The following is a 144,179-nucleotide window of genomic DNA, read 5'->3' on the forward strand; positions in this document are numbered from 1 at the left end:
CTATTAACCATAATCACTAACATCACTAATATCATCCATAGCTATCATAATCAAGAGCATTAATTGTATTCAGAGTTACACCATATCCTTCGCAAGATAGATATTCCATTAGTGGCTTTGGCCCGACGTGATTTTCTTCTATTGAAACCATATGATCATACTTTAACTGGGCCTTATGATTAATGAGTGGTGGTGACGCAAAGTACATGCACCAAGTGGTATGAGATGAAAGGCATAATTATAACATATAGTAAATGAGCCACAGGATGGATAGTGCTAGTGAAGCTCATATAATGTTGTGGGCTTCACCTTCAAGTGGGTTGTTAGTAGGTTGGATTTGCAAATAATTATCATAGTAGTTCTACAATGGTTTGGAATGAACAGGTAAACCTCATAAGATACAGTGAGCCCTAAGTTGAATGACTTAGGCATATAATATACACATAAGAGTTTGTCACGATTGGATGACATGTGTTTGTCTCATACAACATAGTGGGTCCTACTTCCAAGTGGTACTACAAGCAGATGGGTCCACACACAAACATTACGGTGGGTCCCAATAAGTAGATAGTATAGGTAATTCACATACATTAAGGTAGTACAAGGAAGAACAGTTCAGATGCACAAGGCACACGTCAGCGGGCTCCATGATCGAACTGTTTGGTTGGTAAAACGATTGAACAGTGCGGATAAAATACTTACGTTGAGTGGGTTCACAAGTGTTCGAAAGTTTTACGTTCAATTAACATTATTTCATAACGTCTATTTAGGAATTGGATCTAGGCCATTTCGGAATCATGTTCTAGAATTAGCTAGCCTAATGGATAAATGGTGAAATTTGCAATACTTACATCAAGGTAGGGTCCATAATCAATCTGACACACGTCCTAAGTTCACATACCCAAGAGATTACACCAACAACATACTTCCTGAGTCTGAGTAATCACACAATTCTCATATGCCCACATGGTCTTATGGCCACTCCATTATCAAAAGTCCATATAGTTGAGTGGCCACATAAATGTCACTCTCCTTGCCATAATAACGTATTTAAAGTCACATGGTTACTTATTTTTACTACACTATAACTCATACATCTATGGGCAACCACTTTATTAAGCTCCCACATGGTCAGGTTGTTGATGCCAAAATTCCACTTGGTTGAGTAGTCATACAATTAGTATCATGGTCTAGTGACCACATCTCAAAGCATCCAAGGCACATTCACAAGCATACCCACCATACTCGTTACACTAACTCTTAAACTCTGATCGCCCTATACTTCATATGGAGAATGACTTAGATTTGGTGTCACATGATCAAGAGGCCAAGAACTAGCTTCCATCACATCGGATATAGTTTAGTGGTCCCCGCATCTACCTCACCTATGAGCATAATGTAAGGGTTGTATTTATGTCGCATGACACCGAATTGAGGGCCACTCCATTTCAAGTTGTATAATCCAACCTATATCATAACTCTCATGACTAAAAAAATCTACATGTACAACCCGATTGTTCATGGTTTAGGTGACTAAGGCTATGCCCATGAGCATGTGGTCATGTCATTGGGTGGTCACCAATGCCACCTGATTTCATGTGGTTGGTTAGCCTTCTGTGGATTTCGCAATCATACAGTTAGACGACTACATATACTCTACAATTACATATGATTAGATGGCCATACATACATCACATGCTCACATGATTAAGAGGCCAAACACTTATAAGGAACCCTCACAACACTAGAGTCTACACATTTGTTATAATTGAACCTGTTTAAGGGTTTAAACACATATCATATGATATTACTACTTAAGGCCGCACTCTAACCAAAGTGCCAACTGGTCAAGGGTTGTCCACTCATTATATAATTACACAATCCCACCAAAATTAGGGTAGATAGCACATCACATGATCATGTGGTGGTAGACCACTCATGCTGCACAATTTCATGTGGTTTAAGACATCATATACATTACAATTTCATATGGCTTAGAGGTTGCCTGAGCATTATTGAATTTCATGGTTAGGGACCGTAAGTTCACATGTTAGTGGTCACCTAAGCAGCACATAATCAAAGGATTTGGGATATGTGTTCATCACAATTGTATCAATTTCAAGTTGTTCACACACCACATAGTCACATGATTGTACGCCGGCAATATATATTAATTTTAACAAGGATACAGGCCATTCGCATATCAAATTGCAAACAATCCATTTTTGCATAATTAATGGGCCACCAATCCATGGTGGGCTTGGGGCTTAAAATCAAGTCAATTTATGGCTCGTGTGGGCCATACCACACACACAAGTTGAGAGGGTTACCCTCTATTAAACATTCATAATCATTTGTTAGGCCACTAAGGCATGGTTCACAAATCCAACCCATCCATTATGTGTGTCCCACTTAGTTGAGGAGTTAGTCCAAGTTTCAAATGCATCCAAATTTCAAGTGGGCCCCAGCAAGTGCTTTTATATGCTCAAGCTCCGAGTTGTACGAACGGTTCATGGAGATCAAAGTTACATGGGTCCCAAAGTGATGTATTTATTATATCTACACTATTTATCTATATTTAGAGATCATTTTAGAGAATTATCTAAAAATGATTCATATCCAAAGATTATTTGGACCTCACCACAAATAGCAGTGAAGATAATGATTTCACCATTAAACAATTCACAGGGCCCAACATAACGTTTATTTTTCATCCAATCTGTTCATAAGGTCACAAAGACCTAAATTAAGAGGAAGAGCAATTTTCAAATTTGTCCAAAACTTCTGTGACCCAAAAAGGGTTCCAATGGTAGACATTCAATCCCTGCTGCTTTTATAGTGTGGACCACTTAATAGTTAGATCTGTTTTTTTATTTTTTGTTATTTTTTTTCCTAAAGCCGTGAGACAAGCTGGCCAAATGGATGGATAGTTTGGATACAACACATACCTCATGATCAGACCCATAGAACTTGATGACGTCACAACAAGTCTTCTCATGTTTTTAGATGGTGTGGGCCACTTGAGTTCCGCATATGGCTGATTTTTGGCATATCCCAGTTTCTAAAAAAGACCCATCAAATGCACAGTGTAGATACTTGACATGCATCGTGGTGGGGCCTATGTTGGGGCCCACGGTCCCTGCATCTATTCCAAGCAGCAGACGTTGTTTGCTGCAGCATCCTCTAGATGCTAGCAACAACAGAGTCAGTTATTATATTAATTTATTTTTTTATTTTTTTATGGATTTTCATGGGTGGGGCCCACATCATGACGATCTACCCCATCTACTGGGTTCCTAGGCTCGTAACAGGTCTAAAGAGCCCAATATTCAGTATGTTTCGATGTATAGAAACATTACAGTGGGCCCTAACAGGTTAAATAGTAAATGTCACTATTAAAAAATAATTTTCAATGGTATGGCCTACCAGAGATTTGGATTAACTTCATTTTTCATCTCAACGCCGAAAATGATCTAGAAAATATGATGGACGGTGCGGATCAGATACATACATCAAGAGGCTAGGCTTGTGGACCCACAGCCCCTCCTTTACAATTCAAGCAGTAAGGACACTGCTGCAGCGTCCTCTGGACGCTTGGTAGCAATGTCTCTCCCTTATTTTATTTTTTAAAAAAAAAATTTCTTTGTTGGATATGTGCATGTGTGTGCATGGGTGTACATGTGTGAGTTTGGCCACCCCAATGGGCCAATGCTTGGATGATTTGGATGTCATACAAACATTTTGGTGGGGCCCACTATCAATGGGTCTCACATGAACTCTATAATAAATTGATTTTATATGTTTTCTCCTATTCATCCACACCATTAATAGCATCATCGTCATTATTACAATTTTCTTCACCATCAATCATGCTATCTTCATCATCCACACCATTCCTAACATTAGAGTATCATATTCACCATCCATAAACATAATGAAAATAAAAATTAAAAAATAAGTGGGGAGGGTGCACTCACCTTGATGGATTCGATGGATGGTTAAGATGGATGGAAGGGATGGGATTGATGGAGTTGATGGCCCACCAAGATCACTCCTCTCTCTCTCTCTCTCTCTCTCTCTCTCTCTCTCTCTCTCTCTCTCTCTCTCTCTCCTTGTGTAGAAAAATGGTGAAATGTTAAGGGATGAAGGACTATTTGTAGAGAAATTGTTAAAATGTGGTTAGATCCAATTAATGTGATCTTAGTTAGCCTAGACTAGGATTATGGCAATTAATTCATGATTTGTAATTAATGGTGGATTAAAGGGACATGGGATGACATGGTGTGATGATATCATGCGTAGGGTATGGTATGGAGAAGAGCTGACCTTGCATGCACATGAGAGAGGGGAGGTATGGGTGTGTGACATCACACACATGGGTAGAGATTTTCTCACCCATGTGTGGCATATGCATGTGTGCATGGCATGTGTTGTGCACATGTGTGGAATAGAGTACATGGTGTCATGCGCACGTGATACACTAACGATTCTTTACGGCGTATCTCACTAATGGAGTATCGTACAGATGCATGGGTTATACCTCCACAATCGCGGCGACGAGGCGGTCGATATGAAATAGGTTTTGAGGACTTAGGGTTCCGATCAGTTGGGTGTGCACTATGAACGGTCAATCCAGGTCTGGCTAAGGGTGTCGATCATTGTGCACATAGGCATAGAAAATGGTACGGAATGGATGGGGTCTTACATACAAGTGGATCCTTGGCACCCTAATTACCACCTTTAAATTTATAAGTTTTAATTACCTTATTCAAAATCACTTTCTCAAATATTTCACATTTAGGTTTACATCTTCTTCTAGTTCTAGTTCTAGTTACTTTCAGAATACACATGAGATTAGTTCCTGTGGATTCGACCTCAGTCTCACCGAGATTATTACTACATCGCGACCCTACACTTGGGGTTTTGAACATTTGTAGCGTGTTGGGATGTTGTTCTTGTTTTGATTCCTGTTCTTGTTGAACTTATTTGATTTTAATTTGATATTTAAGGAATACTTTTAGTTTTTAATGGTTTTTTGTGACTCGAATTACAATAGATCTGCAATAGCTTTGAATATCTTCTTTTTCTTATTTTGAGATTGTGGGATTGGTAAATCCTGTTGTTAGCCATCGTCTCCAGGGCATGGTTTGGTGATGGAATCCCTTCCAATCCTCACAATTCTCCTTCATTAAGAATTAGGTCAATGAAAGTCCAGATTTGATTTTATTGATACATCTTCCAATTGGATAGGATAAGACTCCAATTCCAATTATGTTCCTTGAATCAAATAAGGAAACATCCTGATAGCTGCAAGTGGATCCTTGGAACCCTAGTTCCGTTTAGATTATTGAAATTCCATTCACAATTACTCCTTTATTTTTAGATTTCTAATTTAGACCTTCCTCTAGTTCTAGTTCTAGTTACTTTTAGAAGACACAAGATTAGTCCTTGTGGATTCGACATTGGTCTTACCAAAATTATTACTACATCGTGACCCTACACTTGGGGTTGTAAATAAGTTTTTAGCGCCGTTGTCAGGGACTAATGGATGTGTTTTTCTGAAATTGATTAGTTTTGGAATTAGGTTAATATTAGGGTTTATTTGCTTTCTATATTTAGGTTAGAATTTTCCCAATTTGTTTTTAGAAACTAACTTGTTTTCTATTTTGTAAGATCTTAACATCTTTTTAGAGTTAGGTTAGATTCTGAAATTGAGGGTTGAGAGTGTTTCATGCCCAAGTAGGTCTGTGATAATACTCTATATCTCTTGAGTGAATGAGGATTAGTTGAGGGGTTATCTATCCGTCACAAGATTAGACACCACTTGAGACCCTCGGAGTCAATTAAAGTGATGGTTGCCAATCAACTGGCCAATCAACTTACAATTCAACCTTAACCTCCAGTTGAGAAAATTCAGGATGAAAACGAGGTGCATCAAGTACCCCCACCTCGTACTTTACGAGATTATTTACAAACGGCGGCGGTGAGCACACCTCCTTGTATGGTTTTTTCAAACAATATAGGAAACATGGATATCAAGCCAGGAGTGATCCAACTCCTTCCAAAGTTTCATGGACTTAAATCTGAAAGTCCATATTTACACATGAAAGAATTTGATGAGATAATAGCCACTTTATACTTTCATAATATGTATGAGGACATGGTCAGGCTGAAACTCTTTCCATTCTCCTTAAAAGAAAAAGATAAGATGTGATTGCACTCACTACGTCCACGATCCATTGGTAAATAGAATGACATGACAAGGGAGTTCATAAAGAAATTCTTCTTATATCATGAAATGAACACCCTTAAAAAATCGATCATGAACTTCACCCAAAAGGAAGATGAAACATTCTTCCAATGTTCGGAGCAATTAAAGGATCTTGCCAGTTCATGCCCACAACATGGCTTTGAAACATGTCACATAACAAATTTTTTTTTACGATTGATTAATTGTAACATCCCGAATTTTCACGGCTAGAGTTTATACTAGTGCCCGAAAAAATCGGGTGTTAATAATGTAAAACTTGGATGCTTTAGAAATCGTACCTTATTTTTTTATTTAAATCGCATTCGGATACATTCATTAAGGTAACATTCACAAGAATAAAATCGACCGGATTGATTATTTCATCAAAGTAAAGAAATTCAATAAATAATCAAATGCCTTCTTAATAGAAGGTTATTACATTAATCGAGTTCGCACCGAAAGTATACAACTAAATCATAAAATTTTCTTCTTATTCTTTTAGTATAGCCTTCCATAGGAAGATGGTCTTCTATGTCTTCAATCTATACATCACTTGCATCATCTGTACGGTTGGAGAGGGTCAACGCCCTACTCATAGTGATGGTTTTCCTTTAAGATTAATAATAATTCAAGAGATTAATAAAAGTAATTTAAGGGTTCTGATACGTCTCGTACTCTACTAATACATGAGATATCAGTATGCCCAAACAACCTACATGAGATGCATGCCTAGCAAAGCATGTGCAGCTCATCATACATAGCAATCATCACAATATGGAATATAATTCATAAAAAATTCGACTTGACCCGCATCCCATAACTACAGATATTCACCGGCATGGCCAATGCTACCGTAAATTTACGTGAACACCTCAAGGCGCACAACACATGAGCCGAATGAATTACGTAACACGATTTGTTCATGGAGCGACTATTCGCGACATCCAATCGCGGAAGTGATGTGATACTGCATTTACGAATTACACACATCGATTTGTGCACCACTATCCAAAAACTCATGAAATTACGTGACGACCAAGAGGGACTCTACCCATAGCGCATTACGTCAATGATAGATTATTTGAATCACTAATTGTGATACATCTTAACACATCACTTACACTTATAGAGAATATAAACTGAATCATGGATGTTCTGAAATATCAAGACACATGCCCAAGCCTTAAAGATAAATAGCACAAGGCCGATAAAATAAAGAGAAGAGAGACAATGGTCAACTCAATATAGATAAAAGTGGCACTGGCAAACATGATATAGAGGAGAGTAGCAATGGCTAACTCAACATAAAGGGGAGTGGCAATGGCCAACTCAATAATAAGGAGAGTAGCAATGGCTAACTCAGCAAATAGAAGAGTGGCAATGGCCAACTCAATAATAAGGAGAGTGGTAATGACCAACTCAATAATGAAGAGAGGCAAGGGCTGACTCAATAAATTGATAAAGGAAGGGCAAGGCTTGTATCCATCGCCCTTCATAAATTCATAAAAATCTCATGAAATCAACATTATATTATAATCCCAAAGGGAAATTAATTGATGGTAAAACATATAATTGCAAATAGAATTGACAATCACATGAAACAAAGTATGTAAAAGGTAAGGTAATAACATATCAACTTAAATTATTGTAAGCTTAAAGGAATAAACCCTCACCTTTAATGTTCATTTCTTCCTTGAGTATGAGTGTGTGTGTGTGTCGCAGGATTGAAATATTTTTAACCTAGAGTTTAACAATCTGAATGGTTAGCATTTCGTATAATTCATCTTAATTGACTATGATTGTAGCTATGGGTTTAGGGAGTGGTTAATCTTAACTCGACTTGACTTGAGTCTCCATTTGAATTTACTGGTCGGCTTGTTTCGACTCGGTCTTGGCATTCTGGTTTGAGCCGTAGGAAAAAGGGAAGGAAAAGAGGACTGGTTTTGGGCCTACCTTGGTCTGGTTTGCCTCAGAATTCAGGTGCTCCGTTTATTCTTTTTCTTTCTTGCTTCTCTTCTTTTCTTCTCTCTCTCTCGTTTCTTCCCTTCTTTCTCTCTCTTTCTCTGTTGCGTTTTCTCTTCTTCTGGCCAGGTGGTATTGGCTTTTAGAACTTGTTGGTTTTTCGAGATTTCTCTGATGCAAGTCCAACTGCGTAACATGCGTAAACAGCCCTATGATTTATGTCGGTCGCAACGTGCGTGCGTAACTGGTTCCGTTCGGAACTGTATTGGGAATCTTACTCTTCAGATAGTCTGGGCCTATTGGGAGCCCGAATAGAGTCCTAAGAAGTCATTGGGCGGTTTGGATTTTCTGATCGGACAGCCTTGATGGTGGGGATTGGTACCGATTTCAATGCGGTTTGGTTCCGATCTGTTTTCTTCGAATTCAGACTCCTCCAGGTGGGTCGGATTGGCCATCCGATGCTCCCTGGCCCATCGGATCTACGGTCGGCGTAGGATCTTTAAGCTGCTGCGAGAATGGTCTTTCCGCACAGCTGCGTGAAAACCGGCGGAAGACAGCCGTGAAAGCTGGCGAATCCAAGACGATTCTTTGTCTTTCTTGTTTGGGAAAGATCAGACCGCTTTCCTTGGATGGGTGCGTGACTTGTGACGTAAGAAGGGAAGCTTCTGTTGGAGTGTCCGCATTGCCAGCAGGGTTGGCGGAATCAGCTGTGGGCCACGATTTTTCCTTGTGTAAGGATCTTTCCGTTCGTAGGCAGGGATGGTGGACGATGGACGATTCAGATCCGATCATCTCTTCTTGGTGGTGGGTCCCACTGCATCTTCGGTCGGGTCGGATTTGAATTCCCGAACGCGAGAGCGAAAAAAAAAAAAAAAAAAAGATAGCCTTCCTTTTTCGGGAGCAGTCCGGTCAAAACGTGTTTGACTGGGCTTTAAGTTCTGGTGTGGTGCGAGTGCACACCCCCCATGCACACGCACCGTCTAAGTGTGGGGCCCACGTGTGGTTCAGGGTAAATCCACTCCGTTCATTCATTTTTTCAGCTCACATTAGGGCCCATCCCAAAGTATGGGACGGATATAAGTCTTAGGTGGTCCCTACCTACGGTTTATTCCCCTAATTTTGAAATAAGGGTCCTTACTATGTGAGGAACAGGTGGGATCCATCATGCTGTTTTACGATGAATCCTCTCCATTCATCATCTTGGTCAGATTAGGTAGACCTATGCGTTCAAATGTGGAGCTGATCTAAGCCTTTAGCGGGCTACAACACATTTTATGAGCCCATGAGCCCAAATATAAAGCAGATCCGTGTTTTACATATACAGGCATTGAAACAAACTAAATCTCAATTAAAGGTCTATGCTTAATGATCAGAGACCAATTTTAGAGGAAATGTGTAGTCAAGATAGGCAAATAATTGGACAAATTTTGATAGTTGATCCATGGTGGAAAAGGCCTGGATCTGAAGTTTCACTTTTTGGGTCAAAAGGAAGGGATTGGCTTTCGCGTTCAACAACGTAGGATCATAGATTGGGGTCCAGGTTTTGTATGATATCGTAGTCATGTGAGGCTAATGTGTGGTCCAAGTTTGAGTTTCGATGGACGGCAAGAAGTGGCTAGATCTAAATATCGAGATTTATAAAAAGTTGATAAGCCTCATAACTTCGCACCTAAGGAAAAGCCTACCAAAGTGAGGTGTTCATTTTTTACACTTGGTCCATATGATGGGCAATCCAAGTCATTCATATGAAGAGAAATATCGAACTATGACTACGCACGAGGTTTTTTCACTCGATGGACACCAAAATCAACGGTTAAGGGGCTGATTTGTCAATTGGGTCACTTTTACAATGATTTAAGCGCTGAAATTCAACATGTATGGTTAATTTATGATACATAGGTATGGTATAAAATTTCACATTAAATGAAGAGTGGGAACCATGTAATCTAGAATTCAAGGGTCTAGGTTAGTGGCATTTTTGTAATTATTACTAATCTAATAGTTTTGTGAAATCTAATAGTTCTGCATAGTTATATGCACCTTTCTAAATAATTCTTACAAAAGAACTTACATCTAAATCATTGTAGATTAGGAGTTATTCGCCAATTCATTTAAGGGAAGGTACACACGTCAAACCATATTATGGATGGTCTTGTCTCAAAATCAACGGATAGATTGTTGGATCTACTAATGGAGATCATTCTCAACGGTTAGATTCGTATTAGGGAATAGATGTAAGGTTATGATAGTTAGATTTGTATCGTACACATGTACATATTATGTTACTTTCCATGGTAACACTCAAGAACTTTCAATACTCGGGTATTGAAATGTTCGGGGTGTTACATTGACATCTTCCATATGCCAATTAGTTGAGATAATGCGCGATGGGGGATTCATGTGCAAAGTTGTCAATGATGTGTGGGATTATTTTGACAAGCTTGCTGAAAACACACAATCATGGGACATCTCCCCTAAACCCAATACCACTTCTAAGATAATTCAAACAAAGGAGAGGGGTGGAATGTATGCTCTGAGAGAAGAAGATGATATAAGTGCTAAAGTGGCCAATCTCACAAAGAAACTCGAGCCCATTGAACTTAAGAACAATAAGAGCTAAGGAAGTAGTTTGTTGTATTTGTGCTTGCAACATTCATACGTTTGAAAATTGTCTAACAATACTTGCCTCTCAAGAAATATTGAACGAGCAGTCGAATGCCATAAACAACTATCAGAGGCCTTTCAAGGGAACCACCTCTAACACATACAACTCTGGCAGGAGAAACCATCCATACTTCAGTTGGAGGAATAAGCAAACTGCTACTCCTCAGGGAATCCTTAACCAATTTTTGGATCAAAAGAAGCCTCAGGAGGATCCGATTTTGAAACACATTCAAAATCAAGAGCTCTTTAATCAAGGCACACTACAAGCCTTTCAAGATCTCACCAAGGCTATGCAACGAATTGAGTCACACTTGGTGATTAGAGAGAAATGGGTACTTCCAGCCTAACCTCTTCCCAATTCTAAACCACAATATGAAGTTTATGACCCAAGCTCTTCAAATCAAATGGAGTAAGCCAAGTCTATCACCACTCTTAAGAGTGGAAAGACTATTGACAAAACCATTCTGATAAGGGTTGAAAAGCCTAAGGACCCGAAAGAGGACAACAATGATAGATCTAGCACTGCTCCACAAGATTTAGAAACGGAACCTTAAGGCAAACCAATATCTCCATTCCCCCAACAGTTGGTCGCACCAAAACCTCTGTCTAACTCTCAGGATATTCTAGAAGTGCTTAAGCAAATGAAGGTCAACATCCCTCTACTAGACGTCATTAAACAAATTCCTTCATATGCCAAATTCCTGAAAGATGTATGCACTACCAAAAGATGGCAAAACATATAAAAGAAAATCTTTTTAACAGAAAAAGTGAGTGTCATCCTCAAGCAAGATGTGCCACAAAAGTACAAAGATCCCGGTAGCCCAACCATCTTTTACGTAATTGGGAACTACCGGATTGAACATGCACTTCTTGATTTGGGATCAAGCGTAAACCTGATTCCTTATTCGGTCTACAAACAACTAGGCCTTGATAATTAAAACCCACCAAAACTACATTGCAACTCGTTGATCACTCAGTTCGTGTATCGAGAGGGATAATAGAAGATGTGGTGGTCTAAGTTGACGAATTCTACTATCCAGTAGATTTTATCGTCCTAGACACTCAACCCATCATGGATGTGAGCACTCAAATCCCTGTCAAACTAAGTCGTCCATTCCTTGCTACATCAAATGCAATTATTAATTGTAGGAATGGGATCATGAACTTATCTTTCGGGAATATGACATTAGAGCAAAATATATTTTTCAATACGGGCAAACAGTCAAAGGATGATGATGATTCTCACGATATTAAAATGATCGATTCTTTCATGGAAGATAGAGCACTCCTGACTCTATACTCTGACCTTCTATGTCACGCCCCAAACTCAAAAATCGGGCTTATAAAATTTTCGATCATCGAATCCGACGCCGACAGCCTCCGTAGTACCCCATTCTCGGATCCCGGCACTCATATACCAGGTTCCGATCCTAGGATCCTACAAGGAGAATTTTTCAGCATAAATTTATTCCATAACAAGCATAACCATAACCATAACCCACAAACAATAACCAAGACACCATTACAAAATCCACTATGATAAAAAACTTTAAGGTATAATGCGTATAAAGGGAAATACAATAACATAATCAGAAGCTCCATAAGTCCACTGCACGCTCCAATCTCAATGTTGTTGCAGCGTCCTAGCGTCACCTGTACACAACGGTCATGCAAAAACTTACGAAAAGCTTAGAGGGTGGTGAGAGTATGTGCGCAATATAAGCGTGCTTAGAATACAATATCAGAGTAATGCGGAATATGTTGGCGAATCCATGAATACTATCAGTCGTACCAAGGCTATGCGATGCAAAGTATGAATCTTATCAGTCATATCAAGGCCATGCGATGCAAGGCGTGAATGATGTCGGCCATACCAAGGCCATGCGATGTGAGATGCAACTCAAGCATATCAGTCCTCATCTGAATCCACTCATCAATGCAGCTCATCACTAGAGCATCAAATATCATTATAGTTCTCACGCTGGACAATCACCGGGGTCTAGTACACTCTATGCCAGCTTGTCGCCCCTATCCGAGCGCACAATAGGGTAAGTGGAAGAGACCTCACTATTCGCCTGCTAATATTAGGCCCGGTTTGTCGATAGCAAACCCATTCCTCAAGCTAGTCAAGCTCAACCTAGATATTGCCTCCTCACTCAGGCGGGTAAAGTCACACTCCTTTCCAACCGACCATGAAATAGTGAGAGATGCGGCCTACTGGTATACCACCCTCGTGCGCTCATGTATCCACCCTGTCTCGACGTTGGAGTCATCCTCTAGTACCATTAGGTTTAGAAATTTTCACCTAATGACATCTATGGCGCCCCGATGCTAATAACAGTATTTTCAATATCCAATTCGGCCCTCCATGATGTGCCTATGGAGGCCACGGCCCTGATGTCGTTAAGGCGTATAGTAACCACATCACACAATGCAAGATGCATAAGTCATACAATCCAGTCATGCATCAATCCTGTGCATACCGTGCTCTCATGAGGGACAACATCGCCTATCAGGGAGTCCCATAAACAACTTGCCAGAAGGCATATGCAATGGTCAACCTCATCTCATCACAAGCATATAGATGATACGTATGGGCATGTATCATGATCTTATGCTTTCACATACTCATAATCGGTATCGATAATCAGCATCGATAATTGGCCTATATGCAAGGCGGGGTCCATAGATGAATAGCCGATCTAAACCATAATATAAAGATCAGCCCTCGGCCGTGGATATATCAAATTCGATAGCGTGAAGCCATCCGTCTATGGCGATGATGGACTATGCAACATCAATGGGGCCCAATGATTTGGGTTAACCCACTAAGAGAATGATGAGAATAGGCCTAACAAGGCCTAAGGGAAGGTCATAATGTGGACATTTAACCATCATTGCCCATCAATGTGGACATTTAACCAACATTGCTCCCAAGGAGTGGCCCAGATAGAGCCTAACATAAGTGAGCCCATGGCCTCACATAAGGGCCTAACATACATCATAATGGGCCTTACAAGGGCCCAAAATACATCATATTGGGCCTCATCAAATAGGCCATAAATACATCACAATGGGCCTCACCAAATAGGCCACAAATACATCATAATAGGCCTCACATACATCACTTTGGGCCTCATACACATCACATTGGGCCTCATCAAATGGGCATCATACACATCAGATTGGGCCTTACAAATGGGCCTCATACAAATCAGATTGGGGTGGCCCTGCACATTCCAAACGGCCCCATCAGATGCATAATTTGGATCAAACACGTACATTACGTGGGGCCCACGTCCCATGTGGTCGGACAGCGTGGAGAAATACATACGTCATGGTTGGGCTCCATGCGACACACCGTTAAGATGGACAGTGTGGATTAAATCCATACATCACGGTGGAGTCCCTCAGCACCGTCTAGACATCTCTAACGATGGGGATATAGAATACATGCATCATGGTGGGTCCCACCCCTATACCTGCCACATGTGTGGGGTGGGCCCCACACGTCCAGGAGTGGACGAACGGCAGGGATAAGATACATATATCATGGTGGGCTACACCTACCACCGTCTAAGTACAGACAATGTGGATATAAAACACTTACATCAAGGTGAGTCCCACCCCCACACGTATCACACGTGTGGGGTGGGCCCCACGTCCAAACAGATGGATGGTGTGTATAAAAACATACATTATGGTAGCCATAGAGCTTGCAGACGACACTTGCAGCAACTAAATGCTGCTAGGCAGCAGATGGATGGCTGGAAGAACATATAAATCATGGGTCCACAGAGCTTGTTGATGTCAACCAGCAGCTGATAGCTGCATGGGACCCACCGTCCCTGCAATGGTTAGACGGTGTGGATTTAAGGCACCTGCATCACGTGTGGGTCCCACGTGCATGAGGATGGATGGTTGGTATAACACATACCTCATTATCAGACCCACATAGCTAACGTCAACAGCAGCAGCTAATAGCTGGTGTGGGGTACTCCAGCCAATCCCACTTCTCACCGTCCAAAGGATACAACACATCCATCATGTTAGGCTCCACACGTCCGGCTACTGGACAGTGTGGCCATCACACATACGTCAAGGTGGCTCCCACACGTCCAATTTCTGGATGGTGTGGATAGGCCCATACATCACGACTGGCCCCACAGCGTAGATGAAACGCATGTATCATTGGTGGGTCCACATGTGTGGCTTACCATAGCTTTGGGATAAAGCTGATATTTAAGTTTTCCCTTCAACCAGGCCTGTCCAGAAGGACAGCAAGGTGGGCCGTCTGGACAGTCAGTAAGGCGGGCCCGATCCCCTTTTCACTCACATGCCCACCTCTCAAACGTCCAAGGAGAGAGAGAGAGAGAGAGAGAGAAAGAGAGAGAGAGAGAGAGAGAGAGAGATAAAGAGAAAGAGAGAGAGATCAGTGGAGATGGGAGGAGCTTCGCCACTATGAGCTCCTCCATGTACATGCATACATCAAGATGGGTCCCAAATGGGATCCATATTATCAATCTGTGGGCCCCACTTGGTCCATCACAAAAATCACAATCTAATCCTATAAACACCCACCTATCGCCTTCTTCTTTAACTCCTTGGACTCCTTGGCTCATAAGCTAACTCTTTAAGGGTGGATGATGAAGTTTGAATGGTTGGATAGTGAGATGAGGGGGTAGGAAGTGGGCCTCGATCTTTTCTCTCGTTAGAGCTCTTCTCTCATGGAAGCTTGAGAAATGGTGGAGAGAATGAGAGAGGAGAGGGTGTTGTAAGAGAGATGGGATGAGAGTAATGGATGTTGTAAGAAAATGACATGGAAGGTATGAGCTTGGTTGAATTTTGGATGAGAGAGGAATGGGTGGAGAGAGAGAGAGAGAGAGAATTGACTTTGGGTAAGGCTTGTGTAAGAGAGGGATGGGTTGTATACTTGACTTATGATTGATTAATTGATATGAAAGGTGCTAGAGATTCTCTTAAAATTCGTAAGACGCGATATTTTCTTCGAAATAAATGTAGGCCCACAACTCCTGGCCTGGGTATAGCATCGGCGCGTGAGACACAGCATTGGAACCGTGGTAACGGCGCGGTCGCTAGGGTACAAGTCTCGGGTCAAGCCGAATCTGATATACGGGATGCAACTTAGGGTCGCACGCAAATGCTATTTACGCATTACGGGTCCCCGAAATTCGACCAAAAGGACCGCGGAAGCCTACGGAACGGTACGGTCTAGGATACGGGCCTTACACTCTAGAGATGTACTTGGCCCACTCCCCTGATTTAGACGATGATATGGTTAGGAAGATGGATGCCTTGCTTGATGCTACGCCGGTACTTGAAGTTAACTGGTGGAGGCCACAATTTGAGAAATTGACCCAAACCGATGCAGTGCCTCTCCCGTCTAGTTTCAAAGTACCGAAGCTTGACCTAAAACCTTTGCCACGGATCTTAAATATATCTATTTAGGTTAAGATGAGACATACCCAGTGGTGATTTCTTCTCACCTTGAGAAAGAACAAGAGAGTATACTTATTTCTACTTTCATTGAGCACAAATGAGCCCTCAGATGGTCGATTGCGGACCTCAAGGGAATTGGCCCTTTGATTTGTACTCACCGCATTCATCTTGAGGATAATGCAAAGACCTCTTAGTAACCACAATGTAGATTAAATCCAAACATGAAGAAAGTGGTTAAGGCCGAGGTTCTTAAGCTATTGGATGTGGGTATCATATGCCCTGTACAGATAGTCAATAGGTGAGTCCAACTCAGGTAGTTCCTAAGAAGTCTAGAATCACCATCGTATCCAACGCCAGCAATGAACTCATGCCAACTAGAGTCACTACCGGTTGGATATTATACATTGACTACAGAAAGTTGAATACCGTCACGAGGAATGACCACTTTCCTTTGCCCTTCATTGATCAAATTTTAGAAAGGCTAGCTGGTCACTCTTATTACTACTTCCTTGACGGATATTCGGGCTATAATCAGATAGAGATAGCCCTTGAAGATCAAGAAAAAACCACTTTCACATGTCCCTTTGGCACATTTGCATACCGAAGGATGCCATTCGAACTGTGTAATGCCCCCGCCACTTTTTAGCGATGCATGTTGAATATTTTCTCTGATATGGTGGGGTAATATTTAGAGGTCTTCATAGCTGACTTCTCTGTCTTTAGTCCATCCTTCAGCGAATGTTTGGATAATTTGAAAAATGTGCTGAAGTGATGTGAAGAAAAGAATTTGGTACAAAATTGGAAAAAGTGTCATTTCATGGTTCGTAAGGGAATTGTTCTTGGACATATTATCTCACCTAAGGGAATTGAGGTGAATAAGGCTAAAATTGATCTTATCTCTAACTTAGCTCCACTAAAGAGCATACGAGAAGTGCAATCCTTCTTAGGACACGTCAAATTTTACAGAAGATTCATAAATGACTTTAGTCACCTCCCTCATCTTTTATGCAATCTACTTCAAAACGATGTACCATACGAGTGGATTGAGCAATGCCAAGAAGCTTTCTCTAAGCTTATAGGCATGCTAACTACCGCACAAATGATGCAGCCACCTGACTGGAACATTCCTTTTGAAATTATATGTGATGCATCTGACTATGTTATTGGGCGGTGTTAGGCTAGAGAAAAGAAAAGATACCCTACATCATTCACTATGCAAGTAAAACTCTAAATCCTGCCCAAGTGAACTACTCTACTACGGAGAAGGAACTCTTAGTTGTAGTATTCACTCTGGACAAATTTATGTCCTACTTAATTGGATCCAAGATCATTATCTATACCAATCATACGATGTTAAAGTACCTTCTTTCTAAGAATGATGCTATGCCCCGCTTGATACGATGGATCCTCCTACTCCAAGAATTTGATCTAAAAATAAAAGATAAAAAAGGAGTAGAGAATGTTGTGTATAACCATCTTTCACGCCTTGATCTCCTCAATTCTCTTATAAAGACACTTATAAATGACATGTTCCCTGATGAACAACTTTTTAAACTTTCTGACCTACCTTAGTTTGCTGACATTACAAATTATCTTGCTACAGATTTCACGCCGACACATTGAACTGCGCAAGATAAAAAGAAATTCTTCACTGAGGTACGCAAGTTTTTCTGGGATGATCCGTATTTGTTTAAATATTACCCAGACCAAATTCTAAGGAGATGTGTGCCAAACAATAAAAACCAAAGTGTCATATCCTGCTGTCATTCTCAGGCCTGTGGTAGTCACTTTTCTTCTAAAAAGACCATAGCCAAAATCCTGCAGTATGGCTTTTACTAGCCCACTATGTTCAAGGACACTCATGAGTTTTGTAAAGTTTGTGAGTGTTATTAGAAATTGGGAGCATTATCCCATCGAAATATGATGCTTTTGAACCTAATTCTTATCATTGAAGCATTTGATTGTTGGGGCATTGATTTCATGAGACCATTCCCACAATCCTTTGGAAATTTATATATTTTGCTAACAGTAGACTATGTCATTAAATGAGTCAAAGCAATCCCGTGTCGGAATAATGACCATCAAACTATCATTAAATTCTTAAAAGAAAACATCATTTCCTTGTTCAGAATGCCTTGAGTCATCATTAGTGATGGAGGTTCACATTTCTGTAATAGGCCATATGCGAATCTAATGAAGAAATATGGCATCTCTTATAAGGTAAGCACTCCATACCACCCGCAAACAAGTGCGTAAGCTGAGATTTTCAATAGGAAAATTAAACATATTTTGAAAAAGATAGTTAACCCAGATTGCAAAGATTGGTCAATCTGCTTGACCGATGCTTTATGGGCTTACCATACTGTAACGACCTTGGAAATTTTTGTGCTAATCTTTCCTTAAGTAGTTATTTTTGGGGTAATTAGCGCTATACTCGATTGCTTGTGAAATTCGCATCAATCACTTTAAATTGTATCTGCATGGCTCAAAACTAGTAGATTAGTTAACGCTACGTTACTCTGAAATCTGGGATCCATCGCTAAATCCAGTTGTTCTGGGAAATTTTTAGAAGATCTGGATCCGACCTGGACCGCGCGTCGAAAGTCCGATGGCGATGATCTTAGGCTGTTGCGGTCACCATGTTGGGCTTGACCATCACCTCGAAAATCAAGTCCATGTGATGTTCTGGGTCGATTTGTTTGAGTTCGGAGTGAAGAGTGTCAGAACGGTTGGATATTTAATAAGTTTTTATGAAATCTGAGTCGTGTCGCTTGCGCGATGATTTTAAGCTATCTGACAGTTGGATTCTGACCCAATTTCATCCTCTGATCAGGGAAGGTGGCCCAGGCATATCCTTGTGCTTGTGGACCTGATCGAGATTCCGTGACCGTTGAATTGAGTGTGGTCCGCCACGGCTGATCTGAAGAGCCGATCGGTACAAAAACTCAGCCTGACCTAGATCCATGGTCAGTGAGCTTAAGTCCGACCTTTCGTGGTTATAGGCTCACCAGAAGTGCTTCGTTGGATCGTAAGAGGCTGGTTTTGGTTATACCCTAAGTATACCTTAGCCCTAGGGTTATTTTCATCAATTTGAGGCCTATTTATAGCCCTTAAACCCTAGCCCTCTTTTCCATACGAATTTTCTCTAACCCTAGCTTGGAAAGAGAGTGGAAAAGAGAGAGATAGTGAGAGAGAAGTTGGTGAATCATCTTGGATTCTTCCTTGTTCTTCTACATCTTTGAACCTTCACTTTGAATCGTTATTCTGACGATTCTGAGTTCATCTTGGGGTAAGTTAACCTAACCCTAATCTGTGTTAGAGCTTAGATTAGTCTTGGTGTTGTTGTATCTCATTTCTATCCTTGTTTTAGGGTATTCTTTCGCCGTTGACGAAGACAACTCGTCTAAATCAGTTCGGTGTTCTTTCCTTGCTTAAGGTGCGGACTTTAAGTGTATAGGTTATGGTTTTCAAGGCTTTCAATGCCAGTGAATGATTTATTCTTGTTATGGATGAGTTTCACATGCCAAATGTCGTGTTTATGTTACGTTCCTGACATGCATGTGTTATATTGAGATTTGTGTATTCTATGTGTATGTATAAAGTACCGTATACGTATAAAATATGCACCTGTGTTTGCCATGATTATTTGTCATGTATGTATGTTAGATGTATGTGTGACGACTCCTTGGTAAAAGGAATTGTCCAAATGCATGTATTTCAACATACGTCATGTATGTTGTTCCATGTATTCTAAGTGTTTGTAGAAATGCATGAATGATCTAAAGTGTAACTTATTACACTAATTGCGGGCGTTGAGAAGTGATTCTCAACACTCCTATTGATGTGCATGATTTCCTTTATGCAAGTTACATTCCATGTTATTTAAATTCAAGCACTACTTGTGCTTACATTTATGTTAAGTTGATATTCCTCAAGTGCTTATGTATCATGATTTAAGTTGTTGTTCCATTACTGTTCTACATTCCATATGAATATCTGTTGTAGCGTAATGTGTGTGGGACTATGCATTAGTCCAGGAAATCGGTAATCTGCTTCATGATCGTGGCTGAGGTTGCTTTCGCCACGTAGGACGTATTAGACGAAACCGAGTCGTATTAGAGTTGTCGGCAGTGGTTTGGCCACGCGGAGTGTTTGCACACTCTATGTCGTTCAACCCAACGTGCGCTCGTGCTAGTCGAGTTCGTCAAGTAACCCGATTGTCCGATGTATGTTCACCATGTATGGACGCTACTGCTTGAATCTAGGGTACCGAACTTACCAGTGAAATCCTATTAACCATGGTACCTTGATCCGCTAAGACTCATGAGCCGGACATGGTGGTATGGGACACCGTGGTCGAGCTGTCGGCCTACGCTGGGGTGACGAGCCTCCCCGTAGTGACCAGTGAGTAACTAAACTCGTGAGCCGATTATGGTGGTATGGGACACTATATTCGTGCTATCGGCCTACATTGATTGGTGACGAGCCCTCTGTAGTGACCTCGAGCATGCCTGGATACCGCTTTGAGGTGACGGGCCTTAGTGTAGTAGCGAAGGTATGAAAGGCGTGCATTGATTGGTGACGAGCCCTTTGCTATGACCTTAAATATATGATCGTATGAGATGTCTAGGACTGACGACCCTAGTATGGATCACTGTTTGGATGGTGACATGAGAAAGGTATCTTAGCTTCCCAATCCTGCTGTATGAAATGGACTAATAACAACTTGGTAATCATATCCATGCACCGCATTTGCATGTGCTTTGTAGATGTGGCGCACTTTGAGGTGGTGTCATGCGTAACGTAAGATGAAGACGCTGAGGGTGTACGCTTGAGGGCACGCATCATTTTGCATACATCCTTGCATTAATAAGAGTACTTAGGATTTATTTAATTGTTCTGTTTTATCATTCCTGCTTGATTGAACTGATAACATGTTAACCAGTGCCTTATTGTTCTACTGAGTTAATCACTCACTCCCACGTTCTGGGGCGGTGTTAAACACCCACCAAACTCTGTCTTAGGTTCTGATGTTGCAGATGTGGATGCGACTTCTGAGGTAGAGCGGGAGATGGATGATGATGAGGCTGCTTTCTCTTATATGCAGTTTTCAGACGGGTTCTAGCGAGCCTTGGTCTGATGCGCGGGATGCTGGGATTATTTTTGGGAATTTAAATGATGTAACTTGATACTTATAATTTTGATAAGTAACACTTTCATACGACCTGGTTTGTATATGTACTTCAGGGATTTACACTTGTACACATATATTTCTATAAGTCTTCCGCTTGCTTTATTCACTTATCCCTGAATTATATCTGTGTTTTGGCTTAATCTATTCCATGTTTTATGCACTAATACAGACAACATACATCCATCATTAAATATGTTGCATAAGTGATGTTTTGGAACGCGGGAGCTGAGTTATGCTCGAGCCCCGAATTTCAGGGCGTTACACATACAGCCTTTAAGACTCCCATTGGAATGTCTCCCTTTAGACTCGTTTATGGGAAAGCTTGCCACTTGCCTGTGGAATTGGAACATAGAGCCTACTGGGCTATTAAAAATTTGAACTTTGATTTGGACAACATTGGCTCGCTGTGCAAACTTTCATTAAATGAACTCGAGGAAATTTGGAATGATGCATATGAGAATTGGAGAATTTACAAGGACAGGATGAAGGCGTTCCATGATAAGAACATCCTTTAGAAATCATTCTTGACTAGTTAAAAAAAAATTGTACAATTCTCAGTTACATCTTTTTTCGGGTAAACTCTGATCTCGTTGGACCAGCCCTTTCACAATTACTAATGTTTATCCTCATGGGGTCGTTGAGATAAAGAATCCGAACAATGGCAGTGCTTTAAAAGTGAATGGACATCATTTAAAGCCATTTGTTGAGAAATTTGATTCAGAGGACATGTCCATACCTCTGAATGATCTTGTTTACCAGGATTGACCTCTTAGTCTGACAGAGGTGTAGTTAGGTTTATTGCTTTCATAGAAATTAGAATTAGGATAGTTTGCTTTCAACTTGTTTTAGTATTTTGGCTAACCCATCTTCACATTGAGATCCTTGGAAATAAGCCCCAAAATTCCTTCTTTAGGTACTATCTTTCCATCGCTACCCCTTTCTTTTTGTTGCCTCGTTTGCATTGCATACTTATATCTTTTACATTGAGGACAATGTAGATTTTAGGTTGGGGTGTGGATTAGATAGACTAATCAACATTTTCTTAGTTTTGATAAAAAATTGTAGAAATTTTTCAATTTTTCAAGATAAAACCTGTTTGGAAACAAAAGTTGGTGTACTTAAGAATGCCTTGAGTATGATGATAAGGTAGAAAGTGAATTTTGAATTGTTGGAGTTTGATCAACTAAGTAATCTATCACCTAAACTTCTTGCATTTAATTAACTATGAGGAAGTTTGAATATCATGTTAATCTAAATCACAAGACACATTCAGTTTAACTTTTGTAAGTCATGCTAGAATTTCAGATTGTTAGTATGTGAATCATTGATAGATGGTGTGAATCAAGTCTGGAGAAATTTATCCACCTTAAAAGAAGAAAAGAACCAGTTAAAAAAAAAAAAAAAAAAAAAAAAAAAAAACAGGAGATCAACAAAAAGGTCATGAAAAGACTGAAAAAGAATGAAAAATCCAAATATAATGAAAAGAATGTAAAGTCTGAAATGAATAAAAAGAGACTGTCAATATAAAATCAAAAATTGGAAAAAGAAGGAAAAAGGGGATAAGTTTGGAATCAACACTTGATTATTTGATTAGTCTTGAAGTGGTGATCATGGCTAACATTATGCAAGGATAGTATATTTATGGAAAGTAAGTTGAAATTTACTAAGCATGTTGGAAAAACTTGGTATAAGAACTTATGCTCTTAAGCGATTGATGAAGAACCAATTTAATTGATTGCTCATTTGATTCAGCTCTAGGTTTTCAAACTCCCACTCTTGCCTCTTTGAATTGTACTCATTCATACTTGTTTACACAAAAGATTGTTTTCTGAAAAGATTTGAACATCGAGAATTGAGGATTATTTCATGTAAGTTTTTGCTCAGGACTAGCAAAATGCTGGTTGGGGAGTGTATTAAGTGTCAAATATTGCATATTTTTCCCCATTTATATCTTGGTTTTATGAACATGATACTGCTTAATGGTATACTATATACATGTTTGTGTTGCGAGGTGAGTTTAAGAGGTTGGATTGAAAAGAATGTTAAAAGCATAGATTTGATGCTTAAGAAACACCAAGGCAAATAACGGATCTTTGGAGACCAAGATTGAAGAATTCAAGACCCCAAGATTCAAGAAAACCAAGTGTAGAATGAAGGAAGTCAAAAGAACGAAGTGCTGAAATTCACTTCACTATCTGTGTCATCGACCACAGTTTGATGACATCAAAGCCATTGTTTGATGACATCGAACACAGGTCGATGACATCGAATTTTTACATGAAATCCGAGTTGGTTGCTAGACATATTAGGTGCAGTTTTCGATTACTCGAAGCCTCTCTTGATGACATCGAAGTCTGGTCGATGGCATCGAATTTATTGAAGAATTTTGAAGCAACACGCTAGACTGTTTTGGATAATTTTTCGATTACTCGAAGATCATTCAATGACATTGAAGGCAGTTCGATGACCTCGAAGGAAGGTTCGATGACACAGAAACTTACGTAGTGTGAAAGAAGTTACACAGTGCGTAAAGGTGCAACTTTTGAAAATTAACTTACGTTTAATGACATCAAAGGTTGTTCGATGTCATCAAACGCGTTATGTAGAGTTACGCGAACTACGTAAATTGAGACGGTTTTGTGAAACCAACTGGATAAGGCTATAAATATGGGTTTCCTACGGACTTTTTGGGATATCTAGGGTTTCAAGGAGGAGAGCCAAAGGGTGGAGGAGCCTCCCAAGAGTTTTCCTTCTTTCCTAGTTTATTTTTAATGCTTTCTTTTAGGGTTTTGATTCCAATCATGTTTATGGTTGGCTAAATCCTTTAGCTAGGGCTAAAGGGTGAAGCTTGTAACGTGTTGGGATGTTGTTCTTATTTTGATTCTTGTTCTTGTTGAACTTATTTGATTCTAATTTGAAATTTGAGGAATACTTTTAGTTTTTAATGGTTGTTGTGACTTAAATTACAATATGTCTGCAATAGCTTTGAGTATCTTCTTTTTCTTATTTTGATATTGTGAGATTGGTAAATCCTGTTGTTAACCATCGTCTCCAGTGCATGATTTGGTGATGGAATCTCTTTCAATCCTCACAATTCTCCTTCATTAAGAATTAGGTCAATGAAAGTTCAGATTTGATTTTATTTATACATCTTCCAATTAGATAGGATAGGACTCCGATTCCAATTGTATTCCTTGAATCAAATAAGGAAACATCCTGATAACTACAAGTGGATCCTTGGAACCATAGTTCCCTTTAGTTAATTGAAATTCTTTTCACAATTACTCTTTTATTTCCAGATTTCTAATTTAGATCTTCCACTAGTTCTAGTTCTAGTTACTTTTAGAAGACACACAAGATTAGTCCTTGTGGATTCGACCACGGTCTTACCGAGATTATTACTACATCGCGACCCTACACTTGGGGTTTTGAATAGCTAACAATAATCAAACAAATGTTTTGCACTTTGGAGGCTTCTGTCTTGGCAAAAAGCAATGTATCGTACGTAGACTGAAGGTGTGAAATCTGAAATTTTGATTTGTCTACCCCAAATTCCTCCACCAAACAAATCTCCTCCTCTTTCTAACATTTTGTTGAGGGCCTCCATTACCAATACAAATAGATATGGAGATGGCGTTTCACCTTGCCACAATCCTTTAGAGGTTGTAAAGAAACCATTTTGCAAGCCATTAACCGAGATCAAAAATTTTGCTAATATAACACATGTTTGAATTCAAGCATGCCATTTTACTCTACAACCCAGTCTTGCCAACATATATTCTAGAAATGCCTAGTCCACATGATTATATGCCTTTTAATATCAAGCTTACATAGCACCCCTTGATCCCTTCTTCTCTTGCAAGAGTTAATGCATTCATTAGCCAACAAGGAACCATCGACTATCTACATATCGTCACAAAGGCCCCTTCAGAGACTCAGATGACGTCTCTCAGCACCGACCGGAATCTAGAAGCCAATGCCTTTGCCAAAATCTTATATGGGCCACCTAATAAACTAAATAGGATGGAAGTCTGACTTCCAATGCCTTCCCTTATGGGAATCAAGGCTATAAATGTAGCTCCTAATTCTGTCACTATGAATCTCTTTTCACGGAATTCATTCATCTCCCTCCATTATTTCCCTTTTTTTTAAAAAGCGCCAATGGACAGCCATCGAGACCTGGAACTTTGTCACCAACCCTGGCACTGCTTCCTTGATATCTTCCTCTAAGAATGGTTGTTCCAACGAAACCGCCTCATCGGCCGATATGGCATCGAAAAGTAAATTGTCATGTGAAGGACAATTCCAAAGATCTTTTCATAACAATTTTTTTGTAAAAATCCACGGATATCTGACTTTCCCTCTAACCTTACTCCCTCTTCCATAAAGAAAATTGATCTTATTTGTACGCGTTTTAGTACTAGCTATTGCACGGGAAAAAAAAGTGTTTTTATTTCATTCTTTTAGCCACGTTGCCCTCAATCTTCGGTGCCACTTGATCTCTTCTTCCCTTAATCTAGCATTAAACTTCGCACAATATACCTCCCACCAAGCTCTCTTCCTCGGACAATACCCACACCTCTTCTTTTAAATCCAGTCTTTTTATTTCTTGTAGAAGAATGGATGTTTTCTCCTACCTGACTAGAAGATGAACTTTTTTACCAATTGCATATCTTCTTTGTCAACAGCTCAAGTTTTAAAAAGAGAGAAAACCCTGGACCCCCATATATCGAGAAAGATGTCCACCACTCTGCTACATTCGTAAAATCTTTTATTTCTAACCATGCTAACTCAAATATGAAAGGGCGTGGGCCCCAATTCTCCTAATCCACCTCAAGAAAAACTAGGCAATGGTCCGAAAAAGGTTTGAGCATACAACTCTGATGAATCAATGGGAACTTCTCTACCCATTCCGTAGAGATGAGAAACCTATCTAACCAGGATTTAATTGGCTTAGCTCACCCATTCAACCAAGTAAATTTAATGCCTCCCATAAGATCTACCAGCTCAATTTTCATGATCCATTCAGAGAATGTTTTCATACTTTTTAAAATTCACCTGCCATTTGACTTCTCATGAAGGAATCTAACCACATTGAATCCCCTCCCAAACATCAAGGTAACCCCCATCTGTTTCGACATCTGTCCAATTCATCCCCTAACTCCCTTACAAAGTTTGGGTATGCACGGCCCATAAATTATTGTAAACATCCAGTTAAAACCCAACGGGATCTCTTTTAAAACGATTAACACCAAATACTCTCCTGACTAGCTATCCTCTTTGCTCCAAATTGTTGAGTTCCAAATCACTTAAATTCCTCCCATTGATCATATCACATCTGTAGCTACCCAGTCTTTTTGTTGCCCACACCATATTGAATTTATCAGCCTCTGATCCACTTCTTTTATTTTGGTTTCCTTAAATGATGCTAAATGAATTTTATCTCTTACACATGCATATCTTGTTTGGGGACCGCGGAAGCACACAGAGATGAATCAAGGATAGCAATCCAATAATACCAAGCAAAAGGAAGAAGAACACAAAAATTTTAATGTGGAAAAACCTTTTTGGGAAAAAAAAACACGCCACAAAGTGACAGATGATCCCTATGAAAGTCAAAATTACAAAGAGAAAGAGCTTACCCAATTTGAACAACCTCAAAACTCACCCTTACTACACCCTTTGAAACCCTATAACGATTTAGAAACTCTTAAAATACCTCTCAATCCCGTATGTGTATGTGTGTGTGTTCACAACCCCAAGTGTAGGGTCACGATGCAGTAATAATCTCGGTAGGACCAAGGTCGAATCCATAGGGACTAATCTTGTACGTTTCTGAAAATGACTAGAAGAATATCTAAAATAGAAATCTGGAATAAAGGGAGTAATTATGAATATCGTAGATTGAAACTTGTGAATTTAAAGGTGGGAAATAGGGTGTCAAGCATTCCCTTGTGGCTATTGGGATACTACCTTACTTGATTTATGAGATCCAACTAGAATCAGTCCTATCTTATCCAGTTGGAAAGAGAGATGATCAAATCTCTGAACTTCTCATTGATCTAGCTTCAATGGAAGAGGATTGTGAAGATTTGGAAGGGATTCTGTCACCAAACCATGCCCACGAGATGGTAGCAAACAACAGGATTTACTAATTCCATAATCTCAAATAAGAAAAGAAGATACTCAAAGCTATCGCAGCGTCTACTGTAATTTAAGTCACAATAAACCATTGAAAACTGGAAGTATTCCTTAAAATTAACTATAAATCAATGAAGTTCAACATAGACATGAATCAAAGTTAAATAAACATCTCAATAACGCTACAAGCTTCACCTCTTAACCCTAGCTAATAGATTTAGCCAACCATAGATGTGATTGAACTAAGAACTCTTAAATAAAACATAAAAACAAACTGAGGAAGAAGAAGAAAGCTCTTGGCGACGGCTCTCCACCCTTTTACTCTACTCTGTAAACCCTAGAATATACTTTGGAACATCCTAGGAACTCCTATTTATAGTTGGGGAACTCCAACTTTCGCACCGAATTGGAAAAGTCAAGAAACCGCCTCAAATTTACACAGTCTGTGCAAAATCTGTGTAACCTTCGACTAGTCGAGAGAAATCTTCGACTGGTCAAGAGTCATTTCGACTAGTCGAGTGAAATCTTTGACCAGTCGAAGATCACACTAATTTGAGAGATAATGTTGCTGGAGTTCGAGTTGAAGTTTCATAGGCTAGTCGAACCAGAACCTGGGCTAGTCGAACCAGAGCTTAGGCTAGTCGAATTTCACACGAATTCTTTTTCTTCACTTCAAATCTTCAATTCTCTTCATTCCTTACTTGGCTTCCTTAGATCTTTGGCATGTGAATTCTTCAATCTTAGTCTTGTAAGATTCATCCCTTGCCTTGGTGATTCTTGAGCATCAAATCCATGCTTTTAACATTCTTTTCAATCCAAGCTCTCAGATTCACCTTGCAACACAAACATGTATAAAATATATCATTAAGCATTATCATGTTCATAAAACCAAGATATAAATAAGGGAAAATATGCAATATTTAACATTCAACAGCAAGAATCCTAAATGAAATCAGAAACAAATCCCGTAAATTTACAGCTTTGCGAAAAATCTACGTATGATTTGTTGATGGCATCGAACACTCATAGATGGCATCAAAATTAATCTTTCAATGGCATTGAACTAACACCTCAACTGTCCAGAAACAAAACATGATTATCCAGAAATTCTCGATGGCATTGAAAAATGCCCGGTTAGTCCAGTGACCAACTGAAGAAAATCCAAAAAATATCGATGGGATCAATTACTATTCAATGCCATCGAAAATGAATGACATCGAACAAACTGTCGATAGCATTGACAAACCCATTAACAGACTCGATTTAAGACATTAATTACAACAATCTCCACCATGTCTTCAATTTTCAAACGTATAGTTTCTAGTCCTCTTCTCTTATAGCTGTCTTGCATCATAGCTCCATAACACTTCTCGTGCACACTCCATCTTCTTTTTATGCCATGTCAAGCCCAAAGAAGTCTATAAAACTTGAACTTCTCTATAGGAACCACCTTGGTAAGTATGTCTGCTGAATTCACGGTTATGTGAATTTTCTCCAAAGTCACGCCTCCTTCAAGCACCTGTCAGATAAAGTGGTGATGAATATCAATGTGTTTGGTACATGAGTGATAAACAAAATTTTTAACCATATTGATAGCGCTTTCGTTGTCACAATTAACCGACACGGCCTCCTGCTGAAGCCCCAACTAATTTATCATGCCTCTCAACTAAACACCTTCCTTAAACACTTCTGTCACTACCATATACTCTGCTTCAGTCATGGAGCCACCACAAACTGAAGCTTCGACATCAAACTGATTGCTCCACCCGCTAGTACAAATGAGTAACCTGCAGTCAACTTTCTAGAATTCACACTACTTACGTAGTCTGAATCCACATACCCTACTAACTTCACATCTGTCTTCTCAGACGTAGTCTTTTCTACCTCGAATGTATTGAAATAGTCATTCACTGCTTCCCAATGTTGCTTGCCGAGGTTTGACATATATCTACTCATAACACCGATTGCCAGTGAAATATCTGGTCTCGTACAGACCATGACATACATTAAACCATTAAACGCATTTGAATAAAGCACATGACACATAAGCTGCTTTTCCTCATTTGATTTAGGACATTGTTTTGAGGAAAGCTCGAAGTGAGCCGTATGGGATACACTCACCGGCTCTGCCTGGTTCATCACATACTTGATCAAACCTTCTCAAAGTATTCTGCCTGAGATAACAAAAGCCTGCTTCTCTTCATGTCTCTATCAATATATATGACGATAACCCTCTTTGCAGCTTCCGGATCTTTCATCTTGAATGTCCTTGATAATTAAGTCTTCAGTACATCAATTTCAGACATATCATGACTAGCGATCAACATATCATCAACATATAATATTAGGATGATGAATTTACCATCACCTGGTGTTTTGTAATAGACATAGTGATCATATTCACTCCTGGTAAATTTCCGATACAACATGAAAGAATCAATTTTTTATACCACTACTTAGGCGACTGTTTCAAGCCATACAACGACCTCATTAACCTACAAATCTTGTTCTTTGCCCCTTTAACTTCATAGCCCTCTAATTCCTTCATGTCAATCTGCTCTTCTAACTTTCCGTGCAGGAATGCAGTCTTGACATCTATCTGTTCTTACTCGAGATCGTATTGGGCAACCAGCGCTAACACGGAAGAATTTTTTCTTATCTTACGCAGTCCAATATGTTGGTGTGAAACCTGTAGCAAGATAATTTGCAATGTAAGCAAACCAAGGTAGTTGGGAGAGTTTAAACAATTATTCATCAGGGAACATATCGTTTATAAGTGTCGACTTAAGAGAATCAGGGAAGTCAAGTCGAGAAAGGTGGTCAGCCACTACATTTTCTACTCATTTTTTGTCTCGTATTTCAATATCAAATTCTTGGAGTAAGAGGATCCATCTTATCAGGTGGGGCTTGGCATCTGTCTTAAAAAGAAGATACTTTAACGGCGCATGGTCCATGTAGATGATGATCTTGGATCTGATCAGATAGGACTTAAATTTGTCCAAAGAGAACACTACAACTAAGAGTTCCTTCTCCATAGTTGAGTAGTTCACTTGGGCAGATTTTAGAGTTCTACTTGCATAGTGAATAACGTAAGGTTTCTTTTCTTTTCTCTAGCCTAACACCATCCCAATAATATAGTCAGATGCATCACACATAATCTCAAAAGGGATGCTCCAATCATGCAGCCACTTGACTGGAGCATTCCTTTTGAAATTATGTGTGATCTGTCTGACAATGCTATTGGGGCGGTGTTAGGCCAGAGAAAAGAAAAGAAGCCCTATGTTATTGATTATTCAAGTAGAACTTCAAATCATGCCCAAGTGAATTACTTTACTATGGAGAAGGAACTCTTAGCCGTAGTATTCGCTTTGTATAAATTTAGGTCCTACTTGATTGGATCTAAGATCATCATCTACACTGATCACGCAATGGTTGACCATCTTTCAAGACTCGACCTCCCTGATTCCCTTGAGACGACACCTATAAATGACATGTTCCCTGATAAACAACGGTTTAAACTCTCCCACTTAATTTGGTTTGTTGTATTGCTAATTATCTTGCCAAATGTTTCACGCCAATACATTGGATTGCGTAAGATAAGAAAAATTCTTCACTGAGGTTCGTAAGTTCTTCTAAGATGACCCATATTTATTTAAATATTACCCATACCAAATTCTAATTAGGAGATATGTGCCAAACAATGAACACCAAAGTGTCGTCTCCTTTTGTTACTCTCAGGCATGTGGTGGTCACTTTTCTGCTAAAAAGACCATGGCCAAAATTCTGCAGTGCCGCTTCTATTAGCCCACAATGTTCAAGGACATTCATGAGTTTTACAAAGCTTGTGAGCGTTGTCAGAAATTGGGAGCGTTGTCCCGTCGAAATATGGTGCCCCTGATTCCCATTCTGATCATTGAAGCATTTGACTATTAGGGCATCGATTTCATGGTACCATTCCCCCATTCCTTTAGGAATTTATACATTTTACTGGTAATAGACTATGTCACTAAATGGGTTGAAGTGATTCCATGCCGGAACAATGATCATCGAACGATTATTAGATTCTTAAAAGAAAACATATTTTCTCTGTTTGGAACGCCTCGGGCCATCATTAGTGATGAGGTTCACACTTCTATAATAGGTCATTTGAAAACTTAATGAAGAAATATGGCATATCTCATAAGGTGAGCACTCCATACCACCCATAAACAAGATGGCAAGCTGAGATTTCCATCAGAAAAATTAAACACAGTCTAGAGAAAACGGTTAACCCTGATCGTAAAGATTGGTCAATCCACTTGACCGATGCTTTATGGGCCTACCGTACTGCCTTCAAGACCCCAATTGGAATGTCTCCCTTTAGACTCGTATATGGGAAAGCTTGCCACTTACCTGTGGAATTGGAACATAAAGCCGACTGGGCTATTAAAGACCTAAATTTTAACCTGGACAATGCTGGCTCGCTACACAAACTTTAATTAAATGAACTCGAGGAAATCCGGAATGACGCATACGAGAACTCGAGAATTTACAAGGACAGGATGAAGGTGTTCCATGACAGGAACATCCTTTGGAAATCATTTTTAACTAGTCAAAAAGTCCTTTTGTACAATTCTCGGTTACATCTTTTTTCGGGTAAACTCCGATCTCGTTTGACCAGCACTTTCACAGTTACTAATGTCTATCCTCATGGGGCCATCGAGATTCAGAATCCAACGAATAGTAATATTTTCAAAGTAAATGGACATAGTTTAAAGCCATTTGTTGATAAATTTGATTCAGAGGATATGTCCATACCTCTATTTGATCATATATACTATGATTGACCTCCTAGTCTGATGAAGGTATAGTTAGATTTATTGCTTTCATATGATTTAGGATTATGATAGCTTGTTTTCCGTTTGTTTAGTCTTTTTTTGCTGACCCATATTCATGTTGAGATCCTTGGCAAAGTCTTAAATTTTCTTCTCCAGGTACTACCTATCCATTATTTCTCCTTTCTTTTCATTGCCTCTTTTGCATTACATGATTATTTCTTTTACATTGAGGATAATGTAGATTTTAGATTGGGGGTGTGAATTAGGTAAACTAATCAATGTTTTCTTAGTTGTTGGGAAAAAAGTCTGAAAATTTTCAATTTCTCAAACCAAAAACCTATTTGGAAGGCGATAGTTTGTGCACTTAAGAATGTTTTAAGTATGATAAGATTAAAATTAAACTTTGAATTGTTGGAATTTGATTAACTAACATATCACCTAAGTTCTTGCACCCAATTGATTAAGAGGAAGTTTTGAATATCATGACTTCAATTCATTTTCTATGAATTATGCTAAAACTTCTATTAATTAGTATGTAAATCATTGATAGATGATAAGAATTCAATCTGGAGAATTTTATCCACCTTAAAAGATGAAAAACCAGTAAAAAACAATGAGATCAACAAAAAGGTCATGAATGATGAAAAGAGTGAAAAAAAAAATTGAAAAAGTTCTGAAAAGAATCTGAAAAGAATGAATAATAAAAAATTTGACCGTCGATATAAAGTTAAAAACTGGAAAAAGAAGGAGAAAGGGATAAGTTTGAAATCAGCACTTGAGTTTTTAACTCCTCTTGATATGATGAACATTGTTAACATTATGAAACGATAGTATTCTCATGGGAAGTAATTTGATTTTCACTGAGCACATTGAAAAACATGATATAAAAGCTAATGCTCTGAAAAAGAAAAAAAAATTGTTAAAGAACCTATTTGATTAACTGCTTATTTGATTTGGCTCTAGGTTTTCAAAGTTCCACTTTCTTGTCTTAATTCTACTCATTCATACTTGATTGCACAAAAGAATGTTAACATTATGAAACGATAGTATTCTCATGGGAAGTAATTTGATTTTCACTGAGCACATTGAAAAACATGATATAAAAGCTTATGCTCTGAAAAAGAAAATTGCTAAAGAACCTATTTGATTAACTGCTTATTTGATTCGGCTCTAGGTTTTCAAAGTTCCACTTTTTTGTCTTAATTCTACTCATTCATACTTGATTGCACAAAAGATTGTTTTCTGAAGAAGCTTTAAACATTAAGACTTGAGGTTCACTTCACGCATTTTTTGCTCGGGATTAGCAAAATGCTCGCTAGGGAGTGTGTTGAATATCAAATATTGCATATTCTCCCCTATTTATATTTTAATTTTATGAACATGATGATGCTTAAAGGTATATTTTATACATATTTGTGTTGCAAGGTAAATCTGAGAGCTTGGAATGTAAAGAATGTTAAAAGCATAGTTTTGATGGTCAAGAATCATCGAGGAAAAAGATGGATCTTAAGAGGCCAAGATTGAAGAATTCACATGCCAAAGATCCAATGAAATCAATTGAGGAATGAAGAGAATCAAAGATTTGAAGTGAAGAAAAGGAATACGCATGAAGCTCGACTAACCTAAGCTGTGCTTCAACTAGCCCAAGCTCTACCTCGACTAGCCCAAGTTCTGCTTCGACCGGCCCAAGAAACTTCAGCTCGAACTCCAGCAACATTATCTTTCAAATTTGCATGACCTTCAACCAGTCGAAGATTGCCATCAACTAGTCAAAGGTTACGCAGATTTCGCGTGGACTGCGTAAATTTGAGGCGGTTTCCGAACTTTTCCAACTCTACGCAAAAGTTGGAGTTCTCCAACTGTAAATATGAGTTCATAAGATACTCCAAAGCATCTGCTAGTGTTTAAGGAGTGAAGTAAAAGGGTGGAGAGCCACCGCCAAGAGTTTTCTTCTTCTTTCTTAATTTGTTTGTATGCTTTCGTTAAGAAATTTTTGTTTAATCATGTCTATGGTTAACTAAACCTCTTAACTAGAGCTAAGAGGTGAAGCTTATAGCATGATTAAGATGTTTACTTTGCTTTGAGTATTATTTATGTTGAAGTTTATTGATTTCTGGTTTGATTTTAAGGAATATTTTCAGTTTTCTATGGTTTGTTGTGACTCAAATTATAATAGACGCTGTGATAGCTTTGAATATCTTCTTTTTCTATTTGAGATTGTGGGATTGATAAATCCTATTATTCACCATCGTCTCCTGGGCATGGTAGGGTGATGGAATCCCTTCTAATACTCACAATCCTTATCCATTGAGAATTAGGTCAATAAAAGTTCAGATTTGATTTAATTGCTATATTTTTCAATTGGATAGGATAGGACTCCAATTGCAATTATGTTACTTGAATTAAGTAATGTAACATCTTAATTACTACAAGTGTATCCTTGGCACCCTAGTTCCCACCTTTAAATTCACAAGTTTCAATTACTCTTTCTAATTATTCAGATTTATATTACATCTTCTTCTAATTTTAGTTCAAGTTACTTTCAGAAATGTACAAGTTTAGTCCCTTTGGATTCGACCTCAGTCTCACCGAGATTATTACCACATCGCAACCATACACTTGGGGTTGTGAACATGTTTTTGGTGCCGTTGCCGAGGATTACGGCTGCGTTTTTCTGGATTTAATTATTACTAGAATTAGGTTAAGATTATGATTAACTTTTTGTTTTGTTTCTAGTTTAGGATTTTTCTGAACTTGTTTTTAAAATCTAACTTGGTTTTCTGTTTTGTAGGATTATAACATAGCAATCTCCAATCCGGTAACCTCTTTCTAATTCTCTCTCTTATTTTTTTAGATCTCTTATTTGTTTTAGTTTCCCTAGTTTTATTTCTTAGGTTTAGGTTTAATTACTTAAAGGTTGTGAGTGTTTCATGCTCAAGTGGGTTCGTGACAACACTAAACGTATCTTAAGTGAAGGAGGATTAATCGAAAGGCTGCTTATCCATCATAGTATTAGACACCACCAGAGATCCTCAGAGTCGATAGAAGTGATGGCTGCAAATCAACCTCAACCTCCAGTTGATGAAATTCAAGATGAGAATGAGATGCATAATGCACCCCCACCCCATACTTTATAAGACTATTTACAACCGACGGGGGATCAGTGGGATCAAGCATTGTTTGATGCCATCGAAGATGACATCAAACAGACTGTCGATGGCATCGATAGACCCAGTAACAAACTCGATTTAAGCATCTATTTGATTTGGCCCCATTTCTGAGTGCAGCCCAGGCCACTAATATTCCATGTCATCATCTTCATTGACCACTATTTGAGCCATGTTGACACCCCCAGTTCTATTCATTATACCAAATTCTATTTACTAGTTGTTTTCTTCAAACTGCACCTTGTTCGTGAGATTGAATTGAATTTGCTTTAGAATTATTTGCCTCCCCATTTCCTCTAAGAATTTAAAATATGCTATATAATATTCCTCTGGTCTATCTCCAAAGTTAAACCTACGGCTAAAAGTTGGGCGGGTTTAACCCGACATTGGGTTGGGCTCGGGCAGGATGCATCGAGTCCAGTCTCAAGCTTGGGCTATACAAACACCAACCCAATAAAACTTGGGTCGAGCTTGGGTTGAGGTCTCGGGTTGCCCTACCCAACTCAAACTCGATCAATATGTAAGTTACTTATAAATTATAATTGAGTGTGGATCGTCTATGTTGAAGGCACAGGAAATTCAAGTGCTATCGAGTTTCATTGGTCTACGTCATTTCCGATGACTCAAGCTAATAAGATACGCTAGATTTATCTATCCCAAATAGATTGCATGCCACACAACACGACTTTTAAAGGAGTAGTTGTCATATATTTTAGCTCATTTGTTTAAAAAAAAATTGAAGTTCTTTACGATAAATAACTACATATATAATTAATAAAATCATATACACAAAAAATAAGTGTGTATTGAAATATAATAGACAAATGTAATAACAAAAATATTAGCATGTATCCACCTGACCAACCCGACTAACTTGACCGAGCCCGCTTGGGTTGGGTTGGGTTGGGTTGGGTTAGGGTTAAGGTATAGGAACCTTGGGTTGGGCTAGGGTTGAGCACTAACCAGACCCAACCCACCCAACTCTCAGCCCCAGTTAAACCCTACTAAATGAGCCACCTCCATAGTCACCAATTTAATTCTTTTTGTCCCTTTCCTATGGAAACCATTCTTTTGCATAGCTGCATTAAATCTAGAATGACAGGGACCCAGATCTAGTTTATCGAACTGTTGCCAACGATGACCATACTTAAGGACTATTGATTGCCAACGGGGTCATTATAACAGGACCCCCTTGGTCTTCCAACTTTGAACTGACCCCTAGACAAGAGTGATCAGTCAATACATGCTCCTCCGAAGGGTTCCGCACATCTGTTAGTCCATGATCTTCATATGAAACAATTTGATAGGGCTATACACGAGCCACGCTAGCTTGAAAAGCTCGCTCAGCTTGGCTCGATATAGGTCGACTTGACTCGACTCAAACGATGACTTGAGGAGAGCCAAGCTTCATATGGCCCAGCTCATTTTGAAAACAAGCCGAGTTCAAACATAGCAGAGCTTGACTTGACTAGAACCCAACTCGGCTCGACTTGAATATATATTATTATATTTACAAATTAAAAATAAAATAAAATTATATATATATAATAATAATAAAATAAAAAAATAAAAAACTTGAATCATACCCTACACGTCCGTCCCTTCCTTAACTCGCTGTGCTCGAGCTCCTCTCTCTCTCTCTCTCTATCTCTCTCTCTCTCTCTCTGCACCAACAACAAGTTACCCTTTATGGCTCTATCTAATATTATATATATATATATATATATATATATATATATATATATATATATCTAATATTATATATATATATATATATATATATTTGAATATTTGATTTGAGGATTGGGTCGAGTTGCTGGGTTGAGTCAGGTGCATGTTAGGTCGGGTTGGGAGCAAAATCGATTCGACTCAAGATAAGCTTGCCTCGACTCGATCCATTAGCTCACCTCAAGCTTAACTCGAAAGGTTTGGCAAACAAGTCAAGCTTCAATGGTAAGCTTGAGGCCAAGCTCGAACTCAAGGAGAGCGCGGACGAGCCAAGCCAAGCTTGACCCACCTTGACTCAACTTGGCTCGATGTACAGCCCTGCAATTTGGCAACGAGGGAGCAAGTTCTCCTTGCGACTGATGCCACTAGGGAATTGCGCAACCTCCAAGCTTGTTGACCTCTCTATCGATACTAGTAACCAATGTTCGATATGATTTATCACTTCCTCCGCTCTGATAGCCGAGTTCTGAACTCCTAACATGTTCATAGAGCTGGGCATCGGACCGAGTCAGATCGGATTGAGTCCAACTCGATTCGGTCTGAAATCAGCATGAGCTGACCCGAATTTAATTCGATCCAAAACAGAGTCCGAGACACCTGACTCGAACCGATCCGATGCACCGTTGGTGTGACCCGAACCGAGTCCAACTCGGTCAGGGAAACCGAGTTAGAGCGGGTTGAGTACGATTCAAATTAGGTTGGATCTATGGGTCAAATTATGAGGTATGTGTTATATCCAAACCGCCCATCCATTTGTAGAGTTCATCTTAAGGCTTCAGATGAAAAAATAAGACAAATCTAAAGATTAGTTGGCCCACACTGCAAAAAACAATGGGAGATTAAATGTTTACCGTTGAAATCCTTCTGGAGATCATGGAAGTTTCTTATTAATATGAAATTTGATTTTCCACTTCATCCATTTATTTTTAACCTTAATAACAAATTAGATGGAAAATAAACATTATGTTGGGCCCTACGAATCTTTTAACGGTGAAAAGCATTATTCTCGCTGCTCTTTGTGGTGTAGTCGAGGTGATCTTTGGATATGATTTTATTATTATTATTATTATTATTATTATTATTTGTTTTGATAATGCACCCAAATGATCTCAAAATATGGATGAACGTTGTGGATATAATAAATACATAACTGTGGGGCCTATGTAACTTTGATCTCGTTTGAGCCGTTTGTTCAACTGAGCTCTCGAGGCCTCTCTGCTCATCTTTGCACGACACGAATTGGTTACAGGCTACAGCCTAGCCTATGGGCACAGAAATGATTACAGGCTAGGCAGATTACTGACAGGCTGAGTTGGAGACACCAAGTTCTATGGGCCGCACTATGATGTATGTGTTATATCCACACCGTTCATCCATTTTTAGATATCATTTTAGGGTATTAACCAAAGAATGAGGTAAATAAAAATCTGTAGTGGACCACACTAAAGAAAACAGTGGTGAGAGTGATTTCCACTGTTGAAACTATCCTAAGGTCCATCATAATGTTTATTTGAAATCCAACCTATTAAAAAGTTAAAAAAAGACATAAAACAAGGGAAAACACAAATATCAGCTTGATCTAAAACTTTTGTGGCCTTCAGAAATTTTCAATGGTGGGCGTCAGTCCCACTGTTTTCTGTGCTGGGGTCCACTGGAGCTTCCGATTTTACTCGTTCTTTGGATATTGCCATAAAATGATCTCTCCAAATGGATGGAAGGTGTGGATACAAAACATACATCACAGTGGGGCCCACAAAACTTGTTGGCGTCACTTTCAGTAGCTAGTCTCGCTACTCAACCTGCCTACACAAGTGGTTGACGTGCTGTGCACGTCTCTTAGTAAACTCTGGTGGGGCCACCGTGAATGCATGTGGTTTATCGACGCCGTCCATTCATTTTTCCATATCATTTTAATGGTTGAACCCAAAATTGATGCATATCCAAAGCTCAAGTGGACCATACCATAGGAAAAAGTAGAATTATTGATTTCCACCATTGAATCACTCCAGATCGGATCCATTCGGTTCGCATTTCGGTTCGGATCGGTCCGACTTGACCATGATCCGAACTCGATCCGAAGAACAGTCAGATCTGACTGATCCAATTTGAACCACACCGATCCAAGCCTTCAGTTCAGTTCGGATTGAGTCGGATCCACGGGATCAGATCGGCAAAGCCCAGCTCTACATGTTCATGTGACATCCAACCCTTCCAATAGACTGGCTCTGTCATGAAGACCGCCTTGTGCAAAAGCCATCCCCATCAATTCTTTTGGGAGGCCACACCATAGAAAACATTGTTTAGCCACTAATAAATAACAAAATACAAGTGGGGATATGATTTAGCACTTCCTCCGCTCTGATAGCCGAGTTCTGAACTCCTTTGTTGATAGTTGGATGCACCCTTCCTGACATGTTCATGTGACATCCAACCCTTCCAATAGACTGGCTCTGCCATGAAGACTGACTTTGCAAAAGTCATCCCCATGCATTCATTTGGTAGGCCACACCATAGAAAACACTGTTTAGTCACTAACAAATAAGAAAATACATGTGGGGTCCACTCAGTCAGTGGATGTGGCTGATTTTTGCAGGAGGTAATCCCTACGATTAGACCAACCTTTTGGACGGGTTAGATACCTCTCTCTCTCTCTCTCTCTCTCTCTCTCTCTCTCACACACACACACACACACACACGAGGTAATCCCTATCATTAGGCCACCCTTTTGGACGTGTTAGATACCTCTCTTTCCCTAAACTAGTCTTTTCATTCCAAAGCTTTCAACTGTTATCACTGTTGCAATTAAACTCACAATGGCCATGAAAACACTTATAATGGCTGTTTATATCATGTCTATAAGATAATGAGAATCCTATGAAGCCATTATAAATGATTATAACAGCCATCATTACGAGGACCATGTATTGGATAACTCAGGGAGAAACAAGAAAGTATATTCCTCCCAAATCCCTTCCAAAAACAATGAATATAGGTCCGTAGCAACTCTTACCACATCATGCCTTGCAGCCAGCAGGGACACCTGCAGTAGCGAGACAGAGACTAGTTAAGTAAGAGGGTTGTTATGGCTACCTTCACAAATGTTGCTCCTTGACAACATCTGCAATAAAGATGCTCCCGGATTCACACCATCCAGCCAAAATATCTGTATCAGGGCACTGTTGTATGAAGAATATTTTAGAAATTTTATGAAGTTATGGAAAGAAAGCATTTGCATACAAAGAAGTTTGCGGAGGCTGATTCTTGTACCTTGCTAAATCCCAACCAGTTTGAGTCACCTCTAAATGAGAATACCTTTTGGCTTTCTTTCCACTGTCCGCAGAAGACCTGCAATTGAATAATTTAAACCCCCATGCTAGACAAGAAATCTCATTAATGGAAGAAATTTTACATTTGGAGTTGCCAGGGGAGGCACCAAATAAAAGAGAGAGTTGTGGGTTAACAGTTATTTTGAGAGTAACAATTTATGACTATCTTCCCATTCACAAGTATGATGTATTGGACATGTTAAACCAGATCACTTATCTGAGCCATCCATCTAGTAGCTGACAACACTATGGATATGCCACATTGTACAAATAGTATGGCCTGCAAACAAACGTAAAAGGGAAAAAGCAGTTTTGGTTTTAACTATCAGCTTGCAGGTCACTAGTAGAACAGTTAGCATCATTCCCTGTTGCAAATTTTGATTCAAAAGGCGACCCACAGTGAGGCCACAATGGATGGATTGTCTAGATTAATTATCTGATGGTCCATGTATTCCAACACGAGAGTTGCACCACAATATAATGTAAATGAATTGCTTGGATTACTTTGGTAAGAAAAACAAAATTCAACTTCTCATTTGCTCATGTATTTCTGCACATAAAGACTGCATGTCAAAAAATTCAAGGTTTGCGAAATTCATTTATAAAAAGAAACAAAATCCTCCTATGAAAGATGTTCGACTATCTAAATTTCAAAAGGTTGCCCAAGAGTTCAGCTGCTGGACACTGGCGTGGATATCCAATTTCTGAGGCCATATGTTTTTCTTTCCCTGCATAAACATGCATATGGTCCTGTCTTTATAGATTGTTACAGACGAGACCATAGTTTTTCTACTTATAAATCTAGCTGCCTTCATGGTAAAAACGTGGAAGATAAAACAAGCAATCATAATATCATAATCCAAAATTGTAGCTAATGACATAAATATAAAAATAAAAATAAGAAGGACTTGAATCTTTTGCATTTCAAACAGTCACCTCATAATCAACACCTTGTATGTAGATATGATCTGAATCAAGTGATGAGAAAGCAAGGCCCGTTATCTGCATATGATATCCAAGGTATAAATCAAATCCATTGGCTAAATGCCTTCCAGACCTAATAAAGATAAAGAAATGTATTTAATATGACCTTCTTTAATTATGCTGATCTCGTAAACTTCAAAGAAGAAGAAGAAAGAAACACGAACATGTTGAGGAAGAAGAAGAAGAAGAAGAAAAGAAAGAGCTTCAAGATTATTAAACATGTAACAAATCGATGTCTGTATAGCATGGTTACCTAAAACCCTAAACTGAATTACAAAACAAAAAAAAAAAAAAAAAAAAAAAAAAAAGCCATGCACACAAGAGGACCATTCAGTAGCACATGGCTGCCTAAAATTTCCAATGCAAAATAATCATAAATTTTAATGGAGATGTGCCAAGTCCACGTGTGTATAAGGGATGCCAGCTACATGCCATCACATGAGCCACCACGATAGACAAGTAGATTATCCTAGGCATTCCAACAGTGGGTCCGACCTTGATAATGTTATCAGACAAAAATCAAGCTGGACCTCTTATGAGATGACAGTGATGTTAAAAACAAGTGGATGGTTTAGAAAACTTCGGCTAAGTTTTTCTCAATAGTGCATATGTTTTGTAAACCATGGCCCACCAGATGTGTGGATTGACCTGATTTTAGGGCAGGGAAAATACATAGTGGGAACCCCCTGACGGATGGATTGTAATTCATAACTGTGTCATGCTGGCACATATGGTCGCGTGTAAGTGAGCTGCCTTATACAAGCATGTGGGTGTAGCAAAGCTCATCTAGCTGAAAGGAAAAAAGAGGTAAAATACAATGCTCAGTCCAAAAGGTTGTTTACCCTTTTGGGTTTGTTTGTGCAACAAGAGCCCGTGGTTTAATGATCCCAACCATTGATAATATGACCATGGATCTCCTATGCACCAAAAAGTTAAGACTGGAAGAACCTAGCTGTACGGTATTTGCCCCTTTTTTGGTTGAAAACCTTTGCTCAACCATTTATTTGTGACCCCAATTAGTTGGGATAAGGCTTAGATGATGGTGATGACCTATTTGTGACAACCTAGCTAAGGGTTTGGATTCTTCCCAACTAAAGGATCTTTGGTACGCGGGCCATCCACAGTGGGCCCCATAATATCAACAGTTTGGATCACTGAACTGCGGGTCAATAAGGCTTAGATGATGGTGATGACCTATTTGTGACAACCTAGCTAAGGGTTTGGATTCTTCCCAACTAAAGGATCTTTGGTATGCGGGCCATCCACAGTGGGCCCCATAATATCAACAGTTTGGATCACTGAACTGCGGGTCAAACTTGCATGGGCTTAAAACATAAACAGTAATGTATAAACTCTCAGCCCAAGCATTGTATAATACCTCTAGAAGCAAACATATTTTAGGATATCAACCCACCTCATATTTTGAGCAGTTTACCCAACGTGACAAGGCTGACCATCTGCACTCAAGATGTCAAATGCAGCTAAGTGTCTTGCTTTGCATATAACAAGTAAGAAATATTGAAATGCTAGTGCTCATCAATCTTTTCTTGTCCTATAACACAAATGCCTATTCGAAAAAGATTACATAATGCATAAATTGCAATTGTCTACAAACCTGCGAGGGTCATATATGGATACAGTACGATCAGATCCACCAACTGCAATATCCCCAACTGCAGAACTGCAAACCGCATAAAAAATGTCTCCAACTGATCCACAAACTCTCTGTACACAACCATCACTATTCTTCATTCTCAAGTCCCATATTGTTAGCTGGAGTAGTTTCAAAGGTGAGGTCAGAAGCAGTGCAGCATAGATAAAGCAACATTAACATACAAAAGCTCATGTGTGCACGTACCCGTTCACACATGCACACCCACATGCCATGCGCAAATATACACATACCCTTGCACAAGCACACACCCACATAATGTACACATCCACATGCATGCACACCCACATGAGCACATGCACATGCCCACACGTACCACCAACCACCCACACCCAAAAACACTGTGCGCACATACACACACATACCCTTGCACAAGCACATGCCCACATAATGTACACACCCAATCCATACACCCACACGCATGCAAGCCCAAATGACCACATGCACATGCCTATGCCCATGCCCACTCCTACCCCCCACACATAATGTACACACCCAACCCAAACACCCACATGCATGCAAGCCCAATGACCACATGCACATGCCCATGCCCACACCTACCTGCCCTTATCCCAATTAATTGGGGTTAGTTACATGAATCATGTTCTCCTATACCACCCTATCAAGCGCCATAGATTCAATTCGACCATAAGTCATCATCTTTTCTTACTACCTCCACCCATGTCCTTTTGATCCTTCCCTTTGCCCTTCTAGAGCTTTCAACTTGTACCAACACACTGCTTCTACTTATAAATGTATGTATATATGTAAGGTGGTATAGGCCGTATGGCACAGGCAACCCACATGAACTATAGGGAGAGAGTTGGAGGGAAAGGGTGCTGCTACACAGGCGTGCTCTACAAATAAGAGAGAGAGAGAGAGAGAGAGAGAGAGAGAGAGAGAGAAGGGTTCCTAGAATGGTTTCAACGACGGACAACCCATCCCCACTTTTTCCTATGCGTTGACCCACTCAAGTTTTAGATTTGTCTCGTTTTTGGGATGACATCCTAAGACAACCCAGCTGAACAAATGTATGGAGCGGACGTGGAACGGTCACCACAGTGGGGCTCACATAGCCTTTGTTGCATAGGATCCCTTATACTATAAGCTGGTGTGGGCTACATGCAAAGAAGAGTCATGGGGGCGGGCTACTTGCATTAAAGAAGTAAAAGGACAAAATTGCCCTCGGTTGAAGGGCTACACACAACTAATTTTCCAAAAGTTCATGTGCCTCCCCATGACAAACTGCAAAGGTAAAATTGGCCAAACACTGCTCATGTTATATATATTAGAGATATGTGTGCATAGACATGCACACAGAAATGGGAGTGAATTACCTGCCCCTAGAGGTATGCAATTTCCGTGCCTCTAGATTGTTACTACCACACTTGTCGCACGTGTATGATGATCTGAACTAGACATCCTATGGGCTCAACCTTTGATTGACCCTTAAAACAATTTTCTTCGATTAGACCATCTTAATCATCTAATAACTAAACAAAATTTTCTTTGATTGGACGATCTTAACCATCTAGTAACTATGCCCCTTCCGTTGTTGGGTTTTGCCCTTTTGGTGTTCATTCCTATGACACTGAAAGCTAGAATTGTCTAAACATGGTGATTTTGGACAATGATCCATTCACTATTGGAGGCACAAAATGGATTTTGATTTCATCCATGTATGTCAGATGTTCAAAATGACATAGACGCACGGAAGAGATTGTTCCCCCAGATACATGGAATCTTCTCCCTATATATATATATATATATATATATATATATATATATATATATATATATATATATATATATATATATATATATATATATATATATATATATATATATATACATATATATATATATATATATATATATCGCTACAAAACTGTTAATGATCCAATCATTATGATTTTTGAATGGACTGTCCAAGCATCCCGATGGAGCCGTTTGCCGTTTACACCACATCCACCAACAGTGGTGTAAATGACAGCACCTGATCACACACACACACACACACACACACACACACACACTCACACACTCGCTCACTCGCTCACTCACTCGCTCGCTCGCTCGTGAAATACACTTACTCACTCCACCTGCTAGCTTAATTGCAGACTGCAACTCAGGTAGAGGTAGAGGGTTAATGTCAGGAGACAGCCGATCGTGAAACACCTTGTCATGCAAATCATAAGAATTCTGGTTTTGATGATTGGCAAAGCTGAGACCAAATTGCCAGGAGCCTGCAATTAGGCTGTGATAATGATGACAATGATGATGATGATGATGGTGATGAGATACACACCTGGGAACCTTCAGCAACAGCTAATATTGAAGAATCATCCCCAGATAATGAACTTCTTAGAAAGCATAAAGAAGAGGGGTACAACAAGCTGCCACATAGCTCATTTTAAAAATTGAAACTTCCAAAGAATACACAGAACAAGTTACAAGTTCTTTTGCAATTTAGAATTTCTAAAGTTTAACCAACACAAACCCAGGGGTCTCTACTCATGGCTCAGTGGTAGATACTGTGTGTTTCTACTCTTGAGGTCATGGGTTTGAGAACCCATGTGGTGTGTGTGGGTCTAAGAGTGTGTGTATTCACCTTTCTAAAAATAAATAAATAAATAACCAACACAGATCCAAGAATTGAATAGTAATTTTGTACAAGATAGTTCTGAACTAAAACAAAACAATTTATTGTTGATGTCAGGAACATTCTATACCACACATTTTAGAGAAACTCAACAGCCCTAAATGAAATGTTGTCATTAGGTCATAGACCATTAAAAAAAAATCCATAGCTGATGAGAAGAAAATGTAGTGAAACCAGTGTTCGAAATATCGGTATCGGGTTACTTATCGCACCTTTGGGAAACAGATACATATCGGTTATCGCATGGGATACATCGGTTGTATCATATAATGTATCACTGTTGTTGGAAACATGGGGAAATTCGTCGATTTTTTCAATGAAACTTCAGTGATTATTAAAAAAGACATCAATATACACTTATAAATCAAAACATTACAGAAAAAGAAAAAAAAGTGCATATTATAGGTTTTCTTTGTATGGGGTCCTAATCTATACATTGTCTAACTGAATTAACGCAAGTATATTCAAAGTGTATTCATATAATTTATAAATGTAAGAAGACGTGTGGAAACACAAGCAATACATTCAAAAGCAAAAGAAGAATCACTAGATTAGGTTATATACATGTTTGATTTTATGCTTGGACACAAGGATTGCAACCAATTTGCTAGGAAGTGGGAAATTTTTATTTTTTTTCAATTTTCCGCAACTCAGCTCATCTCCTCCAAATCTCGAAATTGAAGGTCCCAATCCATGTTTTTTTCATGATAAACCATGGATTTGTAACAATTTGACACTGATTTATAGAAGGAAAAAAAAAAAAAGGATCAAAATTTGAATATGCTCACCGGATCGAACATGTGAGATATATCGCACTACTTGCGAGTTTCGTATCGCAGGGGTGGGATACAAGATATATCGTGGGATATATCAGCAAATATCGTCGATATTTAAAACACCGAGTGAAACAATATCTGCACATAAAGAATAGGTTTCTAACTAGGACCTAGAGCCAATATCCACATGAATTGAGTCATTTAATATTGTGCAGCAAAGAGCCATTGCAGCAGAGCCCAGTCCACATGCAGATGCAATCCAATATATTTTCAAATGGAAAATAATCCAGAAGTGATGACCTTGCTCAGTAGTCAGAAATTAGGTAGAAAGGACAACAGCATGCATCTTTGGGATCTATGGTGGTGAAATTTTTTTTGATAGTTGTTCATGTGAGATTCAATGATGCAATAAGAAACAAGGTAAAACTACTTCTATTTATCAGGTACAGAGGTTGAACAATTCAAAGATGTCATACGAAAGTAAATTTGCATTAGGACATCCATCTTATCATCAACAAATTTGACCCACATTGATGAGCCTAGAAACCTTTGACGTTAGGACCTCCCTTTGAAGTTGTGTTTGGTTATAAGCCTAGAAAACTTATAGACCTTATTACCATGTTAGTCTCCCATAGACCTTCAAAGTTTGCAGATGCATTTGCACACTACATTCATGACTTGCACGCGGATATTAGAAAACGGATTAACATAAGTAATTGAAAATATAAGAAACTTGGTGACTCTCACCATGGGTTCAAAGAATATCAGATAGACGAAAGTGATGATAAGGACAAGGCCTGAATGATTTCCACAGGGGACCTTAAAAAAATTACAAGCCCGCAGTCCTGGACCATACATGATTTTGAAATGATTAGGTTATAATGCGTACTTGGTAGATCTTCCACCTAGTATGGGTATTAGTGCTACATTCAATGAGGAAGATTTTATGCCTTTTTAGGACCCCCTCTCTTGACCTAGATAATGACACACCTAACTTGTCCCATTGCCCATGGACCTTACCTGACCCCTCTTCTCAGCCTCCACCACTTTTACCATCCATACCTACGAGAAGAAAAGAGATGGATGATATTTTGGACAGGCGGGTGGTTTTCACTTGTCATGGGGGCTTTTAGAAATAATTAGTAAAGTGGAAACATCAACCAGTTTCAAATTGCATGTGGCTTACAGAAGCAGATCTTTAACAACTTGACATGGATTTCTTGGAGAGGTATTGCAACTTTATTTCGCCAGATGCGAAATCTTCTTAGTCGAGGAGAGTTTATGAGGACATTTGACCATTTAGAGTATATCAGAGAAGAAGGTCAGCCCAATCTTCACTTTGACTCGACAACTTGTACATGGGCCCTGGTGGGCCGCACCGAGGACTTGAAGATCCCACATGCATGATCGTGCATCTTACACTAGGAATATGCATGTGTGTTGCTTCTTTGAGGAGTTTTGACCGTTGGATCGTGAGGACACAACGATCCAACTATTAGATCGTGTGGATCCTTTGATTGGGTGTTGGATCATTGAGACCCTTGATCACTTTGGTCATTAGTATTATGATTAGCTAATTTTATATTTTTGATGATTGTTTATAGTTTAGGATGAGTTATTTTCAATTCATTGCATCATGAGACATGTGGGGTATATTTTTATTGAGGGTATTTTTGTCAAAGCGCGTGTACTAACTATGGGGGAGGGGGGGATGCTTGAAAAAGCTCTCTCCCATGTGATTTGAGATTTTCTTGTGAAAAGAGACTATTTTGTGTGAATCCAAACGTATGAAACCTAGTTATCATTTTCATCTCTATCTTCTTCTCTTCTAAAAGGTTTTTCTTTTTTCTTTTTTCGTTTTTTTCTTTTTTTCTCATCTCTTCTGAAATCCTTGTTCTCTACTACCTTTCTTCTATAAACGCTAAACCCCTTGCCCTTTCCTTCTAAACCTAAACCCATTACCTAAATCCATCTTTCTTAACCTAACTCCACCAAACCCAACCCATCACCACAAGCTCTACGTACGAATAGGGTCGTATGACCGTACGATTAGCCCCTTCCCTCTGTTTTCTTCCCTTTCTTCAATCCATCTTCCTATATTATAAGCCCTAACCTAAAACCCTAATTCCCAATTCCCTACGAAACCCTAATCCCCCAATTCCCTACAAAACCTTAAATCCTTAATTCCCAAATCATAAATCTCCCATTTCCCCCAAAATTCCCAAAACCCCCTTGAAACCCTTACCCTAGAATTGTACAAATCTGCCCATTGAATTAGAACCATACCTATGCTAACGTGAGAGTTCCAACCTCTCATTGGGCCTTATATTTTTATGCTTATATGGTTTATGCTTCTGTGCGATTGTGATTTAACGTAAATTTGAATTTTATTATTTGTTTGGCACTCTTTTAATTATGGTAGAATGACATGTTATTATATTTGACTTACTTTGATTAATCCATTAATAATCTCCTACTTCCAAATGGTTAGATCACATGCCCTGCATCACATATCCTGACACTTCCTATGTTGTTAGCGACCAACACTTGAGTCATAAATCATTGGTTGCTAATGCAACTGAGAATCAAACAATTCAGATTACAGTGAAATTCAAGGAGATGGTCCGAGTTATTTGAATCGCCATTATGTGGTAAGAGTAGATGCATCATGAATGGTTGAATTCTCAAGTTTTCTCACACTAGACAATGAGTTTCACTGATCGTTTATCAGAGGTGAAACTTGAGCACTCTTATCAGCTTCCACCTCTACATCCTAATTGGTACTTAATTTTGTGTATGATATATTTTTCATTGAATGGTTGCTCCCCACATCAATTGTTGTGTTAATGACATACAGGTCCTTTGGAAGCTATTTGGTAATTTGATATGACTACTATTGCATTTAATTCCATAGGGACGGACCCATAAAAGAATATAGGTAGTGTGTTGCATAGTTGTATATGTACATTGGTCATAGTGACAAATCTTGTTCTCAGAAATTTCTTGGTTCGGTAATTTCTCTTTGATATTTACAGGTTTTGAAGTCTCTCAGGAAAACCTCTCTAGAAAGAAAATACGAAAAAATGTTTATTAAATAATTTTTAATGTTTTAAACATGTCTAAAACGAATTTATTTAAAATTTCAGATAATTATTTTAATGTAGTGGGCTACATATAGCAGCATCCCGAACATGGACTGGTTTGATCACTCGACCCTGTTTGCACGTGGCCTAATGGGTCTACACACCCTATTGATCTGAAGCAAGGACATTACAAAAAAAAAAAAAAAAAAAACTCATTACTGCCATTAATTCCTACACCGTCACATTGCTTTATGTCATAAAGTAAGAGAAAAATGTTTAGGTACAACGTTTCACGTGAACTTTCACTTTTAAGACCTTAATTCTTTTCAAGGTGTCACTTATGCTGATGATTCAACCCATTCATAACCAGGACAACCAATAGAAACTATCTTTATTGAAAACTAGGATGTTCCACTACTCCACTCGCTATATAGGCAACAATGTATAGATCAATGGATAGCTAATGGTCTAACTGGGTGTACGTTAATTGCCTTTTCTAATAGGTGAATTGATCGTATTTTAGCCCCATATGATGTATATGGGATGGCCCATCTTTTCCATGGATTGGATTATGTTCCCATTGAAATATTGGCTGGAAAGAAAGCATTATGTTGGAAAATACACATATGTATGGGAACATTTCTCATGTGATGTAATGCAAGATGGTTATATGGTGGAGCCGGTAAAACCAAAACACTGTACAGCCATTTTATGACAGTACACGTGGCAGGTAACAATCGAAGCTGTCCATCTAGTCTATAGATGGCAGTTGGTTCAAGATACAGATAGATTTGATCATTCTAGCAATCTGCATAGTGGTCTTTTAAAGTATGGTGCAGAAAACAGTTATGGTTAATGTTCAGTGATAGAAATTGAGAAAAATGATGATTGTGATTGTCTGATAAGGGTGATTTTCGAAACATAGTTCCTTGATAATGAGCCCCACTATATAGACAGTCCTAATTGACATTTCATCTTGCCACGCATACTGTAAAGAGATGGCTCTATCATGTTTAGGTTCTCCTGCTCTACTGTAGGAGTTCCTTTATCTTTTCATCATTTCCATCTCCTCTCTTGCATACAAACAAGAAGAAGCTCCTTATTCTCCTGTGAGGATTGATTTTGATATCCAGGGAAATTTCATTTGGGTACTTCAAATGAAATTAAGTTTGCAATAATCATATATTTTTTTCAACTTTCTTATGTTCTCAGGTATTCAAGCTACCTGAACCGACCCAATTATTAAATTGGTCTAAACTGCTGGACCAGATCCTGACCTGATTTTAAAATGGGTCCAAAAAATGGATCCAGACCCATTCAAATTGGGTCAGGTCTGCTGGGTACCAATTGACAGCCCCAAAGCAATCACATGATATAAAAACATAAATATTGAAACATATAAAAGTTAATAATCTGAAAAGAAGAAATGCTCTAAGGGTTTGTTTGGATGCTTGAACTAGTACAACACACGTGAGACAGGGATGTCCATCCACCTAGCAGAGGTGTCCATGTACTGACTTTGGGTGTGTGTACAGGGGGGTCCATGGGTGTTGCTGTTTTGCGATTAGATGACCTCCTTGACATCCTTTTTGTGAAGTGTGTGCTACAGGAGTGAAATAATGAAGAGTTGATCCCATGGCATATGTATCAACACGGCACACTTGTGAGAGATTCAGGCCCTGTGGTTTGAGTACCCATAGGTGGTGAAATTCCACTAGCGTGAGTGTGTGGGGTGTGTGTGCATGTGTAAAAAAAAAAAAAAAAAAAGGCCCTGTGGTGAGTGGTTTCTAAAATGTGAACATGCTCTCTCTACAGTAATCCGGGCCATGTCACATTGGTTGCATTTGCTGGAGTACATTTTCAGTAGAGCTGTGGAGTAGGGAGCATTTTCCGTGGAAACCTTTGTCCTGGACAGCTGCATTTCAGACTCCCCCTTGTACAGCTCAATATTCGAATTTATGGACAAACAACTGCGTCTTAGGGGAGTGAAACATCCAAACATGGCTTACCATGGATAATCATGTTCTAAGTGAGTTATCGCTGCATCCAAATGACCCCCAAGGAAATTTAGATAAAACTGGAGAAAAGGATCAGTTCTGCATTATCTAGCACACTCACGTATGGAAACTCTGGAGGTGGATATCTTGGTCATAAATATCTATGCTTTTACAGAAGCTACGAGCAACAGCTGTCTGAAAATATCAAATTGTGAAGTCATAAGAAATCCGAGAAACCTTGAGCATGTCCTAAACAAAACCTCAGCAATTCCAAGCAATAAAAAACAGTTCCTGTTCCCCGAAAATTTTAAAAAAAAAAAAAAAAAACCCACAAAAAAAGGGGGAAAATGCTATATTTTATGACTGTGGTAGAACTCACCAGCAGCACATATAACAGCCTGGCCAATGTGTGTGACATCCAAGAAAATGCATAAGGTGGCCCCTACTACGAAGATGGCCTAGTACAAAAATCAGGCCCATTTGCCAGGTGGATCAACCTTGTAAGAAAGAATGGGCAGTGGATAACCAATGTAAGAAAAGAACGGGCATTTAGGGGAAAAATTTTGACAACTGTCCACATTCAACTTACACTGGGCACCCTAGCTGATGAATTATGATTGGACCAGATTGATATTTGGGGCCAGACTTTCTGTATTTGGTGGTGTTTTTTTTTTTGGATCTAGGAAAGAAAAAACTAAATTTATTTTTATTATTTGGTTCATGTTTTTAATGGATTTTTTTAGGGGATTTGCTAATCTATTTGGTCCATATGAAAAAATTCCAACTCCCTGAGAGTGGAATCAGTTAAGTTTTCAATTCATGGTGAATTCTTTCATAAAATAACTATGCCACTAAGCCCTATTGGGGGTATTTTGAGTTTTCTCAATCTGGTTGTCAGATCTGGAAGTATGACAAACATGTTGGACCAGGTTTATATCAATTTGTTATGCTTCATGGGGAGTTGGCACATAGATGGCATCTTGCTTTGACAATGGGCAATGTACATTGAATCACGTTAGGAAAGTGTTGAATGATTTGTTATTGAGCTGTGCAGGTATGATTATATGTGGTGTAGACTGTAGAGTGATATTTTGTGGAATTTTTGGTAATATTTGAGACTGTCTTTAGTGGTTTATGCTAGTCGAAAAAAAGTTGCAGTTCAACAGAGGGTATGCCATAAAATACAAATGGTAAGTTGGTTCAGTAGTGTAGTCGAAGGGGGCTATGCTTCCCAGTGTTGTGGAAAATCTAAGTTTAAATATCACTACAGTGGAATTTGATAGTGAAAAGTATTTAAAGAGGTCCAAGTCAGCAAGGAACTCATTGATTGCAATCAACCTATGTAATAGACTATTAGATAGTGCGATTGTATTCATACCATGTAATGGTTTATTACATCGCACCTGTAAGAGTTTTGTGCTCTTATCACTGGTCCTAGGTCTGTTTAAAGGAGGAGACTAGTGTCAGGTTGGCAGCTGGTGAGAACTTTTGACGCAACTTCCGTCATGTAGCCGACCCCAATTAGTTGGGATGAGGCTTAGATGATGATAACGGTCCAAGTCACGTAGGATATTTATTGGTGGGAGACATAAATTAGGCTAGGTAGATGGTAAAGCTGTGGAACCAAAGGGCAGAAGATCCATCCCACACAAACTGGAAGGCCAATACTATGACAGTCATGTCTTTTTTATGTTATTCCGTGAAGCCTGAATTAGGAAGAGATTCATGTTTTGTGAAATTGACAAAGAAATCTGAGAATCTGCTTTTTGAGGACTAATGGAATTTTTTATTAAAGGCCTGCTTGAAGACAAGACAGAAAAAGAATACAATGGAAAGCCCAAAAGAATTACATCCCATTTTGAGAAAATATATTGCAGCCCCTATTTTAAGAAGAGAAATGTTGTGATAGTTTTCAGCTCTCAGCTTCGCAAAGGTGATGAGTCTGCGGGGGATTATTACCCAGCTATCCATAGAATGTGACTTGATATGATTCATCCTCGATTCGTCAGGCCATGTTTGATAACCAATGTAGAGTTAAGATTGAAGAACAACAAATATTTGATCTGTTGGTAGGCATTAATCCAGGGTATGAAATGATCCATACTTAGATTGTAAATTGAGAACCTCCTCTATCTTTTGAATTGAGACTTGAGAGCCTCTTCCATCCTTAGGAACAGTTTACTCATTGCTTCACTACGAAGGGAGTCATAGAAAGGTTATGCTAGCAACATAATATCCATGAACGATCTGCTTTGTCAGGATCTTATGGTCATGGTTGTGGTCATGGTCACGGTGGTCGGTTCCATGGTCGTCAAGACCGTGGAGTTCGATCTGGTGGGTTTGGCGGCATGGCGATTTATGGGACATGATGGTTATACTGCAATGAGTTGGACATCGTTTTGTCATGGACAATGAAAAATATAAGTTGCATTGCACACATTATGGATAGACATATATGAGAGAGGGATTTTGGAATTCAGTTGGTTGGCTTCTAGGGAAATCTTATTATCCATAAGTTGAATGAAAAAGGGTATGATGTATCCTCCTTCAGTGTGATGGGGACATCATGCACACGCCCCCTCTATGCACGTATTCGAGGAAGAGGCAGGCCCTACTTACGATTTGGATCGACAACGACATCTTTAGAGGACTCCATAATTAGGGGGTTGCGTTATGGAGCATTGGAGTGGACCCAATCATCCCATAGATCCTACCATCGGATCTCATGATCGTGGCCCACTACTTTAGATGATTTAGGATTTTGAGTTTTGATTATTTTTATTATTAAAAACATCATGAACAGCTTTGATTGCTTAGATTAGTTATTTTATTTATTTTAGTTTTAGTATTAGTGCGTGTACATGGCACAAGGGTAGTTTTGTCTTTTTGGATTTAGGGTTTTCTTATAAATAAAGCAATCCCATGTATGGACTCTTATGATATTATGAATAAAAAAATCTTGTGTTTCTTCCTCTCTCTCTCTCACGTTGAGTTGAAGGATTAAATTGGGTGCGAAGCCCTCCCTTCCTCGAAGGGTTAACCACCGTGGTGTGAAGCCACACCTGCTCCAAATCATCATCATCTTCTTCCGCATCTCATCCATCATTCCCAACACCCCATCCACCATCAGATTCACCAATTTTCGCATCAAAATCCTCTCCTACAGTGGTGCACAAGAAGGTTTTTAGATTCTGGCGCATCTACAGGGCTGAAACTTCGACAGAGTACTACGCACAAACCATGTACCGGATCTAAGTGATTTTCGGTATGGAAAAAACCCACCCCTAGCCAATCCTAACCTAGGAGTGCTTTCCCGATTTTGTGGGCCCCACATACGTACAGACGTCCGGTCACACACGTGCATCCAAGCCAACCTGTTGTCCAGCATGCGTAGCCCATCCCAGGTCCTCTTTTCCCCTCTGTTTCTTTCCTTTCATTGGCTTAAAACCTCCCCATAGGATCCCCCATTAATCATTTACCTAAACCAACCTTAGATCTACCCCTAATATTTACTCCTAAACATGATCAACATGTGGTACAACGGAATTGTTAAATCTGGAAATTGCTAAATCAGTCCCTGTACCCTCGAATACTTTGACCAATCCCTAACCGTCATCTAGAAACCCTCATAATCCGAAATCCATAACCCAAAAGGGTCCCAAATCTCAATTTTCCCGGAATTTTCAAACCCTAGATTTTCCCCTAAATTGAAACTTAGTGAATCTCTTAAGTCGAGAACAATCCTATGCAAGAATGGGTGATTCTTACACTCCTTTGGGCTTGTTTGGCTTATAATTTTATTTGATCCAGCCCTAATGATTATGTAGGTTTGGACCCCCATAGATTCCCCTTCTTGAATGTTTGATAGTATGTAGGATGTAGAATTTTGTGACTGTTTAATGTTGGCATAATCACAAACTTGATTTCTTGCACTCCATCGTTAATTTCATGTCTTGCATCAAAGTGCTTACAACAAATCCTCGAATGAGATCTCAGAGCTCAGTCACCATCTTATTTCTCGTGAAGGTGCCTCTTCATCACTTTGTCCTACTTTTGATCAATTAGGTATATCTGCCTTCACTCATTTAGTCTCTACACCACCTACGAGCCAATCCTAGATCATAGATTCCAGCAATTTAGATCATATAATTGGTACAAACTCTCAGCTTTCTTCATATTCTTTGTCATCTATCATTGGTTAAGTGAAGATTATTGATGGGTCCTATAACCCCTTTGAATGAATAGGGACCATCAATGTATCTCCACCATTCTCTGTCTTTTGTCCTTCGTGTTGTAAATCTATTAGTTAATTTATTGTTTGTTAGTAGCCTTACTAAATCCAAGGTGTCCCGTATCCGTTACGATACGGCCGTATCGGCCGATACGTAACGGTAACGGCCGACACCATTATGCGATACGGGGTCGAAACGGGACCCCCCCCGATCCCCGATTCTGTGACCGTAACGGGCATTACGAGGCTGTTACGCCCGTTACGGGCCATAATGCCCGTTACGACTTACGACCCCGTAACGGCTGTTACGGGCCAAAAGAAAATAAGAAAATAAGAAAAAAAAAAAGGACAAAAAAAAAAAAGCATACCCTTTTTTAATTTCTTTTCTCCTCCTCCTCCTTCCTCCTCTTCTTCTTCTTCTCACCCTGCTGCGGCTGTGGCTGCGGGTCTCCTCTTCCTTCTTCTTCTTCTTCTTCTTCTTCTCTCTCTCTCTCTCTCTCTCTCTCTCTCTCTCTCTCTCTCTCTCTCTTCTTTCCCTCTTGATTTTCGGTTTCCCTCTCTCTCCCGTCTTTTTCGTCTGAAATCGGAAGCCGATTGACTGGTGTACCACACACCAGCTATAGCTATATAGCTACTGTAGGTACGTGTCATGCTAAAACGAGCACTGACACTCCTCGAGCTCTGCGTTGTACGAACGGTTCAAAGGAGATCAAAGTTACGTGCGCTCCACAGTGATGTATTTGTTATATCTACACCGTTCATCTATTTTTAGATATTATTTTAGAGCATTACCAAAAAAATGAATCATATCCAAAGATCTTCTAGACCACACCAAAAATAGCAGCGGAGATAATGATTTTCACCGTTAAACAATTCGTAGGCCCACCATAACGTTTATTTTCCATCCAATCTGTTCATAAGGTCAAAAAGACCTGAATGAAGAGGAAAAACAAATTTCATATTGATCCAAAACTTCAGTGATCCCAAAAAGGGTTTCAATGGTAGACATTTAATCCCCCACTGCTTTTTGCAGTGTGGTCCACTTGATAATTAGATCTGTATTATTTTTAGTGTCAAGCCTTAAGACAAGCTCGTCAAATGAATGGACGATTTAGATATAATACATACGTCATGATTAGACCCACAGGACTTACTGACGTTAATACAGGTATGTCATTGAGGTACACAACGTAATCCGCTTTCAAAGAAATGTGCGTGGTAAGCTTTTGTACACGTGTTGTGTGGCCCCACCATGATGTATATATTTTATCCATGCCGTCCATCCATTTTGCCACATCATTTTAGGTCATGATCTAAAAAATTAGTAAGATCCAAATCTCAAGTGGACCACACCATAGGAAACAGTGGTCATAGAATGCTCACCATTAAAAATTTCTTAGGGTCTACTTTAATGTTTACTTTTCATCTAACCTATTAATTGGGTCACATTGACGTGGATGAAGGGAAAACACACATGTCAGCTTGATTTAAAACTTTTGTAGCCCCCAATGAATTTTTAATGGTGGACGTTTAATTATTGTTGTTTCTTATGGTGCAGTCCACCTGAGCTTTGGATCTGCCTCATTTTTGGGCTCATGCCCTAAAATTATTTGGCAAAATGGATGGACGGTGTGGATATAACACATTCATCATGGGTGGGGCCCAAAAAACTTTGACACTCGTGTGCTACACTTCACAATTCGGGTCTCGCCTAATTCGGGCCCTTAAAAAATTGTACACGAGACATGTATTAACTTAAAATTTACCAATTAAATTATGGACTGTAATTGATAATTCACCATGCCAAAATCAAATTGTTTGAATAGTTTTAATTGTTAATTTGTAGACGCTTATTTTTTTAAATAGGGCCTTTTGATTTTTTTCATGATTCACTATCCAATAAATGTCCACCAATTCATAAGTGGGATAATGCCAATAAATTGCATGAATTTGAGACTGATTTGGGGCATGGATTGGTCCTCCAAGTCAGCCCCAAATTGGCAACGCCATCTACTTGAATTTAATTTCATTTTTTTAAAGAACTATTGGGAGAAATGATATCAAATTGTAAAGTATATAAATTAGATATTTATAAAATTAAATATATGAATTTTGTAGTCAAATTCAAGTTATCTGATTCATAAATTTATTAAACAGTCCGATACAACTTCTCACCAAAGAGTGGACCGTTACACCACCATAAACATGTTCCAATTTATAAATGAATGCATATTTGGAATGCTTAGAATATTCCGGATTTAATCCATATTTTTTTGGCAAAAAAAAAAAAAAATTTGCACTGTTACGGGCCGTTACACCCCCGTATCGCCGTTACACCCCCGTATCCATATCGGTATCGGAGGGCACCGTTACGCCAACCGATACCAATACGGGATACCTTGACTAAATCACACATTTGCAGTATGACATTTGCTCATTCTCATTGTGTATTTCAGGTCCTGAATACTAGACATATGATTCGAGGTGGCCATAAAAATGGTGGTTTATACTTGTTCCTTCATTCGAACAACATCAGATCTGCGTTTCAATGATCTCATGGTAATAGTTTCAGTAAAGATCAAAATTTAAACATATGTGCTAATTTCTAGTTTAAAACTAGTACTTCCTTTCAGATGTCTTTAAATAATATGATTGAAGTCCAGCGTGAGTCATCTCAGTTAGCTATTCCTTTTGCATTGGTTCACTCTAATGCGTGGGGCCCATCCACAGTTGTTTCTTTATTTGTTTCAAGAATTTGTCCTTTATTGATGATTGCATTCAACACATATCCTCATCATGAAATCCAAAGATGAGGTTCACTCTATCTTTACTATTTTTCAAAAAATGGTTTCCACTTAATTCCATGCAAAAATCAAAATCTTATACTTTGACAATGGTGAGGAGCATATTTCCTCTAATTTCGGAAACTAGTACTTACTAAACAATGGTGTTGAATCTTAAACCACATGTTCATATACTCCCCAATAAAGCAATATTGTCAAGTGAAAGAACAGACATCTCCTTGAAGTAGCATGTGCCCTTATCGAGATGAATGTTCTCAAATCCTTCTAATTTGATGCTATTATTACTGCAACATACTTGATAAATAGTAAGCCTTCAAGAGTCTTAAGTGGGAAAACCTAGTTTAAAATGCTTCAACCTGCCAAGTCATTATTTTCTACTCCCCCAAAAAATGTTTGGTTTTGTGTGTTTTGTTCATTTTCCCACCATCAATAATTATAAATTGGATGAAAGCTATAAAATGTAAATTCCTTGAATAATCCAATCCCAAAACTAGAGAACAATTTAGCTCAATGGCTGTGACCTTCTTTGAGAATATTCTGGTTTACTCTTCTCAAGGTGGTAGTCTTACTATCTTTGTCCAATTCAGTGAGAGTCGTCCACTGTTGATAACGTAACTCTTCCAATTCTTGAGAATCTTGTTCAACATTCTGATCATGAATCTCGGAGTCCATCTCCATCTACCAATACTCTGGCAGACTGTAATTCAGGAAACATGTTCAATGAAAAGACAGGAAAAAGACTCTCAATCATGATGCCATTATTCAATCTTGTATTCTGAATTCAAGTTTTGTTCCTTCTCTTAGTAGTTTTATTCCTCACGAGAATGATTAAAATGATCTTCCCATTGCCTCACAGAGGCACACATTCACTGCTCACCCTCTTACAAATTCATCTCATACAAGCCTCTCTCCTTCCCATCGCACTTTTCTGTTGTTTCTTCTGTTTCATTACCTTCCAGAGGCAGTTAAGCCCTAACATATACCAAGTGGAAAGAAGCAATGCTTGAAGAAATGAGAGCTCTTGCAAAAAAGTCAGACATAAGAATTTGTGAAGTAATCTTTAGGAAACAGGTTGTAGGCCGAAAATGAGTATTCACATTTAAGGACAAACCAAATGGAGACTTAGCACTATAAGCATGATTAGTTGCAAAAGGTTTTACGCAGACACATGGGGTTGACTTCTATGAAACCCTTGCACACATTGTGAAATTGAACTGTGTGGGTCAAATCATTCCTGGCCTTTGCATCAATTTGATATCAATAATGTGTTTTTTTTTTTCATGGAGAACTTCAGGTTCCACAGGAGCTAATCCAGTTTGCAGGTTAAAGAAAGTTCTTTATGGCTTAAAACGGTCCCCACATGCATGATTTGAGTATTTCAGCTTGCAATGTGGTGAAAAATCGAAGATGGAACTGCGTTGGAAATCATTACCACAAACGCGATGGGAATCACGACAACAGGAAATGGATGGCGAAGACAAAAGGAGAGAATGTACATGCTTGCCGACCGACTGGTGAGTCTCAGAATGGGGAAAGCTCGTCATCCCTGCAGAGCACTGATAAAGGAAAAGGAGCTGAAGGAGAAGATGGAGACGATGGAGCATGGGTCAAATTCCATTCTAGGAAAGCACCCACAGTTTCCAGAGGAATCACAGAAGGGAGCCTCTTAATGGAATATTCAACCCTTTGTGTTTCCAGCTATCCAGAGGATTGGTATCCTATTTAACTTTTCTAGGGTTTTCAGCCAAGTTGGCTAGGTGATGGATGTCATCATTCCTCGACACCGCGAGTCAGGGATTCCTTGAGGCTTTGCATTCGTTCGCCTGAGAAGGGAAGGGGAACTGGAGAGGGCAATTAATATGCTAGATGGGGAGAGGTTTGGTGGGAGGAAGCTTTTGGTGCAAAAGGCGAGATTTAGGCCAGAAACAGTAAATCAGGAAGAATGACTAAAGGGTAAATGTGCAAAGGGGGGAAGAGAAAGGGAATCTGCTGCAGGCATGTACAGTAGCCAGGGATGCTCCTCAACAGATGTACCCCCTCAAGAACCAGTCCTCTCCAGGAACGGCCATCAAAAGAACAGTTGGGGAAGGGCACTTCTCTCAATCCTTCAAAGAAGTGGTCGTAAAAGCTCAAGATCTGAATAGAGGACCTTCAGAGACCCAGTCAAAGCAGATGGAGAGCCACAGGAAGGTTGGAAAATCGCATGCATCTGGAAGGAGGTCGTGGACATCTCTCCGACCATTCATGTCAACCCAGATATGGTCGATTCTGCATGGCTGTCCCTGAGAAACTCAGCAGTGGTGACTACGAAGGAGGATGCTCTGCTATCACAGGTCCGTATTTGGTTTCGAGTCTGCTGTAAACTGAAGGAATGGTGGATCCTTACTCTTGCTCCGGTGGTAGACTCTCAGGAGTTTCAACACCCGGTCAAGGGTTCGAGTATCCATAGGTAGTGAAATCCCACTACGGCGTGAGTGTGTGGGGGTGTGTGCGTGTGAAAAAAAAAAAAACTGAAGGAATGGGAATATAATATCAAGGCCCTCAAATCCAACGAGCTATGGATCGCCCGCGAAGATGGAGTTGAAAAAAGCAGATCTGAGCGTGGCTGGTTCCTTGTTCAATGACGGTCCTGTTATTGCCATTAGAAGATGGGAGAACAGCTCTGTGTTCAGCGCAGAAGATGCATGGTTCCTGTTCTAGGGTATTCCATTGGAACTTTGAAACGTGGAGGTATTCAAAGTCATTGGAAGTTGCCTAGGAGTTGTCCTGGACATCGACGAAAGCTTAGCGAAGGGAGAAGTGAGTGCTGCGAGAATCTGTATCAGGATGGAAAGCTATTCTAGTGTCAGACAAGATAGTGATTCATGTCGGACTGATCTCAATTCTCATTAAGTTCAAAAGGAGAAGTATGGGGGGGTTCCATCCCGCTGCAAGGAGATGTGGAAACTGAGAGAGAGGGTTGCTCAGTCCAATCCTCATGCAGGAAGTTATGGGGAAGATGAAGCTTCTCTCCCATTTTACGGAGGAGTACCAAAACACGGGTTCATGAGGTGTGAGACTGTCATCCGCCTGCAGAAGTTAGGTGGACAGGTGTCCACCATCAAAGAGGCCTCAACGTCTCCATGCCTTGCAGGTGTTGTTGCCGAAACATGCTCTCGCCCTTCTCTCGACGTGGTGATGGGAGAATTGTCGCATGTGGCTTATCCTGCAGCACTTGCTTCAGAGCCAAAGTCTTCACCTACACGTATCGAGGCATCTAACGAGGTTTGTGAGGTTTCATCAGGTCTTCCTCAGGCTCGGATTCAGAGCTCGGGATCAGAACCTTGTTGTATTATGGAGAGCCCCCACGTGGTAGGGTGTGATGAAGATATTCCTGAGGCTTGGGCACAAACCTCCTACTTGCTCCCTCTGGGTTGACATATGGGAATTGCGCTCCCAGAGACCCCAGCGTTATACCCCAAAGTGCAACATGTGGCTCTCTGAACGTGGATACCTTGATGGACGATCCTCATGCCTCACCCGTGTCTCCTCAGGTATGTGCGAGACAAGGTTCCTCTTCGCTCCTCATGCCACCTCAGTCCATGTGCGACCGCACCTTCAAAAGCTATTATGCCATACTATAGAGGGGGGTCGAGAGTGATGCTTCTCAGGAACATCGACATGAGTCCTCCGAAGTTTTCTCCTCTAGATTCCAGTAAGGTGAATCAAGACTCTAAAGATGAAGATTCTGGTCGTGGATCCTCCCCCTTACGAGAAGCTCTCATAAGCAGTCCTCCCCTCCAAGTAGCGCAAAAAAAGGTACTGGAGAAAGCTCTAGGGATGGGCCAAGAGATACAACTTAGAGATTTCGATCAGGAGTTTGATGGAGCAGCTTTAATTGAAGCCCAAGTCCAAGCTGAAGGGAGCCCGCTCATCTTGAGAGACATCTTTCTGGAGGCCCTGGATGTAATGCCCCTCCAGATCACAACTGAGAGGACTGATAATGATGTTTCTTCAGAGGCCAGTCAATCAGAGGATCGAAGATCAGAAGTCCCAATACCTTTGCAGGTTATATCGGAAGATGAGATCGACTGGACCAAAGATGTTATCGATAGGGTTGGCAGGAAGTTGAGAATGTCTCTCCAGGCCAGAGACAAAGACGCAGTGGCTTTCATTTAGTTTGTTAAACAACGTGGTAGAGAGGCTACAAGAAGACCCCTACGACGCACGCCAAAAGTTCAAAGAGTGTTGATGAGGTTGGAAACATTCGTGAATTTTGTTTCTAGGAATCGCCAGGGGAGTCTCTTAAGGGGTAGAAAGGCGAGATCAGTTTTACGATGAGTATTCTAAGATGGAATGTGCAGGGCCTGGGAAGCAAAGAGAAGCGACGTCAGGTTAAAGATATGTGCAAGAAGTCGAAAGCCCAGATTATTGCTCTTCAGGAAACTAAACTCTCCTCTGTTAGTTCCAAGCTAGCAGAAGAAGTCTAGGACTCTCAATCTAAGGGCTTCTCATCTCTGGATGCGGTGGGAGTAGCAGGTGGAATTCTCATGGCATGGAACTCTAGTATTTGGAGAAAAGTTGATAGTGCGGGCAATTTTCAGTTTCTGTGGTTCTCTCTGATATCTCTTCCAGGTTCACTTGGTTCTTCATCGCAGTAAATGGGCCTTATAGGGAAGTTATCAGATCTAGATTCTGGGAGGAGTTGCAAGCCATCCTGGCAAAGTGGTCTCTTTGGTGGTGAATATGAGGAGACTTCAATGTTACTCGCTTTACTTATGAGAAATCTTCTAGCGGTAGGGTCACTACAAGTATGAGGGAATCCTACGACTAGACTCAGAGGCATGGGCTAATTGATATTCCTATGTCAGGCGCTAAATTTACATGGTTTAATGGGCAGAAAAAACCTGGTTATGTCTCGCCTTGACAGGTTTTTAGTTTATTTGGAAAGGTTGGGTAAATATCCATTGATCCATCTCAAAGGTCTTCCCAAAAGAGTGTTAGATAGACCATAGGCCGATTGTTCTCGAAGCTCCATCTGAAAGCTGGGGTCGTAAACCCTTTGGATTCAAATTAGCGTGGATGGAGGCCAGTGATTTCTACAGGTTGGTGGAAAAGTGGTGGAATTCTTTTCAAGTTGCTGAAGATTCTAGAGTTGGTCTTCATAACAAGTTAAAACTTCTTAAAGGGAAGCTCAATGCTTGGCGTAAGGAGGTGTACCGGGAAAGAGAGGTAGAATTATTGGCCATTTTGGAGGAACTCCATTCCCTTGATGTCAATGAGGAATCTCTGCTAACAGAGGAAGATCATCTAAGGCACACCCAATTATTATTGAATCAATCCAAGCGGTTGAAGGAGATGGAAATAAAATGGCGCTAAAGATCAAGGGATATATGGTTAAAGGAAGGAAACTGAAATACCCGTTTCTTTCACAGCTTAGCCTCAGCAAGAGCTAGGAACAATAAAATTTCTTCAATCTCTTTGGACGGGAAAAGAATTAAAGAGAAAATGCAGATTTGTGGGACCATTGTTAGCCTTTATGAGAAACTTCTTTTGAAGCATTTTTGGGTTCAACCTCTTCTAGACTACCTTCATTTTGACAGGTTGGAGAAGGATAAGGCTGATTTTCTTGAAAGGGAGATTTCTAAACTTGAAGTTATGGAGGTGGTAGACAATCTCGGTAGAGATAAATCTCCAAGGCCGGACGGCTTCCCCATGGCCCTTTTCCAAGTATTTTGGAATACAGTGAGGTGAGACGTGTTGATCTTTGTTAAGGATTTCTTTAACCATGGTCATCTCCATCAGGCTTACGGTGCGTCCTTCATAATCATTGATCTTATCCCCAATATTGGCAAAGCTCAGCACTGCAAAGATTTCCGACCTATAAGCCTTCTCGGAAGTCTGTATAATAGTATTGCTAAATCTAGGACTCTCAATCTAAGGACTTCTCATCTCTGGGTGTGGTGGGAGTGGCGGGCGGGATTCTCGTGGCGTATGATGATGTCGAGTGGGACTTCCTAGATTACTTACTACAAAGGATGGGTTACGGTGAAGAATGGAGAAGATGAATCCAGGTGTGCATCGGTTCCACAGTTTTCTTGGTGCTTGTGAATAGATCCCCTATAGGCTTTTTCAAGTCTTCTAGGGGTCTTCGTCAGGGGGACTTGCTTTCTCCATTCCTATTTATGGTGGTAGCAGAAGCTTTTAGCCGGATGCTAGCAAGAGGCCAAGAAACTAATTTAATTGACGGGTTTCGAGTGTCTCCATTCGAGGCGCCCATCTCTCTCATCTTCAATTCGCAAACAACACTACTATCTTTTGTGATGTTAATCAAGCCATGATAGATAATTTGTGCAAGATCATAGAATGCTTTGAGGCGATTTCCAGTTTGAAGGTGAACATAATAATGCGGGGGCATTTTCACACCGGGCTCGAGTGGGGTGGCAAGTGGGATGCAGGGGCACACTTGAGGTGAGCGGCCCGTGTAACCCATGGATTTGGGGCCCATGTGATGCGGGTAGCTCATGTGAGGTGAAACCCATAGATTTGGGGCCTACGAGGAGGGTTCGGCCGAGGACCTAACCCATGGATTTGGGGCCTGGGCTATATGAGATAAAGGGATTAATTCACTATGCTCTATCAGTTCGAGCTTTTAGAGCAGGTGGTTAATTGTCCTGCATCACATAGGCAAGAGTGAACTTAAGGGCATTCATTTATCTCAAGACGATGTCTCCTCTTTTGGCTTTTTTTTTTTTATTGGGTGTAAGGTGGGGTGTTTTCCTTCCTCTTATTTGGGGCTTCCTTTAAGTATTGGGAAACCTCAAGTATCTTTGGGATAAGGTAGTGGAAAGGATTTAAAGGAAATTGTCTAAGTGAAAAAGTTAATATCTTTCACTTGGAGGGAGGCTTACTCTCATTAAAGCGGCCTTCTCCAATATGCTGCTTTATTATATGTCCTTATTCAAATGCCCATCTTCAGTCAGATCAAACTAGAGAAGCTTAGGGATTTCTTGTGGAAAGGTTCGAATGAAGGTTCACGTTTCACGTAGTGAAATGAAAAGATGTCTATAAGCCTGTTGAAGGAGGAGCTGGTATAAGAGATCTTCTACTATGAATCTTGCCCTTCTTGAGAAATGGTTATGGAGGTTAGGCACAAAGGAAGGAAACCCTTGGAGGGAAATCATCACCTCCAAGTATGGTCTTCAATAAGGTGGCTGAGAGGCAAAGGATTCGAGATTATCATGGCGCTCAAATTAGAATTCAAGAAAGGTATTTCCTTCACAATAGGTGATGGAGCGAGAGTCAGATTTTGGAAAGATGAGCGGTGCGGTGATATCCCCCTATCTCAAGCTTACCCAAATCTAGCTTGGTTAGCCCTTTTGAAGGACATTGCAGTGGTAGGTTGTTATTTAGGTAGAGGTTTAGAAGGTTGCTTAACGCAGGGGCATTTTCACATTGGGCTCAAGTGGGGTGGCTTGTGTTAAGCAGGAGCACACTCGAGGTGGGCGGCCCGTGTGAGGTGGGATCCATGTGAAGTGTTGCCCACGAGGGGGGTTTAACCAAGGGCCTAACCTGGGCTATGAGATAAAGGGATTGATTCGCCACGCTCTATTAGTTCGAGCTTTTAGAGCAAGTGGTTAGTTGTCCTACGTCAAAAGTGGTTTCAAAGCGAGAGGTCTCGTGTTCGAAACTCCTCACCGGGGGTGATTAATGCAGAGGCATTTTCACACCAGGCTCGAGTGGGATGGCTTGTGTGAAGCGGGGGCACACTCAGGGCAAGGCCCATGTGAGGTGGGTGACTCATGTGGGGCGGGACCCATGTGAAGTGGGCCACACAAGGGGGGTACGGCCGAAGGCTTGACTTGGGCTATGAGATAAGGGGATTGATTCGTCATACTCTATTAGTTCAAGTTTTTAGAGAACGTGGTTAGTTGTCATGAGTTAAAAGATGGGATCCCGACCTTCACAGACCCTAACAGAAGTGATCCTGACCTACTCCCTGATCCATGGCCTTTACCTGATTTATCGTCCCAGCGCTTGCCACCCATACCTTCTTTACTGGCTAGAAGTAAGAAAATTGAAGGTATATTGGATGAGCAAGTGGTCTCCACCCATAATGGAGGATTCCAAAAATTACTCGTTAAGTGAAGAAATAGGGCTGCTTCCGACAACACGCGGATCACAGATGTGGGATCTTATAGAGTGGCATCACAGTTTTATTTCGCCAGAGGTGAAATCTTGTTAGCTAAGGAGAGTTTATGAGGATATTCGATCGTTCAGAGTGTATTAAACGAGAAGGATAGCGACGCAACCTTCTTTGTTGCTAGATGAGTGTTACATGGTGCCCATAGGGTCCAAATCACATCCCTAGCCATCATAGAAGACCTCACTTGCATGGTTTGTGCAACTTTGAAGACTCCACACTGGGAAGATGCATGTGGATTGCGTATTATGGAGTTTCGGACCATTAGATCGAGTGCATGCCTTAATCGGAATGTTGGATCATGCGTATCAAGCTGTTAGCCCACTTTTGATCGTGGCCTGCCTCGATCGTGGACACTTTAAGAGTAAGGTGTCTTAGTTTTTATTTCTTACTTTATTAGGATTTAGTTTATTTCGCAGTTTTATTTTGTTTTATGCACCAAAGGACATTTTTAATATTAGGGTTTTTTTTAAAGAAATCTTTCATGAGAGCATCTTTTCGTAAAAATGAATTTTTGTGACTATATAAGAAGGGAGGCTCTCTCCATGCTATTGCTTCTCAAAAAACTTCAAAGTTTCTCTTCTTATTTCATGTTTGGAGATCAAGATTGGTGAGAGGGCTATTCCTATTCGACGGAGGTACGAGTCTTCGACTTATCTTCCGTATTCTTCCTTCTTCTCTATCAAAGAGGTATTTCTTTCAAATTTTTATCTTTCCTTCTTCCCCTTTTTTCTCAAAACCCACCAAAATCCCTTTCTTTCTTCCTCTTTACACCCTCTCATAGGGTGGGGGGCTCTCTCCATGCTATTGCTTCTCAAAAAACTTCAAAGTTTCTCTTCTTATTTCATGTGATTTGGAGATTGGAATTGGTAAGAGGGTCATTCCTATTCAACGAACGTGCGAGGCTTCGACTTATCTTCTGTATTCTTCCTTTATCTCTATCAAAGTATTTCTTTCAAATTTTCATCTTCCCTTCTTCCCCTTTTTTTCTCAAAACCCACCAAAATCCCTTTCTTTCTTCCACTTTACATCCTCTCGTATAAATCCCAAACCCTAGCCAACATAACCCACACGTGTGCCCGTACGGCCACACATGTGAACCCCTATAGGTGGTCGTACAGCCCACCCTTCGCCCCTTTGATTCCTATTTGCTTCCACATCAGAACTCCCTTGAATCCCATACCTTAATCCTAACCTAAACCTTAGATCCCCAAATATCCAAGCTTCCCCAAATCACCTAAACCCTTGATTCCCAATTTCCCTGATTGGCCGTAAATTCCAAACATCTAACCATCCAAATCCCCAATTCCCTTCTATTAAGACTCGAAGCCTTAAATCTCTTTATCAATTAAGCAACCTACGCCTTAATTTAACTATTCCCCAGATCACATGAACCATAGGCTGGCCTAAACCCTAATTGAGCAAACCCTAGGTAGTAATAGCTATCCCTTTCTGAAATTAAACTAATTCCTATGCTACTTGAATGTTCCTACATCCATAAGATCCCATCTTTTAGTATTTAATGGTCATGCAATGCGTAGTTTGATATATGTGGCCTGAAATTCTCATAGTTACATGCTTGATCCTTGACATATTTGATGATTTAGCGTAGTTTGTGAATTATGATTATTTAGATTAAATCGTCGATTGATCTTAATTATTTAGTCACATGCATGCGTCCTGCATCATTGCTGGTTTTCCTCTGCAAAAGAGCCCTCTCGGATTTGGAAGAGGAAGAGCTTTTGTCTGTATTGGAGAGGCTTAGACTCGTGTCTCCTCCTGGTGGGAAAGATGAAATGGTTTGGAAAGACATCAGTTTGGGAAATTTTCAGTTCAATCATTTTATATTATGATTTGGCTCCCTTCAATGGAGGTGGGAAAAGTCCACGCTTACCGTTTTCGGCGGTATGATGTTCCCCCTAAAGTGGCGGCTTTTACATGGTGGGAAGGAAGAAAGTCTTGACGATCGATAAGTTGTAAAGGATGACAACTTTATTAAGAAGAGTGGCAAAGCCGAAATAATATACAAAGAATGGCCAAAACAAATAAAAAGAAGAAGAACAACAACAACAACAAGGCAGGGAACCATAAAAAAATAAATAAATAACCAGCCACTACATATAAGCAGCAGCAACCCATTCTACAACATAAGAATGCACTCAAGGAACACACCTTAGGACCACTATAAGTGTCTCAAAAGCATCTATTCTTTCATTCACCCACAATGCCCAAAGACTAGCCAAAAGAGACATCTTCATCTCCCTCTACATGAACAATCTACCCCTCCACCATGCCATTGCCTGAAGAATTCTACAATGGACCATGGCAACACCCATGACACCTCGAAGAGATTGAAAAACTATTCCACACCTCCCTTAAAAACAAGCAATGTGTAAAGAGATGGCTTACTGATTCTTCATCCTGTCAACATAAAGAGCACACATTCACTATAATGAGAGACCTTTTACATAGATTGCCGATAGATAGAACCCTGTTCCAACCCATAAGCCAAGCTAAAGCAGTGTTCAAAATATTGGTATCGCATTACGTATCGCACCCTTGGGATACGGATAAGTATCGATAATCGCATGGGATATATCAGTTGCATCACGTAATGTATCTTTGTTGTTGGAAACATGGGGAAACATTGGAAATTGGTTGAATTTTTCAATGAAACTTTAGCGATTGTTAAAAAGGACATCAATACACACTTATAAATCAAAACATTACAAAAAACAAGTGCACATAATATGTATTCTTTATACGGGGTCCTAATCTATGTGTTGTCTAACTGAATTAATACAAGTATATTCAAAGTGTATTCATATAATTTATAAATGTAAGAAGACGTGTGGAAACACAAGCAATACATTTAAAAGCAAAAGAAGAATCACTAGACAAGGTTATATACAAGTTTGATTTTATGTTTGGACACAAATTGCAACCAATTTGCGAGAAATTCGAATTTTTATTTTATTTTTTTTAAATTTTCTGCAAGTCAATCCTCCTCCAAATCTCAAAACCGAAGCTCCCAATCCATGATTTTTCATGTTTTATCATGAATTTGTAACAATTTGACATTGATTTAACGTGATTTACATTTTTTGAAAAAAAAAAAAAAAAAGATCAAAAAAAAAAAAAATGCTCACCAGATTGAACATGTGGGATATATCCCACTACTTGTGTGTTTCGTATCACACAAGTGGGATACAAGATATATCGTGGGATATATCGGCCGATATCGTAGATATTTAAAACACTTGCCAAAAGCCGCACCACCTTTGGACCACTATAAAACCAAATGGGGAAAGTATCAGCCTTGATACTAACAAACGACCTGCCTGAAATCCGAGCATGGATAGACTTAACAGAAAACTTCCTGGAGTTCAAATTGATGCCAAAAGACCGAGTCACTATCCTCTGAGAGATATACCCCAGTGAGTTGATTTAAGAGAACCAATAATTCTTCGAACTCTTCCTCTAGAAGATCATTTTGACATAGGGGCGACCAAACGCCACCTGATTGGAAAGCTTCTACAATGAGGAGTTTGACGTAGAGGATCTTGGTCATTTGCATTACTTTTTTCGGAATTGAGGTGGCTTTGTCATGTTAAGGCATATTCACCTCTATATGGAAGTATGGCCTGGATTTATTATGACTCTAGGCAACTTGGTGCTCACCCAGTTGATACGCAAATAAAGTAGAATCAGCAACTTCAATTAGACAATGAAGACTTAATTATAAGATGTCTGAACATGTTAGCAATTGTTTAGAAAGCTCATCTATTTGACGATTAACAAACTAGATACTTCCTAAGCAGTCCTCCCTCGAATACATTTTAGCTCAAACAAAACAAAATTTTAACAGTGGCTAGCACATTTTACAGAAATATGCCTCACCTACAAAGCAGATATGATGCAGGACATGAAATTAAATATGACATGCAAGAGTTCAAGCTTTAGATTATACCAATTTTAAACAATCACAAAATTCCACATCCTATATATGTTCAAATATTCAAAAAGGGGAATCTATGGGGGTCCAAGCCTACACATGTTTAGGGCTGGATCAAATAAAATTATAAATCAAACAAGCCCAAAGGAGTGTAAGATTCATCCATTCTTACAAAGGATTGTTCCCCAATTCAAGAGATTCACCATGTTTCAATTCGGAGGAAAATCTAGGGTTTACAAAATTGGGGATAATTGGGATTTTGGATTCTTTAGGGTTAAGGACCTGGATTTAAGGCTAAAGAGGAGGAAAATAAAGGAAAGATAGAACCTGAGATGAGCCAAATGCGTGGATAGCAGCTGGCCCTGGGCACACGTGTTTGACCACTCGTCCGCACGTGTGTGAGGCCCACAAAGTCGGAAAGCGACTCCTGGGCTAGGATTGGCCAGGGTAGGGCTGCCTCCATGCCAAATTTCATGTCGATCCGATGCGCGGTTTGTGCGTGGTGCTCCGCCGAAGTTTCAGCCCCTCTGTCGGGCCAGAATCTGAATATCTATTGTAGAAGTGAACTTGGGTACAAGAAAGGATGAATCTGAAGATGGGAGGAATGTAAAACAGGGCGTCCCGTATCTGTTACGATACGGCCGCATCGGCCGATACGTAACAGTAACGATCGACACCGTTACGCAATACGGGGTCGAAACGCCCCCGCCCCCCCCTGATTCTGTGACCGTAACGGCTGTTATAGGACCGTAACGCCATAACGGCCCTGTAACTGCTGCTACAGGCCTAAAGAAAATAGGAAGAAAAAAATTACCTTTTTTTTCTTTCTTTTCTTCTTCTTCTTCTTCTTCTTCTCCTTCTTCTTCCTCTTCTTCTTCTCGGACTGCTGCGGCTGTGGCTGCGGTCATTCTTCTTCTTCTCTCTCTCTCTCTCTCTCTCTCTCTCTCTCTCTCTCTCTCTCTCTCTCTCTCTTCTTTCCCTCTTTCTTTTCGGTTTCCCTCTCTTCTTTTTCATTTCGGTATCAAAAACGGAGTAGACTGCGTGGTTGTTTTACAGCCACACACTTTAAATATGTTTTTTAACATGTTCTGCAGTGCATGCTAAACAGTGCACTTGCACAGTTTTTTTTTTTTTTTTTTTTTTTACACACACCACCACACACTCACGTCATAGTGGAATTTCACCACCTTCTAGGTACTCGAACCCTCAACCAAGTGTTGAAACTCCTGAGAGTCTACCACCGGAGTAAGAGTAAGGACCCCACAGTTTCGTTACATGGGCCTACCTTAATTCATGTGTAGTATATCCATGTCGTCCACTATAATGTTTATTTTCCATCGAACTTGTTGATAAGGTCACATAAACTTTGACCTTGATGAAGGGATAACACAACTAGTAGCTTGATCAAAAAATTAAAAAAATGTCTTAAGAAATTTTTAATGGTGGGAATTAAATCCTTATTTTGTGGTTCACCTAAGATTTGGATCAGCCTCATTTTTTGGACCAGGCCCTAAAATAAGTTGGCAAAAAGGATGGCCCACATGGATATACAACAAATGCATTGAGGTAGGCCCCACTTTTAAAGGAATACTCACTAGTGGTCCACCGAAGATTTAGATCTACCTGAATTTTTGGACCATGCCTTAAAATGAGTTGGCAAAACAGATTGATGGCATTGATATACAAATACATCGAGGTGGCCCGCCTGGCCCACTAGTGGTCCACCTGAGATCTGGATTTACCTTCTTTTTTTTTCCAATTGTTTTTTGAAATAAGACCATTTGATATTTTTCATTTTTCACTGTCGAATAAATGTCCACCTGAGCTTTGAATCTGCCTCATTTTTGGGCTCATGCCCTAAATTATTTGGCAAAATGGATGGACGGTGTGAATATAATACATTCATCACGGTGGGGCCCAAAAAACTTTGACACTCATGTGCTACACTTCACAATCCGAGTCCCGTCTAATTCGGGCCCTTAAAAAAATTGTACACGAGACATGTATTAACTTAAAATTTACCAATTAAATTATGAACTGTAGTTGCTAACTCATAATGCCAAAATCAAATTGTTTGAATAGTTTTAATTGTTAATTTGTGGACGCTTATTTTTTAAAATAGGGCCTTTTGATTTTTTTCATGATTCGCTATCCAATAAATGCCCACCAATTCGTAAGTGGGATAATGCCAATAAATTACATGATTTGAAGCTGATATGGGGCATGGATTGGTCCTCCAAGTCAACCCCAAATTGGCAACGCCATCTACCTGAATTTAATTTCATTTTTTTTAAAGAACTATTGGGAGAAATGATATCGAATTGTTAAGTATATAAATTATATATTTAGAAAATTAAATATATGAATTTTGCAGTCAAATTCAAGTTATCTGGTTCATAAATTCATCAGACAGTCCGATACAACTTCTCACCAAAGAGTGGAACGTTACAACACCATAAACATGTTCCAATTTATAAATGAATGCATATTTGGAATGCTTAGAATATTCCGGATTTAATCCATATTTTTTTAATATTTTTGTCAAAAAATAAAATAAAATTGCACCGTTATGGTCCGTTACGCCCCCGTATCGTCATTACACCCCCGTATCCGTATCGGTATCGGAAGGCACCGTTACACTAACTGATATCGATACAGGATACCTTGATGTAGAAGATGATGGATGTGGGGTGTAAGAAGTTGGAATAATTTGGGATGGTTGTGGCTTCGCACCACGGTAGTTAGCCCTTCGAGGAAGGGAGGGTTTCACACCCAATTCGATTCTTCAACCCAAAGAGATTGAGAAAAAGAAAAACGCACAACTTTTATTCATAAAATTCATTGAAAATACCTACATGGGGTTGCTTATTTATAAGAAAACCCTAAACCTCAAAAGACAATTTTACCCTTGCACCATGTGTGCACACTAATACTTAAAGTTGAAGTAAATAAAATAATAATTAATCTACGTAATCAAAATTGTTCATGATGTTTCTAATAACGAGAATAGTCAAAACTCAAAATCCTAGATCATCTAAGGTAGTGGGCCACGATCATGAGATCCGATGGTAGAATTTATATGATGAATAGGTCCACTCCAATGCTCCATAACACAGCCCTTAATCGTGAGGCCCTCCAAAAATGTCATCATCGATCCAGATCGAAAGTGGAGCCCTCCTTGAATATGTGCGTAGGGTGGGGGGGTGTGCGCATGATGTCCCCATCAAAATAGGTATGTAATGATGTAACATCCTGGCCCTCGAATCCTTGGGTGATACCAAAAATTCATCGATTAAAATATGTAATCGCGCTCATATAAACTCAGAAGCATCAGAACTTGCAAGTGCAACCTCTATTCTGGGAAACCAAACCTAATTAGACTTTGCACACCAACAGACCAAACTGTACGATAGCAATTGTGGGACATGGAATCATTAGATCCCCCATCCATCCGAACCCTGATGTTTAGTCAGATGAAATTACCACTAAAATGCACTAAATTGAATGTTCAATTCAAGCGATTAACCAATAAAACACAGATCAGACCTCAAGACCCTAAAACAATGAAAATTTCAATTTATGAGATGAGATGATGCTCTGTCAATTATACCTACAGACCTATTAGTCCGACCGATTGTGCAAACCTAAAAACCTAAGAAATTTGTGCTTTGTCGGTTTAAACGACAAAGTTGTCGGGGTTCCTAATAGTCCGACCGATAAACACTCTTTAGTGTGCACTCGCGAACCACCAAACTACGTGTTTGAAGGCTATAAAAAGCCTTCTTCATTTTTTTTTCCTTCATTTCTATCCCCAAACATAAGCTGAGAGAGAGGATGACGAGGAGAAAAGAAGTGAAAAGGCGAGAGTGAGTGAGGAAGCTGGATATTGCCACCTCGGATCGGCATGCCTAGCCCAAATTGTGTTGTGGGAGATAGTAGGGGAAGTTAGAATCGTGGTGGGCTGTTTGTTCAAGCCCACTAGCCGCTTACAACCCTGCCAAGCTATCTCGGCTGTCCTTCATTGAATTCGGGTCGTGTGAGTGACTCAGGATCTTCTCCACGTAGCGCATGCATGTTACTTGGCCTCTAGTCAACGCATGTGTGCCGTTCTACATGCTCCTGGAAACCCGATGTCAGATTGAGTTACTGGGCGAGCTATCCTTCCCGTCCTTTTGAATTTTGGGAAATTCTAACTCGTTGAGTTTGTGCATGTCAAGGTTTCGGGTTTCTAACTGCCAATAAAATCAGCCTAGCTGCACGCGAGTCTGGTGAAGTCTAGTTGACAAGTCGTAGTCGTTCGAGGTGAGACCATCCCTGATTTTTATTATTTGAAATTCAATTAGAGATTAACCTGATTAATTCAATTCAGAATTGATTGAAATTCCCCCCCAACCCTTGCACATCGGGTGCTTCTGAATCAAGGAAACCTAATTGCAGGTGAAGATTCACCCTTCAAGCTTTTCCCGACATTTTAGTTCTGTATTCATTTCCATATATGCATCATATTGTCACCTGAAATTGTTTATAGCTCTTGAAACTTATGATCACCAGTGAAATACACGTATAATTCACTCGATTATGAACCCAAACATATTATCTTATAAGTTCATGCACTAGATTGTCAATATGCCTAGAATTGTAGAAATTGCAGAGGATTGTGAATTATTTGTGGTTTGATTGCCATTCTTATGAATTGTGTATATGGTTCGCATTGCCACTTTTATGAATTGATGAAAGCACACCTTGGACTAGTGGCCTTGCCTTAACGGGAGCTATTTGAACTTGTTTGATGAATTCCATCTTCTGATATATTTGTGCCCAACGGGGCTTTTTAAGATGAACCATTTTTTGTGTCCTTTAACAGACTTTACTGGCTTTTCCGGTTTGAACCCTTTATGTGTCCCTAATTGGGCTTTCGACGGAAAGGATCGGTTGGTCTATTATGTAGCTACCGATTTTGAAAGGGCCATTAGTCGAATGGATTTATCATAAATGGATTGCTCGTCAATTGGACTAATGATGGTTGGGCTAATTGCGCATCCACGGCATGCGGATTTTACTATGTGGCTAGCCAGTATGGGTCTTACCTGGGAGTATTTTAACATTTGACTAGTTTACTATAGGTCGTCCTTTTGCATGGATTTTACCAGGTGGTTGATCACTATGGGTCGTACCCTTTTGACTATTTATCGAGTGACCAGTTCATTATGGGTTGTCCTTTTGCGTGGATTTTACCAGGTGTTTGGTCAGTATGGAGTTTACCTCAGAGAATTTTACCACCTAGTTAGTTCGCTATGGGATGTCCTCTTGCCGGGTGGATGTGCATTTCAATAAGACTCAACTTGTGAATTACATGTCATTTTGCTACATTTCATTGGTACACAAGAATAACATGTATAAACTTCGGTGATTTGTATGAGTGTTTGGGGTTTTACTTTTTGCAACTATACCTAGCATCATGTACGAACCATATGTGAGAGAATCTTTGCTTCTGTTTAAAGACCTTACTTGGCTAACAGGTTGTGGGAATAATCTTGGGGGTATTTGTTCACTATGTTGGCCGCTGACGCCTTCCCATTTGACATATACAGATGATACAAGAGCAACGAGGGATAGCGATGCACATGAGGGCACTCGTGTAAAGCTTGGTGGGGAGCTAGGAGTTAAGGAGCCTTAACGATAGTCTGGTTAAGCAACGCGAGCCCAGCCTGTAGATTTTAGTCTTCCCTTTGTTGGTTGCATCTCCTGTCCATTTTGGATATTGTGGTTTGTAGTCCCTAGCAAATGGAATTTTGGACTAGTATATTTTTGGATGTTGCCCTGATATTATATGGTACAGTTATCTTTGCTCATCTTTGATACTCGTTGCATGATTGAAAGCTACTCTTATTATGCGTAAACGTAAATAAAATCATAAGGCACGTGGGAAATCCACCCACGTGTGAGGTATCCTTATTGTAATACTAAGGCTTTCACCGCGAGAGCATTATACTCAAGCCGTGAAAATCAGGGCATTACGAGAGTTGGTATCAAAGCATATGTCCATTATTTTGTTAACACCCTCGTATTCCGGATTTGAGTCTCCATACTCGGGTGTCGGGTTTTAGGCCATTACAGAGGTAGTATCAGAGCAAAGTTTGAGATAACTGGGCCTTGGGAATGGGACATATACAACAACCAAGAACTTAATGTTGGGATGAAAATTTTGAGAGGTCCGAGAATATAGAAACACCAAATTTTAGGCCCCCTTGAAAGGTATTAGGGTAGCCTTCTAACTTAGAAGTTAAATTGTGATGTTATGGGAAGAAAGTTGCCCACTATAATGCACGTTAGATCAAACAAGAACCCTACTTGACGTTGACCTTTGAAGAAATTGTGAATCTGGAATTTAGATGTTTAAAGTCTTTTCTAGGTTAAAAACAACCAATTCCACAAGTCATGGCAATTAGAAATGGCTAAGGTTGGATTCGTGGAGTTTTCGATGAATTCTCACCTTGTAGGATGAAAGTCTAGACCCGTTTGATGTCTATGAATTACCCTAGATAGGTTGCAAGTCCTGAAATTTGGGTAACTTCTCCGGAAGTCATAATCTCACCCCTTAGCAATCCTATAAAATTTTAGGGCAATCTGAGTCGCAGAAAAACCGTAGAAATGCCGACAGTAGATGGAATACTAGAGAATCTGCAGAGTCAGGCCGGTTTCTCGACCCTATCAATGGTGAATCTAACAAAATATATGAGATTAAGCTTGAAGATTCTTCGGGTGATGCACCAGATAGTCAGCTAAATTGGGTTCAATTCTTGAGTTGCTTTAATCTACAGATACACTGGGGGCGAAAGACTCCCAGGATGTAACGCTTCTAATCACATCTATTTTTCGCGAAATTAGTTGCACTAAAGCCTAGGTTCAACCAGTGTTCGAAATATCGGTATCATGTTACGTATTGCATTCTTGGGATATGGATACCTATCAGTTATCGCATGGAATATATCAGTTGTATCGCATAATGTATGGCTATTGTTGGAAACATGGGGAAACATTGGAAAATTGGTTGAATATTTTAATGAAACTTCAGTGATTGTTAAAAAAGACATCAATACAATTATAAATCAAACATTTTAAAACAAAAATGTGCATAATAGGTTTTCTTTGTATGGGGTCCTAATATATGCGTTGTCTAACTGAATTGATACAAGTATATTCAAAGTCTATTCATATAATTTATCAATGTACGAAGACATGTGGAAACACAAGTAATACTTTCAAAAGCAAAAGAAGAATCACTAGATCAGGTTATATACATGTTTGATTTTATGTTTGGACACAAAGATTGCAACCAATTTGTAAGAAATTGGAAAGTTTTGATTTATTTTTTTTTCAATTTTCCGCAACTCGACCCATCTCCTCTAAATTTTGAAATCGAAGCTCCCAATCCATGATTTTTCATGCAAAACATGAAAAATTATGGATTTGTAACAATTTGACACGGATTTAACACGATTTACACAAACAAAAAAAAAAAAAAAAAAGGGATCGAAAATCGAAAATGCTCAATGGATCGAACATGTGGGATATATCGCACTATTTGTGCGTTTTGTATCGCACAGGTGGGATACAAGATATATCATGGGATATATCGCACTATTTGTGCGTTTTGTATCGCACAGGTGGGATACAAGATATATCATGGGATATATCGGATGATATCATCGATATTTAAAACACTGGGTTCAACCAAGGATTGACCTTTGGGGCCAATTCCTCGTAGGCACGAGGCGCCTATTTACTTTGAAGATAGGGATTGGCATAACACTCCCCAGGCGTCTAGTATGATCGGGAGCACAGACTTACAGAACCGTGTTTCAACGAAGTATACACGTTTTGATTCAAATTCTAAATCTTGGGTAATCACCAATGGACTCAATGCTTTAATCAAGCAAAAGACCGGGATTTACCAGGATTAAGGAATGGTACCAATGAACTCGCTGCCTCGGCCAGGTGGAGGTTCAACGTATCGAATTCAGGCCCACTACAATTGTCCTTCCATGTTAGCCCGAACACTAGAAATAAAGGTGTACACGAGTCGAACCCAGTTCAAACTCGGCTCAACTCGGTCCTCGAGCCTGACTGGCCAACTCATATCGGTTCGATCAGCAGCTCAGGCCAATTCCAGCCAAGTTCGCCTGTGCAGTATTTTCACAAACACTTGGACCGCACCTTCAAAATCTCACTATATGTAAAACAGCAGCAACGGTTTTACAAGTATTTCATCAAACACCTTGTAGGCAACATCAAAATCAAGAAAAGAGGGTACTTGTTTCATATACATACCTTCCTTGCCGGATTCGAGTTGGGTTCGATTCGAGTCAAGTCAAGCTCTGGCAAGCTCGAACTCGATTTGAAATTTTTTCGAGCTCAAAAATTCAGCTCGACTCGGCTCGAACTCAGTCTCGAACCGAGTCGAATTGAGCTTTTTCGAGTTGAGTCAAGCAAGCTAGCTAACTCGGTTCGTGTACAGCCCTAACTAGAAACGAGGGGGGGGGGGGGGGGGGAGATGCCTTATATCATTCCTTAGATAGGGAAAATCCTTGTTAAAACACCTTAGACACCCATTTGCACTTAGGAGAATAAAAAGTCACCTTGGGGCACTGTTGGTTCGACTGACAACACTTGTCGATCCAACCGACTGAGATCAAATGAACTAGCAGGGAAATTGTGTTCTGTCGGTCCAACAAATAGAACCATTGGCTCCTATCGGTCCAACTGATAGCGTGCAAGCTTCATTTAAAACCCTCAATTCGTTCCTATTTTTCATTTCCCCCGACTCCTTGCCCTAAGGTTGCATCGGTCTCACTTTTCCTCCCCTACATTGTCCTCAAATCCTCCAATTTTCCCCCAAGATCCTCTAATCTCCATTCGTATTGTGGTCTTTCTCCCCCCTTTACCTTTGTTTTCTCATTTTTCCCCTGCTCGATCGTACAAAATGCCTCGTACTCGCACCTCAGCCCAAGATGAACGTCGTACCAAGGATCGACATGACGTTGGCGCGTTAACCTCCACGTGCACCAAATCGATCCCTCATTGTGGTCATGACCGTCGCAAGAACCATCTCCATCAAAACCCTTGTATTCTAATTCCTCTATAGATTCATCGTTGGGAGAAAAGGTTGAGGCCCTAGGTGCCTCTCTAGTGAGATTCTTATCCCGTACAATTAGATGCAAGTATAGAGTCCAAGTCAACTGTCTCCAAGCGTTTTTAGTGACAGAGTTGCTTGCCTATATTGGTTGGGACTCCCCATTTTGTCATTTGATGGCCTTGTGTACTAGACATTAGTTCGTCTCTTTTTCTCTAGATGCTCTGGCCCCATACATGGACCCTCCTAGTTTCGATGTTGAATATGATGGGATAGTCACCCATGTGACTTTGGCCATCATTGGTCGTTTGATTCACATCCCACCATCCAAGTTTGTCCCTTCCGAGTCCAATTTGGCTCCTGAAGCCCAAAGATTGGAGTGGACTAGGTTTCTGTGCAATAGCCGACGGCCGGAATGTCGCCCGGTATTAGGGGAATCCCTTGCGGGTGTCAGAAATGATTGTCAATTCAGCATCTTACATTTCATCTTCGCCTCAAACATGTATCCCACGAGCGGGTAGTTGCACTAACCTGACCCCTTTTATGGTGGAGACCTTATACCGGGTGAGCCAACACCAACCCCTATGCCTTCCTTCCCTGATCGCACACCAAATTGTGTCGGTCCTGACTTCTGGCCACTCTTCAACGCTATTGTTCAGCCACCTCATCCGCATGCTGGCCTGGGAGTGTGGGTTTGCGAACCCTTCTGAGCGCCCCGTCCCCATAAAGCTTATCGCAATGGATAACATCTGGAAGATGGACCTGCATCCTCCACGGGCTCCCACTCAGCCCCAAGTGATTGTCCCACCATCTCCTCCAGCACGTCTTTGGAGAGCGGGTCTCCCGCTTCACCAAATGTTGATCCAGCTTCTCCACGTGTTATGTCGTCAGCAACCCAGCCTGCACCTGATGTTCAGGCTCTACTGCGATTGAGCACTAGGCAGAGATGGGCAAGCAGCTGACTCGCATGGAAGAGAGGTAGACGCGTATGGAGCAGATGCTACAGAGGATCCATCGCTACATCAAGGACTTGGCATCCAGCTTCCACCACAGGGGAGATGTTCCCTCCCCCAACAACTCAGGATAGACGGTATATTGTTGTTGATACGAGTCATTGATGATTTTTTATTTTAGTTGTACCTTTTGACTGTCCCGGACATGTGCCAATATGTATTAGTTGTTCACGTTCTTTATTGGACTCTTAAGTATATTGTGCCTTGAAATCGTGTTTGCATTTATCTCTTTATCAGTGTATGCTTGCCATTTATCTTGTTGCTTATTCCTACGCTTATGGGTATGTTTGTGGTGTTGTCCTGCTGTGGATGCATATGCTTCTAGGTGTACTTGTGCCTTATAGTGCTCATCGGCGTTTCCAAGTGTTCGGTCTTTGTCAATTGCTGACGGGGGGGGATCGATATCCAACCAAACGTGTTGAACTAGGAATTGTAGATCCTTTTTAGACGCAAAAATTGTTGGATTTAGGGAGAGTGTTAGAGTAGTTTGTTGCAAGGCTTGCCCATGTAATCATTTTGTATAAGTCGTAGATATAGACAAGGGGCTTATGTTTGATTAGTAGTGTCATTGGTGAGGGAGGTAAGGTAGATCGTAAATAAGTCGGGTTTGCGTAAGTTGAATACAAACGTCCACTTGCACACAAACCTACCAAGATGAGCACAAAGAGAGCTTAGGCATTAGGAGTTAGAATGTCTCTGTTTAGTTTTACGACAAAAACATTAGAAAATTTCGAAGAGGAAATTATTTTAAGGGGGAATAGGTTGTAACACCTCGGCCCTCCAATACCCTGGTATTGGATGTCCTAGAGTGTTGCCAGAAATTCCTCAATTAAAATCTGCAATCACATGCGTATAAACTCGGAAACATCAGAACTTGCAATCGCAACCTCTTTTCTGGGAACTCGAACTTAATTAGACTTTGCACACAAATAGAGTAAACTGTACAATAGCAATTGTGGGACCTGGAATAATTGGATCCCTTGTCTATCCGAACCCTAATGTTTGGTCAGATGAAATCCTCGTTAAAATGCAATAAATTGAATGTTCTATTCAAGCAATTAACCAATAGAACACAAAGATTAGACCCTAGGACCCTAAAACAGTGAAACATTCAATTTATAAGATGAGATGATGCTCTGTCAGCTCAACTTACAGACCTATCGATCCAACCGACTATGTAAACCTGAAAACCAAAGAAAGTTGTGCTCTGTCGGTTCCTGTCGGTTCGACCGACAAACACTCGTTAGTGTGCACTCACGATCCATCAAACTACATGTTTGAAGGATATAAAGCCTTTTTCAAATTTATTTTTTTCCCTTCATTTCTATCCTCAAACTTCAGTTGAGAGAGAGGGTGGGGAAGAGAAAAGGAGTGAAAAGGAGAAAGTGAGTGGAGTAGCAGGATATTGCCACCACGAATCGTCGGGGAGTCTGGCATCGGCGCGCCTAGCCCAAATTGTGTTACAGGAGATAATAGGTGAAGTTAGAATCATAGTGGGCTGTTGGTTCGAGCCCACCAGGCGCTTGCAACCCTGCCAAGTTGTTTCGACTGCCCTTCGTCAAATTCGGGTCGGATGAGTGACTTTGGATCTTCTTCGCACAACACACGCATATTGCTTGGCCTCTAATCAGCTCATGCATGCCATTCCGTATGCTCCTGGCAACCCAATGTCGGACCGAGTTATTGGGCGAGCTATCCTTCCCGTCCTTTTGTATTTCGAGAAATTCTAACTCGTTGCGTTGGTTCATGTTAGGGTTTCAAGTTTCTAATTGCCAATAGAATCAGCCCAGCTGCATGCGAGTTTAGCCAAGTCTAGTCGACAGGTCGTAGTCGTTCGAGGTGACACCATCCCTAATTTTTATTATTTGAAATTCAATTAGAGATTAACCTAGCTTAAATTGAGTCCATTTAGAATTGATTCTAGGTAATTGGAAATTCTCCCCAACCCTTGCACATCGGGTGGAATCGAGGAAACCCAATTCCAGGTGAAGATATACCCATCAAGCTTTTCCCAACATTTTAGTTCCCCATTCATTTCCATATATGCGTCATATTGTTTCCTGAAATTGTTTGCAGCTCTTGAAACTTATGGTCACATGTGAAATTCACATATAATTCGCTCGATTATGAACTAAAATTGTTATCTTATAAGTTCATTTACTAGATTGTTAATATGCCTAGAATCGTAGAAATTGTGGAGGATTGTGAATTATTTGTGGTTCGATTGCCATTCTTATGAATTGTGTGTATGTAGTTCGTATTGCCACTTTTATGAATTGATGAAAGCACACATTGGACTCATGGCCTCGCCATATGGGGAGCTATTTGAACCTGTTTGATGAATTCCATCTTCTGATATATTTGTGCCCAACAGGACTTTTTAAGATGAACCATTTTTTGTGTCCTTTAACGGACTTTATTGCCTAAGCGGCTTTTCCAGGTTGAACCCTTTGTGCACCCCTAATTGGACTTTCGATGGAAAGGATCGGTTGGTTTATTATGTAGCTATCAATTTTGAAAGGGCCACTTGTCGAACGGATTTATCATAAATGGATTACTTGTAAATTGGACTAATGATGGATGGGCTAATTGCGCATCCACAGCACGCGGATTTTATTGGGTGGCTAGCCAGTATGGACCGTACCTGGGATTATTTTAACAGTTGACTAGTTTACTATGGGTCGTCCTTTTACGTGGATTTTACAGGGTGGTTGGTCACTATGGGTCATACATTTTGAGTATTTACCGAGTGACCAGTTCATTATGGGTTGTCCTTTTGTGTGGATTTTACTGGGTGTCTAGTCAGTATGGTTTGTGCCTCAAGTGTATTTTATTGGCTGATTAGTTCACTATGGGATGTCCTCTTGCTGGGTAGATGTGCATTTCATGTATTCATGCATTTCAATAAGACTCAACTTGTGAATTACATGTCTTGTTGCTACATTTCATTGGTACGCGAGAATAACATGTATAACCTTTAGTGATTTGTATGTGTTTGGGGTTTACTTTTTGCGACTATACCTGACATCATGTACGAACTATATGTGAGAGAATCTTTGCTTCTGTTTAAAGACCTTACTTGGCTAATATGTCGTGGGCATAATCTTGAGGGTATTTCTTCATTACATTGGCACTGACGACTTCCCATTTGACATATACAGATGATTCAAGAGCAGCGTAAGATGGTGATGCGCATGAGGGCACTCGCATAGAGCCTGGTGGGGAACTGGGAGTTGAGAGGCCTTACGATAGTGTGGTTGAGCTACGCGAGCACAGCCCGTAGATTTTAGTATTCCCTTTGTTCGTTGTCTCCTGTCCATTTTAGATATTGTGGATTGTATATGATGGGGACATCATGCGCACACGCACGCCCCCCTACGCACATATGCAAGGAGGGCTCCACCATCGATCCGGATCAATGACGACATCTAGCGAGGGCCTCTTAATTAGAGGACTGCGTTTTGGTTCATTGGAGTGAACCCAATAGTTATGTGAATCCCACCATGGGTTCTCATGATCGTGGCCCACTATTCTAATTAATCTAGTACTTTGGGTTTTGCTTATTATTGCTGTTAGGAATATCATGGACGGTTTAGATTGCTTTGATTAGTTATTATTTTGATTACTTCATCTCCAAGTAATAGGTTGCGTACATGGCACAAGTTTTGAGGTATAAGGTTTTATTATAATAGGCCCCCCTTGTAGTCTTTTTTCTCATTGAAGATTAATAAAATTCCTGCATTTTTTCTGCTTCTCTGAGTTTCTAAGTTGTGGAAATCCAATTGGGTGTGAAACCCTCCCTTCCTCAAAGGGCTGACTACCGCGGTGCGAAGCCACACTCATCCTGATTCGCTCCCATCTTCTACCTTCCATATTTCTCCTCCTACGGCCATCCTCCCTGCAAATCCATCAATATTTTGCCGACGTTTCTTTTCTACAGCGGATTTCTAAAATCCGGCCCTGTAGGAGGGTTGAAACTTCGGTGGAGCACCGCGCACAAACCGATCGTCGGATCGTCACGAAACTTGGGGGTTTTCTGGTCCACCCTTGGCCGACCAGGACCAAGTTGGCCGTTTTCTGATTTTTAGGCCCCACACACGTGCGGGACACCTCCAGCGCACGTGCGTTTGGGCCTTCATCGTTGTCCACACGTGTGGTGCTTCTCTGGTTCGTCTCTCTCCTCTCTTTCACCCCTCTTTCACCCCAAATCCCTAACCCTAAACCTAAATTACTCGAATCCCCAATTTTATGCCCTTTCTTCAACCGTAGGGTTTCCCGAATTGAAATCTGTGGATCCCTTGGATTGGGGAATTATTTATGTGCTTGTGTGGATGAATTTATCCTCCTATGATTATTGTTTGGTCTATAATTTTGATTGATCCAACCCTAGCTTGTGTAGACCTAGGCCTGCATAGATTCCCCTTGATTGAGTGCTTGAACTTCTGTGTGGGATATGGAATGTTGTGTAATTGTTTCTGAACTAGTGTGATCTAAAGCCTGCAAATCTTGCACATCATATTTGAATTTCATGTCATGCATCAGTATAGTCCCTAGCAAAGGGGATTTTGGACTTGTATATTTTTTGAGATTGCCCTGATATTATATGGTATGGTTATCTTTGCTCATCTTTGATACCCGTTGCGTGAATGAAAGCTACTCTGATTATGTGTATAAATGTAAATCTAACTACTTGGCACGTCGGAAATGCACCCACATGTGAGGTATCCCTATTGTAATACTCAGGCTTTCGCCTCAAAAGTATTATACTCAAGCTGCAAAAACCTAGGCGTTATAAGAATTGGTATCAAAGCATCCACCCATTATTTAGTTGACACCCTCAAATTCAGGATCTAACTCTCCATACTCAGGTGTCGGGTTTTGGGGCGTTACAAATGATAAAGTAGAAAACCACAGGAAAGCAGAATATATGCCCATATCTTGAGGCAACATTCACTCGCATATCCAGATGATTACTTCTTATATCCAGGTTCGGAAGAGAAATTTTAATCATTACTCATGACATTAAACAAAGGATAACAGCTAAATAATTCTTAGATGCAGAATGGAACATATGACTACTGAATTTTAACATACTATCAGTAAAATTCAGTGCATAACATGTGCAGAAGGAGCATACATGACTTGTACTGAGCATAAGTCTTGTGAATAGGGTTTGGCATTCATGTGCTTTTGTTTAGAGTGAACTTGGAAAAAGCCCAAAAGACCTGAAAGGCATTCACATAATACGCGCATGAATTCCAACAATCTGTCATATATTCAAATGCCAAAAGATTTGGTACCATGGACCAGTGACTCGGACTGAAACAGATCCCTGCCCAACTACCCTCTCCTACGCCACAATCCCGAGGCAATACTGAATATGTAGGTAGGTCAATATCTGAAAAAATCAGTGTTATAAATTAGTAACATAAGCCATTGCTAACCACCACAAATCTGAATGCAACAGTCTGCAGCATAAAACTGTTGCACTGAAATCCATTACCGACAACATGGTAGTCTGTCAGGCATTGCATGGATCTATTGCACTAGAGAGTTGTGTACCCTTCTGACTCACCATGCCATGATCCAGATTGTTCATTGAAAATGTGAAATTGCAGATCGGCCGCGTTGCAAGCATGGTCGCAATCTACCTTTTCACACCATTTTATGGATGGTGACATATTAAAGAGTGAGTATTTATCCATGTCCTACATCTCCGCTTGAACCTTCTACTTGAGCAGTCATCATTATATGGTGATGAGAAGGGCAAGATCATAGGTGAGCTTCTATAGGTAACTCTCAGCATTTCTCTTGCATATTAGCTAATCAACACCTCTTTTAATGGGTGGGGAAAAAAAAAAACTTTTTTTTAAAAACCTCTACAAAATAGACTCATCACCATAGTTTTCCTTATCAGTATCAGCCATATTGCATCCGTATCAGCTTGATACAATATGTGATATGGGACCAAATCAGCTGACCCTAAGAAAATCGGGTCATAGCCAATATGGATCGGATACCAACGATATGGATCGATACCAGCCGATACGTTCATAAAGGCCCAATTTTGATTTTTTTTTTTTTTTTTCCTTCAAAATTTCACTCATTTTTCCTTCTTCTTTTTTCCATGTAAACCATCATGGTGGAAGCTTAGAAAGTCATTTTAGGCCAGATCTAGACCTATTTTGGGATCAAAACAAAATGATTTGAGTGGGATTCAACAAATCGAAGCGGAATGGACCATTAAGGGGGAAAAAAAAAAAGGGTAAACTTCAGATTCTATTTGATGTTCCCATCTTCTTTTTGTTATATTTCAATGTAATGGCTCCTAATTCACCAAATCACACTTAATTTGTGTTCAATTAGGGCCCATTTGGTTGACTTTCAACAAGTCAAACCAACAAACTCATACACCATTTTATGCATGTCTAATTTTTTTTTATAAGATAGATTCTTAAATATCTCATTTTTCCTTTTTCCCTTATTTTTTCAGCTTTAAAAAAAAATGACCAATATGGGAAGATACCGATGCACCACACCCGTATCGTGTCTTGTTTGGCTGGGCCAATACACCCCACCCCCCTAATATTCAGAACCATGCTCACCAAAGTATTTTGCAACGACTTTATTTGTGAGGAGATAGTTAAATAAAATAGCTAAGCCCAATTAATTGGGATAAGACTTAGATGGCGATGATCGTTAAATAGAATAATCAACATTCTCAAGGCATACAATAAAATTAGGATGGCGTGTGCCTGAAATGCACATGAAAAAATTGCACCAGAAGCATCCAATGATAATGTGACTGCACTTAAACACCAAGACAGAGCTCGTGTGGACACAATAACTTATCACCTAGGGCCTTCCAAACTTCAATATAGAAAGGGAAGAAGGAAAGACTACCTTGACCACTTCCATCTATTCGAGATACAATAAGGTGACCAAAAGAATCCACTGTCCCCAAGATTACACCAGAATCACCTGGTAATATTGCATCAAATAAAAGAATCAGTTATAGGGATTTATCAATGCCAGTGGCAGTGACCACAAAAAGCACAAAAATAAAAACTACATTTTGCTTGAACAATTTGTAAAAGGGATTATATGCATATGGGCATGCAAAGTACCCAAAATCGTGTTGTCAACTCCCAGGAAAAAAAAAAATAAATAAATAATAATAATAATAACAACAGAAAGGGCCAAATAGACCACGGGAATTTCAACCATGATGACTGTGATGTCATTGTGCAGTTAGGTAGTACCTGATAGTTGGCCAGCAAGTACTGTTTTGGGTCGATGAATAACCATGAGTTAACACATGGAGCAAGGTTGGTCATGGATAGGTTTGATCTTCAGTGTGAGTTTAAGAAAATTTAATTGATTAGGAAAGTAAAGGGACTCTAGTTAGAGACTTTGAGCTAGTTTTGAGTCCTCTCACTTTATTTTCTTTATTGTAAACACAGTACAAGAAGTTTGTAGAAACTTCTAGGAGTAGGATTGAATTAGGAAATAATTTGATTCACATTAGCATCAAGGATCAAGTGAAAAATATGATCAAAGTGGTTACATCTGAGTGGGATTTTCATAGATATAAGGGCACGATGTCACATTTATCCGTCTAGATCACTTGTTTTAGTTATTCAACTTGTTGCAAGATTGTTCCCTTTCATATAGCACTGCTGCTTTGAACCATGGATTTGTACTTTCAATTCAAGTTCTTGTAGGAACAACAAATATACCTGTAATGATTAGTGGTTCCAACTCCTAGGAACTGCTTTTCCTTCTGTTTTGTTTTCTTTTCTTTTTCTTTTTCTTTTTTCTCTTTTTGCCTTTTCCAAATGGGATCCATTGGTATTTATATCCTATATAAATATAGGAGTCATTGTTTGTCATGAAACAAGATAATCATTCATATAACCTTGATTTCAAGAAACTTAAGATCACTAATATGTTTATGAAAAATTTAAGAAAATCCATTTGTTTTGGAGAAATATTTTAAGAAAATCGAAGTTTTTATAAGTGTATCTTTCGATAACTAGAGTTTTGTTTTATAATATAATTTAATATACATATAGGACAAATCACCTACATTAGGACCAAATCAGTCCAACTCATGCAGAATCGGGACTAGTTACACCAATTTGAGTCAATTTCATATGAGTCAAGGCAGGTGCAAAGTGCAACTCGTCCACCACTATATAAATTGCAAATTTCGCTTCTTTTCTCCATTTTTTAAAATAAATTGTACGGTGACTATATGATGCAGGACAATTAACCACTTGCTCTAAAAGCTCAAACTATTAGAGTATGGCAAATTAATCCCTTTATCTCATAGCCCAGGTCCCACATCTCATAGGTTAGGACCTCGGCCGAACCCCCTTGGTGGGCCCCAATCACATGGGCTGCCCACCCTGGGTGTGTCCCCGCATCCCACGGGCTACCCCACTTGAGCCCGATGTAAAATGCCCCTGCATTAATCACCCCCGGTGAGAAGTCTCGAACACGAGACCTCCCCCCTGGGCCCCAAATCGCATGGGTCACCCACCCCGAGTGTGTCCTCGCATCCCACGGGCTACCCCACTCAAGCCCGGTGTGAAAATGCTCCTGCATTACTATGATGTATGATGGGCGTACAAGGCCCACCTAATTATCAATTATCAATTAAATGGTCCACTGGGAAAAAATGGTGAAAAGTGGCGAAAACAAAAATGATGGATGTTCAAGAGGGTGGATCAAATGCTTCCATCTTTGATAAGGAAAAGAAGGTTTTGACAGATTCGAACAATGTTGATGAAGAAAGGAATGTTGAAGATCAAAGGCCATGGATAGAAGTTTGAAGGAAGAAGTCGGTTTTCACGAAGAAAGCTCCAAACATGCTCCCTAAGTATTCGGCATTGTTTGTTGAAGGTTTCTCGGAAAGTTGGCTCCCGATCAACTTCAAGAAAGTATTTAGCAAAGTAGAGAAGGTCATGGAGGTGGTGATCCCTTAAGCTCTAGCTCCTTTGCTAACCGCAGTTTTGCATTTGTCTACGTGACCTTAGAGAGGGAAGTGGAGGGAGCAACTAATCTATTAAATGGTGAAAGTTTTGGTGGGAAGAAACTAGTTGTGCAAAAGGCATGTTTTGGTCGGGGAATAAAGAAGCAAAGAAGAAACAACCAGAAATTAACAAAGGTCGAAGATAAACAGTGGCATCATTTCGAGCAAAAACCAGGACTCTTATCAAAAGGGGAGTACGGGTACGAATGAATACGCTGAGGGTGGAACTTCACAGCTTAGAGATGTGATGGGGACATCAGAGGACCTACTCGGGTGTACCAGAGACAGCGACGGCCACCCACATCAGCGCAACTTTCTTTGTGGATGGGAAACGAGTTCCAAATGGGGCCCGCCAGGCCATTTTGAAGACCCCACATGCATTGGACGTGCATCAAGAAGACCCCACCTTAGGATGATGCATATGGGTTTCTTAAGAGATCATTTTAGTTATAGGATTTCTATTTCGTGTCGATCCGACCGTTGAATCTTGTCGATCAGGCCATCGGGCCACCAGATCTTTTAGATCATGGCCCCTTGGACTTTGATCTTACTTTCTTTATGTTATTTGTTATTTTTATGAGTTATTTAATGGTTGAGATTGATAATATATGTTTTAGTTTTCTTATTTTGGATGATGGGCCACTTAAGTGAGTGGCATAGTTGTAATTATGCTGGATTTTAATTCCGAATTTTTAATTATAAAAGCACAGGGTGGGTGGAGTTCCAACCCAATTGGAGATTTGAGAAGAAAAAAAGAAGAGAGAAGCTCCTCATTGTTTTCTAGGGTTAAAAATAAAAAATAAATAAATAAATAAAATTATTTTAAAAAAAAACTCTCCCTTCGAATCAAATTGTGGAAGGGTAGAAGCTTGTTTGGTGGTGGATTCCCCAAGGTATTCTTCATCTTAGATCCTTCCTCTTTCTTCTTCGAAAGGTATTGTTCTTCTTCTCGTCTTCGTCTTTTCCCTTCCATTACAACCTTCTAAACCTACATCTTCAATTTCTTAATTTCCTCAATTAAAAAAAAAAAAAAAAAAAAACACCCTAATTCCAAAATCACCAATTCCCATGAACCCAAATTTTCCTAATTTTAGATTTTTCCTCTTTCCTAACCCTAATTATAAAACCTACAAATTTGTCCATTGAGTGTAGAACATGCATATGCTAAATTGAAAGTTTTATCCTTCCATCGGTCCTAGTTTTAATTGATTTATGTGATTTCTTAGCATGCGGGCATGTGATTTAGGCTAAATCAGAATTTATTTCCTATTTTTACTCTTAATTACTTGGTAGACTAGCATCTTTTGTTAATTGAATTACTTTATGGACTCTTTTATAATCTCCACGTTGCATGCTAGCATTAAATCATGTGTCCTGCATCAAGATGCAAATCAGCAAATGAAAGATATGAGTTCTTTTCATGATGTTGTTAAGCAAGGAAAAAGACGGTGCCAGAAATCAATCGTTATGAGCAAAAGAAAGAGGTGTGGGTTTGGAAAGAACATTCAGATAATGGTCCGAAAGTTAGAATCAATACAAATTATTTGAAAACACCTGGAATGAATTAAAGAACGGCTTTGTATTATCTGTAAAACCAGGAATTTCAGAGGATGAAGCGGAGAAATGGTTGGCCATGGGCCGATGACTGTAGTATAGATGAAGAAGAGTGGGTAATCAAATCTTTAAATGAACATGACGTTTAGGTATATCCAATTTCTCATATCAATACGGATCAATTCTTCCTTGTAGTTAACCTCCACAGAGACAAGTTGGTCCGGGGTATCCAAAGGTGGGAAGAGTGATCGATATTTCAGTATGAAGAAATATGGTATCAGATATGGAATCTTCCTTTGGAATTCTGAATTAATGAAGTTTTTCCAGAGATCGAGGGATCAAGTGATCTAGTAGTGATGATAGACCCCATATCAAAAGGCAGTGAAAACATTCGTTTTGCTAGAGTTCTGATCAGGAAGAAGAAATTGCAGCCGTCACCAGAAGAAATTTCAATCAGGGTGGGAGAGCTTAAATTTGTAGTGAAAATGGTGAGAGAGGAGAAGATTACAGATCCAGAAGCAAAAGCCTTGGCTTGCAAGAGCTCAGTGATGGCGGATGACAAGTTTGGAGAAGATAGAACATTTTGGTGTTCCCGTGATCCACCATACCCAGGGGAAGACGCATGCAAAAGATTTAATAAGCAGCAGTCATCTCTCGCCACGCTTCCGAATGGGAGTGTGACATGTAGACAAGAGGTCAGTCTAATTATAGACAGACAGCAATCTTCAGTTGTCGTGGAGCTAGAAGGGAGAGGCGAAGCAGTAAACAACCTTCTCATGATGCGTGTTCCCTGTGACACAAAAACTAAAAAAGGAAGAGGAGACTCCATCAACACATATTCCTGTGACGTTAGCATTTTCAAGTCAGGTCTGGGTATTGCCTCAACATTTCAGTTCGACGCCTCTTCTCTTGCATGCGCAATGAAAGAGTAGCATGTGAATCTTCTCTTCATCGCTGCGCACATGCATTTTTTTATTTGTGTTTGGGGGGGGAGGAGGGGGGGTGCACTCGACCCTTTTTTTATTTGCAACAGAGGGTGCAGTCATTCTGATAGTCATCAAAGCGCGAAAGTTCAAAATGGGAGGACATAGCAGAGGGGACCTGTTAGCGAGAATTGTTGTCGGAATCGAAGAAGATCAGATAGAGATGTTGCAACCATAGAAGGAAGTTGAGTTGTCTTATGAACTAGATGAAAGGGATTACGGGCTGTCGCAAACAAAGGTACAGGCCAGCATCAAGGTCTTAAGCTGCACTGAAACACAGATGGATGATGTGGGTGTTTCAATTGAAACACCATCAGCAACTGTCAGTCTGGATGCAGGATTTAGCAATCGCTCGAGATTAGTTTCCATGGGTATTCCGGCTATGGAATCAAATCAACCTCGGCATGAAGTATCACAATAAGCATACAGCAACGCACCGAATCTATGTTCTCGCTTAGCAGAGGTGGTAGAAGCAGTCCTGTTAGCAATCCAGAACCAAAAGGCATTAGAGGATCACAAAGTGGAGGTGCAACATCCTTTAAGAGGGTGTTTGTTTTTTCAATTACATATGTAAATAGGGGTAGATGGTTAATAATTGCTTTTGAAGGGTGTTTGTTTAAAGTGAAAACTACCTCAGTAATTACAACTTGAAAACAGTGCCAGAAAGTATGAAATGGAACGAGGCTTCAATACCATCAAAATCCGTGGGTTCCACAGTGACGTATTTGATCTATGCTATCCATCCATTTTACCATCTCATTATAGGGCATAAGCCCAAAACCAAGGTAGATTGGAAGCTCAAGTGGACCAGACCACTAGAAACAAGGGGTTAATGACATCTGCCATTCAAAATTGAAACCTTCATAGGACCCACAGGAATGTGTATATATCATCCAACCCATTCATAAGGTCAAACTAACATGTTTGGAGGGTATAGACAAATATCAACTTGATCCAAAACTTTTGTGGCCCCCAAGAAGTTCTCAACATTAGGCATTCAATTCCCACCATTTCCTCTGGTGTGGTCCACTTGAACTTCAGATTTGCCTCATTTTTGGGCTCATGCCCTAAAATGAGCTTGCAGAACAAATGGACGGTGTGGATAAGATAAAAACATCACGGTGGGCCCCACAATTTTTATATGTGAGACTAGTATGAATTCAATTCTCTTGAATGGGAAGCTTTTCAAACAAGCTCATTGTCAACATGCGGGCCCCAAGTGGGCCATCTCTCATAATGTTGAACCATTGGATAAGATGGATCTAATATCATCCTCATATGATAATCACAACCGTTGAAATAAGTTTCCCTAAAAAGGACGTACGATGGGTTCTTTTCAACATCAAGATGGATGTTGTAATTACATAGGTAAATAATCATTATCCATTTACTGGTAAATACATATGTAAATGAAAAAAGAAAACACCCCCTAAGGTCCAATTCAAGCATTCCTTTTGTTTCGTCCCATAATCACATTCGTAGAGTGTCAATGGCACAGGGGATGAAGTGGATAAAAGATGTAACTTTTCAGATCGCCCGTTTGTGGGGGTATCTTTCGGAGATAGGCTGGAAGACTGTGGAATTGTTTGAGTTTGTGGAGAAGAAAGGGAGGCAGATTAACCATCAACTTCTGCATGGTCAAAGATTAGAAGATGCAAGTGACCACAGGCAGTCAAAGAGGTTGGGGGCATTAATAAATTCAATGACTGGTCCTCTCCTAGACTTGCAGCATGGGCAAATAAGGAAAGGACAAGTTCTTAATGAAGATAATTTGCTGGGGATGTCAGATGTTTGGGTTGTCTGCAGACAAGAGGACAAATAAGGGATTTGTATAAAAAATACAAAGTGTTAATGGTAGTTTTTTTCAGGAGACTAAGCTGTAGGTAGTAGATCGGTGGTTAGTAAATTCTTTTTGGGGTGCGAGACCTAAAGAATGGGTACCTCTTAAGGCAGTAGGTTTAGCAGGAGGAATCAGTGTAATTTTGGACCTAAATATTTGGGTGAAAGTAGAAAGTTTGATCAGCAACTATCCGATTTCAGTGCTACTACGCGACTTATCTTCAGGTTACCGGTGGATCTTCATGTCTGTTTATGGTCTGTTGAGCCCAAGGAATAGGTCACTTCTATGGGATGAGTTGGATGTATAAGTGGAGCTTTCCATGGTGCATGGGAGATGACTTTAATGTAGTAAGGTTTTCATATGAAAAATCAAATGGGGGTCAGATAACTCGCAATATGAAAAACTTCTCAAAATGGATAGCCATGAATGAAATGGCAGATTTACTGATGGTAGGGATGAAGTTTATGCAGTCAAATCGTCAGATTAATGCTACTGAATCACAATTGGATATATTTCTTGTTTCTTTGGACTGGATAGAAAAATACCCTCTTGTTCATCAAAAGGGGTCTGCCAAAACCTGTGTCCAATCATTGATCGATAATTTTAGAAGTGGAAGAGGAGGATTGGGGTCCTCATCCTTTTAGATTTGAGTTTGCCTGGTTAAAGGTGGAAGGATTTGTGGAGAAATTTAAAGAATGGTGGTCATCTTTCAAGGGGGTGACTACGCGGGCTTTCAGTTATTCCAGAAATTTAAATTGTTAAAAGAGAAGATAATGGTGTGGAAAAAGGAGGTGTGGAAGCTTCATGAAAAGGAATCGGTGAAACTTCTTCAAAATATCCAGGCACTTAATATAAAAGAAGAGGTCAAAGAGTTATCGGAGGAAGAGAGAGCTTGGAAGGAAGTCTATAAAGCAAAATATAACACAGCCTAAGGGAGGAGTAAATCAAATGGAGGCAGCACTCTCAGGCAATTTGGTTGAAAGAGGGAGATAAGAATACAAAATTTCCCACACTATAGCAAGTGCTCGGGCTAATAAAATAACAAGTCATAGGGGAGGGGGAAAGAATTGAAGGCAAGGATAAGGTATGATCAGCAATGGTTAAGTTTTATAAAGAGCTGCTTAAAAGGGAAGAATGGTTGAGACCTCTTGACAATCTCTCCTTTGCATCCTTATCTTCAGCGTCGACGGAAACATTAGAAAGGCCAGTTTCGGAGCTAGGGAGAGATAAGGCACCTGGACTAGATAGTTACCCACTAGCATTCTTTCAAAAAAAATTGGGCATGGATAAACATGATTTGGACTTTATTCATGAGTTCATTGATTCGCGTCATTTGGCGATAGAATTCACGGCAACATTTACTACCTTAATCTTAAAAAAGACAGTGCAGAGTGTTCAAGGGATTTTAGGCCAATCAGCCTATTAGGGGCATCATATAAGATATTGGTGAAAATATTGGCTTCTATATTTAGTATGGTTCTTAGCGAGGTGATTTCAAAATCTCAAGATGCATTCATGAAAGACGGACAAATAGCGGACAGTGTCCTTATTGCTCATGAATGCATTGATTCTTGTAAAAGGAAAGGAAAGAAGAGCATCATCTGCAAGTTAGACATTGAAAAGGTTTATGATCATGTGGATTGGAATTTTCTCGACTACACATTGCAGCGACTAGGTTATGAGGAGAAATGGAGGGCTTAGATGCAAGTTTGTGATCGATTGGCAAAATATTCGGTTTTGGTTAATGGAACACCAAAAGAGTATTCTCCTCTTCTAGAGGATTGCGACAGGGCAATCCATTATCTCTTTATTTATTTGTGGTGGTGATGGAGGCATTTGGGAGAATGATAACAAGGGGTGTCGACAGGATTAATGGAAGGTTTTCATATGGATAACTCAACTTTCAAATTTCACATCTTCAGTATGCAAACGATACTTTGCACTTATGTGAGGTCGAGGGCTTTGCAACACGATTTGGATGTAGAGCAAGTTCTTTCCCATATTCATACCTGGGGCTCCCCTTATGCATAGGGAAGCCGGCCAAGCATCCATGGGATAAAATTATCAAAAGATTTGAATGAAAGTTGCCATCTTGGAGGAGGCAGGCATCTTTCCTTGGGAGGCAGGTTGACACTAATAAAGTCAACAATGTCAAATCTTCCTATTTTTTTCATGTCTACTTTCAAATGCCCAAAATCTATTGTAGCTAAGTTAGAAAAGATTAAGTGGGATTTTCTAAAGAAAATCACACATTCCACTGTAAAATGGTAAGAAGTATGTAACTGGTGTCTTAGGGGGGTGTGGGCTTGCGTAGTTTGGAAATGATGAATGGGGCATTGTTGGGAAATGGGTTTCGAGGTTTGGCATTGAGGAAGTTTGTGGAGAGATGCGTTGGGTAGAAAATATGGAGTTGAGGAGGGTACATGGACAAAAGCTTCTTCCTTGTATAAGGCCTCGTCATTAGGGAAGATGGTGAACTCATTGAAAAATAAGGATTGACAGTGTGTGGGATTCTCATTAGGCAATGGCAAGAAGATACGATTTTGGGAAGATGTGCGGGTTGGGGACCAAAAATTGAGTATTATATTTCCTCGGTTAGTAGGTATTGTTGCCATCGAGCCAAGTATTTCTGTTGAGAGGTGTTTTTCTATTCATGGTGAGGAAGTTGTGTGGGCACCTCCTTGTAGAAGAAATTTGAATGATGAAGAGGTGGAGGAGTTGATTAGATTGTTGGAATTACTTTCAAGTCAGCATCCATCTACCTCGAAGGAAGATGCTTTGGCGTGGCTCATTGAAAAATCTGGAAAGTTCTCTATAAAGTCCTACAAGAGACTAGACGGTGGACATCTCGACCAAGTAGAGTGCCATGCAGCCTACGTTTGGCTTTTATTGCTCCTTCCAAGGTGGCAGTGTTTGCTTGGTTGGTGGGTAGGAAAAAGGTTCTCACAATCGACAAATAACGAAGGCGCGGCATGAAAATCCCAAATTCATGTTTATTATGCTATAACAACGAGGAATTGGTCCATCAGCTCTTTATTCACTATCCTTTTGCATCAAAGATGCGGGACGGCTTTTTCAACATGCTTAGAGTTATATGGGTTAATCCAAGTTCAATACATTAGTTTTTCTTTGCTTGGCACGGAGGGGGCAAAGTTAAAGTCTGGAGATGGATTTAGCATTTGTGCTTGTTAGTAGGACTATGGAGCATTTGGTTGGAGAGAAATAATCGTTGTTTTAAAAATCGAAAGGGTCGATTTTTTGAAGTCTTCAATAGAGCAAAATTGAATGTAATAGAATGGGCGCAAGCATCTAATGTAATAGCCAGTGATCAAATTCCAACTAGCTAGATAGAGTTGTAAGGGTGCAGTGTTTTGTATTTTGTTTATTTTGTATTCTTTAGCCTTGGCCTTCACTCAATAAAACATGTTATTATCGTTTCCAAAAACAATCGTGGTCTACTGTATACAGCAGACGTTATTCTTGAGGACAATTGATGCTTCCGCCAATATCAAGGATCACTCCTACATATAGAACCTTCTAAAGGTAGTGATACAAGAGGTTAACCTAAGGAATCTCATGCAAATTGTGATAGACAATGGCAAGGTCTTTGTCAAGATGGAAAGAGGCCAATGAACATGTATTATAATTTGTATTGGACCCCATGTGCAGCTCATTGCATAGACCTCATGCTAGAAGTGATCGGGCGAAGGGACTCAAAGAGGACCACCATCAAGAGTGCGAAGAGAGTGACAAATTTCATACATAGTCACTCTTAGTTGTTAGGAGCGATGCGTAAGGAGTGGAAAGAGGATATAGTTCGGACGGGGGCAACATAGTTTGCCATGAACTTTATTGCATTAGAGAGATTGTTGTTGCACAAGGGCGGATTGAGAAACCTATTCAGGATTAAGGCACACAATGAATAGAAACAGAGACGCTTAAAGTGCACACAACAAGATATTCCATAATGGTAAGGGGTGGTCATAACAGCCACCGCGGTTACCATTATGATACGGGCTGTTAAAGCTTTTTTTTTTCTTTTTGGAAAAAAAAAAAAAAACTGTTTTGGCCCTGTAACAGTTGTTACAGCCGTTATGTAATCATTTTTTAATACCATGGCATAGTATGTTAAGGAAATAGTTGTGAGGAACTAATTATAGGATAAGGTTCATGATGTGCTTGTCATCATAGAGTTGATCTATAGGATCTTAAGGGCAGTAGACAATGAGACATGGCCATTGATGGGGTCAATGTTTAAGTTGATGTGTTATGAAAGAATTTATAACAGCTGCATCCCCTCATTCGTAGAAATGGTAAAAGACCATTGAGCACTTCACCAGGCTAGTAAGTATCTTAATAATGACATCTTTTATTTCTAGTAAATTACATAATGTTTGAATTTTTAAATATTACATTTTTTCTATTATTTTTATGTTGTTGATTAAATAATCTTTGGGTTTCAACAAATTTCCTGAACCTGAAATACCATCACAAGCATCAGCTACACGAGAATAATGATTTGAAGGTGGTCATCCACCAAGTTCATAGAAACTATTTCCCAAGTCGAAGAGGAAAATAGATTGGGAATGAGGTAATGATATATTTAGTATTTTACTTTCTTATAATACAGTCATTCAAATAGTGAATGGATGATTAATACTTGTAATTGACAGCTATGCATTTTAGAGACGCTAGATGCCTATTCTCGTCTACAACTGCAAAAGCATCAAAGAAGAATGATGCCATGTGAGTGTATGAATTTCTTGGAAATTAAAAAGTATTGCCCCAATGTTAAATATTATTGCATTGAAATAATAGATATTCATGACAAACAGGTAGACAAGTGGTGGTTCATGTACGTGCTCAAGGTTCCCAAACTGCAGTTATTGGTGGTCCATGTTCTAGCCCAAATAGTTTCCTCTTCTTCACCATGTGAGAGGAATTGGAATACGTGGTCACTCATCCACACTACGAGGAACGGGTAAGGTTGTCAATGGATATTGGGACCCGCAAGAACCCAACGGACTCTACCCGATTTTAACGGATCCAGGTCCCATGTTTGGACTCATTGGCAAACAGGTTGGGTTCTGGTCTTACCATCTAGTACCCAATTAGAAAAAGAGTCTAGACAGCTCCTGGTTGGGTCAATTTGGATCCAGGTTGGATCCAAAGCTCAAGTTCGCCACACGAGAAAAGAGTGGAGAATATACACCCACCATTGAAACAATCTGGGGCCACAAAAGCTTTGGATCATGCTAATATTTATGTTCTTTCTGTTCATCCTAGTGGGAATGACCTTATGAATGGTTGGGCTGCTTTATGAATGGTTTGTAATGCATATAAACATTATGGTGGAGCTCAGAAAGGTTTGAACGGTAGGAAGCCCCTATCCACTGTTTCTAGTCGTGTGGCCCACTTGAGCTTCAGATCCGCCTGATTTTTTGTCCATGTCTTAACATGAGTTGCCAAAACGGATTGATGGGGGTTGATTTCTCACAAATAGCAGTGGGCCCCGCCTACGGTGGGGTCTGTCAGATCATTCAACTGTCACATCGCCTGTAAGGTAGAGAGGGGAGAGTGGATTAGGTGCGGCCCTAGACTCACCCAACACGGTGCTTCCATGACCGTGGGGCCCACCTTGATGTACAACTTGTATATCCACACCATCAATCCGTTTTTCATTTTAGGAAATGGGCCCCAGCATATTTGCCTTTGTTGTATGGGGAACGAGGAATCGATGGACCACTTATTCATTCACTATTCCTTTATCAATCTGATTTGGTCATATCTTGGCCCAAATTCAAAGTCTTGTGGAACTTTCCTTCTTCAACGGGAGATCTCTTAAAGGCTTGGCATGGAGTTAATTTGGGAAAGCAAAGGACTTTACTATGGAGTGACTTTACCGATTGTCTGGTGGTCTATTTGGGAAGAGAGAAATGGTAGATGCTTTCGCAATGAGAGCAAATCGATAGAGATTGTATCTCAAAGGGTGAGATTATTAGCTATAGGGTGGGCCTCCACCATCGAAATGCTTAAGGGTTGTAATGTGATGTTTCTTGGGATTAAGCTGGGTAGATCTCAGTGGCTCAGTTTTGTCTTTCTTTCCTTGTTGCTTGTTTTTGTGTGTTAATAAATCTTGGTTATCTTTCAAAAAAAAAAAGGACACCAAAAATGAAGCAGAACAAAATCTTAGGTGGACTTAAAACACAGAAAGCTTCAAAAAGTTTGGATCAACCAAATATTTGTTTCCTTTCCTTCATCCAGGTCTCTGTGACCTTATCAAAAGGTTGGACATCCTGGATATACAATGCATGCATCAAGGTGGGACCCACTGTCAGGGTTGCACCGTGCAATGTTTTAAATATTGTTATCGCGTAATGTATCACACCCTTGGGATACGAATACATATCGGTTATCGCATGGGATATATCAGTTGTATCACGCAATTTATCATTGATGTTGGGAAACATGGGAAAATTAGGAAATTGGTTGAATTTTTCAATGAAATTTCAAGGATAGTTGAAAAAGACATTAATACACACTTGGAAATCAAAACATTACGGGAAAAAAAAAGGTGCACATAATAGGGGTTTCCTTTGTATGGGGTCCTAATATATGCGTTTTCAAACTGAACTAATGCAAGTATATTCAAAGTCTATTCATATAATTTTTAAACGTAAGAAGACATGTATGGAAACCCAAGCAATACATTCAAAAGCAAAAGAAGAATCACTAGATCAAGTTACATACATGTTTAATTTTTTGTTTGGATACAAAGATTGCAACTGATTTGCGAGAAATTGAGAAATTTAGATTTTTCTCAATTTTCCGCAACTTGACCCATCTCCCTCAAATCTCGAAATTGAAGTTCCAATGATTTTTCGTGGAAAAAAATGAAGAATCATAGATTTATAACCATTTGACATTGGTTTAATGTGATTTATGGCAAAAACATAAATCAAAAATTGAAAATGCTCACTAGATCGAATAGGTGAGATATATCAACACTACCTATGTGTTTTGCATCACACAGGTGGGATACAAGATATATCGTGGGATATATCGGTTGACATCGTCGATATTTAAAACACTAGCACCGTGTTTGGTGAGGCCAGGGTCGCACCTACTCCACTCAAAGAGAGACCATGATGCAGACATCAGACCATTCAAAGTATATCAACGCAGGAGGCATGCGTTACCCATGTCAATGTAGTTAGATGACGGGTACAAGTCAGGTCTCCAGAGGTTGAAGACCTTACACATGTGTTTGTGACGTGTGTAAGTTGCTTGGAAGAGATATTTGGACCATGGGTTTGCGAGGATGGTGTGATCGGACCGTTGGATCGCACGGGTCACCTTCATTGCACTATCACCGGGGGCACATTGGACATCTTGGATTTGAGTTTATTTTATGCATATTTTATTTATTTGAGTTTTGAGACAATGTATGCATAATTTTTTTTTGTGAATTTCTTTTTCAAAAAAATTTTAGTAGGGGTATTTTGGTCATTTAATGTAATTTTGAATTTAAAAGGGTGTTTTTGCTCTAGACCTCAAAGGGAATGCTATGTTATGTTCATGAAAAGGAGAGCTTTTGCTTCTTTAAGGTCAGACGATTCCGTCTTCGACTTCTAGTGATTAAAAGAGGGCGTGAGGCCCAAGGAAGTGATTTCCCGTCTTCTCCTTCTCTCTCCTACTTTCTTTTCTCAAGGTATTCTTTTCTTTAAACCTATTTTTCTTCCTTTTCTTCTAAATTCTCTAGATCTAAAAGTCGATCCCTTTTCTTTTCAATCCAAATCATTAGATCTTAGCAGATCTTGATCCCCACATATACATATTTTGATCTTCTTCAAATCTCATCACCCAAGACCTTAGATTTGAAATATAATTAAAGAATCATCAATTTTTCTAAATTTCCAAGATTTCCCAATCCAAAAATTCCTATTTCCTATATTAGAGAATTCATTTGTATCATCGGACAGACCCATTGCGAGACGAAAGTCATATCTTTCACCGGATCTGAATAAATTCAGATTTTAAGGTTCAATACGATGTGTTTGTGATGGATGGCCGTGATCATTGTTGAATTTTCCTTAGTTCCTTCTTGATTCATGATGTATAATGCTGAGTTTTATTGTTAATGCTTGCATAAATTTGCCCCTTTTAAATTCCGCATTCATTTAGGGTTGGATTAGGTTGTCCTACACCAGACCATTAGTATCTTATTGGAAGCTAGGTGGGGCCAACCATGGTGTTTGCAAAAATCCAAACCGTCCATCCGTTTTACTATATCATTTTAGGGCACGGCCCTTAAAGTGAGGCAAATCTAATGCTCACATGGGCCATACGAAAGAAACAGTGGAGATTGTATGCCCACCATTGAAAGATTCAAGGGGCCACAAAAGCTTTGGATCAGGTTGTAATTATTATTATTTCAGTTCATCCCAATGGGAATTACTTTATGAAGGTTGGGCTACTTTATGAATGGTTTAGATTGCATATAAACATCATGGTGTTTCTAGTCGTTGGCCCACTTAAAATTTCAGATCCACTTGATTTTTGGTTTCATGTCTTAACGCGAGCTTCCAAAACGGATGGACTGGGTGGATTTCTCATAAACATCATGGTGGGCCTAGGGTCATTCAAACGTCAGATCGCCAGCATGTCGGCTCCCCATCCTTGGGTCGAAAGCTAGGTGGGTTCCACCATGGAGTTTGTGAAAAATCCATGCCATCCATCCGTTTTTCTAGATCATTTTAGGGCATATCAACTTTACGGTCCAAAGATTGCTCAACATTGAAACCTTCCTAGGGCCCACCTGCGATTAAAATCTGCCTCACTCTTGGGCTCATAGCCAAAAATGAGATGTCAAAATGGATGAACGGCATCGATCATAGACATACATAAATGTGGGCCTCATAGACTCTTTTGAAAGCCCACCTCCAACAACAGGGGTAGAATCCTGAAAATGAAAGGTCATTGGGGCAGGACCAACTTTTTCAGCCCTTAACAGTGCTTTTCCATCTATGTTTGTTAGTCAAAGTCAAATAAGTGTTTTTCTCACTGTATTTCCAAATGGTAGGTAGATTACTTTAAATATTTTTAAAATGGGCGTGTATCCAAAAATAACCCAAAAAAGTAGGAGGTTATTTGTAATTAACTATATATTAATGATAGGGCTCATATGTGAGCTCATGCCAATAGTTCAATTAAAATGAACGTGTGAGTAGACACATAGCATCCGCTAGAAGCGCTTGCTCGAGTCTTTCAAAATGTGATTTTATCCTTTTTGATCATGTATGCACCAATGTTCAAGGGTGATGTAAGATGTACATGGGTTATATAAGATGCAAGATTGACTTGCATAGGAATTGCAATTTTTTCATTTAACTTGGACGAAATAACTTGAGATTTCCATTTAAACTTTAACATCTCCATTTTATTTTACACATTTGGTATGTGCAATTGGCCACGTGTTGCGTCGGTTGATCATGGGTATATAAGCTATCGTATGGGCTACACATGGGCGATGCTTTCAATTTTTTTGGGACGTGTTGGGTGGGCTAGCCTAGAGGATTTTTGGCTGGGATTGGGAAGCATGAAGTGCGGCCCAACCAAGCCCAACTCGAAGCATAGATCCAAAGATCCAACGGGCATCTGAACCCGAGCAGTTCTAGGTCCAGATCTTAGAGAACAGACCTGGACCCGACAAGACCCGAAACTGGTTAGCCAAGGTATGGATAATATAGGACCTGACCTGTCAATAGCTGTAGGAATAGAATGGGCTATGAGAAGCTGTAGAAAATCGTATTTTGTCACTATAATGTGAAGTTAAAAGAGAGCTAGTTATGGGCAAAACGTGGGAAGCTGACAGAGCATGGCCCATTGGACTTGATGGCTATGAGCGTAGAGGCCATCTTAAAGATAATGTTGAGGACCCACTTTACTAGTGAGTGAAGTCAGCTAACTTGGATGATACTAATGGAGGACCTAATCCAACAGTATCCAAAGGAGAAGTGGCTCTTGGCATTGATGTTGACCAGGTCATGGAGAAGGAAAAGACTAAAGGCAACTCCTTGGCCACATTGATGAGGAATCCAACACCTAATGAGGTCATGAGGTATCTTCACAGTGTACTCCAAGACGTCGCATGATTTCAAGTGCTGACGATAACGATGAGATCTTATACCCATCTCACAAAGGTGACAAGGTAATGATGGTGGCCATGGGGTAATGACAATCACGGCAGTGGTGGCCGTGAGATCGATGGGAATGCTGGGATGGAGGTGGCAATGGCTATGCTCACAAGACTGGTCATAATTAAAGATTGTTAACCAGTTCAATAAGTAGGTAGATTTTGACTGTGGCACTCAGGATGAGACCATGCTCTCATACATTATCTTCATTTTGAGTGTCACAAGGGTAAGAAGCAGCAGCTCCCACACCACCAAGAGGAGTCTCCTGCACATGGCATGTTTCCATGGACATTAGTTCAGAGCAGGAAAGCTCTACTTCCATCCCACCTTATACACATGGTGGCTACTATGGCTATAGATATGGCTATGGCATGACCAATTCCAGTATTACCTACGGTGACAACGCTCAATCACAATATTCTAGCTATGGATATGGGCATTGTTTGAAGTAACCCTGATATTATCAAAATATCCTCAGTATTATCCGTATCTCCAACTCGACAATACCGATAACATCGGTAGCGATATCTTGGGAGTCTCAGAAATTCCAAGTATCGACGATGTATCACCAAGTATCACTAAGCGTCGCTAGTGTATTGATATCTCCAATGTATGACTAATATTTTCGACTGTGTAAATTCTAAGTGTCACTTGTATCGCCAATGCATCGGTATTGTCAAATTTTTCGACTTTGTAAATTCTAGGCATTGCTTTTATCACTGATATATCAGGGATGTTTCTATAATATTGCCAATGTATCAATATCACCAAAAATCTGTTTATTAAAAAAATTTCCATTTCAATTGTTTATGGGTGCATGGTTGTATGCAATACTCAAATTGTCGACGATAATATCAATCATATCACGATATTATCATTATTGCAAGATGGGCAATATCGAGACCACAGTCTTTCATTTCTTTTCTAGTTGTTGATGATTTCTCGGCGAGATATCACGTGTTGTCAATATTCTGAAATGTTGATGGATGTTTGGATGGAAGGTTGGATGGTTGGATGGATGGTTGGATGGATGGTTAGATGGATGATGGGATGGATGGTATGGTTAGACTGGTTTCTTACGACAACACAAGCTTTTAGGCCCCCATTAAATGGAAACTTATCATGTATGCATTCTTTTTGCAATTTATTGATTCCTAAATATGCAAATATGTGTATTTTAGCTTCTCTTGAAGTTTCACTGAAAATTTTCACCATTTTCTCCATGTTTCCCTAATATTTCCCCGCATTTTCGTTTATCAGCGATATCAATATTTCCGTATCCTTGAGCAGCGAAACTTGTAGCGATATCGATACTTCGAACATTGGATATGGGTAGGAGAGTGCTAATGGTTGTGCATAGAGGGGAATAGCCTAGCTTCTCATATGACAACAACGAGTAATATCCACAAGTAGGAATCGGTCCATGTCCTGTGAACCTTTTTCAACCACACTCGGTTACCATTATACAGTACCCACAGCTGGGCATTACTCATCCAAGGAGGATGAGTACTGATGATACCTCAGAGAGTACTTACATTTGTCTTTCAGTCCATGACCTAGCCACAATACTATCGACACATGGGACAGTAGTACTATGGGCTGATTAGTGCTGAAAGAGATGATGACCTTGAATGCCTCATAATTTCATGGAGGTTTGAGGCATAGGTAAGTTTTTTCGTTCTCTTTAGTTTGTGGATGGACTGCTTATGTTTTATTACTTGCAAGTATAGTATTTGAATATTACGAACTCATTTTGGTTATGGATACAAAGCTTTTTTCTGACAACACATGGTTTAAGCCCCTATAAAATGGAAAACTTATTATGTATAGTTTTCTTTCTCCAATATTTTGACTTCCAAATGTGTAAACACGCGTCTTTTAACATCTCCTAAAGTTTCATTGAAAATTTCCACCTTTTCCCTATGTTTCCCTTGACCAATGATATTTTTCCACATATCAACAATATTGATACATATTTTTGTATCCCTAGTCATGGATACATGTAATAATACCAATACTTTGAACATTGAATAGTCACATTAATGCTTGGATCGAGATCGTGAGAAAGTATACACAGCATGTTGACTTGTTGAGGCAAGATAACAAATTTTAGTTCTAGGCCCCAAAAACCAATACGATGCGATTGTATCGGCTGTTTTTTAGGCCCCATTTTTTTTAACAAGTAGGAAAAATATGGAAAATGTAAAATACCAAAGTCTAACATTTTATTGTGTTTTAAACATATATTCAATAGTTTATAATGTTATTCTTTAATAAGAATGTAGTTTGCCAGCCTGACCTGTTGAAAATCAACCAAATAGGCCCTAATTAATCACAAATTAAGCATGGTGAAAAAAGATGAGAAAATGAAATGAAAATGATGATTTACCCTTGACATATGATTTTTCCCAAAAAGTCCATTCTAGAGGTGGTTGTGCGCAACGAGAACCGGGGCTGTAAGGCCTGGGCATGTAACCCTAAACAAGGCTTGAGTGCCAATCCAGTCTCAAAATCATGCATGGTCCCCAACCCAGCCAATTGACCGTAAAGTCATATAATTTAAAGGGTGGAAATAATTCTATAAGGCCTCACTTTAAGGTTACGATGTTTCCATCTATGCACGAACATTTACCTTGGTGCCCATTTAGATAAATTGTCTGGATATTATGGACCATACCATCAGCCTACTCACATGGAGTCGCCAAGGCCTTTTCAGCCTAATTAGAGTCGGGGCTGGGCTAGGGCCGACCCCGGTCCAAACCTAGCTTGACCCTAGTCAATTCCACTTTAGTTCATCAAATCTCACTCAAATCTTGTGATTTGATCCCCAAATAGCCCAATATCTAATCTAAAATAAGTTTTTAAGCTTCATTTGAGGTTGGAATAAACAAAAATACAAAGAGAGAGAGAGAGAGAGAGAGAGAGAGAGAGAGAATTAGCAAGAAACAACAAAAGGAAGCCTTTATGGCCATACCTGCCATATCATGAACCCCATAACAAATGTGATATAGTTGCATCAACCGACACATCCCTTTCCTCTAGTATGATTGGTTGACCCACATATAATGCACCGAGGGGTAACGCTATGGATATTATCGATTGTGTAGAGATGAAATAGGGAAGAAAAGAGAAAAGAAGGGAGAGAGAGAGAAGAGAGAGGAAAAGGTAGGATTAGGGTTACATGTACCTACCCTTCTATCCTTTATATTTAAGCATTAAAAAAGCAAAAATGGCAAAATTGCCCCTACTATATTAGATAGAATGACCAGCATATTCAAAGACTAAAAAGACCAAGAAATAAGTGGCATGTAAGCCCATAACCAAAACCAAGTAGGTCGTAGGCTCATAGCCATAACCTTTAGCATTCCCCCTCAAGCTAGAGCATAGATGTCCCGCATGTAGCTTGGAAACAAGTTTGTCGAATTGAGATTTTCCAAGAGCATTGGTGAATAAATTGCAATTTGATCACGAGATGAAATATAGGGTGTGTGGATCGGTCCTTGAGGTATTTTGTCTCAAATGAAATGGCAATATACTTCTATATGCTTCATTCTCTCATAAAACACGTGACTATTGGTGATATATATCTCAACTTGATTATTGTAATGTAAAGACATTAGAACCTGAACTTCGAATCCCAATTATTTGAGAAGAGATTTCAACCATATAAGCTCACAAGTCGTATGCGTCATTGATCTATATTTAGCTTCAGCACTTGACCTGGCAACCTCGTTCTGTTTCTTACTTTTCCAAGTTACCACATTACCACCTATGAAGATGCAATAACCTACAGTTGACCTTCTATCATGTCTCGACACAGCATAATCTACATCTGAATAACCGACTACGTGAAGATGACCATGAGCTTTATACATGATACCTTTCCAAGGGGAACATTTCAAATACCTGAGAATCCTCATAACTACTGCTAGATGTTGTGCCCTTGGACTTTGCATGAATTGACTCACAATACCAACTGAATAAGCAATATCAAGCCTAGTGATGGTCAAATAGATAAGTGTGCCAACATTCCTTTTGTATATACCAGGGTCTTCTAATAATTCTCCTTCTTCAACTTCAAGTTTGAGACAAGGGTCCATTAGTGTATCAACCGGTTTAGCACCTAACATTCCTGTCGCTTTCTAAAAGTCACACGTATATTTTCTCTAACATAGATTTATTCCAACTTTTGATCTTGTCACTTCAATATCCAAAAAATATCGAAGAAGACCAAGGTCTTTGATCTGAAACTGAATTTGAAGATATGACTTCAGGTTTTTTATACCCTCCAAGTCATCACCAATCACTATAATATCATCCACATAAGAGTGCTTGAAGAAGACTGAATGATCTACTTTTGTTTAATCCAAATGATAAAACCACACTATTGAACTTCTAAAACCAAGCCATTGGTGATTGCTTCAACCCATATATAAACCTAATCAATCTGCATACTTTCAATGACTCCCTCTGAGCAACATACCCAGGAGGTTGCTCCATGTAGACTTCTTCATGTAGGTCTCCATGTAAGAATGCGTTCTTCACATCCGGCTGAAAGAGAGGCCAAAAATGATTTGCAGCTAGTGATATAACAACCCGAACTGAATTAAGATTAGCCACTGGTAAAAATGTATCCAGATCATTTACTCCATAATTTTGAGTGTACCACTGAGTAACTAACCTGACTTTGTAATGATCAATTAACCCATCAGGCAAAAACTTTACTGTGTACACCCATCTACACTTAACTGAAGTCTTACCTAAAGGAAAATTAGTCAACTTCCACATATCATTGGAGTACATGGCTTCATCTCTTCATCCATAGCTTTTTTCCAATTTTCATTTGACAATGCCTTCTGGATTGACTTGGGAATGGATATCATAGCCAAGGTAAGCGCATAACTTATGATAGTTTGGGGACAAATGGGTAAATGTGACAAAATTGGAGATATGATGAGTAACGCAAGAACATTTACCTTTCCGAATTGCAATGGTAAGGTCATCAACAAGTTCAAAAAACTCCAAGGAAATAGGAACCTCAAAAGGTGTAGTAGTCGATTGTGTGGATTAAAGATGAATAGTCTGTAATGCCTAGTCTTTTCTCCTTTTTCTTTAATGAGTCTATGTAAAATCCTTCTAAGGTGGTGGAAACATCTCAACATCAAATTCTAAAGAAAATACCTTTGACAAGGAAGCTTCCATAGATGTAGCTTCAACAATACACTCATCTTTAGCGTAAATTTGAACACTTTCAAAGAAGGTCGCGTCAGCAATCACAAAATGCTTCTTAAGAGTGGGAGTAGTATTGATAACCCTTTTGAGTATGAGAATATCCCAAAAATATACACTTAGCTGAACAGGGCAAAAGTTTATCTTGAACTGAGCCAAATATATGAGCAAAGCAAGTACAAAAATACTTTTGGAGGAAAGATTGGTTACACAAGGAACACATAGAGAATGGTGTTTTGCCATCTAAAACTCATGAAGGCACCATATTGATTAAATGACATGTAGTAAGAATTGCATTACCCCAAAAGATCTGCGGAACATTCATTTCTAGTAACAAGGCTCGAGTAATTTTCAATAGATGTCTATTCTTACACCCAACCACCCCATTTTGTTGGATGTATAAGCACAAGAGGTTTGATGGATAATGCCTCGACTTTGCAAATAGCTTTGAAACTCTTGAGAAATGAATTCCAAGGCATTATTTGACTTGAATATACACAATTTTGCACAAAATTGATTCTTTATTTTATTATAAAAATTCTGAAATACATGAAAGACTTCCAACATATGCTTTATTGGATATAACCATGTCACCCTAGAGTAATCATCAATAAAGAGAACAAAGTATCTAAAACCTAACAAACCAAGGACTCGAGCTAGTCCCCACACATCATTATGGACTAATTTAAATCACACATCACTTCTTGAATCAATTCTAGAAGGAAAATGAACTCTATGATGTTTACTCAACTCGCATGCTTCACACTCCAATAAAGAGAACAAAGTATCTAAAACCTAACAAACCAAGGACTCGAGCTGGTCCCCACACATCACTATGGACTAATTTAAATCACACATCACTTCTTGGATCAATTCTAGAAGGAAAATGAACTCTATGATGTTTACTCAACTCGCATGCTTTGCACTCCAACTTTGACAACTTGGGAAGAGATTGAATCAATGTCTGTAGATTCTGGAAAGAAGGATGTCCCAAATGACGATGTCATTAAATTGTCAAATCTATAGGAAGCACTACCGCACCTATTGGTTCTCTCTCCAAGTGGTACAGATCATTCCTCTCACGACCTCCACCAATTGTCCTGTCTGTCTTAAGATCCAGAAACACACAATAAGAAGGAAAGAAGGACAGAATAATTCAAAGACTTTGTTAGTGTTTCGGTCAAAATATCATTTCGGTGGTTGAAATATTTATGCTATAAAATAACAAGGAAAACTCAAATGAAAGAGTGTTCATCATCGAAGATTTCATTAATTTGCGTTCTTATTACATTCCTTACATTGCCCTTAATTCTAAAACAAAGTACAATTAATTGTACAACATTAAAGATCAATTGAAAGAATGATTTCAGCAGCATTTCAACCCCTGCTGAATGTCCATCAAAGTGATAGAAGAGTTGTGCGGGTTTGAAACCCTCCTTTATGCCGATTTGTGAGTCAAGGAGACTTGAATTGGGGACTAAAATCCATGGTTGCGCAGCCATACAAAAATTTTCCATGCAAGTTGCACGGGACCCCTGTTGCGTGGTCGCACAACCCTGTTGCACGGTCTCACAACAAGCTTGGCTCCAACATCTCTTCTTTCTTTTTCTTCTTCAACTCCAAGAACTCTCCCAATCCAGGATGGGACTGACTAAGGTCAGTGCATGACTCCTAGGAAGGGTATATATTGCGAGTCCTCTCAATACCTAAGTTTCGCAAATCAATGTCCTCCAGGAGCTCCCAAATGCCTGACATTCAAAATGAGAAGGGTGAAGGGGTATTTATAGGCATCTGCACGTGTGAAACCCCCAATCCCGCACAACTCATCAATGTTGCACGGTCACATACACACTCCTTATTCTAGCTTCTTGTGCGATCGCGCAACAACTCTAAGGTGATTCTAGCAATTTAAGCTCCTTTGCCTATCCAACTCCAACAACCTGTTTAAACATCATTCTAGCCATCTTACTATTGCGCGGTCGCACAACACAGCAAAGTTGCATGGTCATGCAACTGATTTTTTGTATCTCAACAGATGCCCTCTTGATCCCTTTTTGATAGTTTCGATGAGAGAATTTGAAGATGGATCAAACTTTTTTATGCTTCAAACTTGCATATTGTGCGATTTTTCAAATTTTCTCCACTAACAGGCTGTTGCACGATCGGGTCCGCGCAACAACTATTAGGTCCCCTATGTCTATATAAAGCCCAACGCCCCTTTGTCTGTTCATTCTGACTTTCGCATTCTCACATACATGATGTTGTTGTATTGTGCAACCGCGCAACTTGCTCCTATATCGACCTATTGCGCGACCACCCAACAGACCTTTGCTTCGACAAAAATCTGCTAAGTACTGAAACTCTGTAAAAATCTCTACCTACCCGCGCAACTTCATATTCTCTCGAGGGATCTTTCCAAACTCGCGCAAGTGCCTCTTTGTTGCTCCTTAGCATCTTTCCCTTCTATGTAATAATCCTTCCTAGGATTTTTCAAGTTTGCCTTTTCCTTAGGATTCTCAACTTTTTCTGATTTTCGGTCCTTTTTCTTTTTACAGAAAATGGCAAAGACTAAGAAGACACCTGGCGCTGCATCTAGGTCCTCAACCCCTTCTCGTCAACCAACAGGAACACCACATCCTTCCCAATCACCTTTAGCAGAATGCCCCAACAAAAGAGTTAAAACCACAACCAGTAATCCTGCTTTATTCAGGAGGCCAACTCCTCATATAATAGATTTTGCCGATAGAATAGACCACTTGTCTAGTCCAGACCGTCAAGCCATCATCATGGGGGAAATAGAAAGACCACCCAGAGGTCGTGAATCCGAATGGGAAGACTGGTTAAAGACCACTTCCAACATACAGACAGATAGCTCCAAGCCATCTATAAGGGGAAACAACCCACCTCCATCCTTCTCTCAAAAGAAATAGAAGAAAAGCAATGACCAACAACTCCAAGAGAAATAAGGATTTCAATAAGAAGCGCCTCCAGAACACGTGGGATAGTGTCAAGGTGTCTCAAGAAATGATCAAGTTTAATAGCCCCTTCAGAGACGAATGATTACCATCCCCATGAACCTCCATCGTCATCTCTCCATTCTGCATAGTGAGCTGACAAACAAAAATGGCTCGCAACAGGATTCTTCAAACCTCGCATTGGGTTATCAAAGAGCCACACATCCTGGAGGGCACATTGGTAGAGGGGTTCCAAACAGAGGACTGGAAAGGTATCTTCCATGCGATTTTTAATGCCAAGTTATAGTCCTCATGACCTTTTCCCCACCCATTACTTTGAAACTTTGCAACAAAGATTTCACAGTCGAGATTCTATATGGGGCACCGTGGAATTCCGCACAGCGGTTTCCTTTCTTCTCGCAACTACTATAATGCCTAGGCGAGGGCCATAATCAAGAAGCACTCTAATGTCCTTATCAAGATAGACCTATTGGATGCCATAGAAGTCACATCGGACCACTTTTGTCGCAATGTAACCATCTTTAAGGGATTCCTGAATTACTGGTGTCCCACTACCAATTCATTCCACCTTTCTATTGATGAAGTCAATATCATGCTTTGGGACCTTTATAGGATAACAAGTCTCCCTATTATTGGACGTTTCCTTGATGAATATGTGCCAACAAATGAGGAATTTGCGCACTTCTCTTTTACCAGCCGTAAAACAAAGATTACCGAGACGACCATCGAACTTTTCAGGGAAATGTTTAAGTTTCCGAATATCAGGAAAATACACAATCTTACTTGGCGAGCACACTTTACCAGATATCTTCGGTATATTCCCATTCTCCCTTTCGTTTTCTTTCATTTTCATTTATCATATCAGTGATTCTTACAAGGCTAAATTTCTTCTAATCTTACCGTTTCGCCGAAAACAACAGCAAAGAACTTAACGACCTCAGGCAGAAGATCAGGAGTCGGGCCGAATATAGCAAGTCATGTGAATTGGTCGCCTTTCTCGTGTATTGGATCAGTTCAGTAGTACTCCCAAGCTCTAAGTGAGCTGACGCGATCCGGCCTACTTTATTTGTAGTTGTTGGAGCTATAGCTAAAGGACAGAAATATTCATTGGCCCCTCCTATTCTCTGTTCTTTATATCGCGCTTTTGGTGACGTAGCAACTCATTGCAGAAGTCCTTTAGTTGGGGCAATATCAGCGTATGCACCCTGGCACTATTTTGCAAGGTGGCTGGGAATAAATTTTCCTTGGACATACAATGAGGGAGACGAGGCTTATATCAAGCCAGATCATTTCCAGCTCTGGCACTATCAGCAAAGAAATATGATCAAGAAAATGTATAGCTGGATTATAGAGAAGATTGAGCGGACAAAATCTATCATATTCTTCCAATTTCCTCTTTCCAACATTCCTAGAGATAAGGATGCGATTGATGATGATTCGTTATAACCAAGCGAGCGCCACTTCTTCATATCTAACAGATCTATCAAAGTAGGTGCCATTTAATAATTTTTTTATATTTTTTTCTATTTACGCATGAATTTTGGCCCCTTTTTTTTAAATTTGAAAAATCAATTTTTAATGGTTATTTTGCTGTTTGAATCATGCCATTTGATGTGTTAATCATAGTAGAACATGTTAATGTGCATTTTACAGATTTGGGGTGCCATTTTATTTTTTTTTTATATTTTTTTCTATTTACGCATTTATTTTGGCCCTTTTTTTGAAAATTCGAAAAATCATTTTTTAATGATTCTTTTGTTGTTTTAATGATGCCGTATGATGTGTTAATCATAGTAGAACATGTTAATGTGCATTTTACAGATTTGGGGTGCTATTTTTTTTTTTATATTTTTTTCTATTTACGCATTTATTTTGGCCCTTTTTTTGAAAATTCAAAAAATCATTTTCTAATGATTCTTTTGCTGTTTTAATGATGTCATATGATGTATTAATCATAGTAAAACATGTTAATGTGCATTTTACAGATTTGGAGTGCCATTTTATATTTTTATTTTATTTTTTTCTATTTACGCATTTATTTCGGCCCTTTTTTGGAAAATTCGAAAAATCGTTTTTTAATGATTCTTTTGTTGTTTTAATGATGTCATATGATGTGCTAATCATAGTAGAACATGTTAATGTGCATTTTACATATTTGGGGTGCCATTTTATATTTTTTTATATTTTTTTCTATTTACGCATTTATTTCGGCCCTTTTTTTGAAAATTCGAAAAATCATTTTTTAATGATTCTTTTGCTATTTTAATGATGTCATATGATGTGTTAATCATAGTAGAACATGTTAATGTGCATTTTACATATTTGGGGTGTCATTTTATATTTTTTTTTATATTTTTTTCTATTTACGCATGAATTTTGGCCCTCAAAAATAATTGCAAACACCTAAATGTAAGATATTTTCATATTACATTCATTCTAATATATCTATCATTGATAGTAGATACTTAGAAAATTAAATATATGAATTTTGTAGTCAAATTCAGGTTATCTGGTTCATAAATTCATCAGACAGTCTGATACAACTTCTCACCAAAGAGTGGACCGTTACACCACCATAAACATGTTCCAATTTATAAATGAATGCATATTTGGAATGCTTACAATATTCCGGATTTAATCCATATTTTTTCATTTTTTTTACAAGAAAAAAAATTTGCGCTGTTACGGGCTGTTACGCCCCCGTATCGCCGTTACGCCCCCGTATCCGTATCGGTTTTGGAGGTCACCGTTACACCAACCGATACCGATACGGGACACCTTGTATTTGATACTTGGAACTTGTACCAAGGATAGGGCCTTGGATAGGAACGAAAAACAGGATCTGTAAAGCCAACCCTAAATGGTTGAGGGCTATGATGATGATGTCATAAGGCATGCATATGCTATGCAAAATGGTGACTTTCTAAAATACAAGAACACTCAATACGTTGATAAGAAAGGTATCATTATTAATAGAGACAATACAACACAGTTACTTACAGTCCATCTCAACAAGAGCTACACTTTGAATCTCAGCTCGATGCGGGCAACGATTGACTAATGAAGAATCACTTACCTTCATTAAGGCATACAATAATATCTCATTAGCCTATAGAAGAAACGAGAAAGGAGAACAAATTTGTTCAAATAAATTATAAGTATCTTTTGAGTGTTTAGACTTTCAGGAATCAAAAGGGAAACAACATTTCCATATAAAATGTATTAGCAATCACACAAGGCAAATAAAGAAAAGTAATATTCACCTGCGCATGCACAGGAATGAGGAGGCTCTCCTTTCCCTTGGTAACAATAGAATCTTCCATTGAGATCTGTGAAGGAAAAAAGGACAAAAAAGATAAATGAACATTGCATAGCAATTAGAAGTCCAGCTTACCCAATACAGACGGAAAAGAAAAAAGAAAAGAAAAGAAAACTAATCGGATCAATTAATAAAGGCACAACTTCAATGAACAATGTACACCAAGAGTTGGTGCACATATCTCCCACCATCCAAATACAGTGGGCAGAAATCCAGCACATACTTCAAATGGTATTTTGAACAAGCATAGGTTTGTGCCCACCTTAGAATGGTGGAAGATGAGTGCACAAACTTCAGTTGTACATTGTGCGCACACAGCATTTTCCCATTAATAAATTAGTTGTTTTTAACAAAAGCATCCCATCCATGTTAAGGGCTATTTGAATATGTAAATTCCAATTAGTTCAAGCAATACCCAAACAATTTTATTATGAGAAACTGGTGAACAAAAAACCAGCCAAAACTTTTAAGAATAAGCCAATTTTGTGATGGCATGGCATTCATGAGTTAATAAATTTTGCTGATCTTGGCTTCTTAATAAAAAAAATAAACAAAAGCACAATTCAGCCAATTCATTTGGTGAACTCGTAGCTCCTCTAATTCCATGCACTTTTTCCATTGAAAGTAGGGCTATTGGCAAGGATCCAGTAAAACTATTTCCTGCCTCCAGGTTTTTTATGATAAGCCAAAAAGATTTTTTTTTTAAGTCCCCAAATAATGGGATCATCTCCACATTTATCTATTTCTCTAGATGATCTAATTAACTTCTATATGTGGGGAGGTAATTCTCACTTCTGTTTTCCTTTCCTAGTTAGAAAGTTCCATGGGAAACCCAAGCCCATTTAAACCAGGTTGGATCCCTCGGCCACCAGCGCGTCTAGGTATCCATTGATACCCTACTTCTTGCTTTTCCTTTCACCGTTCTCCATTCTTCCTCTTCTTCCATTGTGCTCAACTTGGTTGTCTATAAGTAATTTCTCAATATTTTCAAGATTTTTTGCTTTGATGCACTTGATAGAATGAAAATGAACCATCACTTGATGGAGAACTCAGGGATGTTGAATCTTAAAGAAGAAAGGTTGAACTTCTTTAACAAATAATGTTCTACCAACTCCAAAGGTTCTGTTTTTCCAAATTTGCTACTGCTCTGCACTTGATAAAATGAAAAAGAACCATCACTTGATAGAGAATTAAAGGAATGTTGAAATCAAGGAAGAACGAGCCAGGTTCTTAAATCCGAATGCTTAATTGAGTTGTTCTTTATCAACCTAAGTTTCTTCCAACGCCAAAGGTTTTACTTCTCTCCTACACAAACTCTCTTTGCTGCATGGTTTGACAGTGGGTTCACTTCACAGATAAGAACTTATCATTCTTCTAAATCTAGATATTTGTCTCTTTTTTACTCTCTCCAAGCTTGTTCACTTTTATTCTCCAAAATCATTTCTGCAAAATCTTTTCTTCCTCCTTCCCTCTAAATCATTTTAGCGTCTCTCATTTTTCTTCTAAATCAGGCTTTCTTTATCTCTACCTCAAATAACTTCCTCCCCTTCTTTATTCATCTTCAATTACCCTTTTTCAAAGAAACCCTACCCACTTTTTCAATGACCAAAATAGTCAATATCTCATTCATTTCCATCTAGTCCTAAATCAAAATGACTTCCACTCACAGTAATAAGCAGCATATACCTTCACATGCTATCCATTTTATCTCCCAGGATCAACGATCGTAGTATTGCAATTTGAAAAGAGATTCGAACATGCAAAGGACCAAAGATTAAAGACGTTGACTTTTCTGAAGCCGAGAAGATAGTTGAACGAAATATTTATGGGGCTGCTAGTAAAACTCAGCAATGCATGGAAGCCATGACAAGAGATGACATCCTCATGTAAAAACCATAAGTAAGAAATTGTGGCCTATCCTCCAAACAAGAATGTGGTTGCCTACCAATGGATACAAAAGGTCCACAGCACCGATCATTCCATAAAAAGATTTAAAGCTCAACTGATCATGAAAGGATATATTGAAGAATACGGCCTAGCCTTCTAGTTGTTGAGATGGGCAAAGTATTTATCGTACTCTCCCTCCCAAATAAATGCAATTGAACATCGGTGTGGGGTTGGGTGGGAGCAAGACGTTCGAGTTGAGCGAGTGTCTCCCCCATTCCCACTCCCGCAAGTAGGCTCTGCGTGTGTAAGTCCCCAGCGCTCCAGCTAAGAATAAAGGCGAGGCGACGCTCCTTACCTCAAAATCACAACTGCCCAAATAGTAAGAACCACTGTAGGGTGGTCATGTCTACAAATGGGCATTAGCATCATCTTTGGAGATTAGAGTGGGTCCCACTATTTGGGCGGTTCGGATTAAAAGGGACATGCCACAGTGGAGAGCAAGGAGGCAAACAGAGTCTGAGAAACATTGTAAAAATGAAAATGTGCCTACCTCCACTCTGTAAACGCTGCATCCGGAAGCGATGTAAACCGAACAAGACGATTCGTCGCGATTGACCTGAGAAAAAGAAAAAGATGATGATGATGATGATGATGGATGATAGTGAGTTATGGGGATGGGGTGCTGACATGGGGAGAGAGGCGAGTAGACTGAAGGTTTGCAGGGGATGGATCAACAAGAGGTAAAGAGGAAGGAATGACCGCCTTCCTCAGACGCTTCGCCTCTAGTCGACTCATTATTCCAGAGCGCCCGGGGAACAAACAAGAAAATGAATTCAATCCCTTGCGTGCTTTCTTACGGTGGCCAGCCGGCCTTATGCGACAGGAACTTTGGGCCGCGCATCACGGAAGCGGATTGCGTACTGAGTGGCCTACTGTCATTCATGCATTTCATCCGTTCCGTCCATCCATTTTACCAGATAATTTTAGGGTTCAGCCCAAAAATGAAGGATATCAAAAACTCAAGCAGAACACACCACATGAAACAATGTGAATTGAACATCTGCTGTTGAAGAGTTCACAGGGGCCACAGAAGTTTTAGATCAACCTTATAGTTGTTTTTTCCCTTCATCCATGTCTGTATGATCTCATGAACTGGTTGGATGACAAATAAACACCACTGTGGGCCTTGGGAATGTTTCAATGGTGGAAATTAATACTTCGACTCTTTCTCGTGGTATGGTCCACTTGAGTTTTCGATATATTTAAATTTTGGTATCAACCCCTAAAATGATCTAAAAAAACGGATGGTCGGCATGGATAAACTACATGCATTCATGATGGGCCAACAAAGTTTACTCAATACAATGAGAGCCTACTAAGTAACTCAGTACGCAACCCCATTCCGCACATCACCCCTTCTTTCAACTCTCAGGAAAAATAAGCCTTATTCTCTTTCTTTCTTTTTTTCTTTTTCTTTCCTTTTTTGAGTTTTCACAGGAAGTTCCTACAGTGGGAAATTAGGTGGTGCCTGTTATGGGAAGATCCAAACCCCTGCAAATCTTAGGAGCCACAGCACATTAATCCGATCGGATGCATAACAAGTAGTCCGAATGGACAATGCCGCTGAAGGAAAGGAAGAATTCTCGGTTTAGTCCCAGTCGCACTCCTCATCTGAGGCTAGTAGTCAGTTCGGAGTGATCCAAAATAGATAATGTGATGTTCACGTCAAAAGCTATAGGCAGTCCCGACCAGAAACGAATAAATCAACCACTTGCATTAGTTGCGGGAAAACTCAACTCGACCGATCCGCGGACCCGCCTTGGAGATCGGAGGGAAGACCTCTAGAATGCTCGACAGATGAATAAAGTCCATATTCCGTCCAGACCGGTGCTCGGCTCAGACTCATGACACAATCCACGTTTAACAAACCAACAGTAAAGGCCCATGTCCACATTAGTTAGGGCCTCTTCGACCAGAAGTCCTGAGTCAAGGCTAGGGAGGAATGCGAACGCTTCATACTCTAAAATAAGAAACTACCTTAAGCAGGCATGACCAATTACTTCGCCCACAGATACGCATGATATGTTACACGATCCCTAGATTGCAGGCAATATCCCCGCGATCCGAAAATCTCACTGATTGAGCGAATCGTGTCTAGATTAACGGACCCAGTCCACCCGATGATCAAGTATAAATACAATAAAGACCCCACTGCTACAGGTACGCAACATCTTGCACTCTTCCTCTACTCTTCAACTTAGACCCGGATTCCCTTGACCTGACTTAGGCATCAGAGGGTCCCCGGCTTAGACCATGGTCTCCTTTGCTCATTACGAGTGTGCAAGTCCAAGGGGCTGAAGCGATTCGAAGCTCGCGAGTCGGAGCGGGGAGTCATCTAGATTTTGTCCTCAACATTTTTGACGCCGTCCGTGGGAATATGGTACGAAAGGTCAGGTTCCTACTCTTAAAAATAATGGCATGAGGAAAGAAGAAAGTAGTAGCTGCAGAACCAGAGCAAAATGAGCAGACTCATTCCTCTTCATTACTTCACACCGAATTAACCCCAGGGCCTTCCCAGCGTTCTCATAATCGGACGAATAAGTATCGAGCCATGCAAAACGAGATACAGGCCCTGCGGGATGAGGTTAACCAGATGAAGCAACAAAAGGAGCCACAACCACGTCCTGCTCAGGAAAACCCTGTTCCTAAGCCGATTGGTCTGGTCGTGGTAGCTCACTCTGCGCCGAGTATGAGGCTCGAGGGGCCTCAACGCCCTCGGGCGCCAGTTTAGATTTAGAATCCTCCCCCAACCCAAATCCAAGTCTCTGCTCAGAACACAGTTACTCGCGCTCCGACAAATGCCTCGGTCACCTCAGCCCTGGCACCTATGGATCTCCACCACGAGCTGGAACAGAGGAGGAGAAGGAGGACTCCCGAAATAGAAAATGCCTAGTAGATAGTGGCTGAGAACAAAGATCCTTGGGAAGCACAGTTCGCGAAGCTCAATGATAAAATTCTGACACTTGAAAAGAAGCAGCAACCATTGTCAGTTCCCGCTGTTGTTCAGGCGATGATGGAAGAGACCAAACCTCCCTTCACCTCAGTAATCATGAATGAGGTGATGCCGTAGAAGTTCCGAATACCTCCCATCATCCAATATTCCGGGTCTGGTGACCCATCCGAGCACGTGGAAGTCTACCATTCATGGATGCAAATCCAGACAGCAACAGATGTAATGATGTGCAGGGGGTTCTCAATCACACTCACCGGATCCGCTCAGAGTTGGTACTGACAACTCAAGCCTAATTCCATTGGTTCCTTCGCAGAACTTAGCCGGTTATTCCTTACCCAATTCATAAGTGGTAAGAAAAACCGGAAGCCGAATACTCACTTGTTCATCATCAAACAAGAGCCTAAGGAGTCATTGAAGACTAAATTGCTTGCTTCAACGAGGAACCGCTGCAAGTGGAGGACTATGATGACAAGAAGGCACTCTCCACTATGTTCGGTGGTATGAAAGAGGGAAGGTTCACCTTCTCTATTGGGAAGAATCTGCCAAAAACGTTAGCCGATCTCATCGCTAGAGCTCAAAAGTATACTAACGCCGAGGAATTCTCCAATGTACGCAAAAATGTTCAAGGGATAGATCCGATTGGTAAGGGGAAGAGGCCTAAGAACGAAGAATCCCAGCCGACCAGCAAGGGACCAGACGATCGCACCCCCCGCGATCGTCGCCCAAGCAGAAAACCTTAGGAATAATTCCGTTCCTAAACCCCCCTCAACACGTCCACCGAACAGATCCTACTGGACATCCGAGGGGAGAAACTTCTGAATTGGCATATCTGCATGAAGGCCGACCCGGAACATCGAGACAAACACAAGTATTGTCGTTTCCATCGGGATCACGGCCATAACACAGCCGATCGCGTGGACCTTAAGGATGAGATAGAGACCCTTATTCGTAAAAGACATCTGCGCCGATACGCCAAGGGAGAAAGAACCACTCGGATAGAAGATGGAGAATGAGAACAGCCGAATAACACCACAGAAGAGCCAGCCGAAATCCGCACCATCTTTGGGGGCTCATCCGGTGGAGGAGATTCAAACCGAGCTCAAAAAGCCCACTCTCGAAAGTCCGATCCGGAGCATCACGTCCACTTGACCAACGGCCTGACAAGGAACTCTGAGTCAACCTGTGTAGTCTGACCTTCATGGAAGACGATGCGTGCAGAATCCAGCACCCGCACGATGACGCCCTGGTGGTTACTATGACCATAGCAAACCATAAAGTGTACCGCATCTTAATCGATACCAGAAGTTCGACCGATATAATCTACTCTAAGGCCTTTGAAAGAATGGGGATTCCTAGGTCACATCTCAAACTCGTGAAGACCCCCTTGCACGACTTTGTTGGAGAAAGAGTAATCTCCAAGGGAGCCATCTCCCTCCCATCTCCCTCCCTTGACTGCGGGAGAAGGACAACATCAAGTCACTCTCATGGTGGACTTCCTTGTTATCAATATGTCATCAATGCACAACATCATTTTGGGCAGGCCTTCCCTCAATGCAATAAGAGCAGTCGTGTCCACCTATCATTTGATGATGAAATTCCCCGCCGAGGGCGGAACAGGATACCTCCGAGGCAACCAATGTGAAGCTCGGAGATGTTATGCTATAGCAGTAAAGAAGGGGTCTGTGAAGCAAGCACTCACCGTCAAATTCTAGATCCCAGAGGACCTGCAGAAGACTCATCCATGGAAGACTTGGAGAAGGTACCACTCGACGAGGCAGACCTGAGTAAGATGGTTCAACTAGGAACATCATTAAACCCGGAACAACGGTCTGAAATGTTGGACTTGTTGCAACAACATAGAGACGTCTTCGCATAGTTGCAAGAGGACATGCCTGGGATCTCCCCGGATGTTATGGTCCACAGGTTGAACGTGGACCCGGATTACAAACCTGTCAAATAGAAGAGGAGACCGTTCGATGCCAAGCGATACGAAGCCATAGCTGATAAAGTCTCCATTCTGCTTGATGCCGGCTTTATAGAAGAAGTACACTATCTTGTATACTATGTAAGTAAAGCCATGGTGCCCGCCGAGACAAGATACCTGCCTTTGGAGAAGCTAGCACTTAGTCTTGTCGTCTCGGCTCAGAGATTACGTCCGTACTTCTAAACTCATTCCATTGTCATCCTGACCAACTCTCCCCTCAAGCAGATCCTCCAGAGGCCTGAAATGTCGGGTCGATTAACCAAGTGGGCCATTGAACTCGGGGAGTTTGACATTTACTTCCAACTGAGGACAACAATCAAAGGCCAAGCCGTGGTCGACTTCATCATAGAATTCACCACTCCAAGCGAAGGAGGGATCAGTGTTGAAGTCGAAGTGGCTCCCTCGCCTATTCCCCCAAGCAATCAAAAGGCAGAATTTGAACCAGGATGGATTCTCTACGTAGACGGGTCATCCAATGCCAAACGTGCTGGGGCAGGAATTTTCCTAGTCGCACCTGACTCCACACCCATCCAGTATGCAATCCAACTCAGTTTCAAAGCCTCTAACAACGAGGCAGAATACAAGGCTCTGCTCGCTGGACTCAAATTGGCGGCAAGCCTGGGGGTTTAATCCATTCAGGTCCGATGTGATTCCCAGCTGGTAGTAAACCACATCTCCATCGAGTATGAAGCCAAAGAAGCAAGAATGATTGCTTATCTAGATGAGGCAAGAAAAATGATTGAAAGATTTTAGAGCTGTACTATCCGTCAGATCCCCAGAGCAAAAAATTCATGGGTTGATGCCCTAACAAAGTTCGCCTCGGCCACGGAAGGAAAGATCCCGCGAATTATTCCCATAGAGTTTATAGAACATCCGAGCATCGACCAGATGGAGAAGAAAACGGTCAATCCAGTAAATAATACTGTAGCTGGATGGACCCAATTTATATTACCTCACATCTAGTGAGGTTCCTTTGGAGAGGTTGGAAGCAAGGCGCCTGAGGGTCAGAGCAGCGAGGAATGTAGTTATGGATGGGATATTGTATAAGAAAGGGCATTCGCAACCTTACCTCAGGTGCCTCCAACCCAATGAGGCAGATTATATGATTTGAGAGATTCATGAAGGAATTTGCAGGAACCATTCTGGCAGTTGAACCCTAGCCCTGAAGATACTTCGACAAGGATATTTTTGGCCGACCATTAAGGAGGATTCAAAGAATTATGTCCAAAGGTGCGATAAGTGTCAATGATATGTGGCTGTGCCAAGGCAACCTACAGAGTAATTGACTCCCATGAGCGGTCTGTGGTTGTTCGCTCAGTGGGGAATCGATATCATCAGCCCTCTGCCTACAGGAAAGGGGCAGGTCAAGTTCACTATCGTCGCAGTCGACTACTTCATCAAATGGGCCGAAGCCGAATCCGTTGTAAAGATCATAGAGCAGAAGGTGATCAACTTTGTCTGAAAAAACATCATCTGTCGGTTCAGGATTCTACGCACTATCGTGTCTGATAACGGCAAGCAGTTCGACAATGATAAGTTCTGAGGCATGTGTCGGGGGCTCGGCATCACCAACGCATATTCCTCGCCTCGACACCCGCAATCTAATGGATAGGTAGAAGCTGTTAACAAGGTTATCAAACATCACCTCAAGACAAAGTTGGAAAAAACAAAAGGCAGCTGGGCTGAGGAGCTCTCATTCGTTCTCTGGGCCTATAGGACCACAGCTCAGTCATCTACCGGAGAGACCCCATTTTCACTATCTTATAGCTCAGAGGCAATGGTGCCAGTTGAAATCGGCCTCCCTACAGCTCGGGTCAGCAATTATCAAGAGAATCAGAACGATGAGCAGATGACGGTTAACCTAGATCTACTTGAAGAGGCCAGAGAAGTCTCCAGACTCCGAGCTACCGCTCGACATCAAAAGGTGGCGCGATTTTACAACACTAAGGTTAAAACCAAGCGGTTCTGTCCAAGAGACTTAATCCTTTGCTGAGTCTTTCAGAACACCGCAGAGCTGGGGGCTGGGGCACTCGAGCCTAACTGGGAAGGGCCTTATCGCGTGGTCCGATCGACCAAAGCAGACTCCTACCATTTAAAAGATCTCGAGGACCGCTAACTCCCCCAGCCCTGGAATGACGAGCACCTAAAAGTCTACTATCCCTGATGTAATGGCCTTTTAAGGCCCCTAATAAGTGTACACCTCCGAGAGATCGGCCTTTAAGGCTCTCAATAAACGCCTCCGGGTAACCAGCCTTTAAGGTTCGTAATAGAAATTGCCTCTTCCTTTCTACACTAACGGATTATCTACTAAGGCAAAGTTGCCTCTCATAAGCAAGGGTAGACTAAACGAGCTAATCCCTTAAAGAAGGGGTCAGAGCGTTATCCCACGAAAACTCTACAAGGCATCCCCTCTTGGTCAGGGGAAAAGCTAAAGGATGACCCGACTCCCCTTTAGAGGGGTCGGTTTGTCACCCAAATAACGGATACATGGAAAGTGACTTGCTAATCGTGGGATGAGCCGATCCGCTAGGGGTCTAGACATAACAATGACAATACTACGAAGATTCAAAGTTCTACAAAACGGCACGGCAATGAGCTGACCCGTCAAGGGGTCGGCTCAACAGTGCCCTAAAGAAAATAGACCTATCGACAAATTAGCTCAACAATCAACATCCAAGAATCAAGTATGGATTAACATCATCATCATCCATGTGCCCTCTCCAGAGGGTCCAAAAAATATTATCCATAAAACCATTCGCCAACAAAAAAAACTAAGTTCAGAAAATAGAAAAGAAATGCTGAAAACTATGCAGTCGGAGGAGGAAGAGCTTGGGAGCTAGGGGCCTAATCTGGGCGGACATCTTCAGCACGTTTCTCTCCTGCGTCTTCAGGTAGCAGAGGCTCAAAGTTGAGGTCCAGGTACAAGTCTTGGACCGCCTCAATACAAGCGTCGAAGCCACAGTTATAAAACTTAGTGGCTTCGGCAACCCTTTCCTTTCGAAGACTTGAAAGTCTCTACTGCGGTGGCCATGGCCGAGGCCAGGGACGCTTCATCTTCGGCCCGCTGGACATCCCTCCCCTAGGAAACCACCCTCTGCAGTTCTTCTGTGGCTTCAGCTCTGGTCCGCTCCAGTACTTCCCCCAGCCGAACGTTCTCTTTGGCGAGTGAGTCCGCATGAGCCCTGACCCGGGTCAGCTCGGCTGTAGCAGCACCGCATCGAGCCTCAAGATCGCTGACAACCCCCTGTCGCCGGAGCTCTTGGGCCTTCCCGTCATCAACTCGTAGTCAGAGTTCCGCATGCTCTAAATGGATGAAGTTATCCTCATCTCGCAAGAGCCCGACCTCGCTCCTGAGGGCCTCCACCTCCGCATCCTTCTTGACGGCTTCCTTCAATCTCTCCAGAGTTAGGAGTAGCCTCGGAACGAACTACGCAAAAATAAAAGAATGAGCATCCGAATGCAGTGAAAATTGAAGGCAAGGAAAATTTGAAAGTTACCCGATAGAAGATAGAGGCCAGGTCGTTGACAAAAGATTCATCTGCCTTCTTGAAGAGGTCGGCGATCTCCTCCTTCGGGGCATGTTTGCTGGCCCATTGAACCAGGCAAGACATGTGGTAACCCGACTCAAATCTTCCGTCGCTCGTCCCCACCTGGGCCGACCCTATTGCTTCCTCAGCTCCATTTCTGCTGCCTGCCGAGGCCTAACCCTCTGCCCTAAGATCATTCCCGGCCTCAAGAGGGGAGAGCATGATGTCAGCTATCCGAATGGCCTCCTCCCACTCGGATGAGGAAGGGACAACAATGCAGGGCTCTGGAGCTGCGGGTGGGGCCTCGGCTATGGGAGGAACAGCGGCGTAAGGGAGGATTGGAGCCAGAGCATCTGCAGCAATAATAGGCACTGCAGCTAGAGCTGTAATAACAGAAACTGAAGCCACAGCTGGAGCTGCAGTGACAGAAATTGGGGACGAAGGGCCCTCACCGTGGGGAGCTGCCCACTTCCTTCAAATGGTCGTTTTCATTTGGGGCTCGGCCCTCAACATCTCATCGATAGTCGGTGTGGCCTTCTTCCTCCGAGACCCAGCTGCCTTGGCCATGCCTGTAATAATAAATCAACAATCAAGATAGGGGTTTGATACTTTCAAAAGGGAGGAGACAGAAAGACTTACTGAAAGAAGTAGGGAGCGGTGTGGACTTGCATAGCCTGGACTAGTGAAGGTTGGCGGCCGTGATCAGATCTGAACAGGAGCGCTGGTCTCCTGATCGCGCCCAGTCCTTAGCAACCTGATTCTTCTGATTAAAGGATAGAAGAGGCGAGCCCCTCGGGAAGTCTGCAGAAATAAGAAGAAATTTTAGTTCAACTATGACGGAAGTAAGAAAAGATATGAAAAAGAACATGCGTGTGGTCCGATCTGGCGAAGTGAATCGAGTGGGAACCCGAGTCATCAAGCTTCCGAGCTCCGCTGTTGGTGCCTCCCATTCGCCCGAAGCCCAGAACCATTTATTCTTCTAGTCGGTGTTAGAGGACGGAAGGTTCAAGACTAGACTCGACCGCTTGCTGCCTCGGGTCACGAAGCAGTACCATGGCTCCTGACTGTCGTGCTTGACCAGGTACAAACTTATTAACTCCTCTAGTGTTAGCTCAAGACTTCTGACTTGATGCCAGATGATGAAGGAAGAGATCAAAACCCTCTAAGTGTTAGGGGTGAATTGGCCAAGAGCTAGCCCCAGATAGGGTGTCAAGGCTCGGACGAAGGGGTACAGAGGAAGTCAAAGCCCGCACTGCAAGGGGCAGAGGAAAATGGTGACTTCCCCTTCAGCAAGTGTGTCGGCAGTATCAAGGGGCTCGGGCACCCTTATCTAAATGGAGTTTGAAATCTCAAACTCTGAGCGGATCCATCCCATCTGAGACTCCATTAATATGGAGCCTCATAGGACAACCTCAAATGCCCTCTCACTCGCTGGCATTTCAGCCCCACCCGCTGTTGTGTCTCGGGGGGCTCGGGTGGCTTTCTTCTTGCCGACCCAACGAGTCCGAGCGCCTACCTCCTTGTTTCTTCGAGGCGGAGGGAACAGGGGCACCGCTTCCAAGGGGCCTTCAGATGCCTCCTCCCATCATCCGAGCTTGTCGGCTCAGAGTCGTTGTAATCATCTCGGACCACGTCCATATCAAACGACATCTCACAGAAGCAGATGAAAAAGAAGTGATGCTGAAAGAGGGGAGGAAGTGCTCACCGGATAATCGCCAAAAATAGTTTCCGTCAAAAAATCCTTGATCGGTCGGAATCGTCCTGCCAGAAACCTCAAGATGGCCGGAATCGCTTCTGCCAGAAATCACCTCCTCAGGGAATCAACAGCCACAGGAATTCGAAATGTGGAAATGAGAAGCGTTTTCGAAACATTGAAGATTATATAGCCAAGGAGGAATCTCCGCATTAATGGCAAGACATTGATGGCCACAGCCGAATTATCGCGAGCCGACTCCAGAGCATACGTGGCTGCTGACTATTGGCTTAAACTCTACCAAACTGAATGGTTCTGACATTGAGTGACGGGCTCCATCAAGTAGAAGCGGCGGCCGAGCAGGGGAAGCGTTGCTAGGATGCCGCCTAGGGCCTACGTGTCAATCAGCCATAGGCCAAGCAATTATTCAAAATCTTAACCATCGCCACATGTCAACTAGAGATTGGTCCACGGATAAAAAGACCCGAGGACACGTTTCTTCGACACGAGAGTCATAATGATAAACGCATCCATGAAAGGTGCGACAACAAAAACCATTAGACTTCTGTACATGTTTACTCTCCGAGCCCATATCCGAACTCCAAGAGTAGGGGAGTTCTATTATGAGAAGATCCGAACCCCTTCAAATCTTAGGAGCCACAACACATTAATTTGATCAGATGCATAACAAGTAGTCCGAATAGACAATGCCGCTGAAGAAAAGGAAGAATTCTCAGTTTGGTCCCAGTCGCACTCCTCATCTGAGGCTAGTAGTCAGTTCGGAGTGATCCAAGATAGATAATGTGATGTTCACGTCAAAAGCTATAGGCAGTCCCGACCAGAAACGAATAAATCAACCACTTGTATTAATTGCGGGAAAACTTAACTCGACCGATCCACCGACCCGCCTCGGAGATCGGAGGGAAGACCTCTAGAATGCTCAATAGATGAATAAAGTCCATATTCCGTCTAGACCAGTGCTCGACTTAGACTCATGACACAATCCACATTTAACAAACCAACAGTAAAGGCCCGTGTCCACATTAGTTAGGGCCTCTTCGACCAGAAGTCTTAAGTTGAGGCCAGGGAGGAATGCGGACGCTTCATGCTCTAAAATAAGAAACTACCTTAAGCGGGCATGACTGATTACCTCGCCCACAGATACGCACGATATGCTACACGATCCTTGGATTGCAGGCAATATCCTCATGATCCGAAAATCCCACTAATTGAGCGGATCGTGACGAGATTAACGGACCCAGTCCGCCCAATGATCAGGTATAAATACAATGAAAACCCTACTACTACAGGTACACAACATCTTGCACTCTCCCTCTACTCTTCAACTTAGACCCGGATTCCCTTGACCTGACTAAGGCATCGGAGGGTCCCCTGCTTAGACTAGGGTTTCCTTTGCTCATTGCGAGTGTACAGGTCCAAGGGGCTGAAGCGATTCGGAGCTTGCGAGTCAGAGCGGGGAGTCATCCAAATTTTGTCCTCAACAATGCCCACTATGATGTTTGTGAGAAATCCTCCCCATCCATCCATTTTGTGAGTTCATTTTAGGATGTAACTAAAAATGAACCGTATCCAAAGCTCAAGTGAGCCGAAAACGTGATAATTAAACTTTCACAGTTGAAATATTTGTAGGGCCATAAAAGTTTTGATTCACACTAGTATTTTTGTTTTCAATTCATCTCAATAGGAATGACATTATTAATGGTATGGATGGCATCTAAACATCACTGTTGAACCCATAAAGGTTTCAACGGTAGGAATTTCTCTAACCACTTTTTCCTTTAGTATGGCTCACTCAAGCTTTGGATATAGTTCATTTTTGACAACATGTCCTAAAATGAACTCACAAAATGGATGGACAGGGACGATTTCTCGGAATGGTCTAGTTTATATGGGCACCAGGGAGTAGACCGTTACTAGGTGGCCATTAATGGTCAAGACCGTTTGAAAAATGTTTTTGACCATTGATCATTAATTTCAGCCATTTCTGGTCATTAGATCGGAAGATCTAACCATTAGATCATTATGGCTTGCCCGTTTTCAGACCGTTGTGGCTTTCAAGGTGCAAAGTGTGCCAAGTGCCCATGCCTGTGCTCTAGCGCACGCCCGTGCGTGCGTGCGTGCATATGTTCCAGTGCTACACACCGGAACACGCAACCCGAGCGTCACAATCTCCAAAGCTCCAAGTAAGAATACTACATAAACATCCTCATATAAACCATGATTTTCTTCTTTTCATTTTCGATGTGGGACAAAAGCATACACTGCACTTTTCGATTCAAAATTCCCAAAAAGCGTTTTGGCGGCAAAATCCCGAAATTTTGAAATATTTGATTTTTTTTTCCAGAAAACCACAAATCTCAACAATGTTTAAGTTTACTCGGCTTAAAGTTTGACTAAATCTCTCGTGTCCCTATATTGAACCGAACAAATTTTAAATTGGGATTAAAAATACAGAGTTTCCTCGATCATCAATATTTGCACTTTTCAGTAAGTGATTTGTGAAAGGGTATGATTTAGCCCTCCAAATGAATTCTTTTTACCTTTTAAGAATAAATGTGAGTTTATGAATTTAATGACTTTTTTGTTTTGTTAATGCTTTTAAGTTAAATATACTCATCAGGTGACTAAGAATATATATATATATATATATATATATATATATATATATATATATATATATATATATATATATATATATATATATAATTTCATTAATATTTGAAATTGATGCTTATTATAGTCAACAAGTTATGATATGATCAAATGAATAAATAAAAATTGAAAAAAGATAAATATCTGATGCGTTTATCGGAACAAACAATCGAGGCAGTTGTGATTAGCTAAATTAGAACATATATGATCACTATCCTATAACTTAAGGTTGCAGAAATTTACTTGTACTCTCAAAGTACTATAGTGAGAGCTGTTAGGTAGTGGCTAGGTAAAACTAGGTTAGGGTAAGCTATGCTAAGAAAGATAAATGAACTATAATTTAAAAGATAGGTTGATATGTTTGGGGTAGGGCTTTGAGCTCTTCTTCAATTGATCCTTTTATAAATTGTCAAGGTAGTGAAACCCTTACTAGGATTTCCTTATTGATAGTATTGAATCCAAAACTTAAAGATTGTAAATTACAGACTTTATTGAATTACGAAAATAAACTCTTGATGAATGACACATGTATTTGTGAATCTCGAAGGTAATATTTTATCTCTAGGGGGGTAGATTGTAACAAATCGAGATCATATAGTCACTTACCTACACTCGTACGTGTAAGTCTACCTGTACACAAAAATCTACCTCATGAGGAATTCAGTAAAAGCTTAGACATCATGAATTAGAATATCTTCACCCGTATACATTATAGAAGTGATCGAATTTCGACAACGAAATTATTTTAAGGGGAGTAGACTGTAACAACTCGAACTTTCCAATAATCAAGTATTGGAAGTCCTTCGGTGTTACTATGATGATTTGAACTAGTATTCATGAATGGACGCACATCACCCACACTTGATTTTGAAAATTTTTCATGAAGAAATCTAATTCTAGAATTCAAATCACAAAAAAGCTTTAGATTGGGCATCTAGGGATAGATTTAACCATGCAAAATCAATTTTGAGACCTAAATCGTAAAATCCACCATTCATCAGGTCCATAACTTTCCGTATAACGATCCACCACTTGATCGTGTATATTCGACCATTGGATTTCAAAATCAACCTATGGACATCCCACCTAAAATGTGGATAAGCTACTCTTTGAGCTTCAGTTTGATTTCAATAAATTATCTCCTACTAACTTAGAAATCATTGAAAATCAAAACAAGTTAAACTGGGAGCATACTCGGTACGTCTTGAAGACAACTAATGGACCCGATCGGCTAGCACTAAATCCAATAATGATTCGGTCACAGTCATACATCCGAACTCCAGAACCTTGGAAACTCTCTGCACCTAGCAACTGATATGTGAAAAAGGATAAAATAAACTCTCTCCACCCAAGGATCGCTCTTTGTACTACTTAGTCTTTCTGAATAATATCGTGTTGAGGCATGAAAGGTCATATCTTCAAGATTGAGGAAAGTACGATCGTTCTCTTACATAAGTGGTCATGGTGTTATTGAAAGCAAAGTTTAACCATTCAAGTTGATTTATGGTTCATTGGAAAGGTGGTTAAATCATCTTTCTAACGAACTTAAGTTTACTCAAATTTGGATTATAATGAGGAAGATCCACCCCGTTTACCAAAATCATGCATTGCCGAGCAATTAAAGCTGTAAAAACTCTAGCTGCACTTTAGACTAATCAAACGGGATCCGATTGAAGTGATTTCAATTCTATTAAGAAGCTTATTAGGTGACATTTCTAATGATCTTAAGATCATCGAAAACATACAATCGATCAAATTGCAGACAATTAATTTCATATATTGAACGATCATGCTTTTGACAGGTCAAATGGGGTCCGATCAAAGTGATTATAGTATTGTTGAAAATCTTACCTGATTAGCTTTCTAACGAGACTAAGATTACAGAAAATAGATGAATAACGAACAAAATACAAGCATTTAAACAATTTATAGAAAAAATAAAAAATAATTACTACGTTTCATATATATACGTATACAATAAAAATAATGATTACTTTTAATATATATATATATATATATATATACGTATATAATAAAAATAATGATTACTTTTAATATATATATATATATATAATTGTACAATTTAAATGATGGGCGCCAATAACGCAACCCAACGAGTTGCGACTGTTGGCAACGGATTGCGCCTGCCAACGCTTATATAAGGAACCCATTGCCGAACAAGGAAGGGAGAAAAAGTGAGACAGAAGAATAGAGGAAAGTGAGACAAAGGGGAAAGAAGACAAGTGAGACAGAGAGGGAAAGAGTGAAAGAGAGAGAGAGAGAGAGAGAGAGAGAGAGAGAGAGAGTAGAAAGAGAGAAAAATACAGAGAGGGTTCGAGGGTTGGAGTTCACCCGGAGGTGCTATCAAGGTGTCTTAAAGATTTCCAACATGCCGATATGCTGGCCAACATAAGAGACAAAAAAGGTTATTAAAGAAGTCACTGAAACTAAGATTTTGTCTACCCCAATTTAAGTCGCATTCCACTCACATATTCTAAGTGTATCAACCACATTCATATTTCGTTGTATCTCATTCTGCATTATTCTCTCTATTTCATTTTCTTTTACTTTATTTGCTTGCTCAGGATCTTAAATCCTATGAACCAAGGTTAGTTGACATTTCATCTTATTTACTACATTTTTTATTTACCTACTTGGTGCTATTTAGCTCCATGAAGTAAGGCTAGTTTGCATTTCAATTTACCTACTACATTTTTACTTTATTTGCCTACTCGGGGCTACTTGGCTCTGTGATGTAAGGCTAGATACTTTTTTTTTTCTTATTTTCACCTACCCAACCCTTATGAGTTATGCGAAGTATGGCCAAATATAAAAATGTTGAAATTCTGTTGAATCCCCCAAAATAGTATAAATCCTGTGAAGTAGAGACCGCACATTATACAAGCGAGAAAATAGTGCTTAATACCTTCATTTTCCGTCATCAATACCCTTACTCAGAATCTATGGTCGTATACCAACCACAGGATTCACTTGAGTTAGGAAATTATGAGATTTCCCGACCCCTAAGCGATTCTATAGTTTCTAGCTAGTCGTAAATTTTAAGCTTCGTTTGGCTAGTGTCGACTCCAAATTAAATATATTTTTACACTTGAGTTAATAACATACTCTGGCTATACTAACAAATCAACACCAAAGCCAATGAAGTGAGGGCACCATCACGCTCGCGAGGGGGGAGGCGTTCACAGAATGATGACTCCATTACGGGCTGTTAGTCATTAGTTTAAGCCCGACTTAAAACATGGGATTTTTTAATTTTTAAGGATTCTATAAATTAGGCACATTTACTTTCCTACACTCTAGTGAATACTGGTCTTATTTACTTTTTGTATCATACTTTCTAACATTCCAGTAAATATTGGTCTCCCACCACACTAACTCGCTAACTATCCAGTGTATATTGGTTCATTTAATTTCTTGCCCACATCCTGCATTCCAGTGTAAACTGGTCCCTTTTACTTTCTCACGTGCATCTTGCATTCCACTTTACACCGGTCCACTTTACTTTCCTACCTGCATCCTACATTCCAGTACAAACTAGTCCCTTTTACTTTCTCGCGAGCATCCTACATTACAGTCTATATTGGTCCACTTTACTTTCCTTCTTGCATCCGACAATAGCTGCGTAAAATCAAGTTAGTTTTGAACTTCGTGTGATTTAAGCCTATATAAAGGGATATTTTAGGATTTTCTAATAATGAATTAGGGTATATAGAGTAGAGTAATGAGTTGTGGAGTTTGAAGGAGTCATCCCTCCTTTTCAATCCTTTGCTTCTAGTTAGCTTTTATGTTTTTCTATTTGAGTTTCACTTTAATCATGTCTATTATTAGCTAATCTCTTAGCTAAAGCTAAGAGGTGAAGCTTGTAATTCTTCTTAATATTTATTTTACTTTAATTTAAGTTATTTGATTTTCATGTTGAATAATTCATAGATATTTGGTTTGAGTGAAGAAGTAATTCTAATTTATTTTGAACCATTATTGACTCTAGGCACATTGAATGCTTAAGAACACTACAAATGCTTTCTTACCTATTTTCTAAAGGATTGATCTATAGAATTCATTGATCTATCATTGACTCTAGGTATGATAGATGCTTTAAATATACTACGATCAAGTCGTTGATGCTTTATGAGGGAACCAATTTATTGAAAGTTTCAAATATGTTTTGATGTATGAATGATGTATTAACTACTCCATTATTCAACCGGATAGTATAGGACTTCGATTTTAGTTGTGTGATCCAATTGAATCAACTAAAGTAACATTAAGGAAGCTATAAGTGGATCCTTGGCACTCTAATTCTTTATCTCTGATAGTTTCTTTCACAATTACTCTTTTAATCCAAATTCTAGTAGTTAGTTTAGATTCTAGTTTTAGTTCTAATCTATTTCAAAAATCACATAATAGCAAGTCCGTGTGGGTATGACCTTGGTTTCACTAAGTTATTACTACATCATAGCCTTACACTTGAGGTTGTCATAACAAGTTTTTAGCACCGTTGCCAGGGACTTCGATTGTGTTTTTCTGAGATACATTAGTATTGGAATTAGGTTAGGACTACGTCTAAATTTTTTTGTGTTTCTATATTAGATTTTTCTGAATTTTTCTAGATACTAACCTTGTTCATCTGTTTTGTAGAATCTAACATAGAATCACCTATCCGGTAATATCCTTCCAACTCGTCTTTTTCATATTTCTTACTTTTTTTGTAGTTTTTATTTTCTTAAGTAGGTTTCAATTTGGACTTAGGGATTGAGAGTGTTTCATGCCCAAGTGGGTTCATGACAACACTTTATGTCTCTTAAGTGAAGGAGTATTAGTCCAAGGTTTGCCTATCCATCATCGGATTAGACATACCTTGAGATCCTCAGGGTTAGAAAAAAACTTGGATGATAATCAACCTCACCATCCCTATGAAGAGCAACAAGATGAGAACGATGTACATGATGCTCCTCCGCCTAGAACTTTACGTGAATACTTACAACCAGCGATGGTGAGTACACCTTCCTGCATGCTATTTCCACACAATGCAGAAAACATGGATTTCAAGCCAGGAGTGATCCAACTACTCTTAAAGTTTCATGTACAAGATTATGAGAGTTCATATCTACACTTAAAGGAATTTGATGAGATTGTAGTAATATTGCACTTTCATAATGTGTCTGAAGACACCTTAAGACTAAAATTGTTCCATTTTTCTTTAAAGGAGAAGGCTAAGTCTTGGCTTCACTCCTTGAGACCCACATCTATCGAGACATGGGAGAAGATGAGCTGTGAATTCCTTAAAAATTTCTTCCCAGTTCATAAGACTAATACCCTAAGGAGGGCGATCATGAATTTCTCTTAGAAAGTTGGAGATAACCTTCTTTCAATGCTAGGAGAGATTTAAAGATCGTTTGAATTCCTGTCCACATCATGGCTATGAAACTTGGCAGGTAATAAGTTTTTTCTACGATGGGTTGACTCTGCACATGCACTAATTCATAGAGATGACGTACAACGGAGAGTTCATGAATAAGGATCCCAATGATGCGTGGCATTATTTTGATGTGCTTGCTGAAAACACGCAGTCATAGGATACCTCATCTAAGCCCACTAATCCAAGACCAACTCAGTTTAGAGAGAAGGGAGGAATGTACATTTTGAGAAAGAGGATGATGTGAATACTAGGGTGGCTAATTGTAATGCCCTAAAAATCGGGGGTCGAGTAAGAGCCCAACTCCCGAGTTCCAACACATCACTTATGCAACATAGATAATGATGATTAAATGTTGTTCGTATTAGTGCATTAAACATGAGTGGGATTATACCAAAACAACATATCATACTCTAGAGACAATTGACATACGCAAGTGGAAGACTGTGATAAGTATAGAAAGCATATAAGTGATTGTAAGTCTCCTGAGTATGATCATGTTACCAGGTCAGTTAATTATATGTAAAATTTTCAAAATATACAAAATATGTAATGTCATCTTGTCAGCATCCCAATAATCCCCGTCGTTCAGAAGAGGGCTTACATAGACCCACCTGATAACTGCATGTGGGAGAACTCCTCCTCGTCATCATAAAAGTTCGGCTCCACTACGTAAGCATCGCCATCATCTGCAACTACAACAGGGTCTGGTTGGTGTTTAAAACACCATCCCAGAACGTGGGAGTGAGTGATCAACTCAGTGGATCTATAAAGCAAAGGTTAACATGTTATCAATTCAGTTAAGTAGTAATGATAAAGTAATACAATACTCATGTCCTAAGTACTCTTATTAATGCAAGGATGATATGTGATAATGATGTATGCCCTCGCCTACACTCCCTCTACGACATCATCTCACGATCGCGGCATGCAACACTCCCACTGTGCTCAACTCCAATGCCAAAGGCACATGCAATGCAGTGCATGTAAGACCCGTGTCCTAATCCGTACTGTTCCGTTAGCTTCCGCGGTCCTTCCGGTCAAATTTTGGCAACCTTCGCACTGTATTCGGTATTTGCGCACGATCCTAAGCCAGGTCCCGCGCACCGACGTCGGCTTGGTCTGAAAGTTATATCATAGCGACCGCGTCGTCGCCGCGGTTCCAACGCCGTGACTTGCGCACCGAACCGATACCCAGGCAAGAAGATGCCGATCAGCGTTTATTCCGAAGAAACACCGCGCGTTGCGGATTTCGAGGGAATCTCTACAATTAGTCCCATCAATCAACCATTAAAGCATCCCATACCTTAAGTACAACAACCCATCTCCACCTTTTTCAAAAGTCCACCATTCTTTCCACCTCACCACTCCTCTTTCCCAAATTTCAACAACAACCATACACCTTTTTACAATTTTCAACCCAAACCATCCCCCATCACTCCATCACCCATCATTCTCTCTTTCTCTCTCTCTCCCTTACAAGTCTCTCTCTCATTTCAACTCTCCCATAGCAAGTCCCATACGTATGAGTCCCCCATGGTGAGAAAATTTCATTTGTGAGGCCCACCTTTCCCACCCCTTCATCTCCCATCTCAACCATCCATTTCTCATCTTCCTCCATCAAAGAGGAGCTCAAGGAACTTAGGAAGCCAAGGGAGCAAGAAGATCAAGCGGTGGGTGTTTGGATAGGATAGTTTTTGATGTTTTTAAGATGGGCCAAGTGAGGCCAACCGATCAATGGTTTGGATCTCACTTTGGACCCTAAGATGTGGCCAAAGGCCCACTTGGATCATCATGATCATTCCATGATGGGGCCATTCCCCATGGACCCCATCATGATGTTTACCTTCTTGCATATTTAGGGTCATCTAGACCGTCTGATTTAGTGGAGAAGGGATCTCTACCGTTGAATTTTAATTTAATAGGCCCACATGTAATGGGACCCACTTGATGTATGATTTAGTGCAAGGGAGGGCCCATAGTGCCGGGGTCCCTCCATCACACGGTCTCACTCTCTATCTCTCTCCCTTTTTATTTTATTTTTATTTCATTTTATTTTATTTTGTTGTATGATGATGAGGTTGTGTGGCCCACTTGAATGGACCCCACCATAGGGTATGTATTCCATCCAAATCACCTACAAGTGGGGCCCACTTTGTGTGTAGTATCCACACCATTTTCCATGAGGTGGCCCACCTAAGCAGGGCCCACCCCTAATATATTTACAAGGGTCCAGCGTCCAGGGACGCTGGACGTTTTGGGAAAAACATAAATATTAGCTTGCCAATGGGGGTTGTCCACTCATGTAGGCCCCACCTTGATGTATGTATTAAATCCACACCATCCATTCCTTCCCTAAGCCCTTTTTAGGCGTTGACCTGAAAGATGGGATCCATCAGACCTTCAGGCGGGCCATACCATAGCAAATGGTGGTTTTCACCATTGAAAACTTCCCTGATTGGTTATACACTGGAATATGTCCAATATTGGACTTGTTTTGCTCGTGGTGGGCCATGGAAGAACACTGGACGGCGTGGATTCCCTGGATATGGACCCCACCTGCAAAATCCTTAAAAAAATTAAAAAAAAAAAAAAAAAAATAACAGCAGCAGCTGCTGCTGCTGCTGCGTCAGAGGTGCAGCAGCGCTGCCTGCGCACGCCAGCGTCCGGGCGGACGGACGTACCAGCAGCCCAGCACGGCTGTAGCCGTGGGCCCCACCTTGATGTTTATATGCTATCTAAACCGTTCATATGGTGGGCCCCTACCTGACGTGGGCCCACACCGTAGGAAACAGTGTGAATTGAACTCCACCCTAGAAACCTTTTCTGGGCCCACAGAAGTTTGGGATCAAGGTGAAATTTGTTTCCACCCTTCACCTGGGTCCAGGTGACCTTATCAACGGCCTGGATGGAATATAAACATTATGGTGGGCCCCACATGGAGCCCACAGTGATGTAAGTGTTTTAGTCTCACCGTCCGCCTGGACGGTGGACGTGGAGCCACTGTGATGAGTGTGTGGGCCCACTGTGATGTGTGTGTGTGTGTATATATATATATATATATATATATATAATATTATATTTCATATAATATTATATGTATTATGTATATATATATTATATACTATATATATTATATACTATATTTTATGTATATATTTTTACTAATGTTGAGGCCCATGATTGAGGCCCACCTTGATATATAGGTAAGGCCCACCTCAGTACGTGTGGCCCATGGTTGAGGCCCACTTTAATGTATATATAGAGCCCATGGGTCGAGGCCCATTTAATGTATTAGGGGCCCATGGGTCGAGGCCCATTAAGATGAAATGTGGCTAATGTGAGTAGGCCCATTTGATGCATATATGGGGCCCAACCGAGGCCCATTTGACACATGTAAGGCCCATAAGATTAGGCCCATTTGATACGTTCTAAAGCCCACAGTTTATAGTCCATTGCAATGCACATAAGGCCCATTGGTGCGGCCCATTGATGTGGCCCACTTAATGAATATATGGCCCATGTGACTTGGATAATTTGATGTATTTAAGGGCCCAATGGATGTACCTAAGGTCCATTGCAATGCGTGATCCCAAAATAACTTATGAAATGATATTTGTGGCAGTCGTGCCTTGGGAGCAATGTTGGTTTGACGTCCACATTGAAAGTGTAGTGTGGTTAAATGTCCGCATTATGACTTTCCCTTGGGCCCACTGTTAGGCCCATATGTGTAGTGTGTAGGCCGTCTAGGCCCATCTTCATTATGAACATCATCCACCCCATATAACATATTTAATTCCATGATTCATGATCATATGCATCATACGTATGCTTGATATGAGAAATGGTGATCATAGCATAGCCTTCGGGCGATTGTTTAGGAGCTCCGGGAGGTGTTGCCCTACATGAGCGCACGATACACGCAGGATTGCTGCATGACTGGATAGTGTGATTCATGCATTCACATTGTGTGATATGGTACTGTACGCCCTAGCTACATCAGGGTCGTAGCCTCTACAGGCATATCGTGGATGGCAGGTTGGATACCGAAAATCTTGTTCTACATGAGGTGCTATAGATATCCCTGGGTGAAAGTCCCTAAACCCTTGTGGTACCAGGAGGTTGCTCCAACGCCTAGACCGAGTGGGTGCATGAGCGCCGAGTGTCGATTACCAGACGGTTGCACTTTCCACTATGTCGTGGTCAGTTGGAAGGAGGTGCGGCCTTACACGTTGAGAGTAGGGGGCAAAGCTAGGCTGAGTCTGACCAACTCGAGGAATGGGTCCGCTATTGACGAGCCGAGCCCGATATTGGCAGGCAGATAGTGAGGTCTTTTCCACTCACCTTATTGCGCGCGATGGGGCGGCAATCTGGCTTGGAGTGTACTAGACCCCGGTGATATTCCAGATTTGAGTCGTATTGACATGTGGACTTAGATGAGGATTTGTATGCTTGACTTGCATTTTGCATTGCATGGCCTTGGTATGGCCGACATCATTCTTTGCACCGCATGGCCTTGGTACGGCTAATGGGATTCTTAGCATTCATCAGTATGTTCCGCATTACTCTGATACTGCATGACTACATTATCACCTTGAGCATACACTTTCACCACCCTCTAAGCTTTCTATAAGCTTATGCACGACCGTTGCGTGCAGGTGACGTTGGATCACAGCAGCGCTGAGGCTTGGACGCGTGGCTGATCTTCTTTTGGAGTTTTGGTCTATCTTCATTGTATTTCCCTTATGCTCATTATACTTGTAAAGTTTTTTTTATTATAGTGGAAATGTGATGGAGTTTTTGGTTGTTGTTTGTGGGTTATGCCTTTGGTTATGCTTATTACGAATCAAACTGAAGTTGAAAATCCTCCTTGTAGCATCCCAGGATCGGAACCTGGCGAATGGGCGCTGGGAGCCGAGAATGGGGTTCTACGGAGGCTGTCGGCGCCGGATTCGGCGATCGGGAATTTTGTGAGCCCGGTCTCCGAGTTTGGGGCGTGACAGTGCATGTGCGTGATTAGCAATGTTCTTAGATAAGCATATTCATACAGCAGGATTTGGAAGCTAAGACACCTCCTTTTATATTATTGACCCAAACAATGATTCATCTACGGTCGTCAATCCTAGTTAATCACACACAATAGGCAATTCTAAGTCGCTACGTAGAGGCTCGTCACCATCAGTGCAGGCTTAGTTTACACTCGAGGTTACTACGGAAAGACTAGTCACCTTAGCGTAGTCCTAGTGTATACTCGAGGTCACTATGGGCTCGTCACCTGATCATAGGCCGACAGCTCGAATACAGTGTCCCATACCACCGTATTCGGCTCACGAATTTGGGTTGCTCACTGGTCACTACATGGAGGCTCGTCGCCCTAGCGTAGGCCGACAACTCAACCACGGTGTCTCATACCACCATGCCTGGCTCATGAGTCTTAACGGATTGAGGTACCAAGGTTAAGCGAATTTTTCACTGGTAAGTTAGTACCTTAGATTTAAGCAGTAGCGTCCATACATGGTGAACATACATTAGGCCAATCGGGTTACTTGACAAGCTCGACTAGTATGAGCGCATGTCGAGCTGATCGACATGGAGCACGTAAGCACTTCATGTGGCCTAACCACTGTCGACAAGCAGCGCACGACTCGGATTCATCGGGCGTATCCATTATGGCTAAACAGTTCGGCCATCGATCGTAAACTATTACCAATTGCCTGGGCTACATCGTAGCCCTAATCATTCTCAACACAATAAGCATTCATGTTTGATAGTCAAGATAGCTTGTAGCAACCAATTCAAATGTAAATCTCATATAAGCATTTTAACGATCACATATAGAACATGTTAACATGCATAGGCATTCATCCATAAAGCACGTAGTAGTAAGATAGGTTCGATAAAGGGAATTGTAACTATAGATAAGGTCATTGAGAATCCCATCTCAATGCCCTCATTACATGCATTTTCAACAAGCATTTCCTCATTCAAGCATTATATCAAACACTTAGGCTACACATATGTAATAAATTAGTAAAACACATATTACGGCAAATCCTTTCACATAGGGGTTGTCACATGCACAACAATCATGTATTTACAATCAATAATCCTAGCGAGCACAAGTCCAAATTTCATATTCATTCAAACATTTCAACAAACACATGGAATGCATTATAAATCAACATAGTTTATATATAGGCATACTATATGAAAAACCTTGTATCTAAGCACATGTGATAGCAATTAAGCCAGTCATAAATCATTACTGACATTGAAAGCCTTGAAAAACCATAACCTAAACATTTATAGTCCGCACCTTTCATCGGTAGACTCGTAACGAGCTCAGTTTGAACTCTTTGTCTTTGTTTACGGCACAATGACAACCTATATCATGAAATAGGTTAGCTATTTCATCTTCTACTCTATTTCAATCCCTAGAACAGATTAGGGTTAGGATTGCTTACCTAAGAACGGAGTCGGAATCACCGGAATAGCGACAGAGACAGACCGATTCAACACGTGGAGCGATGGGATCGAATCCCAGGAACTCTCTCTCACTTTCTCTCTCTTTCCTCCTCTCTTTACTCTCTTCTCTCTCCTAGGTTTCTAAATTCGTATGGGATGAGAGGGGTAGGTTAAGGCACTTATATAGGCCCAAGACTGATGCAAATGGCCCCAGGGCCATGGTATACTTAGGTTTTAGCCAAAAGCTAGCTGTTTCGGTCCAACGGAGCACATTTGGAGGCCCCTTTTCTACGTATGGTTTGGGAAAAATTCCCTGACGATGGATATATGTCAGGTTAAGATCTCGGTCCGATCAAATCAGTGGATCAGCCATGGGGGACCCGTATCAGTTCAACGGTCACCGATACTCGATCAGGGCCACAAGTACACTGACATGTGTTGAAAATTTTCCCCAATCTGAGGGTGTAATTGGGCTAGATCTTGACGGTCTGAGTCCTTAGATTTTGGCCTACAAGCGAAACTCAATTCACTTAAGTTTCAGTTCATTTTCTAAAGATACTCGTGTTTCTCACACACTTTGCTCCGGGCTCAAGTTGTACATTTCTAGATACTATTAGGACTTGATTTCCGAGATGATTGTCAAGCCCAGTAAAGTGGTCATAACTGTATAGTTTCGTGGTAATCAGACTTTCGAGGCGTGGTCCAGGTCCGATACGGAGTTTCGTGATGCTTCCGAGAGCAACCTGGTTTTGAGATTGATCCTACGTTTTTAGGTAATGTAGCATTAATGATTCTGCTAGTTTTGGGTCTTGTAGTACATATTTAAAGTTGTCCAAGCTAATTCGACAGGTAATTTAGTTTTGCACTTAATTAATCTTCGTTTAATTTCTGAAGGATTTGGTCCTTAGTGATATCTGCCTGAGGTGGTCCTCGGGTCTTTGTACGGATTTTTTCTAAGACGTTACAATCTATCCCCCTTAAAGAAAAATTTTATCCTCGAAATTAGACCTTTTTGTACTCCTCGAGAATCTAAGGGTAGATCTTTCGGACCTCGGCTTCTGTTTCCCAAGTAGCCTCTTCCTCAGTGTGATGTGTCCACAGAACCTTCACAAGTGGAATCACCTTACTGTGCAGCACTTGCTCCTTCCTATTTAGAATATGTGTTG

At 40.3% G+C, this 144,179-nt stretch overlaps 1 protein-coding gene and 1 non-coding gene across 18 annotated transcripts; both read right to left on the reverse strand.

Moving 5' to 3' along the window:
• Window positions 1–6,304: 6,304 nt before the first annotated feature.
• LOC131235859 (small nucleolar RNA R71) lies at window positions 6,305–6,411 on the reverse strand. The gene has a single exon (XR_009166376.1). It is a non-coding gene; the product is annotated as a small nucleolar RNA R71 (small nucleolar RNA).
• A 33,719-nt stretch (window positions 6,412–40,130) lies between these two features.
• On the reverse strand, window positions 40,131–119,133 carry LOC131235550 (uncharacterized). Of its 17 annotated transcripts, none has more exons than XR_009166205.1 (14): window positions 118,909–119,123; window positions 118,772–118,837; window positions 116,279–116,344; window positions 116,016–116,091; window positions 88,105–88,182; window positions 86,502–86,599; window positions 52,005–52,078; window positions 45,674–45,761; window positions 43,309–43,466; window positions 43,108–43,150; window positions 41,646–41,711; window positions 40,888–40,989; window positions 40,651–40,728; window positions 40,497–40,559 (listed from the first exon to the last, which is right to left on the reverse strand). XR_009166205.1 is itself a non-coding variant. In XM_058232742.1 (13 exons), the coding sequence occupies exons 1-13, from the start codon at window positions 119,014–119,016 to the stop codon at window positions 40,292–40,294; spliced, it is 1,113 nt and encodes a 370-aa protein (XP_058088725.1). In that variant the 5' UTR covers window positions 119,017–119,126; the 3' UTR covers window positions 40,131–40,291. The 17 variants fall into 17 exon arrangements, 10 of the variants coding, with proteins under 10 accessions (XP_058088725.1, XP_058088724.1, XP_058088732.1 ...); XR_009166211.1 differs by lacking the exons at window positions 40,497–40,559; window positions 40,888–40,989 and adding exons at window positions 41,800–41,826; window positions 45,544–45,611 and having other exon boundaries at window positions 40,714–40,728; window positions 43,309–43,418; window positions 118,909–119,131; XM_058232742.1 differs by lacking the exons at window positions 40,497–40,559; window positions 40,888–40,989 and adding an exon at window positions 40,131–40,423 and having other exon boundaries at window positions 40,621–40,728; window positions 43,309–43,418; window positions 118,909–119,126.
• Between the last annotated feature and the right edge of the window lie 25,046 nt (window positions 119,134–144,179).

The sequence above is a fragment of the Magnolia sinica genome, chromosome 19, assembly GCF_029962835.1.
Source record: "Magnolia sinica isolate HGM2019 chromosome 19, MsV1, whole genome shotgun sequence".
Lineage (NCBI taxonomy): Eukaryota > Viridiplantae > Streptophyta > Magnoliopsida > Magnoliales > Magnoliaceae > Magnolia > Magnolia sinica.

What these genes read in the sequence shown, in the direction of transcription:
- LOC131235550 (XM_058232741.1), bottom strand. Translation starts at nt 119,016, where the DNA reads ATGAGTCGACTAGAGGCGAAGCGTCTGAGGAAGGCGGTCATTCCTTCC. An exon ending in TCATTCCTGTGCATGCGCAG is followed by an intron (nt 116,092 to 116,278) that starts GTGAATATTACT and finishes GCCTTAATGAAG; the next exon opens with GTAAGTGATTCTTCATTAGT. An exon ending in TCCATATATGACCCTCGCAG is followed by an intron (nt 43,151 to 43,308) that starts GTTTGTAGACAA and finishes TCTTGAGTGCAG; the next exon opens with ATGGTCAGCCTTGTCACGTT.